The sequence below is a fragment of the Sebastes fasciatus genome, chromosome 20 (assembly GCF_043250625.1).
Source record: "Sebastes fasciatus isolate fSebFas1 chromosome 20, fSebFas1.pri, whole genome shotgun sequence".
Classification (NCBI taxonomy): Eukaryota; Metazoa; Chordata; class Actinopteri; order Perciformes; family Sebastidae; genus Sebastes; species Sebastes fasciatus.
This window is the reverse complement of record NC_133814.1, coordinates 1,709,257-1,853,435: the sequence shown is the minus strand read 5'-3', so window position 1 is coordinate 1,853,435 and position 144,179 is coordinate 1,709,257. Positions and strand designations below refer to the sequence as shown.

General features: G+C 42.6%; 1 protein-coding gene across 13 annotated transcripts; it reads left to right on the top strand.

Moving 5' to 3' along the window:
• The first annotated feature begins 67,329 nt into the window (after positions 1-67,329).
• LOC141758812 (shisa family member 6) lies at positions 67,330-143,737 on the top strand. Of its 13 annotated transcripts, none has more exons than XM_074620515.1 (10): positions 67,330-67,445; positions 67,814-68,764; positions 70,419-70,579; positions 79,275-79,376; positions 116,601-116,639; positions 129,829-129,891; positions 131,101-131,121; positions 138,351-138,503; positions 140,767-140,867; positions 141,097-143,737. In XM_074620515.1, exons 2-10 carry the CDS (start codon positions 68,232-68,234, stop codon positions 141,946-141,948), a joined length of 2,025 nt encoding a protein of 674 aa, XP_074476616.1. In that variant the 5' UTR covers positions 67,330-67,445; positions 67,814-68,231; the 3' UTR covers positions 141,949-143,737. The 13 variants fall into 13 exon arrangements, with proteins under 13 accessions (XP_074476616.1, XP_074476615.1, XP_074476617.1 ...); XM_074620514.1 differs by having other exon boundaries at positions 140,764-140,867; positions 141,097-143,736; XM_074620516.1 differs by lacking the exon at positions 116,601-116,639 and having other exon boundaries at positions 140,764-140,867; positions 141,097-143,736.
• Positions 143,738-144,179: the final 442 nt, after the last annotated feature.

Sequence of the window (144,179 nt, the reverse complement as noted above, 5' to 3'; positions counted from 1 at the left end):
GCCCATAGCTGTTGCAACACCTTGAATCAGGTAATTCATTTGGCTGAAGCTCCGGTTCAAAATGTTAGTCTGAGGCGGCAAGGCGAGGACTTCCGGCCGGGAGGACGCCAGCGAGATGCCCAACACACCTACATTATTAGAAGCTGTAGCCAGCTGCGCTCCCAGTTGAAATAATTTGTCCAAATATTCCAGCATTTCCATGTCACATAGCAGCAGCGACAGAGAAGTCCTGTTCTCTGACCAGCTGGCTGCCGGTGGAAGCAGGCAGTGGCTGTCACCGAGGGGGGGCATTCCGGGGTAATATGCCTCCATGCAACCCTGATCCCTGAGAGAATCCGCCTGAAAACCAGGATCTCGTTTTCAGTGGCTGCTAATAGGATGCTGTGTCACACTGCCAGATGTCTGGTGAAGGGGTTGAAAGACAGCCGCCTGAGTTGGACAAGCTGGGCTATAAAACCATGGTGAAGATGGCTCACTTACCTGGGTGGGAGCGGCGGGGCAGCTGTAGTCCAACACGTGCTGCTGCAGCGATCGTCACCAGCGGAAATGAGTCGGCGAAACATATCAGCGGCAGGGTTCCGCGGACCATTCTGGACACCGATGAAATATTGTCGTCATATTCTCTGCAGACGATGCCTGTGCCTCAGCAGGGATGACCGGAGACAGCGGCAGAGCGTTGGCGGCTGGAGCGGGGACTTTGACGGCCCGGTCTGACTGAAGCGTCGGAAGTGAACCCGCTGCTGCTGGCGTCTAATCTTAGGGGCAGCGCTTGGTAGGCCGGGCAGGGCTGGTGGCTGCTGAACACCGTTCTCTGTGACCTGTGCCGAGGCACTTGCAGCAGGCGTTGTAAAGATCTGTCCCGGCGAGGTTCTTGAAGTGGTGACTCCATCCGGGGAGATGAAGCCGTTAGGGGGCAATCGCGATCGCTGAAGAGAAATGGATACCAGGCAGCACGTCCTGATTGGTCGGCTGCGTTTATGCAAATCTCAGTGGGTGAACACGTGCGTGTGATTGGAGGAGAGTAGTACCCATAGAGTCCAACAGAGGGCGGAGCCTGTGTGAGTTACAACACAACTATGGTAAGTATGGTGAACCAGGAAGTCCATTCGACTTAATTTTGCTATCCTGAGGGTTTATTTAAAACATGTCTGATCAGCAGCAAACAGAAGACAGACACAGTTTGAGACTAGATGGTGAACATAGTGGAGCATTTAGCAGATAAAGAGACAGATATTTCCCTCAGGAGTTGGTGGAGAACAAAAACAGAGCTGAAAGAGAGAGACTTTCATCACATTCATCAGGAGATCAAAAACTCCAAATGAATGCTAGTGTTGTGCTGTAACTGCTGGATGTGTAAATAAGCAGTTGTTTGTTAACATCTTCGCCGTATTAACTTAAAAGGTGATGATTTGTCTGTATTGTGTTAACAACTCGTTTCTGCTGCACCCAACTCGCCAAATTTCTCTCCTCAAATGTTTTCAGAATCATCTTGTAGTGTACTGTATAGCTGTAAAATGAGAAAGTTTGTGACCCGGCAGCCATGTTGAGATATGTCGAGGAAATACCAAGCACCGCCCACCAGCCAATAGGAATGTTCTCTCTCTGAAATGACCTGTGATTGGTCAAAGTTGTCATGGGCTAGATGTTCTAAAGCCTGAAAACAGAGCCATGAGGAGGAGCAGAATTCTAGTTTACTCTCAGAACACTTGAATTACAATATGCTGAAAGGTTATTATGGAGTTTTTGCCGAAAGATGCCGAAAATATACTGCCTACTGAAGCTTTAATGAAACAGAGACAGTTCAATCAGTGGTTTAATCAGATATGTACACCTCCAACAGCAGAAGGGCTGATTTCAGAGCATTCAACTAGTAGAGCAGCAAGTGAAGAACACTGCCCTAATATTATATATATGATATATATATATATATATCATATATATATATATGTATATATATATATATATATATATATATATATCATATACATAATTGGCCTATGCCAAGATGCCTGCACATGATATTCCTTGCCTGCCAGGCCAGGCAGTAATAACTTCAGGTCAGTACTTGACAGTGCAGATGGTCATATGCTCATATATAATGTAAATCTGGTAAGAGTATACGCTGAGGAAATGTGATTCTGTTCGTCTCTAGGATAGTGTACTTCTAAGAAGAAATATTGTTCTACGAAAACTAGTCCACATTATCCTGATGACTAAGATGAAAGAATATTATGTTAATTTGATATATTTAATAAGCCGCAGTTCTGTTTCAGCTTCAACGCTATAACCATTATAGGACAAAACAAAGATCCCTGTTGTGGTAAGATAGGTAGCAGGAAACACACTCACACAAGCGGACTGGGACTCCCATCCCCCACTACGTGGAGGGTGGTTATCATGAGGACAGTGATGTGTCTACACATTTCACCTCTGCCATGTGTTATAGGCAGACCGACATGGGCACGGCATCTCATTCTACTGTGTCTGACCTCACGTCAACTCCGCCGAGGTGGGTGTCACCTCATTCAGAAATGAGGCAGATCGCTGCCCCCCCTCTGCTAGGTGACAGGGTCCGAGAGCTCAGAGGCAAAGGTATGCAAGTGATAAATCTAAAGAAGCAGTGCAGTGCAGAGAGGAGAGGAGAGGAGAGGAGAGGAGAGGAGAGGAGAGGAGAGGAGAGGAGAGGAGAGGAGAGGAGAGGAGAGGGAGGGGAACACAGACAGATGGTGGAAGGAATGGAGAAGGAGTGAGAGGGAAGGGATGGTGTCAGAGGAATGGGGGAGATTGCAGGGGTGGAAGTGAGTGAAGAAGGGGTGGATGTGATGCAGAGGAGTGAAGGGTGTAGAGGGGATGAAGCACATCGACGCCCTCCGTTTCATCTCAGCACGACTGTAGCCTCGTTCAACCGAGACAGCAAAAAAAAATAGGCTGAGCCGTTTATCTGTGTACAGAACTGCGGAGACCAGATGAGCAAACCCTGTAAACCCTGATCCGAGGTCAGTTTTCACTCTGAATGGCTGAGTTCGGAGGCAAGAGATTGGAAAAACTGGTCCTCAATCCGCAGTCTGACACGGCGCCGCTGCTTCAACAAACAATCGAGACGATCCGTCGAGTCATCGTGGTTTCCGAATCACGGCCCAGCAAATCATAAAACTGATGACTGTTGATGGAGATCAGGCTGGAGAACTGTTCTTACAACAAGAGGACAATTTAAAATGTCACCATCAGCAGCATCTGTTTAAAAAAGAATGGATAAAATATGAGACAAAAAGGAGAAAATCCTCCCATCAACATTACCTGACACTTTCTGGTTTTGCCCACAAACTGCTGGATGTAAATCTTAGCACACAAGTGACAAATGGAAACTGATACATATTTTATGAGCATACAAGGTGTCAAGTTGGCTTTTAGCTCTTCATCTTTTTTAAAGGCAGACTATTTTCAGCTTTTAAAAGGAAGACATTTTCACTCTTGTGAGAGAAAGTTGCATCTTTTTACTTTTATATCTTTTGCCAAAGGCTTTGCTAATCATGAATATGTTGTGTGCAGTTTACTGATGTCACATTCATATCATGTACTGTAGGAGTTATCATCCAAGTGCTAATTATGACTGTAAAACTAGTTTTTCTTCTGAAATATATCTAATTGACTGTGAAAAAACAAACGTGGTTGTTCAGTTCATGCAATGCTAATTTAATAGTGCTATATTGAGCATGCACAGTATTTTAAATCCTCTAACCCTAACCCAGGGGTCTGCAACCTGCGGCTCTGGAGCCACATGCGTCTCTTTAGCCCCTCTCCAGTGGCTCCCTGTGGAGTTTTAAAAAAAATTGTGGAAATGAATAACTGTTTTTTGTTTACATTTTCATTTTTATTTATCATTGTTGTAGGTCTATGGTACGACGGTATGACGGAGTATTAGGGCCACATTGAGGAAAAAAAAAAAATCTGAGATTTCCAGAATAAAGTCATAGGTTTACGAGAAAATAAAAGTCGTAGTATTATGAGATTAAAGTAATAATATTATAAAGTAGTAATTTTTCGTGTTATTTTCTCTTTTTCTCGTAAAGTTATGACTTTATTCTCGTTATATTATGACTTTTTTACTCGTAAGGTTATGACTTTTTTACTCGTAAAGTTATGACTTTATTCTCGTAATATTACAACTTTTTTTTGTAAAGTTATGTCTTTATTCTCGTAATATTACAACTTTTTTTCTCGTAAAGTTATGACTTTATTTTCGTTATATTATGACTTTTTTTCTCGTAAAGGTGTGACTTTATTCTCGTTATATTATGACTTTTTTCTCGCAATATTATGACTTTATTCTCGTAATATTACGACTTTTTTCTCGTAAAGTTATTACTTTATTCTTGTAATATTACGACTTTTTTCAAGTAAATTTATGACTTTATTCTTGTATTACCTCTTTTTTTCTTGTAAAGTTATGACTTTATTCTTGTAATATTACGACATTTTTTCTCGTTAAGTTATGACTTTATTCTCGTAATATTACCTCTTTTTTTCTTGTAAAGTTATGACTTTATTCTTGTAATATTACGACTTTTTTTCCTCGTTAAGTTATGACTTTATTCTGGAAATCTCTGATTTGTTTTCCCTCAATGTGGCCCTAATACTCCGTAGTATATTTGCTCTTTGGCCCTCACTGCATTAGACTTAAATGGCTCTTTTGATAGCAAGGGTTGCTGACCCCTGCTCTAACCCTAACCCTTACCCTAACATATTGTCAACATCTGTGCATGACCATTATAACATGGTTAAGCTGAGGGAAAGATAGAGATAGAGTAAGAATATGAGCTGCTTACATTCAAGTTCTCCTAATTTCCCTCTCTGTTAGACTCTCAACAATGAAGACAACAAATTTGGACTGTGCCAACTATGTTCATGAGAAGTTAGCAAGGGAGAGTGAGAGAATGGGAGAGGGAGGGAAACAAACCAGTTACAGGCATTGATTTACTTCCAGGGTTGCCTTATGGGCGGCTTAGCTTGCCGGTCAGGTTCCAGGTAATTCAGGGGATTGCATACAACGCCATGTACTTCAGTTATCGCTGCAATCCCATCTCAGCCTCCATGAAAGCATGCGGTGAGACAGGAATATTAATAAGCAGCCGCGCCGTTCAAAGTCTGGGCCCGTAGAATCTTACATGATCCACAGTGACACCTCTTCCCCCTCTCTCTCTCCACCATTCCATGCTTTATATTCTGTGTGGCGAGTTGAATACAAAGAGTAGCATGTTTCTTTCATACCCCGGGTCTCAGATGCTTCCACATTAAATGCTTTCAAACATGCCACAGCGCACTCCCTCTCAATACACCATTGATTTAGTGGCACACTCTAATCATTCATGTGAAGGACTTTTTCCTGTTGGGCGTCTAATTGTCGAGAGCTGAGAAGACCTCATTCCCCCCACGTTCTGTTTGATGGTTGAACACTCCCGTTAGGATGAGCGCTATTATACAGTTCTTCTGTTTCAGAGGCTGAAGGACAAGATCTGAAGGACAAGAGACAAAAGAGAGGCACGGGCGTCCATTATGACCCCCTCCACCCCAACTCAAACACATTCAAATGCTCCGTCTTCACATCCACTTTTTAACATTCCGTCTTCATCTCTCAGACTCCTTCTCTCACCTCTTGACTTTCTCCTCTCTTTCTGTCCGCCACTCCCCCACCCCTCCTCCTGTGACACTTCAATCACAAGCGTTTGGCTGCCAGTGGGATCAAGCCACAGCAAGATGTATGAGCGGGGAGAAAAATTGATGGCTAATTCAATCAAGTCTATTATTCCTGAGGCAGCGCCGCGTTATCAGCGCCACTGCAAAGGCGTTTTGATGCATTGCTTTCATGCTCGGCCTCGCCCCCTCCCCCACCCCCACAGAAATCCAAGTTGTTGTGGTCCAGGGGGGTGGGTGGAGGAGAGAGAGAGGAGCTTCACAGAGTCATCAGAGACCAGAGAGGGCTTGTTTCAACGAGGCGACACACAGCAGCGAACCGTTCACCTTCGCCACAAGGAAGCTGTCGAGTGTCAGGAGATCATCACATCATGTGCAAACAAGGAATCAGTCTGTGTTGAGATCAGTTCAGTAAGCAGCATCAAACTGATGTTACACTTATCAACATTGTCTTTTAACAGCATAAATAATAGGGGTGGGGAAAAAAACTAAATTTTTTGCCCAATTTTTGCCCAATGATGCCAAAAATATTCTGCCTACTGCCACTTTAAAGGGACTATTTGTAACTTCTTGCACGTATAAATCATTGCGGGTCGGTATACCATGCGCGCTCGCGTGTGGCTACGCTGTTCAGACTCAGACTCCAACACAAACTACATGGAAGCACCAAAACCTCTTGGTTGTATCTAGTGAAGCCCGTCTGTTAAACAGTGTTGGCCGCGGTCGGAGGACGCGGGGGAGACCGTAGCTTTGGTCTCCAGGACCGGAGTCTCTGCTGTACTCTGCTCCTCTGCTCCTCTGCTTGCCTTCACTCACACACCGCGCTCGTTCTCGCTCTTTCGCTCCACTTTCACATGCATGCGCGCACACTCCACACTGCAGAAGAGTTAGTTTAGCTCTGAGAATATCTAGTGAATGTACAGTGGACGTTTGTGCAGAAATAACTGCTGCAGCTCCTCCAGACCAACAGAGGTTTCCCGTGTCTTGTGAAGTGACGGGGCTCCGCAGAGAGAAACGTTATCGTCTCCGACCAAAACTCCGGCGTCTCCCCTGTTCCCTCCGGCCGCGGTCGGGAGGCTGAGGCAGGAAAAGCCAACACTAGGATCAGCATTGATTCATGGAGAGACCTTTGTCTGGTCAGCTAACATTACTGCCAAGCAGCTGAAATATAGAGTGATATTGTGCTTTTAGCTGACGTGTGTCTCCTCACTGTTTTGAGCGATGCTCCTTCATGTCTATGTAGAGCGAGCACAAGCACGAGCAACAGGACGCTGACTTTCGTTGACTTAATGGCCACAGGTGTCGCTGTTGACAAGACATTTCTAATTCTTACAAACAGTCCCTTTGAGTCATTTTGTTGATTTTATGAAGAATTATAAGAGCATGCATATGCTGTTTTGCAATCTGGAACACAGTCTTGGTCGGCCACTTGTTTCAAAATGCATCTAAAAATACCCAGTAAAATAAACTTCTGCAGATTTGAGCGATGAATATTTACCCAGCGGTGGGTCCGGCAGGGCTGACGTGTGTTCACTTTTTTATGAGACTTGTGTTGGAAAGCTCTGTGTGTTGATGGGTACATTATATATGAAGTTTGTGACACCCCTCCAACATAATGACGAACCCATTAACTCTCAGCATCAGGTCAGCTGTTACAGGTCAATTGTAATGCCTTGCACTGCATGTGCAGTCATTTCCTCAGTAATTTAAAGTTTTTACCTGGAATAAAGTTAGACTCAGAGACAGTCTAAAAACCTCAGACTCCATCTTATCAGTGCTACCTTGTATCCTGTTTGAGGAAAACTATATCCTTAAAAGGTATTATCTCCTAGTGGCCAATTCAAAAGGAAAAAATAGAGGTGAAAACAAGCAAAATTCTTTGTGAAACATGCTTACCGGTATTTGCTTTTTTTTTAAGACAGAGATAAGAAGATTGATACAACTCTTATATCTAAGTACTAACCTGGAGCCGGGAGGTGATTAGCCTAGCTTGGCATAAAGACTGAAGTAGGGGGAAAGAACTAGCCTGGCTCTACTAACACCTTATTATCACACTATATCTCTGTTTAATTCACACACCAACAGAACACACAGCAATTTGAAGTACTGAGCAGATAGATAAATGTTGTTCTTCAAGATTTAGCCACAACACGTCCCTCTCAAACCACTAATAGTGTTTTTTATACACAAGCAGAAATGAAACAAATATAATTCCCATCATGCCTTTAATAACCCTCTGAGACCCGCGTGATCGCGGGCGATCCCGACTGACTTTATTGTCTTTCAGAGGCTCTAGTAAGTTCAGTTTTAAAGCTAAAGTGAAGCTACAGATATCATATGAAACTAGAAAAACCTAAGGAATCCATTGTTACCATGTCAGGAACGAATCTAAATAACGCTCCAAAGTTGGGCTAAATTTTGAAAGGAAAAACTGGCATGGCCATTTTCAAAGGGATCCCTTGACCTCTGACCTGAAGATATGGGAATGAAAATGGGTTCTATGGGTACCCACGAGTCTCCCCTTTACAGACATGCCCACTTTATGATAATCACATGCAGTTTGGGGCAAAAAACATGCAGTTTTGTTTTTATAATAAATGATGATGTTAGTCCCCATAGGAGACATTTCATTGTAGTGAGACCATTTTTTTAAAACTTGACCTCCCTGTATAAAATGACCTGTGGTGACCTCTAGGATAATCACAGCCTCATGAAACTTTACAGCCACAAACTAGAGACCTAGAACATTCAGAGGATGGATGGATCAAACTAGAGACCTAGAGCAACATAACTAGACATAATAGAGCATGGAGATGACCATCCTATACTTCTATCATTATGTTCTAAGCCCTTTTACACTTTTACAATTAATTTTTTAAAATTAATTAATTAATTCATATTTATTTCTGATTTATGACTAGAACAACTTGACACACAGTGCTGAGCTGCATCTCAGATTAATCTTCAGGTTTCCAGCTTTCAGATGATGTACACCACTTCTATGTGACATCTACTGTTGACCTGCTATCTCCCCCTAAACATCCCCTGTAACCCCCTAAAGAAGACTAAAACGGGTCTATTGTGGGTCTCAAAGGGTTTAATGAAATGATTAAAAAAAAACTCATAAACGTGTTTTATAATTTATTATTGGTGCACAGAGGAACAGAAAAACCTCAGAGGGCTGGACGGAACATTCCCCAGACAACAATAAATGGATAACAGTATGTAAATTACAGCAGCACCAAGACAGTTGGGAATAAATTGACAAGGGAGCAACGTGAAGGAAGAGACAATATGAAAGTAAATAGGTTTGGACAGGGTGAGAATTAAGACTGGAGAGACAGATATAGAGTGACACGGTAAAAAAACAGGCGAGTGAGTGAAATATAGACTGATGGCTGAGTAAAGACAGAGAGAAAATCAAAAGAACAGAAAGACAGAGATGGGATGCGTGTAAGGGCGGCGACGTGCAAGTTCATAAACGATATGAAAAAAGAGATGGATGAAAGAGTGAGAGAGACAGAAAAGACACGGAGGGAGGGAGGGAGAGAGGGAGAGATGGAACAGTAAATAGAATCTCTCTTTAAGACAGACTGTGTGAGAAATCATGTTCCCTCACGTCCAAACTGTGTTTCATTTAGGCCATTAATCACAGCTGTAATGGAGAGCTGAGCCCTGTGCTCCTACACACTCTCTTGACATCACGCACACACACAGACGTGCACACACGCGCGCACACACGCACACACACACGCGCACACACGCACACGCACACACACACACACACACACACACACACACACACACACACACACACACACACACAGTTACATGCTGTATTGTGAGTAGTAAGCAGCAACTCTAATGGCCACACGGGAGGTAACTAAAACATGACTGAAAGCAATGTGAATCAGGGCGTGAGATAGAGGATATCTTACAGATGGATGTTTGGTTGGTTTTCAGTGTAAAGTTTACCACTGCAGGGCTACTCCCTTTTCTTTGGAGGATGTATCTGAAGCACTGCTGTTGATTTCGTGATTGGCATTGAAAGTTGATGCTTTTCAACAGTTTTGTTCCACGGTGACATCAGAGGAAATTGCTTCAAGGATTTCTGTGTCTTTTTCTAAATTTTTCAGCACAAAATGTAACCCTCTGAGACCCACAATAGACCTGTTATTTTTTTTATTTTTTAGGGGGGTACATGGGGTGTTTAGGGGGAGATAGCAGGTAGCAGGGGGAGATAACAGCTCAGCACTGTGTGTCAAGTTCTTCTAGTCATAAATCAGAAATAATCATGAATGAATGATTTAAAATTAATTGTAAAGGTGTATAAGGGTTTAGAACATCATGATAGAAGTATGGTCATCCCCATGCTCTATTATGTCTCATAAGTTGTTGCAGCAATTTTGGGGTTGATACCATTTGTTACACAGATTTGGTGCTAAATTTAACAATTTTTTACCACTGGAGAATTGATAAAAATGATCAATAATCCTTCAAAATACCACATTAAGACACCAAGACCTTGAGGAACACCATAGAAAAAGCCATGCTGTGATTTGGGATCAAACATTTTTGACATTTGGAGATTTCCGCAAGAATTGCATTTTTTTGGTGATTGGATGGCGAGCACTTGTGTTGTGTAAACTGCTCAGAAACCCCCTTATTGTCAATTTAGCTAGGAAAGCCATCCATCCTCTGAATGCTCTAGGTCTCTAGTTTGATCCATCCATCCTCTGAATGCTCTAGGTCTCTAGTCTGATCCATCCATCCTCTGAATGCTCTAGGTCTCTGGTTTGATCCATCCATCCTCTGAATGCTCTAGGTCTCTAGTTTGATCCATCCATCCTCTGAATGCTCTAGGTCTCTAGTCTGATCCATCCATCCTCTGAATGCTCTAGGTCTCTAGTCTGATCCATCCATCCTCTGAATGCTCTAGGTCTCTAGTTTGATCCATCCATCCTCTGAATGCTCTAGGTCTCTAGTTTGATCCATCCATCCTCTGAATGCTCTAGGTCTCTAGTTTGTGGCTGTAAAGTTTCATGAGGCTGTGATTATCCTAGAGGTCACCACAGGTCATTTTATACAGTGAGGTCAAGTTTCTAAAAAGGGTCTCACTACAATGAAATGCCTCCTATGGGGACTAACATCAACACATCATTTTAGAATAGGAGACAATAACACATTTATACTGCATGAAAAAAACTTATTTTTGCCCCAAACTGCATGTGATTATCATAAAGTGGGCATGTCTGTAAAGGGGAGACTCGTGGGTACCCATAGAACCAATTTTCATTCAGATATCTGGTCAGAGGTCAAGGGACCCCTTTGAAAATGGCCATGCCAGTTTTTCCTCGCCAAAATTTAGCCGAAATTTGGAACGTTATTTAACCTCCTTCCTAACATGGTATGGTAGCAATGGATTCCTTAGGTTTTTCTAGTTTCATATGATATCTGTGTCTTCACTCTAGCCCTAAAACTGAACCTACTAGAGCCTCTGAAAGACAGTAAAGTCAGTCGGGATCGCCGGTGATCCCGCGGGTCTCGGGGGGGTTAAGCTGTCTGACCCATTTGACCTTTGGAGGACTCATTGTGCTCTTATTTTTTTTATAGCACCATGAAAGTGAAAGCTAGTTAGCCTATCTTGCAGGTTAACTGGTTTTATGGCCTTTTTCACAGAAGACATTGTGATTTGAGCCCCTGGGGGCTTTATCACTGCAGAAACACAAACAACATTTTCAGTTCTTCTTTTTGGAAATTACAGTATTGATCCAATAAGTACACAAGTGGAAAGAAATACCAAGAATATACAGTATAAACACATTTGTTTTCAAAAAATGAATTTCAATTTCAGTTTGACTTTAATGGGTGGAGTTAATTAATCTCCTCCATCAAAAGCGGAAAGGTTGGGTAAGGCTATTGCGGTCCACATAAATATTAAGAATGAGGATCAGACAAATCTTGGGCTGCGGAGCAAAATTAATAAAGGAGTCAAAACATAAATATTTCACAGATGAAAAAAAAAGAAATACTCTTCAAACTTTAGAGTTTTCAGTGCTGCCTCAAAGCGCTGCCGTTCTGAAAAGCCTGGAGTCTGTCCTCGTCTGATGATGTCACCTCCTTCTCCCCAGAACTCCTTCATCAACAAGGTCAGGAGGCTCTCAGCGTGGGGCTCCACGATGGCAGCGCTAATGCAGTCAGCTGGAGATAATGGGGAGCTTTTGGGGAAGTGGACCTTCAGCTTGACCCTGGAGGCCAGGTAGAAAAGCAAACTAAATTATTCATAAGCCGTCACTGATCCCAATAAATAAATAAATAAATATGCGATGAGTCCCATGCAAATGAAGACGAGTTGTTTCTGCCTGTAAGGCCCTGGATTCTGCAAATGCATGAACAAATCAAAGAATGCACGCACGCCTACCACCTCAAGAGCTCCTTTAAGCAGAAATCAAAGCAGGAAAGATGTAATTTCTGCTCTTTCAGTGCTCCATCTCACCGTATGTTATCCTGCATTGTGTATAAGCAGCAAGAGACAACCTCTCTGTGATGAGACATTATGTCTCTGCCAAAATGTGTGGGCGTTCTTCACATCCTCACATACAGTGCAGTCACAAGCATCTTCAGGATGCCATTAGGAACACATACACAATGCAGTGAACAATCAGTGGGACATACAGTAGACATCCCATGCTCAGGAGCACTTATGCATTACATCAAAGATTTTGTCTATTTGGTTTTGTTCATTCAAACTGCCTTCCTCCTGTCCAGTGTTGGTTGCATTAATAATTCATACATTTTCTGTATTTTGAGTGCCCTTTATATATTTATACTGTGGGTATGCCAGCATGATGTTTGGGAGTGAAAAGTTTGCGGCCCATTTTTTTTTGTGTTGCAAAAAAGGCCACCAAGCTTTTCCATCCTCAGACGTTATTGTTTGACAGCCCGCTCTGAAAGGGCGGTTTTGTTGGGATCCATTAGCGTGTTTTGTACCCTGCAGCTTTTACAGTGAAAACCCCTCAGTACCCCCCCGCTGTGGTGCATACAACCCACATGCATGCACAGAAGCAGGCATACATTCACCACCATACCCAGCCCATCCCCCACTGCACACAGACGCACTCCGTGGGGGGAGAGAGAGAGGTGGGAGGTCAGGCTCTAAAAGGATGCAAGTCAGTGTGAGTAGCCAGCCAGACCCTGCTGCTCTGTAACATCACTGCCAGTAAATAGATCCATCGGAACACCTTTTACCAGAGCGTGTCGAAGGCTTATCAGATGCACACAAACTAACGCTGAATGATCAAATGTGTTGCACAAAAATCAAATGCTTTGCAGCCTACACAGTGTCAGCAGGCTGCAGAGTTGTTATTCCTATCTTCCTATCTTGGTGAAGCCACCTGGTAAGTGGTGAAATATGGGACAGGTCATGCAATGAGCTAGCACTTGCCTGGGGGGGTTGCAAGTAATGCACAGTATACACACTGCATGACTTTATCCAAACTGACAGTCTGTCTGCTTGTCTGATCATTTAAGTAGGCTTCTTTGTCATGACTATTTAATCTATGAGCTTCCTTTTACTTACAGGGTTGGAACATCCTCAACTCAAATGACAAAGAAACATATTCTCTCGCTTAAAGTGGGTTACAGCGGGTAGAAATGGAGCAAATATGATTAAAACAAGTTATTTTTATAAAACAGTTGCTAAATCCTGACAGTAGTGCATGAGACAGGTAATCTGGAAAAAAATCATGTTCCTCTGTGTCCTCCGGTGTCCTCCGGTGTCCTCCGGTGTCCTCCGATGCTCCTAACAGCATCTGCAAGATTTCACAGACTGGAGGAAAACAACCAATCAGAGCTGATCTGGAGTCTGCCATCCAGCTGCCGTCTCTGAGAGCCGGCTGTCAATCACTCGTGAACTTCGACCAAACGGTCAAACTAGGCAGCGCTGATCAAATATGAATCAATATTCTGTTACTGCAATGTCTATTTCTCTCCTCAGATGTTCTCAGAATCATCTTGTAGTGTACTGTTTAGCTGTAAAATTAGAGCGTTTGTGACCCGGCAGCCATGTTGAGATCTGCTGAGGAAATACCAAGCACCGCCCACCAGCCGGAGCACAGCCAATAGGAACGCTCTCTCTCTCTGAAATGACCTGGGATTGGTCAAAGTCTCCCGTCACGGGCTAGATGTTCTAAAGCCTGAAAACAGAGCCATGAGGAGGAGCAGCAGTCTAGTTTTCTCTCAGAACACTTGATTTACAATATGCTGAAAGGTTATTATGGATTTTTTTCCGAATGATGCTAATTTTTTTTTGCCTACTGGAGCTTTAACTGCAGTTTCATAGTAGTAAAGTAGTAAAGCATGCTCTAACATGCTGTTTGCTGGCTCCATCAATGTCCATTTTTACAGTAGTTTTTTTACGTGTTCATGTGGAGGCTACCCTGCATATCCTTCATTTCTTCAACACACCTGTTGGGTCTCTCATTCACCACTGTCATATTTGCTCCATTTCTACCCACCGCTGCTTTAATGAAAATCGACTTTTGGTTGTGCTCTTAGTAATTCTTGAAAACAGTTTGACAGTAGTATTTAACCTCTGTAGTGAGGTGAGGGAAGGTTTTCTGGGCAAAGAGCCCAGGAGAGTCCATCATGGCCAGCTAAAATAGGGACTAAAATTAGATTTGTTTTGATTACTCCATCACTAAATCTCAACCCATGCAGGATTACTGGTTAATCCTTCTAATGAATCCACGTCATACTCACAAACTTTGGTTCTCTTGTAATTTGGTAGTAATCTACACAAACCAAATTCAAAAATACAATAAAGTGACCCTTCATGCTGTGGTTAAAGACCAAAGAAAACCAACTCTAGGCTTCATCGCACCTGAAAATGATTGTTCGTTTCTTGGTGTTGTTTCTTGGAATTTCTGTCACTTGTTTGCACAGGAAGCTCTACTACAAGCCAAGCTTTTACTTCGGCTATCCCTCTTCACAAGACACCATTTGACATTTTTTAAGAACAAAAGTATATTTCTTGGAGACCAGTACTTTAACTGAGGCACTTATCTGTAAGCTTTGTTCCAGTTCGGAATGACTCAGAAACAACCACAAAGGCCCTGGAGACACACTACAAACCCAGACCAACAAAGAAAGGCTCTTTAAAGTGGTTGTGCTGCACTTCCACCCTGCTCTAAGCTGTTATAGAGGCTTCCCTATGAGTCACCTGAACACTTCTATTTATCACTGTCTCACCGTTGCAGCAGAGTCATTGCTCAGCTGGGACAGGAGGATATGTGCAAAATGTTTTTTTGAGACTTGGGAAAGCAGTAGGCTGCTGTCTAACCTTACCTCGTCCATGTGATGTTTCTGAGTGGGCCCTTTGCAGCAGGTCGAGCTGCGTCTCTTGTCTCTCTTCAATGTCAACATGCCACTCATCCTGACATGATGTAAACTGTAAGCATAGAGGATGAAATGCATCGGCTCTTCTGCTACAATTTGAGCTATACTAGTGGTGTGACTCCAGGGACAGCAAGTGGTCTGTTGATCTAACTTGCACAGACACTTGATGAAAAGTGCCAAAATTCTGTGAATATACAGTAGAAATAAATGACTAGCTGAATAAAATAAGTGAATATCAAATGAAAAATATAAAAGGCTTGTAATAGTGATTATTCAAGCAATCACTATAACTATTATTTCAAGACAGAAGTCACTGTCGGTATTTATAAATTTCATACTGAGTTCCAATCATTTCCTTTCATTTATTCACATTTCTTTTTCTAATATGGTTTTAATGAGTCCACTGGTCCAACAACTCAGTTTATGACAAAGTACCTCTAAAACTAGAACGCTGCCTGTATGTAATTGTATATAATGTAGCCTATGAAAACCCCCAATAAACAGAATAAAAACAACTAACTAACTGAAAACAGGCCAACATGCTACAAATTAGCATGCTAATGTTAGTAACATGTATTGTATCATGCTAACAGTGACCTTAACATGTTAACAGCTATTGGATTTTGCTGACATTTAAAGTATCATGATGAACATTGAACATTAGGCAATTAAATTGCATAATAAATTGGTAACTGTGAGGACATTTCAGTTTTAAAGGTCCCATATCGTGCTCATTTTCAGGTTCATACTTGTATTTTGTGTTTCTACTAGAACCTGTTTACATGATGTAATGTTAAAAAAAAACTTTATTTTCCTCATACTATCGGTCTGAATATGTCTGTATTTACCCTCTGTCTGAAACGCTCTGTTTTAGCGCATTTCAACGCAATTGCATGGGTCCATGTGTACTTCCTGTCAGCTGATGACATTCATATACAGGGACACATTTAGAATGTTTACGTTTAAAACTGTGTAAAGGGTCTAAATATTTATATTTGTGACATCACAAATGGACAGAAATCCTGACAGCTTGTTTCAAATGCAGAGTTTCTGAATGTGGGCTGTGTGTATTTCCCTGTGGATTGAGCGTTTTGATACTTTCACAGTATTTGTAAAGACCTTAAGCCTGCTTTATAATAAAAAACAATGAAAATCTTACTTTTTTATAATATGGGACCTTTAATATTCATGTGGCTGTGAAATCGCCTCTACGCACAGAAGGTACCAAATCAAAACTTAACCTCTCATACTGGACGAACCCGGTACCGGGTTCGGCTGAGCTGTGTGTTAAAACTCTGCTGTGGTGGTCTTTTTTCTGAATAGTTTCTAGAAGATGAGGCCTTAACGCGACTAAAACAACACTCCAAGTCTATTTTGTTCAAACAATGTTTATTCAGCAATGATTTCAATATTTTAGTTACAAAATCAACGCAGGAGAAATTGTATTTTTACTTTATAATATTTTTGACCGTTTTTATATTGAATGCACATACTTACCTTTAGATTATTTTTTTGTTTTCTATTGTACATTGTTATTTGCTATTATCTAAGTTTTACTTGATCATATTTCATTATTATAATAAAAATGCTCCATTTGGAGCCAAAATTATACAATGTAGTTGTGTTTTATTGATTTCATACTGTGCACAATGGTAGAATGTGATGATGCACAGGGTAAATGTCATGGCCAAAGGCTCCACTGTGTGCACATAGCCTCCTGTAGTGGATATCAGGAGTATTTTAGAGCCAGATTCACTTTCAAGAGGTAGAAAACCCATTTGGCACACTTTGGGTATCCAAGTGGCCAAATGGAGAGTCCTCCTGGTCCTATCCTGACTAAAACCTTTGTAGAATCTATGAGCTTTGTGTTATTTATATCTGCTTTGGCACAGTTGTAGTCGAGGAGTTGCTGAATGAATTCAGTGGCTTCCATGTGCATGGCATCAATACTATAATGGTGTTATCCACAGAAAACATTTCAGGCGAGGATATCAAATGTATATTTTTGCTTTGGTTCATCACAGTTTACTCAGGCATAGTAACAGTCACAATGTTACTGACACTGGGGATGACTTCTCTGAGGTCTTACCTATCCATAGAGACCAAGATCAAGCATATAGACCTGGTTGTGGAGCTATTCTTGATTTATTTTGGGTATTTCCGTTTAGGCGAACCACACCCGTGGGGCTTAAGAGGTTAAAGGAATAGTTCCACAATTTTGGGGCATTTGCTTACTTGCTTTCTCTCTGAGGCTGAGATGAAATTATTGATAGGCTACCACTCTCATGTCTGTGCCTCATGGTGCTGGAGTCCGGATGTGGTTAGCCTAGCTTAGCATAAAGACTTGAAACAGGGGGAAGCAGTTAGCAGCCTACTAACAGCTCCAAAGCTCACCAATTAACACATTGTACTTGTTTGCCAAGAAAGAGATAAATACTGTAAATCTCCCAATGCATTTTACATTTCTGTTGGTGAACGGATTAAACAGTCGAGATAGCCTATGTGTAGTGAGCTGTAGAGTTAGTCATTTAAAGAGAGGTGAATTCTGTCAGATGCACAGGCAAATGTGTTTTCTGTTTTTTCAGTGACACTCTGGTCTTTATCCTTCACCGCTGGACAGCAACAATCCAAGAATTACACCCAGCCTTGTCACTTACCAGTGAGTGAAACAGGAAGTGTGTGTGTGTGTGTGTGTGTGTGTGTGCGTGTGTGTGTGTGTGTGTGTGTGTGTGTGGCTGGCAGCAAACTGGAAAACCCAATGAGAGGATCAGGGGTACATGAAAATAGATTAAAATGATTCATTCAGTTATCAAGCAACTGCAGACAATCCCTGCTAAGTGATAGGGGGGGCCATTCAAAGAGGAGGACCACAACCCCCCCCACCTCCACACACCAATCTGCTGTCCTCCACTGCTGCAGTGTGTGTGAACTGTATTCGGGCTCTACAACCGTAACTATAGATTTAATTAAACTGGGAAGAGGATTACTGATGAAATGCTGCAGTTTAGCAGTGTCCATGCGTAGAGGCTTACTCTGTTTCACTGTGAACACTCTGAAAAATGTGATAGCTTTCACTGTGGACTTTTCATTGTGCTTACTGTGATGTGGACAGCCAATACTCTAGTCTAGCCTTTACTTTACTTGATGGAACTTGAGCATGTGATTGCAATTGTATGTAACTCCTGCATTGACCCTCTTATAATATGTTGTAACGAGTGGCTGCAGTTGCAATCTTGTCTGCTTTCCACCCTTAAAATAGACGGTTGGCGTTCGATCCCCGACTCATCCAATCACATGTCAGAGTGTCCTTGAGCAAGATATTCGACCACAAAATGTCTCCTGAAGGCTGAGCCATCGGTGTGTGAATGAGTGTTTAGATCAGATCCTGATGGAGGGGGCTTATTGGCATGGGTAACATACGTTTATATTACTAAGCAACTGTGAATTAAAAACAAAAATATGGTCCTCTCTCTAGGTTCATGGTGGAGAGGAGGTTGTGTTGCTCTGGGTCTATCGATCTGGCGTGGAGAGGAGGTTGTGTTGCTTGGGCTCTATCTATCTTGACGTGGAGAGGAGGTTGTGTTGCTTGGGCTCTATCTATCTTGACGTGGAGAGGAGGTTGTGTTGCTCTGGCTCTATCTATCTTGATGTGGAGAGGAGGTTGTGTTGCTCTGGGTCTATCGATCTGGCGTGGAGAGGAGGCTGTGTTGCTCGGGCTCTATCTATCTTGACGTGGAGAGGAGGTTGTGTTGCTCTGGCTCTATCTATCTTGATGTGGAGAGGAGGTTGTGTTGCTAAGGCTCTATCTGGTTGGCGTGGAGGGGAGGTTGTGTTGCCCTGGATCTACCGGTTTGGCGTTGAGAGGAGGTCGTGTTGCTCTGGCTCTATCTGTTTGGCGACGCTGGGAAGCTGCTTGACATCCTCCTGGATCCACCTTCTCACTTATATTCACATTAAATGTATTAATTTTTGTCATATGGATTGTCTATGTTGTATTTCCATTATGTTGTTACTCTGTACACACGACATCTATTGCACGTCTGTACGTCCTGGAAGGGGGATCCCTCCTCTGTTGCTCTTCCTGACGTTTCTTCCATTTTTTTCCCATGTTAAAAGGGTTGTTTTTGTTAAGTTTTTCCTGATCCGATGAGAGGGTCGTACTGTAAAGGACAGAGGGTGTCGTATCCTGTACAGATTGTAAAGCCCCCCGAGGCAAATTTGTGATTTGTGATTTTGGGCTATACAAATAAAATTGACTTGACTTGACCTGACTTGACTTGACATGGGCAGGTTGGCTCATTGCATTGCTCTGCCATCAGTGTATGAATGTGTGTGTGAATGGGTGAATGCTGACATGTAAAGAGTTTTGAGCGGTCGGAAGACTAGAAAGGAGCTCTATAAATGCAAGTCCATTTACCATCAGAGCTATGCTGGAACATGTCCCAGTCTGCATCACTCAGAGTGTCAAAGTGTCTGTCTGTCCAACTCGTCACATACCACCCCTTGGCGTCACGCCCCTTAATCAAAGCTACTATAGTTACCCTTGGCGTCACTTTAGGTTTAAGCAACAAAACCACTATAGTTAGGTTTAGTAAAGAACTCCACGGTGGGGCTTAAATTACTACGTTTGATGGCTGTGAGAAAGCTTCGGTATTTGACGCCCTGGGAATGAGAACGGGCTGGTCTGTCGTATGTGATGAGAGCTACAGTGATGAGTGTAAACGAGTGGAATGATATAGTGCATTAATAAAAATAAAGACTGAGCGGAACAGTTACGACGGCTGCCATACTCACCGGCGCCATCTTGCACAGACGTTGAGATGAAGAGGGGGTCAGTAAGTGCCCGAAGCTTATTTTGCCGCCTTGCCTAGTGGGTGAATCTGGCCATGATCATTTAAAAAATCAAGCCAGAAATGATTTTTAAAACATGTCAGATTAGCAAACTGCCAAATGATTTGGCACGGTGTGTCAGATCAGAGTTTGAGCAGAGCTCAGATGTATCACGCTGACATGGTTACGACGGGCTCGGTCCCTCACGGTCTACAATTATGAAGCTTGGATCACGCTTTTGCATGAACCCCTACCTCCATGTAAGACCTCTTTCTCCTTCCTGCGTGCTGGCTTTTCTCTACGAGTCCACACGTCACAGGAACTTCTTGGCAACCGAATCAGCTCTCTGTCTCTGTTTCATTCATATTTTTCTGTGACCCAATTTTCCCTGGTTTAGGCAGCATAAAAAGATGAGGCACAAAGGCAATTTTTCACAGGGATTAAAGCCTTTTCATATGAGACAAATTGTGCAAATGGAAAAGGGTCACAAAATTACTTCAATGTAATCACCAGTGCCATGTAAATTAAGCCCAGTTGTATCACACAATCACGTATAAGAGCTGATTATGGTGATCCACAGTGGCTGTATTGCTCAGGTATTGTAACCTACTGTACATATAGTCACATTAACTCGTGCTAAATGACTCACTGGTGAAACAAGGGATCTGCAAATACTAACTGTGGAGAGGATAAAGTTTACAAAGTCAAACATATTTCAATATCAAAACAGAAATACAGATTTACATCTATGCATGCGCTGCAAAGACACTTGAACATAAAACCACGAGAGCCATATGAAGACATATTGTAAACTCATACTGATCCAAATGCAGTTTGAAAAGGGGAAACTTTGCAAAGCAGATGGGCAAATAGCAACGTGTTTTTCAAGCATTTCATCACACTGATTGTAGATTCATTTGAACTCACTCCTGAGGCCTCGCTTAATGATCTGTGTACCTATTGAAATCAGCCTGGAGGATATTGATGCCTGTCTCTGATAAACTAAGGAGGGCTTGACTTCCAAGCGCAGAATTTGGACCTGGTCCAGGTGAGCTTACTCCACTTTGTGGCTCAGTTGGCTGGAGAATTAGAATGAGGTGCCTCTCTCTCTCTCTCTTGCTTTGGCATGGCCCTGAAACAAAATGATTATTCCTCACATTTCAGCTAATGACTTTGGCACATCAGCATATCCTGCTCTCTAACACATATCAATTAGTTGGGACTGCATGAATGCCTGAAACACTTATTTGGGCAGATTGCTGACACCAGCAATGTGAGCGAGTCATCCTCACTTGACTCTTAAGTTGTGAAAACTCCGGTTTCAATCCAAAGTCGAAGGGTCCCAATTTAGAGAGCTATAACAAGTCGAGTTCAGTCCTGTTGCTAGTACACTCAATTATCAATTATTACTAGTTATACACTGGCACAGTGATGTGTGCTAAACATCCAAAGTACATTATTAAGAAGACTAGAGTGTTGTTTTTTTTCCTTCTTTTATATAGCGTCAAATCATAACAGAAGTTATCTCGAGACGCTTTCCATAGAGCAGGTCTAGCCGCTGTTCTCTCGTATAATTTAGAGACCCAACAAGAAATCCCCCATGATGCATGCATTGTTATGCGACAGTGGCAAGAAAAAACTCCCCTTTAGCAGGTAGAAACCTCAGGCAGAACCAGGCTGTGGACGGGCAGGCGGCCATCTGCCTCAAACAGGCTTGGCCCTTCCTCATAAGTGTTGTAGAAAGAAATAAGCAAAGAAAGAGGGAGGAAAGAATGTGAGGAATGAAAAAAGGAAAAGGAGAAAAGTAGGACTTAAAGAAGTAAAGAAGAAAGTAAAGAAGAAATAAATATAGAACAAAGGAAGGAAAGGAGTACAGTAGGAACTAAAGAAGAGAAGAAATAAGGAAGGAAATAATTAAAGTTGTTAAGCGCTTATCTCATGTTCAGTATGAAATCAGAATTTTAAAAGTATGGAGTAAATGAAAAAAAGAAAGTCTCATAAAAATATAAACACAGTACCAGTACCTGAAGTCATAATCCTTAAAACAACTTCCAAGTTTGGTGTATTAACTTTATAAGATAATACAAATTGTTGTGTCTATAGTTTCTGCTGCCTCCAAGTGGCCAAAAAAATGCAAATTATTGCAGGCTTAACATTTCAGTCTTGGCTGATTTGGCGAGTGGTAACAACAAGTGTGTTTTCTAACACAGAACCAAGAGTTTCATTCCCAATGGTACCTCGCCCCAGACTGCCGCCCCCGGCCGTGCCGCCTAGGAGTGGCATTTTGGACCGGAGCATCGGCCAAATGAATAACTTGATTCTAGGCGTCGCCACAGCAGCGGGCCATGTCACAGTCGGGGCCCTTCGTGTGTGGCTGGGACTCACGGCTTTTATGCGGAAGGGCCAAGATGATCTCCTGGGAGCTCTAAGAAGACTTAAGAAGACTGAGGCGAAGCAAAACAACGCAACGGTGAGAAGGACAGAACGACGGCGGGACAGGAGGTTTTCCGCCCCCTCCCTCGTTCCTGTTGAAGCTGTTAATAAAGCTTTTGCTAATGATGTGTTTGAAAATGTAAAACATGTTTTAATTAAAACAAAATACGTTTCTCAAAGAGCACATTCCTCCCCTCTCCCCACCTCCTCGGCTTCATGGCATCTTGTTGAGCTCGGCCAGAACCGAGCATGACGCTTCATGGAGGCCCAGTGTTAGTGCACTTAAAACACATAACGGCCCCGCCACCCCACCGCTGGTAACGGAGTCACGCCCTGCGCGATCATGCTTAACATTTAAGCGGACAGAACCAGCGGAATAAGACTGTGTCCATTCCAGAAAACACACCTCACCAGGTGTAGCGGCTCTGAATAACGCTACTGACAAGCTGTCTGACATGAGGCGTTGAAGGACCTCAAAGTCACTTCAGTGTGTTTCACTTGTTACTCCTTGTTTTGGCCGTTGTTGGGGTGATTTCACAGATTGACGTTGTCTGTGAGAGGTCTGCCGGTATTACCTCGAGGAGGAATACTGTTCAGCCCAGTTTGACCCAGAGGGAGGCAGCAGAATAGAGACGGCCGAGATTGGATATCACAGCTTTCTAATGGCTGCATCACAGATGGTGGCCAGCCCTCTCATGCAGTTTTAGAGCGGCGACGAAAATGTGTGTTAATGGAGTGAATGGACAGGATGCTGAGACTGGAATATTCACTCCAGTTTTTCAGCCTGTCTCCTCCGTTCATGGGGGTCACGGAGGTGAATTTACCTTCTCAGGAGAGAAGACTTCTCATCTATTCTGCCTCAAGCCGCTCAACTCTGGCCTCTGCCGTTTAAATACTTTGAGGTAAAGACATGAATCTCATGAACCTTATCCTACCATCTATATAATGTGACAAAAAAGATCCCCACCAGGGAACGTTGGCATCTAGCTATGCGGTGTGAGGTGCAGAAGACGCAAGAACCACCGGGGCCTCATTATCTGCTCTCCTTCTACAGCCCTGCGCAACTCCATCTGGATTCCATCAGCCGATACGGTTCAAAAGCATCTTATAAAACACCCTTCCACATCTATAAGTTAAGTGTGTCACATCCAAACTGCCTTCTCACCCAATTCAGAGTTTATAAACCAGCCTTCTCAGGGATTTGTTGCATATTTACTAGTTCTGAGGTGCTTTTCCAAACCGTAGCATATTGTTTCACTCTCCTGGCGTCCCTCTGTCAGATGAAGAAGCAATTATTGTAAATTATATAATAGCTCTGAGCCATGATTTATCAGCCTAGTTGATACAGGCATATTCATTCAATCTTTATTTTACAGTTTTTCTGAATTGCTAAAACACTAAACTTAATAATAAGCCGACCACCTCACGGTACCGCCAGCTGTACGCGCATCTGTTTTTTAAACCGTGTTTACACATCTTCTATTTGTAACTTTACTATTTTTAACCTTTTATCTTTCAAAATAAACCTGCTAAAAGATCCATCTGTCGCCACTTCTCTCTGTTGTAAAGTAACAACCCCAGCCCTGGTTCATTACATTATCAAGCAATTAGCAAACTAAATGAAATGTAATCTCATTTTATTATGTTTGGACAAACTCTTATATTATCCAACAGTTGCCACATGTCCAGCTGAACAACTTTAGTAGGTCGACTATATGAAGCAAATCTTTGCTGGGATGGTGGAGTGAGTGAAATATACATTTCAGTCTTCAGAAGTGTCTAATCCATTTGTAAATGTAGCCTATATTATCATATTAGATAACACAATTCAAGATTCAAGATTCAAGATGTTTATTGTCACGCCGGTTGTACAGGTACAAACGTGTGAAATATATACAGTATATACAGTATAAGAAATATTTTTGTGTAAGAATGTGTCAAATTAATTATAGATTTAAAAGTCTGATGGCCTGGGGGAAAAAACTGTTCCTCAGTCTGCTGGTGAGAGTCCTGGGGGTCCTGTATCTTCTACCAGAGGGCAGGAGGGAGAACAGGCTGTTGTGGGGGTGTGTCGTGTCCTTAATGACCCTCAGGGACTTCCTGAGGCACCGCTGGGTGTAATGCTCCTGCAGGCTGGGCAGCTCGCACCCGGTGATGTGTTGGGCCGAGCGCACCACCCTTTCCAGCGCCTTACGGTCCACGTTGGTGCAGCTGCCGAACCAGGTGGTGAAGCAGCCTGTCAGGAGGCTCTCTATGGTGCCCCGGTAGAAGTCCCTGAGGATTTGCGGTTTCAGTCTGAAAGTCTTGAGTTGCCTCAGAGCGTACAGTCTCTGCTGGGTCTTCCTGACTACAGCGGTGGTGTGGGTGGCCCATGTCAAGTCCTTATGGATGTTGACACCCAGGTATTTAAAGGTGTCCACCCTCTCCACCGCTGTGCCGTTGATGGTGACTGGGGGGTGAGTGCAACCCCCCCTCCTGTAATCCACGATGACCTCCTTGGTCTTTGAGATGTTCAGGGAGAGGTGGTTGTTCTGACACCACTGTTCCAGGGTGGTCACCTCCTCCCTGTAAGCCATCTCGTCGCCATGGGAGATCAACCCCACAACTGCTGTGTCGTCCGCAAACTTCACGATGGTGTTTGAAGCTCTTGTTGCCACACAGTCGTGGGTGTAGAGGGAGTACAGGAGGGGGCTGAGAACACAGCCCTGAGGCGCTCCTGTGCTTAGAGTCAGTGAAGTCGAGGTGAGGTTGTTGATTCTCACCACCTGGGGGCGTCCCGTCAGAAAGTCCAGGATCCAGTCACACAGTGGTGTGTTCAGGCCCAGATCCTTGAGCTTACTGACGAGCCTGGAGGGCACTATGGTGTTGAACGCTGAGCTGTAATCCACGAACAGCATCCTCACATAGGTGTCCCTTCCTTCCAGGTGGGAGAGGGCGGTGTGTAGTACATGGGCGATGGCGTCCTCTGTGCCTCTGTTTGGGCGGTATGCAAATTGTAGGGGGTCGAGTGTGGGGGGAAGCATGGGGCAGATTAGGGATTTAACCAATTTCTCAAAACACTTGCTGATTATGGGGGTGAGGGCTATGGGGCGCCAGTCGTTTAAGCTGGTTACTTTTTGTTGTTTGGGGATGGGGATGATGGTGGTGGATTTGAAGCAGGTGGGGACAGTCCGGAGAGATAGTGACAGGTTGAAAATTGTTGTGAAAACCCCCGCCAACTGGTGTGCGCAGGACTTCAGGACGCGTCCAGGAATGCCGTCTGGGCCGGCCGCTTTGCGTGGGTTGATACGCAGGAGGGTCCGGCGAACATCAGCCTCTGTGATGGAGAGGGGACGGTCCTGTTCTGCAACAGTCATGGGGGAGGGGTGTGGAGGTGGTGGGCAATCCAGGTTTTCAGCTGAGGTGGGGGTAGAGGAAAGGGGGTTGTCAGTGTTGGATGGTAGTGGTTGTAAGGGGGGGTTCTGATTGTCTGCAGGGGTGGGGGTGGGGCAGGACATGACACAGGGTCTGACAGAGGAGTCAAACCTGGCATAAAAATGATTGAGTTTGTCTGGGAGGTTGGGTGCTGTGTCTGTGATCTGTTGTCTGGGTCCTTTAAAGTCTGTCATGGTTTGGAGTGCTTGCCACAAGTGCCTTGGGTTGTTGGAAGTGAGTTTGGACTCCACCCGTTGTCTGTAGTCTCTCTTTGCCTGTTTGATTACTGTCCTTAAAGAGTAACGTGAATGTTTGTAGTCGTCTGGTGAGCCTGAGGTGAAGGCTGTGTTCCGTGCATTGAGGGCTGCATGGACATCACAGTTTATCCAGGGCTTTTGATTTGTCTTTGTCTTTATGGTTTTTGTGGGGACTACTTCCTCCGTGCATGTCCTGATGAAGCTGGTGACTGTGTCTGTGAAGCCACTAATGCTGTCGTTTGCAGTCCTGAACATCTCCCAGTCCACGTGATCAAAACAATCCTGAAGGATGGCGTCTGATTGGTCTGACCAACAGTGAACGGTCCTGTAGGCGGGGGCTTCACGTTTCAGTCTCTGCCTATAGGCGGGGAGAAGGAGGATGGAGGAGTGATCCGATTTGCCGAAAGGTGGGCGGGGGAGGGCTTTATAGCCGTTGCGGAAGGGTGTGTAGCAGTGGTCCAGTGTGTTGTCCCCCCGTGTGTTGAAGTGAATGTGTTGGTACAGTTTTGGGGAAATGTTCTTCAGATTGGCCCGGTTGAAGTCCCCCGCAACAATGAGTGCGGTCCTCGGGTGCGCGGTCTCCTGCACGTTAACTGCCCTGTGTAACTCCCGGAGCGCTCTGTCCGTGTCGGCCTGGGGGGGGATATAAACACCGGCGATGGTAACCGATGTAAACTCCCTTGGGAGCCAAAAAGGCCGACACTGCAGCATGAGGTACTCCAAGTCAGGGGAGCAGAAGGTGCCGATGGTCCTGATGTTCTGTTGGACACACCAAGTCCGGTTAACCATCAGACATACCCCTCCGCCCCTTGTTTTCCCGGAGAGCTCCTGGTCTCTGTCCGTCCGATGGACGGTGAAACCCGGGGGCTCGATGGCGTGGTCCGGTACCTCAGCTGATAGCCAGGTCTCCGTGAGGCAGATAATGTTACAGTTTCTGATGTCCGGCTGGAAACATATCCGCGCCCGCAGCTCGCACAGTTTGTTGTCGAGCGACTGCACATTTGCCAGTAACATAGTGGAGAGTGGGGGGCGATGAGCGCGCCGTCTCAGTCGAACCAGGACCCCGGCTCGCCGGCCTCTCCTTCTCTGTTGGGACCCGGACTTCGGTCGGACCCCGGCTCGCCTGTCTGTCCTCCTCAGTTCAGGAAAGAGAGTTAGATCCGGAGTGAGGAGGTCCCGGCTGTGGTGAATGCTCCTCTCTCTGATGTTCAGAAGAGTCTCTCTGTTGTAACTGATCCTGGGGGCTTTGTTATTGTTGTTGTTGTTATTGTCGCCGTCGTCCATTCTTTGAAGTTGCTTTACTTAACTGATACTATAGAGCCTGAAACTATCACGAGACATAAAACTAGCAAAACTTAACAAAATAACATAAAACTGGCCTAATAATAAAAATTAATCTTTAAAAAAAACACTAAAATAACCTTAACATGTACGAAGCTCCTGGCATGTCGCCCTGTCTCTACGGCGCCATGGTAACGACAATGTAGTCTGATATATGATAAATGGGTGCTGTAGATAGACAGAGGAAAAAAGGTTCATGTTGATGAATAGATACTGTAAATCTGTATGTTGTCTGTATGTTTTTGCATACATTACAGCTCCATACATACAACATAGTTAACATTTTATAAAGCTAAACATGCTGTGTGTACTATATTTACACTGTTTCCCAAAAACAAGCATCATTCTGCGACATTTTATGTTTTTGCACACATTGATGATGCCACTATCATCTCCTCTCTCTATAATCCTCCAGAGGTGTAACCCCCCCCGCCCATTTCTAACACCTGAGCTAATTGGTATGCATTGCTCCCGGGTCTGACCCAGGTTGTATCTGAATTGTCCTGACCAGGGTTCAATCCGGGTTGACTGGCTTGGTTTGAATTGACAAAAGGAGGGTTGGACCTGAGTAGGTTAACCCTGGTCCAACCCTGGTCATTGGTATGCAAGTGGTATAAAACACATTTGCACTGCAAATGTGTTTTATACCACTTGCATACCAATGCATAATGGTAACCGCCGGTAGCTAAAGTTAAACACAGGTAAAGCACAGGTGTCATAGCTGAAACACAACGACTCACACTTGTTGCTGATGATGTGATGAAACCAATATGAGCCAGTTCAGAGTGCACAAGTTGTTGAAGGTTCATATCAACAATGGACAGAACCGATCGGAGAGGCAGAGGAGGAGTGAGTTTGAGGTGGGGTATGAGGAGGAAGAGGAGGTGGGCGAGGAAGAGCAGGACAAAGAATAGTAATTTCTGATGAAATCCGATCTACTGTAGTAGACCATGTTCTTGTTCATGGAATGACAACGAGGGAAGCAGGACAAAGAGTACAACCCCAAATCAGTAGATTCACTGTGTCCACCATAATCCGGAGATTCAGAGAATAGAACCGTTTATTTTGTTATTGAACGTTTACAGTATTGTATATATATATATATAATCAACTCATCAAAAACCAAGTTAATGAGAATCAACAACAAGAACAACACAGCAATAATCATGGATCAAAACCAGCTAGAGGAAGTAGCCAGCTTTACATACCTTGGGAGTATAGTTACTGTGGATGGAGGTACTGAGGAGGATGTCAAAGCCAGAATTGGAAAAGCAAGGACAACATTCAACATCTTAAACAAAATCTGGAAAACAAAAAACCTATAACTCAAGACCAAACTACAAATCTTTAATTCAAATGTCAAAATCCATTCTGCTGTACGGATCCGAAACATGGAAGACGACCACCAACATACTGAACAAATTACAGACATTCATTAACCGCTGCCTCCGACACCTCCTGGGAATCTACTGGCACAACGCCATCTCAAACGCCAGCCTGTGGGAACGCACCAAGCAGAAAACAATAGAAATTCAAATCAAGAGGAGAAAATGGAAATGGATAGGTCACACACTCGGAAGACAAAATAAATGGATCACAAAGCAGGCTCTAACATGGAACACACAAGGAAAGAAGAAGAGAGGACGTCCTAGAACCTCCTGGAGAAGAACCACAGAACAGGAGATGAAGAGGGAAGGGCTGTCATGGCAACAACTAGACCGGAGAAGATGGAGGGGTTTCATCGATGGCCTGTGTTCCTTAGGGAATTCAAAGGCCTAAGTAAGTAAAGTAAGATATATATATGTGTCAGTGCATCACTTTGCCAATATACAGTAAAAGAGACTGGGGGGAAAGTCCATCATCACAGTTTGTACTGTACTGCATGTATATTTTTGTAACTGCACGTTCACTATTTAGAATTGCAAGACCATGTGAGGGTTCACCTACGACACCGGAGACGTGATGCTGAGCTCGAATGACGAATCAATTGTGGTCCCATTTACAGTGTGCTGTAATGAGATTCTGATTTACATTTTGTCTTTGTCCTTTTCCGGGACTTTATTTTTACTGTAAGTGCTGAATCCACTGAATTATGAAATAGTTGTTTTTTCTGGAAATACAAAAATGTATTTACTGTATTGTAAACGATAAACATTGTTTATGCTACATGTCCTGAACATTGTGTATTCCATTTTCTTTCATGTAGTGTGTAATGAATGCTCAGTAGTGTTTTTATTTTGACTGGCTTGGAGTATGATCTGACAACATGGTTTTGAGCACAGATGAAACTGTTTTGAGGCGATCGTTTGGTTTTGCAAGAACAGTTGGAGGTTTTGTGAATGTAGTTTGAAAATTGGGTTTTGTGAACACAGTTTTGAGAAAAGGGTGGAAGGTTTCAAGAGATGTGTCTTAGCGATTGTGAAAAACTGTAATCCTGATGGATCGTTGCCAATGATGACAAAATATACAGTACATAATACATACAAAACGGATACAATAAAGCCAATCAATTAAACAAATTAAAGGCTGTTTAAAAGCAACTACAGAGTGGGGTGAAATGGTTGGTTGTTAAGGATTTGAAACTGACCAATGGACACTAATGTACTGAGTTTTAAATTACACTGTAGGACGTTCAGTGCATGCAAACTCTTTAAGTTTAAGCCAATCATTGGCACGATTCTGACAAGGTCCAGAGGTCTAGTCCAATAATGAAGTGATATAAGGTGGCAGATCTCCAACAATGGCTTTATAAAGAAATAGATGCCAATGCATATTAAGCCTCTCTGCCAGAAAGGACCACCCAACCAACATACAATGGTGAGTAAAATAATCCCAATAATCTTTTCCTGCAAACCTTTTCCTGAAGGGCACACAGCTCTCGTCATTAGACTTAACATTGGCATTCAAATGGCATTTACATTGTGAGGTGCAGAATCGTCCAATATGGATGTAGTACCCAGAAATACTTGGCTGCTTGTTCACACTATTGCCCCACCATTTTACTATTTTTTGGCAACAACCTAGAGGTGACCAGCTGTTCAAGCACCAGCAGTCCAAACCACTTCCTTCTTTGGACTTAAATATGTCTTGAGATAATACCTGACATCAGCTGGCAGGGCTGGAAGAGGGAGGGTGCACAATAGTGAAAGAGAGTGATAGTGACAGCAAGAAGAAGGAGGGAATGTGAAATGAAAAGGAAGACTGCCGGACGAAAAGAGGTCAAGGGAGACAGAACAGAGTGAGTGAGCAAGAAGAAGTGATGCTAATAACTGGATGGCCTGTCAGCTGGACAGCTGCAGGACTGTTGGGTTGTTAGTTTCATCACTGTGCTCAGAGGCTGATGAAAACAAGCAGCAACTAACTGTTGAAAGGCTTTAGCTTGGAAACAAAACACAGGTAGTCCACTTTGTTTTTTAGGACACTTACATGCTGGTTCCCCCCATCATTGTGCCATTGTTGCTGTGAGCCTACAGTACAAATCGAGAGTTATGAGAGCCTGAAATTGGTCAGAAATCTCAGAGGCATCATTGTGCTGGCCATCAGAGTAATAGACTGTCTGGATGCATTATCTGGTTGCATTATCTCCCTCTGGCTGCGGCTGAGGCTTGGATCAGATCCCGCAGCAAAGTGATTGAAAAGCAAGAGGAATCAGGCACGGAGCGAGTGAGCTGAACCAGTAATATATGATAAAATACAGCAGTTTCACTACACTTGGATGTCAAGAGGTGAGAGCAGGAAAAATATTCTTTATAAGTAGCTTTACGTGCTGAAAGTGGAAGGACTGAGAGGAAAAGCATCAAATGATTTAGGATGATGAAATGAGGATGGATTACATAGCAGAGTGGTACCTCGCTCAATACAAACACATCCCACGTCCAGGATTTAACGCTGTCAGGCGAACATCAAGGCAGCCCACTTCTACACAGACACAGATGGACACATACTGTACAAACATACTATGTCATACTCCTGGTTGAACTTTTCAAAATGATTAAGCTAGAAGCCAATCCCCAACAACACCCCTGTTGTGAATAAGTTGCAGAGCTTTATAATAACCTGCGTCTTCAACAGTGGAAGTAATAGGACCGAGCCCATGGGCTGAGACAAGCAGCCATTTTATAATGAGGGATGGAATCGCTCAGCCATACAGCACCACTCTTCCTGTTAGGATCCTTAAATTAAAGAAGCAAACGATGCGTGCAGCAAATTCTCACCCCTAAATCTCCAGGGCTACCTTTCTCTGAGTGGAATCTAACTCCACTTTCTACCAGCTCAACTCTCATCTGCTCCACTGAATCAGCCCTGCTCTCGGAAAAAAGGGGAAACGACTCGCTGTCTTCCTGTGTATCATTGAATTGGAACTGTATTTATCTACAGACCATTTTCATCAGTGCGGGAGAGCAGTTACTTGTGCATTTCATCACTCTGAAATCTACGGCACTTACGGCAGTGTTTCTTCAAACTCTAGAGTGTGTACCCGTTTAGATTGTTGGGCTTGTTGAGAACATGGCAATTCATTTTCAGATGCCACCAAACACTTACACTGAGACACTTGGAAAATTAAAGAAGATCGTGACCACTTTTCGAGTGAGCTGAAGTGCAGATGATTGGGAGACAGGATGCACAGTAAGATGAACCAATCAGTTATGATGTTAGAATTAGTTTCAGCTCAGTCATCTAAAGGTCTACAAGACCGACAATACTAACTTAAGAGAATTTATATATGAATACAGAATCTTTAAAGGTCCCATATTATAAAAAAGTTAGATTTTCAGTGCTATATTAATACTGTGAAAGTATTGAAATGCTCAATCCACTGGGAGATACACACAGCCCGTATTCAGAAACTCTGCATTTGAAACAAGCTGTCAGGGTTTCTGTCCATTTGTGATGTCATAAATCTACAATATTTAAACCCTTTACACAATTTTAAACGTAAACATTCTAAATGTGTCCCAGTTTATTCCTGGTTGCAGTGTATGTGAATGTCATCAGCTGACAGGAAGTACACATGGACCCAAGCTGTTGCCTAGCAATGCAATTCTGTTGCAATTTCGTCGCAATTCCGTTGAAATGCGCTAAAACGGAGCGTTTAAGACAGAGGGTAAATACAGGCATATTCAGGTCGACAGTATGAGGAAAATAAAGTGTTTTTTGAACATTACAGCATGTAAACATGTTCTAGTAGCAACGCAAAATACAAGTAAAGTAAATAAAACGGTCGCTATATCGTGACAGTAGTGCATGAGACAGGTAATCTGAAAAAAAATCATGTTCCTCCGGTGTCCTCCGGTGTCCTCCGGTGCTCCTAACGGCATCTGCAAGATTTCACTGACCGGAGGAAAACAACCAATCAGAGCTGATCTAGAGTCTGCCGTCTAGATGCCGTCTCTGAGCAGCTGTCAGTCACTCGCAAACTCCGATCAATCAGTCAAACTAGGCAGCCCTGATCAAATATGAATCAATATTCTGTTACTGTAATGCCTATTTCTCTCCTCAGATGTTCTCAGAATCATCTTGTAGTGTACTGTTCAGCTGTAAAATGAGAAAGTTTGTGACCCGGTAGCCATGTTGAGATCTATTGAGGAAATACCAAGCACCGCCCGGAGCAAACTCTGTTTTCAGGCTTTAAAAAATATCTAGCCTTTGACGGAAGACTTTAACCAATCACAGGTTATTTCAGAGAGAGACCTATTGCAGTCTTCCTCTCAGCCCTTTCAGACAGATCGATCAGATATAAATCAGATCTCGATGTGGACACTGGAGACACATATGTAGGTGTAAATGTAATCAGGTTAAATCATATCTACTGTAGATACAAGACACATTTTAATGCCAGGTGTAAAAGAGGTCAGTGGTGGCCCGACCATCGTTGCTGTTTCCCCAATGACTTGAAAGGTGGTGTAGTTCTAACACATTTACATTCCAAGGGACACTGTTGGTCATGGACACCAGACAGTCCTATATTCACCTTCTCATTATGAGTTCCTCATACGATACGATACGATACGATACAACTTTATTGTGAGTTTGCACTGAAATTCATTTTGCATCCATCATGCTTGCAAAGCCTACCATAACTTCTGTCATGGAAGTTATGGTTAACACTCCTACTGTAGGAACCATGACACCCTCAGAGCAGTTGGTCTAGTCGAACTTAATCAGGACATACTCAGACTAGCAGCCAAACATAATTGTGATTGGCCCCGGTGCAAATTTCTTTCTTGGGCTCTCGCCCCAAACACAAGCGCACACTTGTGCGTACATGCACGTACACACACAACCAACAACAACCACTCCAGACAATTGCAAAGCAGTTGGAGAGGCTCACCATGCAACTCCCATCCAGCAAACCAGCCTCAGTTCAGCACCACAGACAGCAGCCGGAGCACCAAATTCATCAACGCTAACTTACCATCCTGCCCTGGACTCAGCAGCCAAATGTTACCACAGACACAGATCACAGTAGGTGTACATTTTCCAACATTTGAGACATAAGAATTACAGTCCACAATAAGAAAAAGAAACCAGTACTCACCCATTAGAAATTGATCCTACAGGTCATGTGCTCTGCAAAGTCATTAACAACACTGCTTAAGAACCATGTCCTTTTGTATTGGAATGTCCTGGCTGTGAGCGACGCAGCGCAACGTGGCATGCTGTTTTTTAAGCTGAACTTTTGTCAGATGCCCAGCTGTTTCTAATTATTCCTGTCGCTCGCCTTTAAACTGCCTCAATGGACCAGGAGCGGCTGATTGGTGAAGTTGAAATAAGGAGTTATCCATACAATACCTCCTCATTTCACTGCAAAAAACCTAAATAAGGTGTCAGCTGGCTGGAGGGAGATCACCAGAGAGCTGAAAGTTTCCTACTGCTGTTGGCTATATTGTACATTTCTAGTAAATATCACAATATTAAACCTCTGTTTTCTGTTTAAAAAGAACAAAGGAAGGAAGATAAGTGGTTACGTCTCCAGACTGATCTCGAGCTCACAGTTGATAGGAAGCCTACCTGGTTTGTTTACATGACGTAACAGAAGTGCATATAACGGATTCAGTGTGGACACGGTGTAGGAAGGTGATCTTTAGGCCCCTGACAGCTTCTGGGCCCCGGTGCGCCGCACTGGTTGCACCGTCGATATTTACGAGACTGACTCAGGCTCAAGCGGGCCCTCATGTTAGGAGGTTTGATTCCTGTTAATCTGGGGAACTAAGCTGAGGGCAAACTCAGGTATGACCTCATCCAACTAACACAGCCTATAACTTCATGTTTTTTTAATTGGTATGGAGACAAGGGGAGGTCAATTATAGCAGGAGGTGCAGGACAAAACTACAGAAACATTCATTAGAATTGATATGATGTTTTTTTTTTTTTTACACCTTCTAATTAGCAATGTATGCTTATATTGAGTGAACCTATAGCAGCAACAAAAGTGCAACAAAGTCACCTTATTCCACTTTGATTCAGAGCAAAGAGAACCGATTGTAGGTGTGAATGCATTTTAACTTTCAGGATTTTGCACCCTGACCTGCACTCAATCAGCTCTCCTTGCACCTTGTAATAACAGGGAAAAGCTTCTCTCGTCCACCCCTGTCACACACACCTGAGCAGGGTAAATCTACAGGCATCTCCCAGCCATGCATCATCAACTTTGAAGACTCAAACTGGAGAGAAAGAGGGGAGAATGAAAATAAATGAGATATAAACATGCTGGATGAATGTGTGCTATTGAATCAGCGTAAACACTGGTTATTCATTATCAAATGGGCACTTTAATTGGTGGCAGAATATATGCCAGCAACCCAGTCAATATGAAAAATCATGTGACAGCTTTGACAGAGGGTCGATTACTCTGCGATTTCTTTTGAGAAATGAGTCCCGCTTTTATGATTACAATTGTAGACCAGGAGTCAAACTGTCACCAGGAGCTCACAAAGCGGCTGGCGTGCGTACATATGGATTATGTGGAATTTGCATCTGTTAATCAAGCTTGTCGGAAATTATATAAATAACAATTGGCGATTGCCTTGGTTGAAACTAATTATCCCCATTCTTTATTAAGCACTGTTTGGTAATCCCTCTAAAGATTCTCTGCCGTGGCATCTTTCCAACACTCACCCCTACAGTCAGCCAGTCATGAGAGAGAAGAAATTGTTTCGCATTTATACTTCATCGAATCCTGATTGTCCTAGTTGGCTTGGCCAGATACTCCATCTACTGTATGTGTGTGGAGTTTAGTCCAATTCGGGCCTTGGAGACATTCCCTGCAGAGACACATATCAGATTTCCCCCTCTTGAAAATGTTCATGTTCTATTGTTTTACAACATTTAATCAAAGTAGATTTAATGAAGCTTTTTTTTTAACACTGAACAATAGAAAAAGACCCTTTAATGTCAAAGTGATAACAGATCTCTAGAAAATAGAAAATACATGTTTGCATATACATATTCACCCCCTTTAATAGAACACACCTAAATTATCTCTGGTGATTAGTAACAGAATTAGTTAAATGTAGATCACCTGTGTGTAATCTAGGGGTTTCAATGATTATAGCATATATACACAGCCGGGCGTAAATTATCAACGCTTTGTCACGCCCATTAGGGTGATACCAACGCACAAGGCACCCTTTAGCGCAGTGGTTCCCAAACCTTTTCTGCAGCGCCCCCCTTTTGTAAGGCCCCCAATGGCTAATGCAGAACCAGAACTCTGGGCCCCACTTAGGGGTCCCAGCCCTCCAGTTTGGGAACCACTGCTTGAGCGTGTGTATGAAACGCAACATGCTGTCAATAAGCTTGAATGTAAACCCATCGTAGACATGCACTGGGTATGGTGACATAGTATAAAGAGCAAAAAAGAGACACACAGGGTGGGCGGGAAAGGTGGTGGATTGGCCCAACAAACACAAGGTCAGACCGCTGTTTGTGTCCCGTGCATTAAGTTTCATTTTTACAATCTGCTGTTCATTCGTGTCACGTGTTCACAACATTAAGTCTAATTTTCACTTTACAAACGTAGTCATTTTAAGCCCAACCATGTTGTCTTTTCCTAAACCTAACTAAGTGTTTTTATTTAAATCACAACTTTAAACATGTGTTAACTGCGACCTTAAAGTGACTCCAAGGGGTCTGACAAAGCGTGAGTATGTGACGAGTTGGGATGAAAATGTGTTAAAATACACCTGTTTATGGAAGGTCCAACTTTTGGTGCATCAGTATCATGGCAAAACCTCCACCATGAAGACAAACAAACACTCCAAGCAATTTGGCAAAAAGGTGATTGACAAGTGTAGCAAGTGTACCACCAATACCACTCTATTTATGCTACTGAACCAGTTCTAGGTTCTACTGGAGTGGGGTGACAGTATTAAATCAGACCAAAGACCAGATACGTTAAATACAACAAGGTAAATTGAGTTCACTTTCCCTTTAATTTTGCTCTTTAGAGATAGTTTAGTTCTGGCAATCCATCCAGGTTGGATGTGTTGCTTAGTTTCTGTTTAGACCGGTCCATTAGTAACTGTCTTATTTTAGGCTAATAGGCTGTACCTAATTTGAATGATTAAACTAGTGAGTTTGGAACCTTAACATCTGATGTCTGAATTACCTCCATAAAGAATCAATGGAAATAGTGTTATCTGGTCTCTGGTTACTAGTTTTACATCTGTTTTGGCCAGTCCTGGCTGGCTCGCCAAATTTGTAGAAAGTGTACAACCAATACTAGTCTATTTATGCTACTGGACCAGTTCTAGGTTCTACTGGAGTGGGGTAACAGTATAAAATCAGACCAAAGACCAGATACTCTAAATACAAAAGCCAGCACTCTACTGAATTTGAACAAAGACAATAAATAAAACAGTTACTCAAAACAATGTATAATCCTGCAGCTATCAAGAAGGTAAATTGAGTTATTTTCCATTTAATTTTGCTCTTTAATCCAGTTTAGACATAGCTTAGTTCCGACAATCCATCCAAGTTGGATGTGTCACTTCGGTTACGTTTAGACCGGTCTATTAGTAACTGTCTTATTCAAGTCAGTTTCACATCACCGGAGTCGGGGACGCAGCTGATGAAGGTTAAATTGTCAAACATGCCACAATAACTCCAAAGGGAATAATGAAGAAACCTCTATGCTTCTGTTCTGTATGCCAAGCTTCATATTAATTAAAAGTAATTGTAGTCAGATCTACTCGTGCTATAGATGGGCAGTGATAATATAAGACTGTTAATTTATGTATTCACACGTCTCTAATTTTTTCTCTTACCAGCTATCCTTCCAGCATTTGGTAGCTACATGTGTTACTGTTAGTCTGGATTGTGTGTTTAACTTCTTCGTATTTGTCCAATATTGTAGTTTGCTTTTCGTTTGTAAAATGTGCCGCTCTGCTGACAGTAGACTTGTTTGTGTTTGTGATTGGTCACATGCTGCATACCCCGCCCCTTTTATGTGAATGAGCTCATAGCCAGATTGAGAATCCCTGGGTTGATTTACCGAGTTGATAACCAGCGTCGTAGGACTTCTTAACGTGATCTCGTTTGTTAGGATTAGGTAAACCAGATTACAAAAAGATACCTTGGGTATGTTGAACTAGCTACAGGCCTCTGGAGTGGTAAAGTCAGAGTCCAGATCCCAAGCCACAACCCCTATGCAATCTGACATTAGAGGATCCCTTTCTGTTGATCACTGTCAAAAAATCAACTTTCTTACTGTTGTAAAACAAGAAAATGTTTTTATATTGGAGCTCCTGATGTGACAAAGGGACCCCCTGACATCAGACCCTTTATGCACTGGCCCAAGAAAGCCATACATAATTTTATGTCAATTTATTATGAAGCCACTCGGCGGCTGATGAGCTGTCAAGAAACGCAACGACAAAACTTGGTCTCCAAGGGCAATAAACAATCCCAGCTAACAAGCCTCCTCTGGCACAAATAAACACAACAGAGTTGGCAGATCAAATGAAAGCAGACAAACAGAAAAGTTTCATGTGAAGGAGGCTGTTAGTAAGACACAGGAATCATATGCACACACACACACACACACATACACACACATCGTGGGAACGTAAATGTGCTTTTGACGATAGGAGTGCTGCATGAAAGCTTGAGTCAATGAGACTTACTGGAGTAGGCATGCACACAATTATATAATCAACACCATATTCTCTTGCACTTGTGAGTCATTTTGGAGATTTGGGGCTCTCTGCTGTTGCCTGCCATCCATATGGTGTCTGTGCACTGCATCTCTTGGTGGAGCTGAGGCTTCGAAGGCATTCATAGTTTAATCAATTAAACACTGTCAAGTCGCTGGCTGGCTAACAAGCAGAAGGGAGGGGGGGGGGGGGGTTTGGCCTTTCCTCTTCAAAAGAGGCTTGATTTACTGTGATTTAAGCTCACAACTTATTCAGGCAAAAGTAAGGGTGCATTTTGTAGGATTTGTGGGAAATTCTAAGGTTTCTTGTGTTGCAAAATGAGAAGGAAAACAAAATAAAAAGCTCAGAGACAGAAAATCAACACATCTCTCTACCGAAATGTAGAGAGCCATCTTTGTGAAAATTGTCCCATGCGTGAGTCATCATGCCTTTACCCACGAGTGTCCAATTTGCATAACTACAGTTGCAACCACCAGGGAAAATCTGTTTCTCTAAGCGAAGTTGTGTCCTATCTTGTTTCTCAGTATAGTTACAATCATTGCCGAGGGAAATACTGCCATCACCTCGTGGCTTGATACTGTACAAGGTTGAGTCTTAAAGATCTTATATCTAAACAGCAGATGCCAACATGATTAGATCATGCAGAATCTCCCTCTCGCTTCCCGATTGATTCTACAGGAGGGTCACGCTGCAGCTCGCATTTCACACTTCTATCACACCTTGTATATTCAATGACGTTTTTCCACCATCTGTTACCTGTAGGTGTTTCATACATACCGGTACACCACATCCCTGCAGAGAGGGTGCTAATCTAAAGCAAAACAAGTGTTGGGAAGGTTAACGTTGAGGTTTCAAGGCCACGTGACTGATCAAGTGGCTAGGAGCAACTTCTACTGACAGCAGCCTAGGAAAGGTTGCTGGAGTTGCTTTAATACACTGTTCTACTACCTCCACCCCCGAATAGGAACAGATGGTGAGTTTTGGCAGCGTTTCGTTGGCTGGAAAACACCCTTTGATTGAGATGCCCATTCTTTTACATGTCTAAAAAAATTATGTGTAGAGAGCAAACAGTGAAAAAAACCCGACAGAAGCAGAGCCAAATTATATCTTGCTATGTATGCAATGTCTTATAGACCATCTGGATGGTTCATTTGCTTGTTCAGGTTTCACTTTATTTCCAAGAAATCTTTAAAAGTCGGAGTCAGCGAGTACAATCAGGTTTAGCCCTCATGCTATTCAGACAAACATACTTTTTCTGTGTTTATTGTAGTGGTATCTTTTAGGAGTATATCTGAATAAAAGCTTTTATTTGCCTGCTGCTCTACATTAACTGCAGTAATCAGCTAATGGCCAACTTTGGTCACAAACCACAGGGCTCTTCAAGGCTGTGCTACTTTCACCATTAGCCTTATATTGGTAGTGACAGCACATGTGCACCCAGGTTTCTAAGTGACTCCTGGTAGTGTGCCTTCTAATCCAGTAATTGGTAGAGAGAATGAGTGAGCGAGCGAGCGGGAGAGAGAACAGAGAACACACAGACAGGATTGACACTTTTCTCTTTCTCTAATTAGCAGTATTAGACAAAGAGCCCTGGGAAAAGACAGATTGCATCCCATCTAGAGTGCGAGATCACTCATGTTGGAGTGGCCCTCTGAGCAAACTCAGTGCAATGTGCCAACGCATGAAACAAAGCCAGTAACCCACAACCCACCTCCTGTGGCTCTACAGGGGCAGAACCTCTGCAGACCTATCGACATCTCGACTGCTATCAGAGCTGGGATGGATGAGACATAAAATCAGTGAAAAAAACAGAAGTTTATCTGGAACATTTGTCTGGATAAATGGCCTGCTGTTTTCAGAAATTATAGACATGGCATAATGAAAACGAAATAAAATAGTTAATAAGTAGGCATTATCAAATGTATTTGTAGGGGAGACAAGATGGCATCGTAGAGTAAACACTTCTGTTGAGTGAACTCCGTTGGCATTTATGGATTTGTTTTTATTCTCCATGCCTGTACGGTAAAATACTGAATTGGCTCGGCTGCGTGTCAGCTGCATCTCTTCTAGAGATTTGAGGTCTCGCCTATTTTTACCACGAGCTGCGCACGGTTCACAGCAACAACAGTGAAAATGATCTCTTGACAACAACATCAACAGCAACATTACTACACTTTCAATGTCTGTACCTGTAGAATATGTCACGGACATGAAAAAGTAAAGATTTATTTTTAAATAAAAACTTCCTGCTTTCATTTAAAAATAAAAGCCCTCAAGCGTTTTTTCTGTGGACAGAATGAATTTGTTAACACAAGGCTTTTATTCTGAAATATTTACAGGACAGTCTTGTAGAAAATGCAGTGACTTGCACGTCTCCATGAATGAATAAAGTACAGAGTTTTAATGTGGATTATTACTATTATTTACAAATTACCACATGCTTCTTAACCTTTTTCTTGTCTTAAATAAATATAAATGACATGTATAATGAAATGAAATGGCCATTATGAAAGGCAAACTCTATGTAGAAAGAAAGAGCTGACAGCAGCAGCTGAAGCAGAAACGCTGCCGGTGTGGACAACACACGCATGAGAAACGCAACAATTCAGCGAGGCAGCCGCCACGCAGTGCTCACGCAAGCAGTCTGGCCCAAGCGTTACTATTCTCATTCAGAAAACACTGCTCCATTACTCTTGCATTTTTTGTAGCTGCTTCTCAATAGAAGCTTAGTTTTGTCACTTTTCCAGTGTGAACACACAACATGTTTAGAATAAGTATGCAGGATGACAGGACACAGATGAAAACTCCATCTCTGTGTACCCTAGAGATGGCCACAACAAGTTCATGACTCTTTTCAAAAGATTGCTGAAAGGCATTTTAGGAAATGTAGGACACCACTAACTAAAGTAGAATTACTCAGGGTAAGCTGAGGGGAAGGTTAGTACATTTTTTTCCCCCTGAGGACAGAATTCCTTCATTTGTTAACACAAGGCTTTTATTCTGACATATTTACAGGACAGTGAATGAATAAAGTATCGTCTTTTAATGGTGGGTTATCACTATTGTTTACAAATGACCACACGCTTCTTAACCTTAGTATGTCTAAAATAAATATGAATGACATTAATAATGGAATGAAATGGCCATTATGAAAGGCAAACTCTATTATATATATGTTGAAAGAAACGGCTGGCAGCAGCAGAAATGCTGCCGGTGTTGATGCCACACGCGAGACACGCAGCAATTCAGCGAGGCAGCCGTCACGCACTGCTCATGTGGGCAGTGTGTCCCCGCCATAAGTCATCATAATTCAGACTTACTTAAGAGAAATGCACACAGTCTAGAAAAAAAAAAATATGCAAGTCAACGTTTTATAACTGAGGTCTGGTGACTGTTATCTTGACATGGTAATGTCAGAGAGAGAGGGAGAGAGAGGAGACTTTTGTTTTTCCGAGAATTCTGAATAAGAAACCCACCTACTATTAAAGCAGCAGTGGGTAGATATGGAGCAAATATGATAAAAACAAATATTTTTATAAAATGGTCACTATATCCTGACAGTAGTGCATGAGACAGGTAATCTGAAAAAAATCATGTTCCTCTGTGTCCTCCGGTGCTACTAACGGCATCTTTAAGATTTCACAGACTGGATCACAGCCAATCAGAGCTGATCTGGAGTCTGCCGTCCAGCTGCTGTCTCTGAGCAGCTGTCAATTACTTGCAAACTCCAATCAAACGGTCAAACTAGGCAGCGCTGATCAAATATGAATCAATATTATGTTACTATAATGTCTATTTCTCTCCTCACATGTTCTCAGAATCATCTTCTAGTGTACTGTTTAGCTGTAAAATGAGAATGTTTGTGACCCGGCAGCCATGTTGAGATCAGCAGCGGAAATACCAAGCACCGCCCACCAGCTGGAGCACAGCCAATAGGAACGCTCTCTCTCTCTGAAATGACCTGTGATTGGTCAAAGTCTCCCGTCACGGGCTAGATTTTCTAAAGCCTGAAAACAGAGCCATGAGGAGGTGCAAAAGTTCTCTCAGAACACTTGAATTACAATAACCTGAAAGGTTATTATGGAATTTTTTGCCCAATGATGCCAAAAACATTCTGCCTACTGCAGCTTTAAGCTGATTGTATTATTAGTGTTTAATGTGGCTCACTGTATTTTCATATGAGAACAAAATAGTACATGAGTACATAAAATCACATATCCATAAATAATTTTCTTCACACGAATAAAGCTGTTCCCCTGAACCCAAACCCACAAGCTTTACATCAATATTTAATAGAATCAAACCTTAAGATCTTTCACCCTGTAAATGTGAGAATGGAAATGTATGTGCCATAGAAACACATCCCCTTTCTACAACAAATTTGTTTTCCAGTTCAGTTCATTCATTCTGCTTTATTTGTAGCCAAGAGACCCAGGGCAATTTTCCACATTGCACTGTGGCAGTTACACAAAAAAACATCCTCCTTCAAGTCCTGCGTCAGAGCTCTTAGCAGGATAATTTTGGAAGGAAGACACAGTTATTCTAAGGACAAGAACGCTGCTGAAGGTGTCCTCTGCTTTGTAAATTGCAAAAGCCTTGTCCATCACATGAATACGTCCAAACGTAAACCTCTGATTATCTTGACAAACAACATTAATCTGAGCTTAGGCTGGATAAAATAATGATGAGGTAAGATAAAAATCACTGATGGACTGGCGATGGAAAATGTCTTTGTCCTCATCTCCTACGCAGAATTACAATGATTTGAAAAAAAAAGAAATAACATGGAGATTGTTCTTTCCTTTCTGATGATTCCATATTGAAAAGTGCTGAAGATGAGTCCTGGTGGCTTAAAGAGCGGGATGGGCGGGGGGTATGGCAGCCCATACATACCAATGACATTGATCCCTGAGCAGGGCCTGTAAGAATGCTGAGACGGCCATATGCACATTTTTTATTCTGGTAAGAAAAGTGCGCTATGTTCCAACATCAAGTCGTCTCAGGGCTGTTTTGATGAGCTGGGCGGTATTCGGGATGAGTGGGCCATTTCTGTGTCCTTCAGTTTTAAAACAGCAGCAAACCAGGCTGGGGACCAGAGAAAAGGTCCTTTATTGTATTATGTAGCAATGATCCGAAAAAGGACCCTTTGCAGCTCCCAGGACCTCCCCACCCCGCCCCCTCCGCCCCCCGACAGGACCCCTTGGTGCGATGTTCTACCAGTCCTTGAATCTGAATGCACCATCACTCTCACTCCAGGGACCCACCAGGCTCCAAACACTTTTCATGTAAGACCTTACATGTGTGTGAGCAGTTATTAATATTTCATCACATTGTATTAACCATTTTCTACCTGATGCAATATTTAATACATGTACACTTTATTAACAATGTTTATTTTACTGCATGCAAACGCTTCCCAGAATAATTATGATCAGTATTTTCTTACATGGAGAAAGATACAGTTTTTAGTTGATGTTCCAATACTTGCAGACTGAGGTAATTAAGCTGAATTTTCTTTTGTGTACTTGTACTTTTTGAAGGTATTTAAAGTATGATATCTGAGACCTGCAAATAGAAATCAGGTCTGTGTGTGAGCATGACAGTATTCTGAACACAACTCTCAGGAGATGGTGCGACCTCCTATTGCTAGACCAATACACACTCTCGTTCCGAAAAATTAACTCTTTTTCTTAGTGAATTTGGCCGCCACAACCAAGCGACTTGGAAGATGTGTTTCACCTGCCTTGGCACAATGGACAGGATATGAGAGGACGACAACTAGCTCCACACCAAACTCCAAAAGATTCCGTCCTGGCTCACTCAACAGCTCGGGAACATCCACTCCTCTGAAGACTTCATGCTGTACAGAGGTGAGCGATATCCTCATATCTCTTGACAATATACTTTCCGGACTCGATGCTAGAATCTCTCTGATTGTGGTGCACAGAGAATTCCAGGCGTTAGGCGAAAGACAGGAATTTAGTCAACAACAAATAGAGAAAATAAACACTGAAACACTCCGTTAACAACCTAACAACTCAACTTACCTCTGTCGCGACGGAAAACAAATCCATGAAAGTGGCTATTCTTGACCTCCAATGTAGCATGACAGACAACCTAGTCTCTCTGGCATTACTGATAGAAACCCGGACAACCCAGAAAAAAACGATTAAGGACTTCATGATCACATATCTCAAAATACCAACCGACACCATCAAGAACATCACCTTTCACCACTTACATCGTCTAGGAGGAAAACACCCCAATAATACACATCCATGGCCAATCACAGCCAAATTCGAACCCTTGAAACAGAAAGAACTTGTCCAGCACCAGGGAACGGAACTTAAAGGTACACACTAACGACTTAATGACCAATACCCACAGGAGATACTTGACAGACGAAGAAAACTTTTTCCCAACAAAAAGCTGCTACTTAAAGCAGTAGTGGGTAGAAATGGAGCAAATATGATTAAAAAAGTTACTTTTATAAAACGGTCGCTATATCCTGACAGTAGTGCATGAGACAGGTAATCTGAAAAAAAATCATGTTTCTCTGTGTCCTCCGGTGCTCCGAACGGCATCTGCAAGATTTCACAGACCGGAGGAAAACAACCAATCATAGCTGATCTGGAGTCTGCCGTCCAGCTGCCGTCTATGAGAGCCAGCTGTCAATCACTCGCGAACTCCGATCAAACGGTCAAACTAGACAGCGCTGATCAAATATGAATCAATATTCTGTTACTGTAATGTCTACTTCTCTCCTCAGATGTTTTCAGAATCATCTTGTAGTGTACTGTTTAGTTGTAAAATGAGAAAGTTTGTGACTCGGCAGCCATGTTGAGATCAAGTTGAGGAAATACCAAGCCCCACCCACCAGCCGGAGCACAGCCAATAGGAACGCTCTCTCTCTCTGAAATGACCTGTGATTAGCCAAATTATTCCGTCACATTTCATAAAGCCTGAAAACAGAGCCATGAGGAGGAGCAGAAGTCTAGTTTTCTCTCAGAACACTGAAACTACAATATGCTGAATGGTTATGATTGAATTTTTGTCCAATGATGCCAGAAACATTTCTGCCTACTGCAGCTTTAAGAGCTGACACAGAAAGTGCTTGAAACACCGTCATTTGTATTTGGTTTCTTGCTTTGAATAAAACTGTATTTAAAACAGCTAGATTACATTGGACACTGTCTTTAAGACAATAGTGAGTTTACATTTCAACATACATAAAGAACTTGAGAGATGATATTTTGTGTGATGGAAGTGGTATATTCCTGTATGTATACGGTAGTGTGAGATAATGGCAGTATAGAGACTCTATGGTGCCGCTGTGCAGCACAGCCCCTGTCATTTCATTGTTTCCCCATAAGAGGCAGTGTCAGCAAGCAGACAAACCTCTTTACATGGACTCATAATGAAGGTCAATCTGTGACTGTCATTCTCTGGAGTCTCAACAGGGAGCTACTCTTTGTCCCTGACATGTCACACACAAGGAAAACACACACCTACTGCACCTAACACACAACTATACTCCCAAACACATACAAATAAGAAAGTACACACACATGAAAGTATATGCATACGGTATGAAAAATCATGCATGCATGCATGCAGACACATAAGCACTCCCAGTGAAACAAAGCCAGCTCAGCACAGCTGTGGCTTGGTTTGATGTGAGCATGGCCATCCAGGCAGAAGAGGTCGTTTCCCAGCATCACTCATGGGCACAACCTTTGATCTCTCTCTTTCTGCTCCCCCTGCCTCTCTTTCTTTTTCTCTTTCTCTTTCTCTTTCTCTTTCTCTTTCTCTTTCTCTTTCTCTTTCTCTTTCTGCTTCTTTTAGTGCTTCCATCAGGATCCCTTAATGGCTAAATAGATCTCAAGATGTTTAGTCCAACTAAAATGTTTAATTATTGAAAGGAAGAATAAAAGGTCTTTGGGGATATATCAAAATGCTTTGTTAGCCTCCAAGCCTCTGAGTGAGCGTGCCAGTGTTTGATTGACACTAAGCCAGCAGGTAGACCAGGACACAATGTACAAAAACTCTTGCTCGTACTGTAGTTCATGCAGCAAACATGCAATAGGAAGAATAGGAAGCTCAGGAAAACCTCCCATTTCTCTGACTTCTGAGTGTTCGGACATTAATCCAATGCCAATCAGGACATGCGTACCCGAATACCCCACAGTATATAAGGCAGCGTCCACCGCTGTCAGCCATTCCTTCCTCTTCAGCAAACGGCGATTTGCCCACTGAGTGCTCATCTCCACGGAAGGAGTCGCCGCTTCTAAAACCTCGTCAGGTGTCGTGAAGAGAGGATCTTCACGACACCTGTTTTGAGTGCTTCGGTGCAGCAGCAATAGGTTCACTTCTAACGCTTTTATTGTGATGCTTGGCTTCGATGACAACGGGCCAGAGTTCGTGATCCACGCCATAGAAGTCCCCCCTCCAGCAGCCAACGCTCCACCGCTGTCTCCAGTCATCCCTGCTGAGGCACCGGCTTCGTCTGCAGATGATGATGACAACAATATCTCAATGGTGTCCAGTACAGTCCACGGAAGCCCACCGCAGACATCTTTTCGCAGGGTCTTTCCGCTAGTAACGGCTGCTACAGCAACCCTTGTTGGGCTACAGCTGCCCCCCTGCTCCCACCCTAGCCAGTGAGACGTCTTCGCCATGGTTTTACAGCATGGTTTGTCCAGCTCGGCGGATGTCGTTCCCCTCTTGGGACCCACACCACTCAAAATGGCAGAGGGCAATTCTTTTAAATGCTGACATTTGTCATGTTTGTGATATAATAGTTCATTAGAGTGGAAATCCCTTTATTAAACCAGCTTAACTTGGTTGAACATTTAATTTCCACTTTAACAATTGAAACCAGATAAAAACAAACTATGCATAGCTCCTTTTTAGATTTAGATGTCACACACTAATTCAGTAATTGAAAATGTGCATATAAATAAAGACTAAACATTTAACAGATTATAAACATTGTAATAAAATTAAGTCAAATTAAGCGTAACTTCCGCTAACTAGCTTTATCGTATAATTTAAACTTTTTATGGCTGTTTCAGGCTGTTGTATAGACTGTGAAACAGCATCTTGAGTAGAGAGGATTTGGTCACTGAAATAAAATAAGCCTTGTAAATAGAAGGCACTAAAGGGGTCTTACAAGTCACCAAATCTAAATCTCATATGGCTGATGTCTGTCAAACATTTTTTACACTGACTGATTCTAAAAAAAAAAGACTAATTGTATTTACAGTAATTGACAGATCTCTATGCCGTAGCAGAAAAAAACAAAGATGCAATTTAATTTTCGTAGGACCGTGTCTTATCGTCAGTTTGAATGACAAGCTAAGATTGAGGCTCGGTGAAAAACTGAAAATATATATGGCGCACAGAGAAAGACAAGCAGTTGATTCGCTTTATTTTTCTGGCAGCCCTCAGGCAGCTTTCAATCCCCACAGCAGTGATATAGAAGCAGTTGATGGGAAATACAGTAGCTGAGGCAATTTACATGTGAATATGGCCCTGGACATATGGATGATGCAGAAACAGAGAGCCTGGAGCACTCATTAGTATCCTACAAACCATAGCACATAAAAGGCTTTTTGCTTTCAGCCTCAGCTACTGTTTGTTTTCTTGTTCAATTATCAATGTCCACAATGTTGCTCAATTCATGTGCTCTGTTGTTCTACAGCTCAAGAGATACACTAAAGCACATGAAAACATCTCTCAGGAGAACTCTGGGTTAATGAGCTGGAAAACTGCATTCAGAATGTTGACCGTCACTCGCTGGACTGGTGTGATTGTGTCAGGCTCGATAAATAATGTGTGCGGTCTCAATTTTGTGGATGCTCCCCTCGCTGACCCTCTCACTTGTCTATACCTCACTGAGGCTGTTTAATTATGTAAAGCTATAGTCAGACAGACAGGAGAGGAGAGACAGAGGAAATGACAGGAAGCAGGGTTATTTCCCTTTTTTATTTTTGTGTCAAAAAGAGAAAACAAAAATCACCTTTGAAGGACCAGTGTGTAACAATTAGCGGGAACTGGCAGAAATGGAATATAATATTAATAAGTATGTTTTTTTAGTGTATAATCACCTGATAATAAGAATCGTTGTGTTTTCCTTACCTTAGAATGAGTCATTTATATCAACATAGGGAGCCGGTCCTCGCTCCACGGAGCTGGTTGCCATGTTTCTACAGTAGCCCAGAACGGACAAACACTGTGTTAACTTATTTTGCTCGGGCCGGAGTCGATAACGTTACTCACTCCCGTAATTTAACCTCCATCACTCCCCTCAGCCGCCAGGAAACAAGACACTTCCAATGTAGTGCAACTTCCATGCATACTCACTTGACACTTTCAGAGCTGAACTAACTCTGTCTTCTGCTCCACTGGCTCCCTTGTTCGCTCACACACACTCGCCGCCGCTCTCGCTCTCTTGCTTCACCACTCACTTCCTACGAACACACACACACACTACATGCACTGGCTCTGCTATTCTCCAAATAACTTACGCTACTCTTACAACAGCTCTAGATAGGGCCATTCTCATTTTCACGTCTGCCAATATAGTTCTTGTTCACGCTTAGCACATGGCAGATGTTGCGATCTGCAACCACCTAGACACCTAGATGTCGGCAAATGTTACCAACCGATTTGACTGTTATCAGGCCATTCAATAGGCATCATCAGTCGCTATAAGCACCATAGATGTGGGTCATTGAGGGCCTACTACACCTACTACGTTGTAATAGTAAAAGTGAAACTTAAAAGCAACATGTTTTAACATGTTGTAAAACTGAATGAAATGTCGCATTTTCAACACAAACAAAAAAGGCTTCTTTAGGTTTAGGCAACAAAACTACAACTTCTTTAGGTTTAAACAACAAAACTACAACTTATTTAGGTTTAAACAACAAAACTACAACTTATTTAGGTTTAGGCAATAAAACTACAACTTCTTTAGGTTTAGACAATAAAACTATAACTTCTTTAGGTTTAGGCAACAAAACTACAACTTCTTTGGGTTTAGGCAACAAAACTACAACTTCTTTAGGTTTAGGCAATAAAATTACAACTTCTTTAGGTTTAGGCAACAAAACTACAACTTCTTCAAGTTTAGGCAACAAAACTACAACTTATTCAGGTTTAGGCAATAAAACTAAAACTTCTTTAGGTTTAGGCAAAAAAATAAATAAACACGTAGTTAAGTTTAAGGAAAACATTTTGTTTTGGGTTAAAATAACTACAAACACAACTACACATTGTTGGTTTCACACAGGATGCAAATCCCAGTCACCTGGGTGAAAACCCTGTGTTTTGTGTCCCATCCATTCTCCCTGACCTCCACCCTTTATGGAGTTTCCCACTGTCTATACTACAGCACCTGACTTCCGCTTTTGCTCCTGTCATAATTACTACGGTCGTTAGAGTTCACTGTTATGTTCTTTTATACCTTCTCTCGGTGATCTACCATGTGACTAGATGATAAACCCTAGCAGTGGGTGTAGTAGGCCCCTATTGACCCACATCTATGGGGCTTATAGCGACTGATAACGCCTATTTAACAGTCTAATCGGCTGATATTACACACTGTACCTTTAACAAACTAAAAAAAAAGAGAAGGTGCACCAGCTGAGGTACTTGTTAGTTGTGTTTGGTAACCACCCCTAATAATGTTAAATCTTCAAATGTAGACAGAGAATGTGTGCTTCTCAAATAAACCTGGGTTTTTTATTAACAGGAGTGTGTTTGAAGAAAAACACACAAAGCAGAACATTCAGAAAATATTCTCAGCCCAACAATCTACACAGAAATTGAAAATGCAAGACTCTAAAATGGATTTTCCTCAACAACAGAGATAAGGCCAACCTGGGAAACGAGCTTTGCGGTTGGGAGACAGAGCAGATATCGAAGAGAAATGGAGGGATAGTTGAAAGGCCTATGAAAGATAGAGGGAAGGACGCACATCAGTATGACAGCCTATTTGGAAAATGTATGCTCTATTATTGCCTCCGTGTTCCGCTCACTTCCATTGGAAAGAACATGTGGTTAGAAACCGGGCTGGATGAGGGCAAGGGAAGGACAAGGTTGACGCACTCGTTTAATTTCTCCTCTCTGCTCAAGGAAAAGCCCATGCTTTGAGAAAATGGTCTTATATTGGCAGCTGTGACCCACTTTTACACATTCATACTTGAGCTATGATATGCACACTCACACACATACACACACCCATACGCCCACACATGCTGCAACGCATCAGTGAAGAGGAAAACAGAGGCATCTGGAAAAGTCGTCCTTTGGGAGGCATTGACATGATTTGCGGGGGCTCACTGCGTTTCCCATAACTTTGGTAGTGCAGTGCTCTGCTAGGTGACTTCCCAGTGCATTCCCTGTGGCAACTGATGGCTGCACAACTAATTGGTGAAACGCATAAGCGGACCTGCTTCGGGGAGCTGAGGAATGTACTGTACCGTACTGTAAGGAGGCATGTGAGACCACACAATGTATAAATAATTGCACATTAATGTTTAACTCTAGTTTAAGTGTCTCCTCAGGAGTAAGGGGTGAGCATTTAAGTTCCCTGAGGCTCAGCTGGAGCTGAATCGACAAACGTCGTCTTAGACGTGATGGACTTGGTTTTAGATGTAATTCACTAACATATACTGCAAGCTCAGGCTATTGTTACTTAAAGAGAAAAACCTTTTAAATGCACACATTTGTGATGTGGTTTTAAATGTTAAGAATGTGTGACTCTGGTGCCCCCAGTGCTAGTATCCATAATGACACTACGGTACACGTGAGAAAGGTGGCGGAGGAAGCGACAACATGAAATAGGATGGCATTAATCTGATTACAAACACCAGCTGTAAACCATTTCTCACTGAAGAAAAACAAGATCACAGATGCTCTGAACAAGACACTGCAGAGTCTTTTTTTAGTCAGTGCAGTTTCTTAATGGGGATAAATTATCCATTTAAAAGTGTGCTTCACATGCTGATGCCTCCATTTGGGGGCAAGAGTTCCCACAATACTGAAAAAAATTTGACGGAGCTCCTGAGGCAACTTTCAAATTACGCTAGCTTTCCAACATCGTCAACCCTATCTTTAATGTAGGACAATTATGTAGAATCTGTATTTTCAAAAAAAACATCTCCACTACAGTAATCAGTTGTTTTGTAAGGGAGCTTCAAAAAACCCAAATTGGATGTGATGTCACATAAGGGAGACCGGCCAAGGTCAAGTTTATCATTAATAGGTTTGCCCCACCACCAATACTCCCAACATAAGATTGGAACTTTTTAGAATATGTATGTGGATGTACTAAATGTGGGCTGCACGGTGGTGCAGTGGTTAGCACTTCTCCCTTCTGTGTGGAGTTAGCATGTTCTCCCCGTGTTAGCGTGGGTTTTCTCCGGGTGCTCAGGTATCCTTCCACAGTCCAAAGACATGCAGGTTAGGTTCATTGTTGACTCTAAATGTCCCGTAGGTGTGAATGCGAGCGTGAATGGTTGTCCGTCTCTATGTGTCATAGAGACGGACAACCCCCGCCGCGATCCTGAATAGGATACAGATACGGTTACAGATAATGGATGGATACACCAAATGTGTGGTCAAAAGAAATCTAAATACCAATTGATCCATTTAAAAGTAGAAGGCACTCAGATTACATACTTCCTACTAAAGCTGTGCAATCCTCAATTAGTTTTTTATGCCAGATGCTTTTTTTCCTCCTACACAATAAGCATTAATAAATAGTGAAACTGTTCAAAAATGCTCTCTCTTGCAATGTTGAGAAGCACAACAATTCACCATGAGGGTGGAATGCAATGTCAAACTACAAAAAAGTCAGCTCCTTAAAATAAGATAAAAAAAAAAAAAAAAATTGGGGAAATATTACTTAAAATATTCAAAATTATCTGCCAAAAGAACAGGAAAATTTCACTTGCCAAAATTATATGTAAGGCATATTGCCTTATTTCAAGACAATAGCATTAATATTTGCTAAATCTAAGCACATTTTCCTAAATACTGAGAAAAAAAATCTTAAAACATTTCTTGTATCTAGACATCTGTACTTGTTTTTAGTGCAGCTGTTTTCTGGGATTAGAGACTTGTTTTACAAGATCTAGTCCAATGGAATTTTCCTGTTCTCTTTGCAGATGGTTTTGCTTATTTGAAACAATATTTCCCCCATTTTATTGCTTTTTTTCTTGTTTTATGAGAGCTGACTTTTTGCAGTATAGGTTTTGCCTCAGACAAGTCCCCCCACATGACAGGCTTTCCAGGGTCGAGATTTGAATTGGCGATCCTGCAGTTCCCAATGTGTGTTCACTATTGCTATGTGCAGTATCCACTCATGGACTCTCTTTCAGGAGGTAGGAAGATGGGCTGACAAGCCTGCACACTGAACCAGACACTCCATAGTCTGACTTTTAGGGGACAATGGCAACAAGTGCCTGAGACAGTCCCAATCAGGCAAACTGCAGCAACTTTAAGATCCACTATTGGAGCTGGAATTACCGTGGCTGCTGGCACCAGACTCGCCCTCCAATTGATCCTCGTTAAATCATTTAAAGTGTACTCATTCCAATTACAAGCCCTCAAAAGAGCTATATTTTATCATATTTTAGGACCTCTGGTGGCTAAATATTCTGACTTATTTCAACAAATCTTTTCAAGTGTAAATCACTGAACTGCTCTGGCAGCCAAATTTGCTTGGTTAAAGCAAAAGCATATTCATATCTAAAATGTTTTCACTTACACTTGGTAGGTTTTTTGTTTTGTTATTTTTGTCACTACACTGCTTAGCTTACTGGTTTTAAGATGTAATTCCCAAACATGCATCAAGATGAAGATGAAAAAAAAAACTGGTGTCTGTGGCTGTCGCAGGACTGTAAAGCCAGTTGAACGGCCTGCCTGCCTGTCTCCACTCACTGTGCGTCACTTCAGTCTTCCACAAGCTGCTAGCTTGACAAATGTTGCAGCTGGTAGAGGTGGAGATCATTTTAATTACTTTATAAACTGGAAAAACAAAGTTTGGAAACTTGTGTTTGGGGGATTATTTCTCTGTTGTTAAAATGCTTATTGTCATTGTATTTTACATCGTTGGAAAGCCTGTTTATTTACCTTCGCAATGATGTCCAACTTGTAAGGATCATGCATTTGTGGGATGAGCAGCACAGCTGATTATGTGGGGAGCGCCCAAGAAAAATTTGCCAAAATGCTCTGCCAATGGTAAACAGTGTATTCTCATTAGGCTACCAGGAAGCCTGCAATGACTGCCCTTCACCATCAGGCCGATTTGCGCTGGTGTCGACAACACAGACAATGGAACCTGAACATGTGGGGGAATGTCATGTTCAGTGATGAGTCCAGGTTCTGTCTGCGAAAGTTGGATGGCAGGGTCAAAGTATGGAGACGACGCGGAGAACGCTATGCTGATTGTTAAACCGATCGAGTAAAAGCTTTTGGTGGGGGCAGTGTCATGGTGTGGGGGGGGCGGCATCTCCCTCACTGGCAAAACAAGGCTTGTCATCATTGAAGGCCATCTCAATGCAGTGAGATATCGGGATGAGATTCTGCAGCCAGTGGCGATCCCATATCTCCACAATCTGGGACCTAACTTCATCCTCCAAGATGACAACGCTCACCCCCACAGAGCCAGGGTTATCACAGACTACCTCCACAATGTGGGAGTAGAGAGAATGGAACAGCCTGCCAAGAGTCCAGACCTCAACCCAATTCAACACTTGTGGGATCAGCTGGGCGTGCTGTACGTGTTAGAGTGACCAACACAACCTCGTTGGCTGACCTGCAACGAATCCTGGTTGAGGAATGGAACGCCATCCCACAGCAACGTGTGACCAGGTTGGTGACCAGCATGAGGAGGAGGTGCCAGGCTGTTGTGGCTGCGTATGGATCTTCCACCCGCTACTGAGGCTCCTGACGGTGTATTAAATGAATAAAGTGTAAAATTGCCAATATGTCTTGTTTGTTCCTTGTTACTGATAGAGAGTTCAATCATCCAATCCACCAAACAACTCACAACAAGAGTCAACACCAACAGGAGAATACACTGTTTACCATTGACGGAGCATTTTGGCAAATTTTTCTTGGGCGCTCCCCACATAATCAGCTGTGCTGCTCATCCCACAAATGCATGAGCCTTACAAGTTGGACATCATTGCGAAGGTAAATAAACAGGCTTTCCAACGATGTAAAATGCAATGCCATTTAGCATTGTAACAACAGAGAAATAATCGACTAAACACAAGTTTCCGAACTTTGTTTTTACAGTATATACTACTATGTAGCTCAATCTACAATAATACATCATAGTTTGATGATTGTTTTGTATTAACAATCTAAATCTGCAAAGCAATTTGTAACTAAAGCTGCCAAATAAATGAAGTGGAGTAAAATGTACAATATTTACCTCTGAGATGTAGTGGAGTAGAAGTATGAAGTGGCATAAAATGAAAACACTCAAATAAAGTACACGTACCTCAAAATTGTACTTAAGTACAGTGCTTGTGGAGAGGTGGTCGTGTTGCTCTGGCTCTATCTATCTGGTGTAGAGAGGAGATCGTGTTGCTCTGGCTCTACCTGTTTGGTTTGGAGAGGAGGTTGTGTTGCTCTGACTCTACCTGTTTGGTTTGGAGAGGAGGTCGTGTTGCTGGGGCTCTATCTGTTTACTGTGGAGAGGAGGTTGTGTTGCTCTGGCTCTACCTGTTTGGTGTGGAGAGGAGGTCGTGTTGCTGGGGCTCTATCTGTTTACTGTGGAGAGGAGGTTGTGTTGCTCTGGCTCTACCTGTTTGGCGTCAAGAGGAAGTCGTGTTGCTCTGGTTCTATCTATGTGGCGTGGAGAGGAGGTTGTGTTGCTCTGGCTCTACCTATCTGGCGTGGAGAGGAGGTTGTGTTTCTCTGGCTCTACCTATCTGGTGTGGAGAGGAGGTCGTGTTAATCTGGCTCTATCTATTTGCCGTGGAGAGGAGGTCGTGTTGCCCTGGCTCTACCTATTTGGCGTGGAGAGGAGGTTGTGTTTCTCTGGCTCTACCTATCTGGCGTGGAGAGGAGGTTGTGTTGCTCTGGCTCTATCTATTTGCCGTAGAGAGGAGGTCGTGTTGCTCTGGCTCTATCTATCTGGCGTGGAGAGGAGGTTGTGTTGCTTTGGCTCTACCTATCTGGGGTGGAGAGGTGGTCGTGTTGCTCTGGCTCTTTCTATTTGCCATGGAGAGGAGTTTGTGTTGCTCTAGTTCTACCTGTTTGGCCCGGAGAGGAGGTTGTTTTGCTCTGGCCCTGTTCGGGGATGCCGGGAAGCTGCTTGACATCCTCCTGGATCCACCTTCTCACATATGTTCACATTACATGTATTATTTTTTGTCATATGGATTGTCTATGTTGTATTTTCATTATGTTGTTACTCTGTACACACGACATCTATTGCATGTCTGTCCGTCCTGGAAGGGGGATCCCTCCTCTGTTGCTCTTCCTGAGGTTTCTTCCATTTTTTCTCCCTGTTAAAAGGGTATTTTTTGTTACGTTTTTCCTGATCCGATGAGAGGGTCGTACTGTAAAGGACAGAGGGTGTCGTATCCTGTACGGATTGTAAAGCCCCCTGAGGCAAATTTGTGATTTGTGATTTTGGGCTATACAAATAAAATTGACTTGACTTGACTTGCGTAAATGTACTGTACTTAGTTAGTAGTTACATTCCACCACTGGTCTGCTGTTTGGTGCTGGGCAGGTAGCGTACGGTGGGTTTATCAGGGATGTTTTGCTGAAGATGGCCAATCACAACAGCTGAAAGACACTATCAAGCTCTGTAGAGCTGAGAGGAACTGCAGAGTTAGGTGGTAATTCTCTGTCATCACCAAGCAACCCCCTTTCACACACACACATAGCCATGTAATCCCCTGTTAATATAACAAACATTGATTTGTGCATGCTTTAAAAGAGAGCAGTTTGTTTTGGGGTATGTTTATGTTCATATTCGGCTCTGACTCACTCATCTCACCTTAAATCCATTCAGGCTTCATCCTGTTGTATTTTGTGGCTCAAAATTTCTTCTCACAACCACAATGCCACAAACACTATGTTTGTACAACCATTTGTTTTTGTAGATTTGGAATATCCCAAGATTCCCTAATGACAATGATAGCAGTTTATCATAATCTGTAACTGATCACAGTTTGAAAGAAAGCTTCCGATTCCTATATGAGGGGAGCGTTCCCCAAACTGACATCAACTCCCATTCATTATATTCTACAAAGCGCCACTACAGTAATAATCATTTATAACCACAACCACTGAGCTCTGTGGATATACGGCCCTGATCAAAAGCCAACACTGAACATCAAACAGGCTCATTCAGTTCTAAGTCTGGCTGTAAATTAGTGAGACATTATAGCGTGCCAGCGCTGGTGCCAGGGACAGGACCAGGGACAGGATTTTAGACTAACAAGACAGTTATGGGAAGTGATGACAGTATGCTGGCAAGTGTCATTACTCCAGACCTGACACACCATTCACTCTGAGGAGGCAGCTGGCAAACGGCTAAAAGCTAAGACAAATATCGACAGGGTTCAAAATGTTTTGCAAAAGTGATGGAATGCATTCAATTGGTTTCATTTGAGATTAGCACACCATACAGAGGACAACGTGTGTATTATTCATGTTTATTGACGGCATACATGACTTACCCTTTTTTTGGGAAGTGCTCTGTTTCCATATTAGATAAGCTGTGTGGGTTTTAATTCTCCGCCCGGCTCGACACCCAAAGCCTATGGCTCAAACTTGTAGCCCTGTGGGCAAAAAACGGAGCATTATCAGAAATTCTTGACAAAGCACTTTCTGCAGTACGACTCAGCAGCACGCATAGTTAAACTCAAGGGGACAGTTTCTCTTAAAAGCTCTTGTACCAGCCTCGGCTCTTTCTGCAATTTGGGAAACACAGTTTTCAAAAGAAATTGGGTCATGGTAATGGCAGAAGAACATGGCATGTATAAAGGATCGGCCCCTGGAGAGAGAGCAAGAGGAGTCAAGAACAATGACGGCCTGCTCAGACGGGGCCGCGCTTTATTGCTTTGTCAGTGGCGTAACAGCAAAGTCTTGTCCGCTGAAAAACTGGTATTCCTCAGCCTGCCTTTCTGTTTCCCACCCCACATTTAAGTAATGTGTATCATCTCAGGGCAGCAAGTGTGCACGGCACTGATCCTGGGTCATTTCATAAACAAATAAGAAGCTGAAAGTGTTTCTTATAGCCTCTAATGATTGTGAAGTTCAGAGCCTTTTTGGATGAAAAAGGGTCTTTTGGTGGTCATGGGGAAAACAGAAATCCAAGGCACTTCGAAAACGTGTCTGAAGCCTTTATTCTGCATGGCTAGTCATAATTGCAAGCTTAAAATTACAGAGGGAAAAAAAGAGATCCAAGGCACTCAAAAAATCAGTTAAAAAGCCTTTATTTTGCTCAGCTGGTCACTGGGAAGTTCTTAACTTGCAGTTATGACTAACAGAAAATGCAGAAGCTTTTTAACAGATCTTTGCATTGCCTTGAATCACTTTCTGTTTAACTTAATGATACACAAATCTTAGAAGTGCCTGACTGTATCGAGGATTGAAAAGAACAGAACAGAATGGGGTAACAAAGAAAGCAAAGAAAAAAAAAATTATATATCGATATATAATTAAACACACAAATAAATCCTTAGTATGTTGTAGAGCATTTGTTAACTGTATAAATCATTTACAGCAGGTTTAAAATGTGTTTGTAAATGTGTTTGTTATTGAAAAAGTAATAACACTACTTTACTAATTAATAAGCAACAAATTACTAACACAAAGGTAATGTGTTACCTTACCTACAATTTAGCAGTAGTGCCGAGATCGAAAAAGTGGCCGATGGTTTGCCACTGTGGTTAAGCGGCATAAGCCAGTCTCTGGAGTGGTATGCCGCTCTTGTTCCACCGACATTAACCATTTCCTAACGGCAGGTGCCGCTTGAAAGTGGTAGGCCACTGTCAGACTGTCATAACAGCACTGACTCCTGATATTTTTGTCTGTCTTTATTAACAACATAACGCCATAAATATAAACATGTAAAGTAATTTAATACTTGCTGATGTACCCTGAAGCTAATAATAGAGCTAACCTAAGCTGACATGGTTATTGTTAGATAAGCCACCATAACCAGTCTGACTAATCGATAACAGAAATTTAGAGCCATCTAACCAAATAATATAATTTTTTTTTAATAATAGAACGGGATCGCACATTATAAAGAACTCCACATTGCAGAACATTAACGTATGGCATATTATTTATTATTAAGCATAAATATTTTGAAACGTTAACTGGTTATCATCGTGGCCTTTAGCTGTTTCTACCGGTATAGATATGATAGACGTCGGGGTATTTTTGTCACTTTAATCTATCTTTTAAGACTAACCATAGAGGATATACCCCGATGTTTATGCCAATCATAGTTATGTCGGTACAAAACGGCATATGAGGCATATGCAGGCAGGGAATTAAATGCTGTGAATTAATAAAAGTAGATCCCCCTTCCTGTATGCCTGCCTCTACAGACTCCAGCCAATACTGGAATTTACAGTAAAACTATCAGGTGTATACATAAAAACACAGATTGTCATTTCAGACTATCCAAAGATAGATTATAGTGAGAAAATACCCCGACGTCTATCATATTTTTGCCGGTAGAAACGGCTTATGCCACAATGATAACCGGTAAATGTTTCAAAGAATTTATGCTGAATAATATATTAATATGCCTTATAAGTATTCCTAGTGAATTTTCCGCAACATGGAGCTTTATTAATGTGTGATATATTATATATTAGCAATTAGTCAGACTGGCTACAGTGGCTAGGAGGCCAGCATCAAATTACTTTATGTATTTATATTTACGGCACTATGTTGTTAATAAAAAAAATATCAGGAGCCGGTGCTGGTATGACAGTCTGACAGTGGCCTACCACTTTCAAGTGGCACCTGCTGTTAGGAAACGGGATATGCTGGTGGAACAGGAGCGGCATACCACTCCAGGGACCGGCTTATGCCGCTGAACCACGCTGGCACACCCTCAGCCACTTTTCGATCTCGCTGTCACTCCAGTTCACAGGGAGTTACTGACCATCCAGCAGCTAGCCTCGGTGACAACACACAGCTCTCCAGAAGTCCCGACCTCAGCTGTGGGAGACACACACACTCCAACTCTAAATAAGACTAAAAAAAAAGATAGCTACACAACGGATAGAGCCACAGCAACACAACCTCCTCTCCATGCCAACCAGATAGAGCCTGAGCAACACAACCTCCTCTCCATGCCAGATAGGTAGAGCCAGAGCAACACAACCTCCTCTCCATGACTACCTTATAGTGTGTTATAACCCATTTATGAATTGTTTATATCATTCTTGTGAATGCTAAATATTGAGGGGGTAAACATAAAACGTTACCTAGAATAGAATAGAATAGATGATGAAAATAATGCAACCCAAATATATATTAAGCCACACAATAATACCACCAGTAATGACACGCCGTAAGAAAATAACAGGGATGCAGTAATAAGACCAAATGCAGCTTCATACAGGATACATCCTCAATCATGTTTATTGCAGGAACAGAAATGGATCTGAAACATTAATGGAACATCATCCCAGTCGGTCACAGCCGCAGCACACAGATGTGGAAGAGTCAGGCTAAAACATTATCTTCTATCTCTGCATTTTGGCTGCTTATGCTGTAGACCATCTTCAGGCCATGTATGTATGTATTCGGAGAAACAGTAACATGAATCATGAATCATGGAAGAGGATTCCTGCTGTGTGTTTGTGTATTTTGCACCGCGGTGTGCTTTTATTTGATGCTCAGCTTCCAGCCCTGATCCATACGTCTCCGAGCACATCTATATCTCATGTTGAAGTCCCAGAGAATAGTTCAGTAGTGAGGAGTTTAAATTTTTCATCACAACAAGTATGGATGGCATCATAAAACGTGGTTACCAAGCAACTGCTTCTCAGCCTCCCAATCAGCGACGTTGTTGGTTTGAGATTCAGACACAAATATCATCACACTCTCTTTTCCTCCTCTGCATGTTACTCAGTGTGCTAAAGCTTTATTGAATGGATTAATTTGATATGTAGTAAATGAACAAACAAATGTGCTTTTTGATCAATCTTTCAATTTAGTTTCCTGAAGGACAAATGCATTTTCTAAGTCAGTCTATCTACTACAGCCTGATGTGCTGAAGGTGTTTAAGCCATTCAGGAGATACTGTGAGTTTTATAGGAAAGGCTTAGACTTTAAATTAGGATCTTTTGGTACCCTAACCTGCTGCCAGTCACACCACTGGTGATAGTGAAAAAAAGATGCTTATGCAAAGCATTTTCCCCCTACTGTTCCTGTCAGGGAGCTTTTGAAATCCCTTTTCTAATGAGAGCTGGCATTCCACCTTCCTTCAGTATTTCCTCCGGAGGGGAAGCAGTGAGGGTTAGCAACAGAAGGATGACGGCAGGGAAAGTGCTACAGTCAGGAAAAGTCTTCTGCTCTCAGCTTATATATAGAGAAGTTGTACTTGGGTTTGAGATTTCTCTGTTTCATAAACATTGTCATATGATTGCAAGGCGGCGGTCAGCTGTGTGACCTCCATCTGCAGCAGTGATATCTGATCTGGCACTGCCGGCTCTTCCTGCAAAGCTCTGACAGGCAGTGCTGATGGAGGCGGATTTAAAGGTCCCGGACTGATCCGTTTTTTCTTTTGTTTTTGCTTTATAATGTTATGTTATAATGTTACACTTTATATTAACCATCATTTGGTAATTAATTAAACTTAGTCAATAGTTATTTTACTGTTAATATACAATGAAATGATAATTAATCATGTTTACTAATTATTAGTAATTCCCTAATTTCTGTTATTTTATCAGTTTGTGTAATATGAAATAATTAGTTTATAAATTATATATTATATCATAGCTGATAGGAGACGATAACAATTACATTCTGATTACATTAGTAAACTATTTACTTTACAGTTTATTGTTGCACACATTATAAAATTGTATATAATATATCAAGTATTTGTTAATGATTACCAAATGATTTGTAAACCTTTAAGAAATCATTTGTAAAACATCTATAGAAATTACACAGATAGATGGAGCAGAAACCAATTATTAACCATTGACAAACTATTAACTATCTATCTAAATGTTGTTTATAGATGCTTTAGAAAGTATTTATTAACCATTTAACAAGGTATTATAATCATCAGTTGCAACTTTATAATAACCATCCAAATAATGTTTATAGATGGTTTACAATCCAATTATTTACTGTTAACAAAATGTTACAAATATCTATCTATGTAACGTTTATAGATGTTTTACAAACAATTTCTTTAAGGTTTACAAATAATATCTTAATCATTAACAATTTCTTTAAAATGTTATAATGTGTGCAATAATATACTGTTAATTATAACATCACTAACTACTAGTTAGTCATTGTTTGTTAACAGTAAAATAACCATTTACTAACTGAAATTAACTATCAATTTACCATTTATAAATGATGTTTTTTTATAAAGCGTTACATTGTTTTCAATTGTATATTTTGTATAGGTAAACATAGTTTAAGGATAAGGCTGGAGGTATGTTTTTTATTGCAAACAAATCCCATGAAAGAACAAAACCAACAATTTTCTCACTTCACAACCATAAGCCCACTGGTTCCTACTGAAGAGGGGCACAAATATATAGCTTTATTTTTAAAAAATACCCTATGTAATTTCCTAAAACAGCCGGACACTGTGGCAAACAAACAGGAGGAAATAGTGCAATAGTGTTGGGGACTATTTTCAGTGGCGGATTAATCCACATGTGGTGTTCTAGTGAGTATTTGTGGCAGCAGGACGGTGTATGTGGGATTGAGTCAGAATAAACTACAGTGTGTGTGTTCATGGTGTGTCACCCAGTGACACAGTGTGACTCATTGATGGGTTTTTAATAGTGTTTGGACAACAATGGAGCTCAACAGCACAGAGGAAGAAGAGATATCAGGCATTGATACAAACAAAACATACTTTGTTAGTTTTGGTCTTCTCGTGGAATTTATTGACAATCAGGGAAATAAAGAATGTAGTGAGCTTTTTCCTTTAAAGGTCCCATATCATGCTCATTTTCAGGTTCATACTTATATTTTGTGTTTCTACTAGAACATGTTTACATGCTGTAATGTTCAAAAAACCTTTATTTTCCTCATACTGTCTGCCGGAATATACCTGTATTCACCCTCTGTCTGAAACGCTCCGTTTTAGTGCATTTCATTAGTTCATTTCGGAATTGCAACAGAATTACGTTGCTAGGCAACAGTCTGGGTCCATGTTTACTTCCTGTCAGCTGATGTTATTTACATCCACTGCAACAGGAAATAAACTAGGAGACATTTAGAATGTTTACATTTAAAACCGTGTAATGGTCTGAATATTGTAGATTTGTGACATCACAAATGGACAGAAATCCTAACGGCTTGCTCAGTATTTATATAGCACTTAAACCTGCTTTATAATGTAAAAGACATGAAAATCTCACTTTTTACAAAATGGGACCTTTAAATGAACATGACAACTAAGCCTGCACAGGTAGAATAGCTGCAATGCTGCGTTGTGATTGGTCGATACTATGTAACTACTCCAAGCTGAGGACACACTTTGTGATTTAAAGCTTGATATCCTGATTTGGCCACGGGCCATTTTCGTCATTGTGGTGAGTCTGCACTTATTCATCATGGGCAGTTGGCACATAGCAGCTTTAATGAGCGTGTTCTGACCTCCTGACCTGCTGAGTGCTGGCTTTCCACTTCAAATGAAAACTGGCCTTATACTGCAAAGACTTTTAGGAACTGTTCGAGGCAAGCACACGGAGCATGTCCAACTCAGCAATGATTTGAAAATAGAGCAGAAATGCTGGAGATCAGCCCAGGCTATATAGTTGCATTGTATATATTTACTGGGCAACTGAAATCACTCTGAACTTTTCATATGAGCAGTGAACCATGTTTGGTTTTTAATCAAGTGTTTCTACAATCCTTTGGTGTGCTCTTGTTAAAGCCTCAACTCACAACAAGACATTTCAGCACCCATAACTGAATTTGCAAAAGAGGAGGAAGGACTTAAAGCTGCAAATATTCATTAGTTCTTAAATCTATAGGGTCGGTAATGTTGAGAAACTAGTCAGAATACGCTACATATAAAAGAAAATGATCCAACTTACAAAACCCAGCCCAGTTTTGCCAACTCTTCTAGCTAGCAGCACCAGCTCCAAATGTCCCTAAACATAGAGAGAAAGTCTCCAAGTCATCAAAGCTGACAGTCCGTCCCTTCAGGCCTCCCTCCATAGACACGCCCCCAAAATTATCATTATGTATGCAAACAACAAACATGGCTGCTGTTAGTATTCACAGCTGTTAAGCTAGCAGCTGGTAGAAGACTCCGGTGACATGCAGTGAGTGCACGGTCAGAGTGCAAGCAGGCAGGTAGGTAGGCCGTCCCGTCCCGACCCGGTCTAATACGTATAAATAGTACAACATTACTGTGATGGAATTTTCTATTAATTCCTCTCTTCTTGGTCGGGAGGTCAGAGTGTTTGTCAGTGTCCCTCTGTTGACATTATTGGGTTGGAGTCCTGTCTAGAGGAGCCACCGTTATCTGTACAGCTGTGTCTGTAGTAGGGGCCGTAGAGCCAGTTGCTGGGGCAACCAGGGTCAGAGATGCCAGAGGAAGGGAGTAAGTCAAAACATGATAAGGGTAAAACACTGAGCACCAGGGAGGAAGGGCAGAGTTGTGAGGCCTTCACGCAGTGAGCACCTCAACGGTGGAGACCTGACAATTGCTCCTTGATCAAGCTTCATTAAACCTTCTATGTAAGACATCAACAGCTCCGGGGTCTCTTCCTTCCTATAAGTTAACTTGTGTATCAGAAATTCTATCACAATTACGAGGACATGAGGAAGCATTTTAGATAAGTACGTTAAAGGGACTGTTTGTAAGAATCAGAAATTGCTTGTTAACAGTGACAACTGTGGCCGTTAATCAACGAAAGTCAGCGTCCTGTTGCTCGCGCTCGCGCTTGTGCTCGCTCTACATAGACATGAACGAGCATCGCTCAAAACAGTAAGGCGAACCACGTCAGCTAAAAGCACAATATCACTCTATATTTCAGCTGCTTGGCAGTAATGTTAACTGACCAGACAAAGGTCTCTCCATGAATCAATGCTGATCCTAGTGTTGGCTTTTCCTGCCTCAGCCTCCCGACCGCGGCCGGAGGGAACAGGGGAGACACCGGAGTTTTGGTCGGAGACGATAACGTTTCTCTCTACGGAGCCCCGTCACTTCAAAAGACACAGGAAACCTCTGTTGGTCTGGAGGAGCTGCAGCAGTTATTTCTGCACAAATGTCCACTTATTCTCAGAGATAAACTAACTCTTCTGTGGAGTGTGCGCGTATGCACGTGAGAGGTGGAGTGAAAGAGTGAGAACGAGCGCGGTGTGTGAGTGAAGGCAGCAGGCAGAGGAGCAGAGTACAGCAGAGACTCTGGTCCTGGAGACCAAAGCTACGGTCTCCCTCGCGTCCTCCGACCAAGATACAACCAAGAGGTTTTGGTGCTTCCGTGTAGTTTGTGTTGGAGTCTGAGTCTGAACAACGTAGCCACACGCGAGTGCGCATGGGACACCGACCCGCAATGATTTATACGTGTGAGAAGTTACAAACAGTCCTTTTAACTAAGTAAAATACATACGGAAACAACGTAACATAAGTACGGAAAACACATGACAAAAGTCACAAACTTACAAAACAAAACAACAGTCTCAAACACCGGGCTCCTGGATAAAAGTAGGTAGGGAGTAGCGTTCTTTCCTCTTTTTATTCTACATCTCTAAGCTTGGCATATTTATGGGGATGCGTTTCTACCGCAGTCAGTACCGACTACATGGCGTACAAAAGACACGCCTAAAGCAAGAAAGGCGTTCTAGTTGCACGCTAAATGCCTTGTGCAGTGGTTAACACAGCAAGAGGGCCGCAGGTTCAAACCCAGTTTGGGGTCCTTCTGTGTGCTTTTCTCCCCGTGTTAGCGTGGGTTTTCTCCGGGTGCTCAGGTTTCCTCCCACAGTCCAAAGACATGCAGGTTAGGGTCACTGTTGACTTTAAATGTCCCGTAGGTGTGAATGTGAGTGTGAATGGTTGTCTGTCCCCCCCGTGACCCTGAATAAGAGAAGCGGTTACGGATAATGAATGAATGAAGGCCTTGTGCATTATCGTGTCACTTATAAGCCTTTTTCACGTGAACCTCCAATCATTTTATTGATCTTTTTTTTATTATGAAATGAATGGACGGGCTTATTACAGTCCTGACAGCCTCAGATACCAAATTTTTTTTCTTTCTTTTTGTCACAGCATTTGATTTATTTATTGCTGTCGGAATTTAATGACAATTTCAACAAATATAACAAAAAATGTTTTTGAAGAACTTTACCGAACCGCTTTGAACTTTTGCATTATTCAGTTTTTCTATTGTCACTTACAATTGGGAAAATCTTGTAAGATGTCTGGGTCTTGATGTTGTGATAAGGTTAATGGAAAATGCATTTTGAAAATGCAATAAGTTTAAATTGAACACCCCAAAACACAATCTTATTTTAACAATACCTCCAGTAAACACAAATGCTCACAAGTTATAGATAAAGCATAAGGTTTTCCTTCCTTTTCTTCAGACTATCTCTACGTGTCTTATGACACACTCTCTGTTCTTTCCAAGTGTTCCTTTGACCCTCATCCTTACAGCCTGCTGTCTGCCAGAAACAATGTGCTGTATGGTCATCATGTTGTTCCCAACCAAGGCGGATAATTCCGATATTTAAGGTCTCGCTCTCACCTTGCAGCTTTCATACCTCTCTGTAGCTGCTGATGTCAAGACAGCCTCGGTAGTTTGTGATCGGAAAGTGGTGAGTGCAAATAATATAGCTCAGTGCTGTCCAGCAAAGTGCCACTGAGAGCAGTTTGTCATCATATCCAGGCCCTGTACCTGCTGGTTAAAGGTGCACACATAAATATACATGCTTTTCATTGGTGACCATGGATATAAATGGCGACAGAAGAATAAGAAAAAAGCCATTTGTAACAAAGGACAGAGCTGTGTGTATATAGGAGCGTGCTATACAGCTTTGGTTCATTTTCAGTGCAGAAACGTTGAAACACACTTAACTGGTAATTTAGCCCTATCAGTTCTCCATAATCCCCCAGGTGCCATGGCTTGGCTACAGACCAATATGAACGACTTTATCTGAAATAATGAGTGTATTAACTGAGAGAGAGCACACAGACAATTACTGTTTCATCCGGAAAACGATGCTAGTTTATGGGCAATGTAGCTGCAACATGATAACAGGCAGCTGTACAAAAGGTCGAGCAAAATGTGAATGCAAATAAACACGCGCGTAAAAGACGCACAGAGAGTGGAGGAGGAGGCTGCTGGAGACAGACAGACAGACAGACAGACAGCATGTTCTGCGGACGGAGGTCTGTTCAGCCATTTCATTTAGAAGTGTTAATGCCAATAACCAGGCTTGCTTGGAGGAGGAGGAGGGGGAGGAGATGGGAGTGGGGGTTTACAGATACTAGACTGAGTTCTGACGCCAGCACTGAAATGATGTAAGAGACGGAAGGAGGGAGAAAGCTGAGAAGGAGGAGTGAAGAAGTAGAGAGAGAGAGAGAGAGAGAGAGAGAGAGAGAGAGAGTGGGGGGGTGGGTGTGGGGGGGTTCACAGCTCTGATATTCTGCTCACTTTCGGAGACCCAGACAGAGAGCAACTCCCCAGCGGGTATCCTTACGAAGGTAGGCTGGCTTTTCACACTCCCACTCTTTGAATATATCAATACAAATAAAAAAAATATATGAAGTTTATATTTTATATTTTATTTGAAAAAAAAAAAAACATTAACAGGAATTCTCCTGTTTCCACATTCAGTTGAGTGCAGCGATGGTAGGGTGTGTGTGTGTGTGTGTGTGTGTGTGATGCTTAACATTAAGATATAATACATTGATTTAAAAGCTGCGGGTTGAACGCGTCGTGCAAACTGCAGGATTAATTTTTTCATGAATAAATCTTGTCAAGTTATGTGGACGAGAAGCCTACAGATTAATGAATGACGTGACTTGTGACGTGAGGATAATACCTAATGAGCCATTATTTATTCCTCCAGCCTAACTTTGACTTGAACACAAAGTGACTGGGTCTCGAGGAATCAGCACCTTGGACAGCGACGCTCCGCGGCTCTCACACCGCGGCTCTCACAGCGCCGCTCAATCGAGGGAGAGCGCACCGAGCCCGGCCACCGTCAGCTCCTCTCCCCGGTCCAGGACATGGTGCTCTCCTCCTGCCACGGCTCCACGGCGGGTCGCCATGGGCTCTAGTCTGTCCGCTGCATCAGAATACTAGCCGAGAGATGCCCTTGACAGCAGTCTGCACAGAGTTGTATGGAGCATGACGGCGGTGCAGGACACTGAGAGAGCAGTAGAGGAAGACTCGGTGGACAAACTTGCACAAGACTAAAACCCCTCGCATGTTGAACCTGAGTTAAAGTGTCTTTGCCAACAAACACAAGACTTTTTCACACTACCATGGGGATAAAGCACCTTGTGTTGCTGCTGATATACCTGATAGACCCGATGTGCGTGCTGAGCGCCGCTCCGGGCGGTAAGAAAGCCAAGCAGGGAGCCCGGAAGGTTCCCAAAGCCACCCCGGTACCCCCCACAGTGCTCCCGACCACGACCCCGAAGCCGACGCCCGCCAGAAACCACGACATATGCCTGGGCTACTTCGACGTGAGCGGGCAGTACGACAAACAGTTCGAGTGCAACAACACGAACCACCGGTACTGCTGCGGGACGTGCTATCTGCGCTTCTGCTGCGAGTACAAGAAGGACCGGCTGGAACAGAAGACCTGCACCAACTACCAGACTCCGGTTTGGGTGCAGACGGCCGCTCCGTCGCCCATCCCGACCGGGGAAACGTACGATCCGAGCATGGATCAGACCAGCACGGCGGTCTACATCACCTGTGGGATCATAGCCTTCATCATAGTGCTGGGAGTGTCGGTCAAAGTTGCGTACGACAAAGCCACAGAGCCGCCTCAGGAAATGAATATACACAGGTGAGTGTGTGAATCCATGCGATGTGTTTTTCAGCACAAATATGTACTGAAATCATTTCTTTAAAATGTTCTCCCCTCAGCAAGATAGACATAGAAACAAAGAAGAGCTCATTTGCTATAGACTGGACAGACTGTGATGCAGACAGGTGTCAAAGGTCATGTCAGAAACAAGCATGTTAATAGTTTCCAATGTGCCATAATAGGCTACAAATGAACATATTTATATGTTAAGTTGAGGTCAGAGTATCCATATCAGAAATGAACTAGAAATCAGGCTGACAATGTGTTTGAATTAATTAACAGATTGTTATCTGAAGCCACAAACTGATGAGCAGAATCCGCTTCTATTAGATTTCCAGCAGATGTTAAATCCCAAAGAAGTGAATGGGAACGAAAGATAAAAATAATTACGGAGGAGTTGAAAGAGAACTATGACAGTGATTGTGGTAGTCTGGTGCTCGAGAAAAAGAGACGTGTGTGCATCTGTTGTGTGTGGGAGTGAGAAGGACTGAACATTTACATCGGAATAGTTTATACAGCAGAAACATGAAGCTGGGAGAAACATGGCGTCTGGCAGATATTTGGCTCATGAGGCAACCAAGTCAAAGCAGCCAGCTGTCAAACATCATACTTCACCACCTACCCACAATTCCCCCCACACTCCCACCGTCTGTACATCAGCACATGGCAGTCTGGTGTGTTCAGGTGCACATTTGACAGGAATATTTAGCAGAGTTGGGAAAGCATCACCTCCTCAGCTGGCTCCTGCTTCCTCCTGGGGCTTCACCATATGAGCATGATCACACCAGAGTGGACCACATGTTGGAGACTGTACTTACATCAGTGAACAAATGCTGACACACATTATTTCCTCAAGATTGAATAGCTTTTTTTTTTTTATTGGATGCATTATTCAACACTTGAGCAATCTTAAGACTGTGAATAATGGATAGTGTTAACGTTGGGCTGTATCAAGGTCGTGTGACATGCATGCACCGCTGCACATTCAATAAGGAACAGGAAGGGAGGGGGTGAAGCTAAAATATTAATTTAAAAGCAAAGGTTATGGTCGGTGATACATTTGTCGTACAAAAAGCTTTGAGCTGCTGCAGCGCTGCAAAGGTAATTTGATTTCCTTTTTTTCAAAAAAAGCAATGCCAGAAAAAAGCAAACAAACATTTTTTTTTAACTTTCTTTCATCATGATTGCTTCTCTCTCTCTCTCTCTCTCTCTCTCTCTCTCTCTCTCTCTCTCTCTCTCTTTCTCTCTTCCACTCTCCTCCCTCGAGGGCTCTATCCTTCCATATGCACCTGGTGCGGTCTGAAAAACATTCAAATTCAACCCAATTAGACAAGACACTCACACATCCAATGTTGTTTCTCTTTGCAAATGAACATTCGTCATGTTCCCAGATGTAAAAAAAAGAGAAGAAGAAACAGAGCAGCCCTGAATTACCTGAATTGTTAAGACAGTGTTGTGCTATTGCACAACACTGTCTTAACAATTAGCAGCCATTCGGCGTGCAGAAAAACAGACATGCTATAACTTCATTTTGAACTGAGTTCAGCTGCACTGAGAGACAAAAACTGTACAAGAAGAGAGACATGGTGCCGTATTAACCGCCCTTCTTGTGTTTTTGTATTTGGGTTTGCAGGGCCCTTGCAGACATCCTGAGGCAGCAGGGGCCCATCCCCATATCGCAATATGACTGTGAGAATTTCGCAGCGATGAACGGCTCACCCAAAGACAACACGCCAGTCAGAACCTCATCTAAGAACCACTACACCCCCGTTCACACCTCCAAATCCAACCACGGTAAGAGCTTTTTCTCTCGAAGCTTCTCAAGCATTCGCTGGTTTATGTGTCATGACTGTTGGTCAAACAAAGCTCGAAGGCAGATTTCAGCAGTGCAACCCTCTGCACACGTCACTCTCAGTGTGACTATGTAAAGCATTTGTGATGTATTTATTGTTTCTGTGCAAAAAAAAGCATTCCACTCCCAAAGAGCACCCACTGTGCTAACCCTTTCAGCGGTGTAATCTCCAATGTTAACATCCAGTAATCATCCGATTTGAGGAAGAGAGTGTGAGGGGAGAGAGCGACAGAGAAAAAGAGAAAAAGAGGGGCCTGCTAGTGGAGATAATTACAGGCTGGCAAGGTCCTGCAGTCTCTGACAGGCTCCAAGTGATGGCTTCTCACTCACTCAGTGGGTGAATCAGACGGCGTGACTTAACCCCACGATTCAGAGAACAGGCAGGGAGCATAAATCGGTAATATGGCTGAAAACTGTGCAGGGAAAAAAACAGGCGTCGAATGCAGTATAAGCGCCGGCAGGTTCCTCGACAAAGCAGGTGTTATCAGATGGAAAGAGGCAGAAACACTCAGGGAGAGGGACACAGATGGAAAATAATAAGATATTAGAAACACAAAGGAGTCGGTGAGATAGAAAAAAACACCCAGAAAGACAAAATGTTCCAATGTTGAAAACTGTAAGTGTTGATTTTGCAGCCGTTAAAGCACCAAAAGACAATTAAATGTATTTATACAGCAACAGAAGTTTACTTGAGACTCTTTTCATGGAGAGCAGGTTTAGACCGCATTCGAGCACTGGGCAAGAAAAACTCATCATTAACGCTACTTTAAAAAAAAGCTTTTTGATTGTCACATGGGTAGAATACACCAAGGAAAATCACATTTATGTAGAACTAGTTGTGGGCCAAATGTCGCTGTCCTGTGAAAAACATATATCTCCAAATCTGCCCATTTCGAATTTTTAAGTACAATTGAAGGACTAACGTCGCCTACTCCTTTGGATTATCTGAAAAAGTGACAACAGGGCTGTTTTCCTTAACGCTGCAGTCGGTAACTTTGAGCAAATATGACAAAATATTACCAAATTATTGTAAATATTATAAAATTGGCACTATATCCTGACAGTAGGGCATGAGATAGATAATCTGAAGTGTCACAGCGCTGAAGGAAAACAACCAATCAGAGCAGAGAAGTCTCTGAGCAGCTGTCAATCACTGCTCACGAAACTCGTGAACTCTGACCAAACAGTCAAACTAGGGAGCGCTGAAAAAATATGATTCAATATTCTGTTACTGTAATTTCTATTTCTCTCCTCAGATGTTTTCAGAAACATATTGTAGTGCACGGTTTAGCTGTAAAATGAGAACGTTTGTTCTGGCGTTCGGCTGGTGGGGGGGGTGCTTGGTTTTGGCACAACCGTTTTCAACATGGCAGCCGGGTCACAAACATTTTTACAGCTGAACAGTACACTAAAATATGTTTCTGAAAACATTTGAGGGGAGAAATAGGCATTTAAAAAATTATGTTTCACCCATTTAACCATTAAATATTTAAAATCTGATTTCACAAATGTGCTCACCATCCCCTTAAACCCTCAGTGTACTCTCAATTCAGGTTTTTCAACTTCCAATTCTAGGAAAAACATCTTTTTAAAAACTACACTTATAATAATAATAATAATAATATTAATAATATTAATAATAATATTAATAATAATAACTTGGATTTATATAGCGTCTTTCAAGAAACCCAAAGACGCTTTACATAGACATAAAAAGAAACAACAAACGGAACATAGCAGTAGCTAGAGGACATAGACCTTGTTTAAGAGGTGGGTTTTAAGAAGTCTTTTGAAGCTGTCCAGAGATGGGGCGTTGCAGAGCTCTATGGGGAGAGTGTTCCAGAGGATAGGGGGGCTGTCACACTGGAAGCTCTGTCCCCAAAGGTTCGCAGGTTTGTGTGGGGGATGGAGAGCTGACCCGTGCCTGAGGATCTCAGGTTCCGGGACTGTGTGTATGGGTGGAGGAGGTCAGATAGGTACTGAGGAGCCAGGGCATTGAGGGATTTGTAGGTGAGGAGGAGGATTTTGTAGGTAATGCGGGACTTGACCGGAAGCCAACGGAGGTGGATGAGGGTTGGGGTGATGTGCTGCCAGGGCTTGGTGCGGGTGAGAACCCTGGCAGCTGGGTTCTGCACATACTGGAGCCTGTCCAGTGCTTTGCTGGGAACCCCGGACAGAACTCCATTGCAGTAGTCCAAACGGGAGGTGACGAAGGCGTGGATGAGGGTTTCTGCCACGGAGTCAGAGAGTGATTGCCGGAGTCGGGAGATGTTTCTTAGGTGGAAGAAAAAGGATTTGGTGATGAACTTGATGTGAGACTGGAATGAGAGAGTCGGGTCCAGGATGACACCCAGGTTGCGGACTTCTGAGGATGGGAAGAAAGAGCAGCCGTCGACGTGCAGATGTAGGTCTCCAACCTTCCGGAACAGGGCCTTTGGAGCAACAACCATGAGCTCTGTTCACTTCCGTAGAGCCAAGCCATGCAGCTCGGTACAAATCAGCACCACAGTCGTAGTTCTTCCGGTTTGCAAAAAACAGGGTTGTAAAAATAATATATTTAATAAATATATCAAATATCTAGCAGAGCCGAACTAGTAATTACACTGCATCAAAATGATCTATGTTCAGAAAAAGTAAACATTCTGATGTATTTCTGATATTTTAGCTACATGTAGCATTTTAGAAATGAGGTTTAGGGTTGGAAGTTCTTATTGTTTGCAAAGAGGGCTGTAGATAGGATTGTACTGACTACAGCTTATATATTATCTAGTACAGACAAACTAGTAATTATACTTCATCTAGATGATATATGATAAGAAAAGATGTTGGGTGTGTGCACAAAATAAATGACAGTTTTGCAGGTAGTGAAAAGCTGACAGAAAACAACTTTACTACTTGGAATCAAATCAGAACTAATTTGGCTTCAACATCGACCCATCATATTGTTGAGTTATCAAAGACACTTTGGTGTTTCTGTGTTGAGTAATGTGGTAACACCCTGGCAACGGTATAAAACGTTGCATTTCAACGATTTTGTTTCTGGCGAGACCTGAAATAATCTTCGGAATAACTAACAAACTAAAGATCAAATGCATTCACTGAACTAAGATTGTGGAAATAAAATGCACATTTCTTGCTAAAAATTTTATCGCAACACATTTTAATGCCGTAACTACCATCAAATATTGCATTTTCTACTGACAATAAAATCAATGTCCGCCGTTTTGTTTCGTTTTGATGGAAAGACGCTTGTCAGTCACAGTATGTGGACTCAGGCCAATAAAAACGCAATTTAGATCTCACAAGTTCAGAGCCGTTATTGTGAGACTGATACGTTTTGCGCTGTGGACCAACGTAGCTATTAGTTTGATGTGAGACTGGGTTGGTGTGCCACATGTTCCCACCACAAAATGTAACATTATCTCCACTTCAGCTCCTCATTTGATTAACCTGACATGTAGATATTTAAATATTTATAAAGACTTTCTGATACCTCAGGGCAGCGGTACGCAGTACAGGGTTAACAGGACATGTCAATACAGGGTTAACAGGGCATGTCTATACAGGGTTAACGGGGCATGTCTACTGGTTCTGACCGAACTGCAGCAACATTTCTGAAGTTCTGAAAGCCAAACATCTCAGCACCTGATGCGGTGCATGTCGTTGTTACAGTTGATTGGAGTTACAGGACAGCGAAACTATTTCTGCGTCTTGTTCTCTAAATAATAGATTGTGCATACTTCCAGCTCTGTTTGGGCATGCAGACTCTTGTGTGTCATGTAAAGTTGGCCTCTTTCTGCCACATCGCCGTCTATCAAATACTTGCTGGGAACATTTTCTTGCAGCTCAGTGTTGGTTGCAACCACAGTCTGCGTTCATTCACTTAGCGTCTCCCTCACTCATTCGCTGCATCGGTCTATTCCTAATGGTCACTAGCCGGCCGTGCATGGGACACGGCTTCTACGCAGCTGCACGTGGCGGGCCGTCTTCAGCGCGACCTTGCATCCATTTATACTCAGTAAAGGTCTGGCATCACTTTATCTGACTCTGGTTTGGCTTTGACTATTTTGCCTGCTTGCACACAATCACTGCAAAAAGAACACAACTCAGGCCGGCTCAGCTCAGTCTAACACAGCCGAGCCCCACTCCCCCCTTCATCAGGGGGATCACAGCAGTCCTGATGGGGTTGGACATGAAAGGCAGTGACAGCCTGGGCGAAAGCGTGGTTAATGTGTGTGTATAAATTGGGAGCTCCGCTCGATGCCTTGACAGGCTCCAAGGTGCTGTGGAGAGGGAGTCCACTCGCAATCATAGAAAATGCATATTCATGTGCACCTAAATGGGCATTTGGCACAGGGCGGGGAGGCGCGTCTCTTAAGGAGAGGGTCCTTACTGGAGTCATCACTGCTAAGAATGGCACTTCACATTCAGAGGCATTTTCAGACACTTTTAAATCAAGTGGAGAGACCTCATAAAGCAAGTGTCTAAAGGGCCCAAGAGGATCCTATCAACTCATGTCAAGAGTGGGAATAACATCTATTTCTCCTTTGATCCTCAACATGGAACGATGCCCGGTCGCTCTCAGCGGTGATCACTCCCTTACCAAAGTAATTTCTTTCATCCTCAGAGCTTTGTTTAGGCTCAATTCTAAAAATGCATGCTGATTTATTTTTTCACATTGCAGGCCTTGTATAGTGACATGGTACCCTTGGTGCACTGCAAAACTTCCCCTGCATTTTTAGAACGATATATTCCTTTAAAAAAAAAAAAAACAGAGCCTAAAGCGAAACAGTACAGACAGCATAATATGATACCAGCGCAAGTGCTGCTATTTTTATTCACATCCACTCTGCATTGTTGTGGACTCAGATCCTCTTTTAGGTCGGGGTGTAAACACAGAGCGCCCCACGGCCACAACAAGGAGCAGACCTTGAAAGGGAGGAGTAGATACCTTTACAGGAGTTCGCCTTTGGTTAAAGTAAACAATAACCGCGTCTCTGAGTAATGCAGTTTGGCCCACAGCTCTCTTCAGATGAAGTTGATTTATTTACCGCACACCACAGGCAAAGATTTGTCTCTCTTTTTTTTTACTTTTTGAAAAGTGTTGCTTGGTTTCCTCTCTGACATTTTCTTAATGCGCAGAATGATGAAATATAGTTTTCAGGTAGTGCAGGGAGTAGCTGTTTCCTCCGTCTCAGTTTACCTTAAAAAACAATTACTCCCATATAGCACTTCTGCAAAAAAAAAAAAAACAATAGGCAAATTGTAATATGAGTTATGGGGCTGCGTTTACTGTACCAGAAGAATCAGAATAAGCAGAATAAGAAGGATGTCGATGCTCACGCAGAGGTTGAAAAGCCTTCCATCTCTGTGAGTGTGAGCTCCTACAGTATACAGCTCTGGAGGGATCGGAGCAGTTCTTTTCTTCTGTTGGAGACGAGCAGCCTCTCGTACTTAAAGGTCATCTGCTGTGGACAATTAGAGGTTGTGATGATAGAATAACATTTCCAGCTATTTAGCAGCTTTGACATGACCTTCAGATATTTTCAAAGCACGTAGCATTGCGTGTGCATGTGTGTGTGTGTGTGTGTGTGTGTGTGTGTGTGTGTGTGTGTAGTGAGTTGCCCAAAAAAGTAGTTTTGCCTAAATAACAAAAAAGTGATTTAATTACTCGAATTATTCGCCAAAAGGCACTTTTATAATCATATTCAGTAAGCCCTCCCGCCCAAACCACACACACACACACACACACACACACACACATGCACACACAACACCTCCCTCTTTGTACGTGCAACCTCCTTCCAATTAATTGTTAAAGTGTGCAGGTATAACATTTCCGCTGTGACCTCGCTGGCTCCCCATAGGCCTGATAATCATCCCCCACATGTTAAAATCAACATTTCTATGCTGACTGCATCAACATGTTTAATAGAAGCTTCCTCCTGAGTGCACCTGTGTTAAACCTCAGCATCTGAGAGACCCCCGCCTAATTGTTTCCTGCCCTAGATCTCATTATTGCCCCTTATTATACAGCTGGACCTTTGGCCCCCCTGAGTGTACATGTGTGTGCGGGTGGAAGAGGTTTCATGTGTGGAGGCAGGGATCCATCAGCATCTCTTTCCAGCAGCAGTACCAGTTAATTATGGGCCGGTGTGGATCAGGACTTATTGCACTGCATCATTAGTTTCATGAGAGGGCAGGGGCTGGGTTAAAAGAAGAGGGGCATGTTTTTTGCCAAGATGGCATTTAAAAAGCTCCAGTGTGTATCTCAGACTGAGAGGAAGATAAAGATATGAAGATATGCGATGCCGAGCACCAGCTGAACGACTTTATCGAGATGATGTACACAGCTCTATGTCCACTCCAGCAGATCGGCATCTGATGCTAATGCTATAAAATCAGTATACCATGTAAATTACCCCTGCCTGGCTGTGTTAAAGCTTAATCAACCTTGGAGTCAGATAACCTCCCCGATGCCAGCCACACAGTACCACATCCAGCTCGGTTCATGATAGAATTATCTTATTATTCACATTTTCCCGCTCTCTGAGGTAATTCAGAGGGTGTAGGTGTTCAACGAAGAAGTCTGATTAAAAAAGTATTACCATATGAATCCTCAGCGGCGGCCCGTTCATTTCCGCGGCACATCGTTGAGGTGAAAGTCACGATTTTCTTTGTATCAAGGACGATAAATTCATAATGCGTAGCCTTCCCCCTGCAGGCTCTTCATGCTACCTCACCTTAATGAGCTGGGAATGGCAGCGGGAGGAAAGGAGGGGATTGCTTTTGAAGGGGCTCTCACATTCGAGGGTTGTCGCAGTGGTTCGTGGAGTGGCCTCCCAATGACAAAGTTGACAAAGGAAGACAACAATAGCGCGTGTGCGTGTCACACACAGAATTGCTGGTATGATTGAATGGGAAAATAACCTCAGCAGATAGTCTATCTGCAGCCGTGACAGCAGCGCAGGGAGAGGTGTGATTGAGTTCAAAGTGCATTGGTATGTGGGTGGTTGAAACATATTGCTTTTTTTTTCTTTCTGAGGATCGTTGCACTATGTTTGCTTGTATGGTTCACTTTTCCACCGTTTCCCCTCTTATCTGTGCCTGAGGGAAAGACTCTAGTTCTCTGTTTGACACCATGAAAAAGACACAACTGGGGCCACTGAGAGCGTGATGGGAAAGACTAAACACTGTTTTATAAGGGGCCATAGTGATCGCTAGCCTTTACTAAAGTATTTGAGTTTCTAAGACTTTGTTTCCTGCATTTTGGTGTCTTTTAAGGAATGAAAATAGTAAAATAATAAGTGCACTGCAACAGCATTTTTATTTTAATTAACTTACTTTTAATTCTCACGAAACAAAACTGAATAATTTGCCCCTCTGGCATGAACTTGCATGAATCTCTGGCATAAGCTAATATTCATCAGTTTTCATTCATTCATTTTCTGCCCCTGCTTGAGTATCTCTTTCTCTTAGTACTCTCCATTTCTCTCTCCATTTCTCACTCACTGAACAAAATGCAACAACGCCACCACTGCGCTCTGAAACCCATTTTCCAATGGCTTGCGCCGCCATTGCCGTCATTGCCGCCATTGCCGCCATTGCCGCCATTGGCGCCATTGGCTTTTCCGTGCGTTGAGCAAAGCCCGACTTCGGGCGCTGTGTGGTGTAATGTGAACCCAACGGCGAGGCAGTTATGTAGCGAGCGGTCGCAAGCAGCTCTCTTCCGCCAGGACACAACATTATTTGTAGCTGTATTATTGTCCACGTGAAAACAGTAGAACTGATACACGCTGTACAGTGCCAGAAACAGGTTGAGATAACAAAATTAAAGAAAAGTGTGAAAATTTGCTATAAATCGGGAGAAATATGGGAGAATTGAGTGTCAAAATAGTTGCTTATTTTTCTGTAAATTGACCTATATTTGTTCAGATTTGATGCTTTGCTTTGTCTAGTGATATTAAACTAAATATAAAGGGGAATCCACCATTTTTACATAATATCTTTCCAACTTTACCAAAATATCCAAGTTAGTAAAAGCTTCTGCTGACACCGTTCAGATGCTTTGTTGGGCCGATATCCAATGGGAAGCCTTGATGAGCAACGTCATGACAACAACTCTGACTAGTCATAATGAGGTTATAGATATCTGGAATAAAAATTTTGACTAGTCACAATGTGGTTGTAGATATCTCTAATGTTAATTCCGGATAGTCAAGCTTAGCTATTAAATGTAAAAACAGCTTGCCATACAAAGCTCCTCCAAAACCACAGAAGACACTACACAACTGTTTAACACAGTCTGAGCAGTACGGGACATTGTCATGGGCTGCACACCTCCACGGGTTAACCAGACGGTTGATAGATAGTAGGATATATATATAATTTTAGAGCTAAAACTGTCCTGTAATTCATGAAGTTAAAAAGTCAAGTGTTAGAAGAATACATGAAAAAATAATATAGTTTTGTTCATCTTAAATGTTCCTTCTGCTTGTAACCCCTCAGATGATGTGATCAGCATACTGACCCTGTGTGTATATGTCTGTCTGACTGATTGTATCCATGTGTACATGTGTGTGTGTGTGTGTGTGTGTGTGTGTGTGTGTGTGTGTGTGTGTGTGTGTGTGTGAGCAGGTCTTCACTATGGGAAGGAGAGCGTCCGGAGCAGTGGAGGCGCTGACCTTCACAACTTCATCTCCTCTGGCTTCGTGACGTTGGGTCGAGGCCATCCGAAAGGTAAAGTACCTTTTCTTTTCTGTCTTTTTTTCTTCTCTTTTCTCTCGCAGGAGATCGAATTAACTCTTCTTATCTACGAACACTGCGCTGTATACTCGCTGAATGCTAAAGCGACCCACGTAATGTTCCGCTCGCAACAGCGGTGATCAACAACGAGACACCGACGGAGGTGAAATGTTTCCCGATTCAATTTCCCTCCCGAGCAATTCAAATGAACTCCTGCCTCTGCGTTTTGCAATTAAATATAAGCAAACACACACTTACTGCTGCTGATGGGCAGAGACGGGGTGAAGAAGGTGACTCCAAACTCACACACACACACATGCAGCCATTAGTCGGGGATGGGGGGGCAGAGTTTTCCCATGGGTACTACCCTGATTAGTATGTAGCCATGTTGGCCGAGCTCTTGTGATTTATTCCCATCCATTTTCGCTCCACAAATCACACCGCGCGCGTGTGTGTGTGTGTGTGTGTGTGTGTGTGTGTGTGTGTTACCTTGCGGGGGTTGCGAGGCGAACTCCTGTACCCTGATACTGCGTTTGAATGTTTAATTGAATGTTTTTGTGCCAGATTGAAAATGCTTGTAATATTTCATGGTGGCTTTAGTAAAAAATCTACATGATTTAAATGTAATTTGGTTCCACTGCTGCACACACACATACATACATGTATTTATTTCCTGTTTATTACAGCAGCTGATGACCTGTCGATGCTTTAAGAAATACCAGCTCAGATTTAGGAATTTCTTGGCAGGCATGTGTGGCTTCTCCACCAGCAGAAACTAAGCTCTTTTTACAAAGTAGTTTCCAAGTGCACAATGAACTGCAGGGGCCTGGAAGCTTCTCTCCACTTTTAATTCTAATGGGGAACCGTTGTATTTATGTTTACATGAAATTAGCAGTTTTTCTCTCCCTGCTTTTTGATTCGTTTGTTTTCATCCCCAGAGGGGGTCCGTTTCACAATGGTATTCATATGCAGCCAGCCCCCCCACCACCACCCGCATCTCTACCAGAGATGAGAAATGAGAAAAAAATAATGATTAGGTTTTATGAATCCTGATTCTTTTAAGTAGATTTTCCCTTCTGTACAAAGATCATAACAGCATCACTCCGACATCTCTGGCTATATACTTGTCACAACACCAGCATGGGGCATTCAGCATCTGTGCAGTGAAATCTGTGTTTTCTTGCAGCGGGTAGCCTTTGATTCCTTTGCTGCAAAAACAAATGAAACATGACAGATTGAGATCTTGGAAAGGTCTGCTGACGCTAAGATTTTTGCAAAAAAAAAAGTATGTGAAGCATGTGCAAGAGCCTCGCTTCCTTAACAGTATTCTTCTTTCCATCGTCTCTGTTCGACTGCCTTATGCCCAGAGGCAGGTATTACTGTGGATTGAATCCTAAAATCAATGAAACACTGGTCTGAAGTTTGGTTTGGGTATTGTTGGTGCTCGGTATTATCTTTAGCATTTCACAAGTGTACAATCACTTCAGGGTGGTGGAGGGAAACGAACAGTTTAACCAAGCCTCCCCCGCTCTCTCATAGTCTCTTTACAAGCACTCTTCATATCCGCAAAAGCAGAATGGCTTCAGCTACATAATACAGCACTTCTCTCTCTGATTGACTGAAGGATATAAATTGCTCCTATAACTGCTGTATATTCAGTGTTTTACTGCCATACACTGTCGTTTCTATTTCTAGTCTAATGATTTATGAATTTATCCAAAATCTGTGGATGGATTTTTAACGTCCAGCATGGTGAACCTGTGGGCTCGCAGGGATGAGATGGAGTCACGTTAAGGTTAACAGCATGTAAACAGTCCGGTTGAATTAAAATCATACTGAGCTCCATTATTTTTTGAAGAGGTTTGCACAGCTTGGTTTGCTCTGGCAGAGAGTAACAAAGCTGGAAAAAAGAATGCAAACAGACATTCAGTGGTCAGTCAGTGGAAACATTCTGTTTCCACATGAATCTGGAGACAGATGTTGTCTTCTTCCCAGTTGTTTTGCAGTATATGTATGTTTTGCCGCACTGACAGAACAAGGTTTAGGAGTCATGATGTAGTCCTAGGCTTGGGTAAGCATGCCGTCTCTTATGGTGCTTAATTATACAGACGGAAAGTGTTTGGTTGTTAATTATATGGCAAGCTGTGTGTATGTGTGTGTGTGTGTGTGTGTGTGTTGTGTGTTAGTGTTGCAGCGCAGCCCTTGGGGAGGAGAGGTGAGGTCAGAGAGTGTTGCTGAGCATCAGAGCAGCTGGATGCTTCACATGTGTGTGGCGGGGTACAAAACAACCCTGTGCTGAACTCTAAATGAGATCTGCCATGAGCGCTGGGCTGCTCATACTGCAGTCCAAGAGTTTGTTGTAATGTACTAACCTTCCCCTCAGCTTACCCTGTGTAATTCTACTTTAGTTAGTGGTGTCCTACATTTCCCTAAAATGCCTTTCAGCAATCTTTTGAATAGAGCCATGAACTTGTTGTGGCCATCTCTAGGGTACACAGAGATGGAGTTTTCATCTGTGTCCTGTCATCCTGCATACTTATTCTAAACACGTTGTGTGTTCAAACTGGAAAAAGTGACAAAACTAATCTTTCACTGAGAAGCAGCTACAGGAAATCCAAGAGTAACGGAGCAGTGTTGTCTAAATGCTTGGGTCGGACTGCCCGCGTGAGCAGTGCGTGACGGCTGCCTTGCTCAACCGCTGTCAACTCTTTCTTTCTACATAGAGTTTGTCTTTCATAATGGCCATTTAATTTCATTATAAATGTAATTTATATATATTTACAACAGAAAAAGGTTAAGAAGCATGTGGTAATTTTGTAAATAATAGTAATAATCCACAATTAAAACCCTGTACTTTATTCATTCATGGAGCAGTACAAGTCACTGCATTTTCTACAACACTGTCCTGTAAATATTTCAAATGAAAAACCAACACATTCTTACACAGTGTAAAACTGCATGAAATGTTACGTTTTGAAAACACAAACAAAAAGACTTTAGGTTTTGGCAACAAAACTACAACTTCTTTAGGTTTAAGCAACAAAACTACAACTTCTTTAGGTTTATACAGCAAAACTACAACATCTGTAGGTTTAAGCAATAATACTACAACTTCTTTAGGTTTAGGCAAAAAAAAACATTTAGTTAAGTTTAGGGGTGAACATCGTTTTTGGGCTTAAAATATCTAAGAACACAAAGACAACTACGCGTTGTTGGTTTTTGCACAGGATGCAAACTCCAGTCTACTGGTTGAAACCCTGTGTTTTGTGTCCCATCCATCGTCCCTGACCTCCACCCTTTATGGAGTTTCTATATCTGTCTATACTATAGCGCCTGACTTCCGCTTCTGCTCTTGTCATAATTACTACAGTTGCTAGAGGTCGCTAAAGATAGCTAAAAAGATGATAAAACCTACTAGTGGTTGTAGTAGGCCCCTATTGACCGACATCTATGTGGCTTATAGCGACTGATAATGCCTATTTAATAGCCTGACAACAGTCTAATCGGCTGCCTTCCGAAACCTTCAGCTATTGTATGGAGTTAGGTGTAGTGTGAGGGTGGGTTGCCATCTGTTCCCTGCATGTTTTCCCTTTGCTCTAAGTCCTGGATTTGTTGAAACAGTGATGAACATCCAGAAATACTGGCTGCAGAGGTAGTGAATGTCTTTCTTTGGGGGAAGATTTAATGGCACAAACATATGGCATCACTTTTGTTTGTTACTTGTGCTCAAAATTCCTCCAAATTGTTGAACTCCAGCCTTGTGTTTACCCAGAGTGACAATCTTTTAGTAATGCTAAACTATAGCATCCACAGCTGCTTACCTTGCTCCTGTCCCCTCAGCCATCTGTCCAAATCAATGCACCGCCTCACAGATTCCTTTGCTCCTGTGTATTCTGTTGTCCTCTTGTCCAAAATTAGGAGGCAGTAAGGGTTGAGGTTTCTGTCAAACTGAGCCAAACTAATGAGGATGCTCACTGATCTGTTGTTTGTGTGTGTGTGTGTGTGTGTGTGTGTATGTGTGTGTGTGTGTGTGTGTGTGCTGCAGATGGGACTGCACTGTTACACTGCCTTGGGTGTAAAAACTGCAGAATTCAGTTTGAAGCTTCAGAGTCGCCAATGATTGTATAAAAGTTCTCTGGGAACATAATCTCAGAAGATAGATAAGAGGGAGCCCGAGCAACTTTGCTTTCCCTTGTTTGCTGGCGGTGGTGATGCAACGCTACACCACATCATCGCTTGTAGCGTACATCGACTGAAGCCCAATCGCAGGCTTAATTGTTCCTGTCACAGAAGAGCTGCAGTGTACTTTTCTATTCACTCACTGTCACCGAGCAAAACTCTGCACAGTAAATCACTGTCACATTGTCACACACATTTCCGTGTGTTTAAGAAGAGCAAAGCTCAGCGTGCGGGCGGTTGGGATTGAGAATCCCTGCCTATGATGTAGCCGGATTACAACTCTAACACCTTGATTGATTGGAATGTTCTGCCTCAGACAGGAGAGCGGATTGACAGCCAGCATGCAAATTTGATAGTGTATTAAAAATGCAGCTTGCCCGCTGTTATTGGTTGAATGCGTCCATTTTAATTATTTTTCCATATGTCAGCCTTGTTGATATGAAAAGCAGCCAAGCCACAGCATCCGGAGAAGTGATTACTTCAGACAAAGCCTCCATCCTTGACTTAGCATGTGCTATACTTCATTACCTTGCTAAGCCCAACTTTTAATTCTGCCCTGTGGAAGAAGTCAAATTGGTTTTCATGGCAGGCAATTATTGTTTTTATGAATATGATGTGTCTGGAATGGTGGATATGGTGATGTAGCAGCAGAATTAGCGGGGGATGTTATCACAGAACTTTTATTTACTGCGCAATTTCAGCACATTAACGAGTGCAAGAGCCACTAATTGGTGTGTTCCTTATATAGCGAGTTGGACTGTACAGCAGTGCAGTACTAAGAGCCCGTAGGGACTATCAAGGGAAAGGACTTGTGGAAAAAAAGGATCTAACAAAGCAAACACCAATCATTTGTTTCTGCTGTTGCATACTAACAGCTGTTTGCCTCTAATTTGTCCTTTTTGTTTACCCTTTGTGAAGAACTTGATGACAGGGTATAAAAAAAAACCTCTCTGCGTCTCAGTACTTCCCTCTGATTGTGAAACAGTCATCTCCTGTTCCTCTGAATGAATCAGATGCCGTGGAACAACAAGCCCACAGGCAGTATCATCATTTCCAGCCCGTGTAATCAACACTCCAGGCTGATGAGGCAGAAGATGAAAACATCCGCCCGTGAAAACCTTTGGTGTTGTTTAAGGTACACAAGAGAAAAACAAGGCCAGATAGGAGCTGAATCACACGGTGACCACAAAAAGCTCCGACACATCATCAAACCAGAGATGGAAAATGAAATCTGTGATGCAAAACTCACATTTTCCAGCAAGTGAAATGGTGTAACAGTCACTCACTTTAACCTTCAGTTCAGTTTGTCAGCTGCTACTGACTCAGTGATGGTTTGTGCATTTGGCCAGGCCTTTGTGAGGTGTTGTGTCAGTTTTTAGCCTCATTATTGAGACTTGCCTTTTTACTTGACGGCATTTTTTTAGCGTTTTAAAGGCTGCGTACTTTAACAAACTCCTCCTACAGATTTAATCAGATCGACTTGATATTTGGTAAGGACCATCTTAAGACCTTAACGATGAAAAGTTATTAAAATGTGAGTTTTCATGGACCGACCTGACCGTGGCGTGGTGGCCATTTTGCACCATTCGCCATGAAACGGGAAGTTATTGTAACTCTACTGTACATTGTCTGATCTGCCCCAAATTTCATGATGAGGGTCCAGTACTGAGGAAATTTACATGTCCATATTGAGTCACACTCATTGCGCCCCCTACTGGCAACAGGAAATGACATGTTTTCTATTTTAATGTACTCCTCCTAGCAGGTTGATCAGATCCACCTCAAATGTGGTCAGAAAAGCCTTGAGACCTTGATGATGCGTTATTGTGAAGACTGTCAGTTTTCTTGTGGGAGGTTTCATTGCACTCAGCAGATAGTTCCTGTTTCATTGGTATGGGTTATCCCCGCCCCCTACACATTTGCCACGTCAGTCCAGCCCGGACAGCTGAGGCAGCGAGGTCCGCTCCAGCAGAGCAGAGCTCTCCATTCTCTCCCTGGAGGCGTCCTGCCGCTGTCGTGCCCCCCAGTCCAAATCCATTCTCGCCGCTAGTTTACAGAAAATCAGGGCTGCTACAACAAGATAACTGCTGCGTTAGTTAATATGCTACTGTATTCATCTATCGCTTCACTGCTAGTTTGTCCAACTCATGTACAAACAGCACATACAGAAATAGAAAATTGAAGAGGAAACTTGGAAATCATCATTGGACCAATGCAATGTCAATCTTGCAATCTGTTGGTTGTTGAGTGGTAACTAGCTAAGAGAGGTTTACATCCTCTTGGAGCGTCATTTGACATGTTTTGGCCAATCCCAGATTAGCATGAAAAAAATGAAATGCATTGAATTGATGGAGAGGTCCCGCCCTAAGGGAGGACAAAGGGTGCTTGTCCTCCTCAACCCCCCCGCTCCATGGTAAAATAGTTTTATTTACTTACAACTTATTCATATTTCTTAGCTTCTTACCTTTCAAAAGAGACCAAATATATGCATATTAGCCTTAAGGTTGAGGAGCTATTCCTAATTCATTTTGGGTAGATATTTTAGGCGTTTTTTTCAGAGGAATATATTACGAATGGAAAAAAGAACTTTGTGAACTATGAAAAGAGTCGCTTGTATTGACAAACCCACAGCGAATAACCACCTGACCTGATTCTGCAGTCTCCCTCATTGCAATGTAGCATCTTTCAGCTCATTGTTTTGGTTTTACAGGCTGTAACTTTACTGTTTTAGTTCACTCTCACCGCTCTCATCAACCTCGTTTCAAACGTCAAACTCAACACATTTATACTGACAGTGAAAGTAGGGATATTTGGGTTGATCATGGTACACTAGTACACCAGTGTGTGACTGCTTATAACACAAACTTTAATTTGACCTCCACAGTCTGTATGTGAAACATTACTTGCTAGCTTATGATTATAAATGAACAAAAATTCAATCCATGCATTCTTTTATTGTTATCATTGTAAATACATAATTTTATATAACACGCATGGAATTGTAAAAGTGGTATTTTGGCCAGGAAACATACACAAAGTGTGTTTTAGACGGTATGAAAGGATTCAATGAAGATAAATTAAAGTGAAATTTATTTCATTGTAGATGTTGGTCTTCTTTTCCGTTTTCTTTTTTTTTAAGTTACTGTTGGAGGAGTTGATAACAGCACAGGCAGGTGAAAAGACATCAGGCCATCATTTAAAACTGGGATGAATTTTGTTGACAAGTGATTTTTTTTTTTAAAGATTATAACCTTTATTGAACAGCATTTAAGTGATTATATTTTCAGCATGTAACCGGTTCTACAGGATCCTTAGACACACTTTCCAGCAAAAGCTGTACAAAAGCAGTTAAAACCTAAAGTCCTTTATTTACAAGTTAAAGACCACCACAGTCTGTGGTTCTGCGCTTCTCTAAACAGCAGCTTGTTTAGAGAAGAAATTCTGTAGAAGGACTGTTCATTACTTTTGGCTTTCAAAATCTGAACAAATAGAGACAATGTTAGCATGATTATCAGGGGTTCAGTGTCACATTCTGCAGTCTTTGTTTCTCTCATAATGACAATGCAATATTTGCAAATAAAAACTGAGGATTGCATTAGATTATATTAACGGGCCATTTGTATGTAAAACCTACATTTAGTAAAACAACAGAGAAACAAACTAGCATATTTTCCCTTTGCTATGAAAAATTGTTGCTGAATTTGGCATTTCAGGGTCAGTTGCATTTTATGCTTCTCCACTGATTACTTTAAAGTACAAGTAGTCAAGCTGGGCTGCACGCTGGTACAGTGGTTAGCACTGCCGCCTCACAGTGGAGTTTGCATGTTCTCCCCGTGTTAGCATGGGTTTTCTCTGGGTGCTCAGGTTTCCTCCCACAGTCCAAAGACATGCAGGTTAGGTTCATTGTTGACTCTAAATGTCCCGTAGGTGTGAATGTGAATGTGAGTGTGAATGGTTGTCTGTCTCTATGTGTCAGCCCTGTGATGGTCTGGAGACCTGTCCAGGGTGTACCCCGCCTTCACCCAATGTCAGCTGGGATCGGTTCCATCCCCCCGCGACCCTGAATAGGATAAGCGGTTGCAGATAATGAATGGAGGGAAGTAGTCAAGCTAGCAAGGCTGCTCCTTTGATCACCTTACACATCATAGAGGTCTGTCAAAAGTCTCCCATAAGAATATAGAATTCATTATCTTAAAAGATATTGGTGTATGTGATGATGAGACGATTGAGAGTTAAATCTTTATTTACATCACTGGTTGGTCTCCTACCAGAGATTTCTTTTCTTCCCTCACTGACAAAACTTCCTCTTTAAACACTTTGAAACCAGGTCCCACTTCAGGGAGCAATCTGTGCCCCCAAATCAGCTTTACTGGCTGAAAATCCGGCCGGGCTGCTCACTTTTTGCTCGGTGGCTGTCGGTGATTGACAGCTTGCTCCTATCTGGCACAAGTGTACTTGCTCAATACAAATTGATGGTGAGGTTCAGGGGAGGTGGCACGGCTGGCCTGCTGGCTAAGCACTCTGTGGAATAACCAATAAGAAAGTGTTAATAAGGTCCCGGAGAGAGCAGGGCCAAGGCCGTGGCACTCATTAGTGGAAAGAGAGATCAAGACAGATTTCTCTTGCACACAATACGGAGAGATGGCCGGACATCTCTATCCCTCTGCCCTGTCGCTGGAGCTTCCTCTGCTGAATATGCAGGCGATGCTACGTAGGATAAGGACAGAGGTGAGAAATTGTGCTACTGTATGTAAAAGCAGAAAGGAGCAGCAATTTTGGCTGGTAAACATTCCGTCTGCTGAGTTAGAGATTAGAGTGACATGGCTGTTTTATCATTCACTTTGAGCAGAAAGGAGTGGAAAAGAAATTGGCTGGTAAAGAGTGACTTGCTGACACGTATCTGCAGTTTTCTTCACCCTCATGTACACAACTCAGTAGCAATCCCGGGTGTCCTTTAGCTGAGGACTGAATTAATGACCAGGGTCTGAAAATTAGCACCCGCTACCCGCCGAATGTGGGTAAATTGTTGGCAGTGGCGGATAAAATTGTCAGGCCACTTTGGCAGACAGGGAAAACGCTAGTGATGGAAATAGAATCGGTTCTTGTTGGTTAAGCCTCCGTGTCTATCGATTCATCTTATTGATGCTTTACGACAGTTAAGCATGCACAATGACGTAATGGCATACGCACGCTGTATCATGTTTCAGTTTGTTTGGGACCGGAGCCACGACGGAGAGAACAAATGCGCTCAAAAGCATGGTGCTACTAAACCTGAGGGGGCACACCCTGTTTATACCTGATAATGTTACACTGTGAACAACAAATCCGTGTTGAAATCAGCAGAAGGAGAGTTATTAACTTTACCTGTTAGCAGCCGGTAAATCGCAGAGCTACTAACGTTAACAGAGGCCCCATTGAGTTATATTATGAGGCATTCAAGCTCTGCTCAGTAAAATGACTATTGGGAAAAGGTAAATTACAACATTATCATGATGTGTTCAAATGTAATCTTGTAAAATTAAGTTTTTAGCAAGAAACTTAAATAAATCAAGTTGTTGAGATGTTTTCACATCAATATAAAATAGATATTAGAGAGAGAATAATAACGTGTTGAACTTCCAAATATTTTTTTAATCAAAGCAAATATTTAAATAATCATAATTATTTGAATTGTGTTTTTATGCAAATAGCCACTATTAGATGACAATAGCAAAGTACAGTACAGTACTGTATACAGTACCCTCCCTCCCCCAGAAGCTACGGTGTAATTCGAACACTGTAATTTACCATGCATATAATGTTATTTTTATGTAAAATATATTAAACATTGAATGACATCAGATCTAAAATGTTATTCTTCTTTTAGTGCAGAGATTTTAAAAGGGACAGATGAAATGTCTGAGTGGCAGACAAGGAGGTGAAACAAAGTTCATTTCAGACCCTGTTAACAACCATCTCTGGGTATTGAGAAATTAACACATGCGACAAACACCTTGTAGCATTTTCCAAAATACCACCAGAACTCAAATATGTTGAGGTCAGTGAATGACAAGCCAGCCTACAATTCCTGACAAGACTCTCGGGTATCCTGAGGAACAATAGCACCTCCTAATACACTGCAGTCAATTACAGTGATGTGAGATGTGGGGGCATACGGAGGAAATGACAGTTAGGAGACAGCTCTCTTATCATTGTCCTTCTGTTGTGGCCACTTTGAAACAAGTGGAGCTATTTGTCTGGCAGCAAGGTATGCTGGGGGGAAGAGAAAGAAGGCTTTTTATCTCAGAGAGAGACGGCAGAAGGGAATATGCAAGAAATGTAGCTCCGACAGAATATCGGAGTGGTAAAAAAGTGAGCGAGCTAAACAAGAAAAGGGATTTTGAGAGCAGGAGTTTGGCAGGTAAAATGGCAGTAGAAGAGATAGAGAGTCCTTGCAGGCAGGTAGTCGGGGACAAAGGCTTGACAAGGCTGCTGTGATGTTTGCTTGGGCACGGTAGCGTACTCTTAATGTGCAGCATCAATCAAGATGCTGCCCACCGCACAGCATGGCAACTTTTATCGCCGCTCATTAAAGTAAGTGCAGATATTTTATGCATCAGTTGGAATGCAAGGACTTTTTCATGCTAATTTCCCTCCTTTAGATTCGTTATTCATCATCTTTGATCAACGGGGTCCTGTACACAAATAAAGTGGAGTGGAGTCTGTGCGCCTGATGAATCTGGAATCCGCCATGTGCTGAAGCATCACATCTGTGGATTGCTACTGCTGCTTAAGTTTGTTTAGCAAGCTCAGGAGTTTTATATATGTTTAATGAAACTGTATAATATATTAAACCCTCCTCCAGTTGTTTAACAAGATTTTTCTTTAAAGTGGAATTAAAGAAGTGTAACATTAACTCCTTTTTACGAAGGAGTATTTATCATCCTTTAAAGTGGAGAACAAACAGTGAGTGGAAATCAAAGTGTCTGTCCTCCAAGTCTTCCACTGGGAGCGATTCCCTGATGAAAAGAACATTTAACAACTTTAAATCCACACCTTCTTTACCCCCTGCTTCTTCCCCACCTTCACACCCTCTCCTGCAGGTCCAACCAAAACTGATAAGATGACTTAAAATGCCAGGGTCTGCTCTGAAATAAAAATGAACTTTGCCCCAAATATCCATCCTTGTGGACCATTTTGCCTCCCTTGCGAAAGTGTTAGCAGATGAAAGGAGGTTGGCATGAGCAGTTGTTTTGGTTCTGGTCCCAGTCTTCTTCTTCCTCTTCTTCTTCTTCCTTGCAGCATACGCATTGGGGAATTGAATCCCGTGTTTAGTTTTAATAGATTTTTTATGACTGAATGTGAGCAGCGAACACCCTCTCTGATTAGAGACATGGACGCAGATCTGAGAGCTGTTAATCCACTGCTAAAAGGAATGTGTCGAGCCTTTGAATCAAACAGCCTTTTGCTTTCAACCGTCCCTATTTAAGATGCCATGACTCAGTGCTGACTACATTTATTAAATTACACAGTAGGCAGTTATTTGGATTTTTGTTTTCTGTTTTTGTACCTCTAACCTGGTAATCCAATCAATCAACATGTCACATATGGCCATTTGAAATCAACTTTTTTCACCTCCAAGTATTGTTTTTTGTCTGCCTCTCAGAAATTTTAAAATCTCTGCACTAAATGAAGAAATAGCATTTTAGATCTGATGTCATTCAATGTTTGATATATTTTACAAAAAAAAATGGAATTACACCATAGCTTCTGGGAGAGCCCTATTTTTTGGTGGTTGGAGGTTACTGTACACAGTACTGTACTGTACTTTGTTATTGTCATCTATAGTGGTTATTTGCATAAAAACACACAATTCAAATAGTTGTGATTATTTAAATATTTGCTATGCTGGTGTTAGGAAGTTAAACAGGTCATAATTCTCTCTCTATTATCTATTTTATATTGCTGTGAAAACATCTCCTACACACAACTGGATTTATTCAAGTGATAACATTGTAATTTGCCTACGCCCAATAGTAATTTTTACTGCTTGAACATCTCATAATAATAACTCAATGGCACCTCCTTAACGTTAGCAGCTCCTTTATTTATCCAGTCAGGACTGTGCTGCTAGCAGCTGCTAACAGCTAACGTTACTAACTCTCCTCCTGCTGATTACAACACAGATTTGTTGTCCACAGTGTCACATTATCAGGTATAAACAGGGTGCGCCCCCTCAGGTTTAGTAGCGCCATGCTGTTGAGCGCTTTTTCTTTCTCTCCACCCTGGCTCCGGTCCCAAACAAACTGAAACATGATAAGGAGTGCATATGAGTCATTGTCCATGTGTAACTGTAGGAAAGCATCAATAAGAGGAATCGATTATCATGAAGGCATGAGATGCCAAAGAATGGGAACTAACAAGAACCGATTCTCTGTTCCCATTATAGTGTTTTTCCTGCTTGCCAAAGTGGCGGATAACCTGATGGATTTATCTACCACTGTCAACAATTTATCCACATTTGGTGGGTGTTGATTCCAGACCCTGGTCACACCCCTTGGTGTCACTTTATTTTTGGCATCAAAACCACTACAGTTACCCTTGGCGTCACTTTGGGTTTAGGAAAAAAAACAGTTAGTTAGGGCTTAAAACTATTTTGTAAAGTGAAAATGGAACTGAGTGTTGTGAACACAGGACACGAATGAACGGCTGATTGTAACGTGAAAGTGAAACTTAACATACGGGACGCGAACAGCGGTCTCCTGGATGAAAGCCTTGTGTTTGTTGGACCCATCCACCACCCCTCTCACCTGCCATTAGTGTGTCTTTTCGCACTTTAAACTACGTCACTACACTCCTGGCACACTTTCTCTGAGCGTTTACTGTTGCTGCAGAAGGGTTTACATTGTAGTTAATGGAACGCCCAGTGCGTCTCATACAGGCACTAAAGGGTGCCTTGTGCAGCGGTACCGAACACCGGCAGGCGTGACAAAGCTTCTGTATTTGATGCCCTGGGAATGACAATGGGCTGCTGAGAATCCAACATAGCAAGCATAAAGGCGGTTAAGCCCGGAACAGTAGGGATAAAATGTGTTAAGTGCACAACAGCAGAGCGCTCCACAGTCTAGGTGACCAAATCTTTAGCAAGAGAAGCTCCACAAATAGCTGGCCCAAGCTGTTTATCATATTGAAAAGCATGACATTGAGTATTGAACAGCCACGTCCTTCACATAGTTGCTTTGAGTGATAAAAGAGCTGTTATAAATAGTCATGCTAAGGGCATTTTGAGGATACTTCTCCAAGTGTTTTTAGAAAGGCCTGGTAAAAAACTGATCTTGGTTTTGCCACGCTGACCTCAAGCAGCTTTATACCCACCTCCCTGCAAGGCAAACTCCCGCTCTCATCTGTAATCTATTATTCATAACGAAGAGGCAGCGAGACGAAGACTGGGAAAGGCAGATAACTTGGTCGCTTTTTCCTCCATCCACCCCCCACCCCCGTATTACTATTATCCAGAGGCCATTGTGTGGGAAAACAAATGGAATGATTGCCTTTTGTTGTATGGGGGAGATTTTGTATTCTGTGCAGAATTTGAATGTAGACTTGCTATTCAGAGCACACAAGCTATGACTGCCAGTTGCATTGTGCAAATAATGATGCATGGGAGGGATGAAATTAAAATTTATCAGCTCTGGGTTGGGATCCATCTCCAAATCTATTTCCAGCAGATGAAAAATTGAAAAGGCAAAGGGGAGCGCATGTTTCAGGTTTGGTGTTAATTTGCTCTGACAGTCTTTCTTGTTTTTTGATCGATTCTGGCCAAATGTTTGGAGTTTGTAGTGGTGCAGAGGTAGTGTTTTTAATGTTGACTCCATCTCCTCAGTAAAGACATGCAAATTTGAAATGCTTTACTAGAATCTCTCTAGAGTTGCCTGAACTATCACCTGTACATGCACTAACCACAACCCTACACAAAGCACTTTACTTTATGAGGACCAGCTTTTTGTCCCCACAATGTGAGAAATACGATTACACATCCACCCTATTTATGTGCAAAAACACAGACTCCTGCAAATGCAAAGAGCAACAACCATGTTTAGCAGCCCTGGTCTGAGGCTGATAAATGTCTCCTGTTGTCGTGATAATCAGTAATCATTATCAATTTACAGTGGGCAATTGTTTACTGAGCACCTAAACAATTGGCTAATTTCACATTCACAGATGGTAAACCATTATAGGACACCTTTTGCTTGTTGCTCTCAGTGAATTAGTGCTGTGATAATCCAATTCACTGAACTGGGACGACCAAACCTTTAAACGTACCTTTTTATCATCTCTGCAATATATTTAGCAACAAGCCAACGACAAGTCTCTCTGCCTCTTCATAAAGCAGGTGGTGTTTTCCCGGGCATCCATTTCACACTGTTGTTCATGCAACATGCAAGCTGGAGGGACGAGGGACCGACACCTCGGGAAGCTTGCCATTAGGCTCCAATTTGGAAACTCGCGCAAGACATGAGTCTCTGTCAGGCTGATGAAGCTACTCCATAAGCTGTTGGTTATTGAGAGAAACCATGTCTACATGTTCAGCGTTCCCGGCCCTCTCCGAACAGAGTGCCATATTGCCTCCACATTGTCAGCGGTGCAGATTCTGTGAACTTTTCACATGGTGGGGCGCTTGAACTATCGCTGATAGAGGCTACAGGTATTCAATCTACACACGCCCAGACTGTGGGGTAATAAACAGGGGGGGCTGAGCTATTATAATTGAAAGACCCCTTCAATAGCGATAAATAATGAAGTTTCCCTGGGGGCCATTAGGGGTTGGGGAAGGGAGAGCGTGGGATGAGGGGAGGTGTTCTCATATATATATCGAGCCAGCCTGTTAACCCCACGCTGAGTGAGGGATGGAGGGAATATGATACAGGTGTGAAAACACAGGAGGGGGAGTCACTCACACTGCTTCATTATGAATCAACTGGAACAAGTCTATGCATGACGTGATTGTGGTATTACCATTATCTGAGGAGTTATTTACTGGCATTTATAATTTCAGTCACGAGTAGACATTAGAGACCCATACCAGTGGTTTTCTATCTATAGCCAGTGGCGTAAATGATGACGGTGAAACCGGTGTGGCGCATCGGAGCCCAGAAGCTGTCAGGGGCTTAAAGATCACCTTCCTACACCGTGTTCACACTGAATCCGTTATATGCACTTCTGTTACGTCATCTAAACAAACCACGTAGGCTTCCTATCAGCTGTGAGCTCGAGATCAGACTGGAGACGTAACCACTTATCTTCCTCCCTTTGTTCTTTTTAAACAGAAAACACACGTTTAATATTGTGATGTTTACTGGAAATGTACAATATAGCCAACAGCTGCAGGAAACTTTCAGCTCTCTGGTGATCTCCCTCCAGCCAGCTGACACCTTATTTAATTTTTTCTGGTGAAATGAGGAGGTATTGTATGAATAACTCTTCATTTCAACTTCACCACGGCCAGGACATTCCAATAAAAAAGGACATGGTTCTTAAGGAGTTTTGTTAATGACTTTGCACAAGACCTGTAGGATAAACTTCTAATGGGTAAGCATTGATAAATGTGGTGCTCCGGCTGCTGTCCTTGGTGCTGATCTGAGGCTGGTTTGCAGGATGGGAGTTACGTGGTGAGCCTCTCCCTGGTGGCAGAGCAATTGTCTGCTTTGCAATTGTCTGGAGTGGTTGTGTGTGTACGTGCATGTGTGCGCACGAGCGCATGCTTATGTTTGGCACTGGGGCCAATCACAATTACGTTACGCTGCTGGTTATACCCCATGAACTACAAATTATAAATACGCCACCATTTTTTCAAAACATGGTTAGGGAAATTTGAATGATTGTTTTCCAAAAATTCCTGGCAACAATTTGCTTCCATTCGTATTGTAAGAAAATAAAAGGAAACCAACGGCTACTGTTCCAGGCAGCCGTAGGTCTCCAAACACTGCAGACTTTATGTTGACTGTCATGGATTACACACGTCAATTTAAGTTTCAAAAGCCTGAAAATTGATAGCACGTGGAAATGAATGGAAACCAATGAGTCCCTGGAGTGGTAGCCATTAGTTACCATTCATTATCTGACAGTATGCCCAGACTGCTGAACCTTGCTTCAGTTGTGTAATCACAGTGAACAATAAGCATGATATTTGTCAGTTATTATTTTCAGGTATTGGAATGCAGATATTTCAAATTAATCAACATACAAGATTCAAAAGCCTGCTTATTGATCATCATACTGTATAGAAATGAATAGAGACTGCTGGCTGCCTGACATGTTAGAAGTACATCCAAACACTCTACTGTACTGTATGTAAAATATATGCATGATTTGTAGTTAAACACACTGCTATGGTCCTTTAAAATAATAGCCTAGTACTTTTTCCAACCTTTCCCTCTAGATTTAGGAGTAGCACAGCCTCTACAATAGCACTTAGTTCATCATGTGACACTAAAACCACTGACACCTACGCTAAAGAAATTCTATTAGGGGTTTAGCAGGCCCATAAATCAGAATGGCCCACCCTATCCATTCTCTGTTAAGGATGTCTGTGGGATGCATGAGGCATTTAAATGGAAATTAATTTGTTTCAATTACATTGCAGGTTTTACGGACCCTTTTTTTATATAGCTGTTGTTGGGCAGAAACTTTAATCTCATCAGATGTGGGCGACATGACGGCTGATAGCTTAGATTTAATAAAATATAAACAGCCTAATGTGATGTTGTGTTTTGCGCTGGTGGTTCAGTGCTTCGTGGCAGAGGAGGAACAAAATCAAGATGCAAACTAGCTTTTCTTTTCCCGAGACCATTGCACATTCCTGCCATGCGAGTCACATGCCACTGCCTATAGAATATGCACATAGTAATTGGCACACCCTTGAAGCGCTTTCAAATCAACCAAAATTAGCAGCGTGCTGCCGCTTCTGACAGATATGAGCTTTTCAATCCTCTTCCCAACTGAGTGGAGGAGTTTTCTGTGTCTTAATTACCTCACATTTGGCACAGTGCACCGCAAAAGCTAGCGGGAGCCGCGGGGAGTTAGGGACTCAGCTGAGACACTCAGACAGCGGTTGGTGACAGAAGCCAGGGGAGGATGCAGTGGAGAAAAAGCTCCCAGCTAGCATGCCTGGGATGACAGGAGCGGCGGTGGAGGGGGGTGGGGGATGGGGGGGGGGCAGAGATCCCCCGAGGAGGAGCAGAAGAAAGAGGAAGAGCTAGCTCAAGAGAGAATTCCCCTCAGGCACGTATGGCAGAATTGAAACATCCATACGCCGGCGTAAAACAGAAGATATTCAGTGTGTCGATGCTCTCAGTCTCTCCCTTTTCCTTTGGAGATATTGTGTACTGGCTGGTCGGTTTTATTTTGCACACAACTCCAAACCCCCCAGGAGTGCTGACAGTAGTAGAGGAAGACAGTGATGCTTCAGAAGCTCGAGACTGGGAATACAATGTCATGGTCAATGTGCAAATGGATATACAGCATATAGTTATATATGTGATTTCAGCACTCCGTATGTTCTGTGATTCTGTGTCTGCTGACATCACTGGACTACCTACTGTGAATTTAACATTTATCATCACATCATATTAAAGCTGCAGTGGGAAGAAATGGAGCAAATATGATCGAAAAAAGGTCACTGTATCCTGACAGTCGTGCATGAGATAGGTAATATGAAAAAAATCATGTTCCTCTGTGTCCTCCGGTGCTCCTAATGGCGTCTGCAAGATTTCACAGACCGGAGGAAAACAAGCAGTCAGAGCTGATCTGGAGTCTGCCGTCCTGCTGCCGTCTCTGAGCAGCTGTCAATCACTCGCTAACTATGACCAAACGGTCAAACTAGGCAGCGCTGATCAAATATGAATCAATATTCTGTTACTGTAATGTCTATTTCTCTCCTCAGATATTCTCAGAATCATCTTGTAGTGTACTGTTTAGCTGTAACATGAGAAAGTTTGTGACCCGGAAGCCATGTTGAGATCAGTTGAGGAAATACCAAGCACTGCCCACCAGCCGGAGCACAGCCAATAGGAGCACTCTCTCTCTCAAATGACCTGTGATTGTCAAGGTCAAGGTCAAGGTCAGGGAAAACTTTATTATCCTCTAGGGGCAATTTGTTGTCCAGTCAGCAGTATCACACAGTCATCAAACAACAACAATAAACACAATAAATAGCCTATTAAAAGCAATAAATACAAAAACGCTTACAACATACAGGGCATTGTTTAGGAAATCAATGGCAGTCGGAACAAAATAATTTCTGAGCCTGTTGGTCCTACATTTAGGCAACTGTATCTGCGGCCTGACGGGAGCAACCTGAACTCAATGGACAGGGGATGGACAGGGGACGGCTAGGATCAGCTAGGATCAGCTAGGACTGACTGAGCCTTCCTCAAGGTCCTGCTTTGAAACAAAGGAGCCAAGTCATTCAGGGCGGCGCCCGCAATTTTGCTGCACACTTTGACTATGCCCTGCAACCTATTCCTGTTTTTGAGGGTAAGCAACCCATACCAGCTGATAAAAGAGAAGGTCAAGACAGACTCGATAAAACAAGAACATTTTCATAAAAGTATTGTCCACCTTAAAACTACAAAGTTTACCGTCAAACTCTCCCGTCACAGGCTAGATCTTCTAAAGTCTGAAAACAGAGTCTAGTTTTCTCTCAGAACACTTGAATTACAATATGCTGAAAGCATATATTTTCCCAATGATGCCAAATATATTCTGCCTACTGAAGCGTTAACTGAAAGAAGCATCTAAACATCACTACCTAGACACCCTTCTGTCTCTAATGCTGGACAAACAATACCTCAGCAGGTGCTGAAATAACATATACACGGACAGTATAGTGAGGACTAACATTAGCAAGCTAGGCTATCTAGCTTCTACCTTCAGAGTGGAATACAAAATCAACAGCACAATGGGACTTCCCAAGAAGGTCGTAAAGGGACTAACAGCTTACATTGCTAATGATGAATTAGTAGCACTACGGGGCGGCCGTGGCTCAGAGGTACAGCAGGTCGTCCATCGGAAGGTCGGCGGTTCACATGTCAAAGAGTTCTGGACCCCAAACTGCTCCTGAAGGCTGAGCCATCGGTGTGTGAATGTGTGTGTGAATGCTGACATGTAGTGTTGAGCGCTGAGCGGTCGGAAGACTAGAAAGTCCATTTACCATTACTATGTGGACTGTTGAAGGGTAAAAAAGGGCATTTGTATTGTTTGTAGGCTATACAGTATTAGTTAACACTTTCCAGTCAGTAGCACACAACAAAAGTTGCCATTGTGTCTCCTATAGTAACAGCAGCTTTTAGTTATGAGTCAACTGGTGCCATGGGAACTGCCCACCCAGAGGTTTGAGGCTTATTACTCCACATATATGTCCAAAAATGGTTTTACCCTCTTTTAAAAGACTTTGTTGCTGTATGTAATATGCACCAATAGCTCTAACACCATCACGGTAACACATTTTCTTACTCGGCTTTAAAATGGCTATCACATCCATTGTCAACAATATACCAATGAAATGCCAGAATTAAATAAAATCCTTTCAGCTGGTGTTGAGACACCACAGGGTTCCAATCACATAAGGGCCCTTAAGTCCTCCATTAAATTTACTAACTCCAGTTAGGTAGAAACTTAAAGTAAAAGCCTAATACGGCAATTTCCAGCCGGTTGTTTTCTCTGAGTTAGTTGATAGTGGAAAAGCACAAAAGACCCTGCAGAGAGAATTGACTCCTGCAGACGACGGCGATGCACTGCAAATGCTGACGGCACCCGAGGTGTTGGTGTAAAAACTGTTCTCGTGTCCATGCTACAACACTCTGCTACCCGAGCCCATGTTTGCTTGCTCGGTCTTTTAATCATAACGGTCAGCTGATTGTGGGTAAACCGTGCACGGAGACGGCAGTGACATGACACTGATGTGAGATGTTGTGATGCTGCAAAACATAGTTGTCTACATAAACAACTGGACCAGCGGTGGATGTCGAGAAGCCTTTTCAATCACGTCTGCTCAGTGTCATTGCAGAGGCTGTTTCAGTTCTCCTGATAATACACCGTCTACCGAGGCTTCGTGTCGTAGCCTGCCGTGTATAGTTTCTGTCCATTTTAAACCACACAAATTAGATCTGCCTCCAGTTCAATTGTGCTCCCTTCACTAAACTGCCTCTATTCCCTTGATGTGGCATTGATCTGTCTACTCAGAGCATTGTCTGTGCCAGCCTGACCAGCGCCATCAATATTGCATCAGGTTCAGTCTAAACAGCTCAGAACTCTTTTGCAGTCCATCCCGGAGAGAGGTCATAAAAATCATGCCTGTCGTCAATCCCTCAGCGAGGAGAGTCACCCTATAGCTTTATTCTGTACACCCGAGGACAGAATCATTCGCATGCTTTCCTTTTTGTGCCAAGAGGTGAGGTTAGGGAATGATACTCTGCAAAAAAGGGACTTTTACATTATTAATGGCCTCAAACATTAATTAGTAATCCCCGGTAATTAGTGTTTGGTCCTTTCATCACCCGGAATCAGCTGTTCCGAGAAAATTAAATGTTTACAAGAGAGCGAGTCAATATTTGCTCGCTGGAAGTTAAATTGAATTATCTGAAGAATTACTTCTGAGCACTCAAACCCACCTGAGCAGCCCGGGGAGTTGATACCGTCCAGCTCTGTCGTCTGGAACACGGTTGGACCAGATTTTGGCCCAAACTCCACCTGACTTCTCATTGTTTCCTCCTCCATCTCCCTCTTGATCATGGGGGGGTTTATATCTGACAGACACAGCAATCTAGGGAAGCATGAAGATATTAAATTAAACCAGGAGGAATCAGCCATGCAGCTGCCACAATGCCCTCTGGGAAATATAGTAAAAAATTGAAAGTGTTTCCAGAGGATGATAGCTGCGGCGCTGGCAGCTCATTGACTTCCAGCCCTTTAGCTAGCTCATTAGCCTTTTAGCTATTGCTGATTCGGCAGACCCTGGTGGCTGTGGTTATGCTGATGTTCAACTGTCTTGTTTAAGATTATCTCAAAACCCACAGTCTCTGTTGTTGTGACACATAATGGAATTTGATAGAGATTAATGCACAATTAGGGTCACGTGACAGCCTTCATGTCTAAATTGGTTGTTTGGGTTGAGCCACCGGAGCCAAAGGGACCAAGGACACGGCCTATTTGTGGAACTGAGCTGACTAATGATCTCGTCCAATGCAACAATACCGCGCTGCTATGTTGGACTCTATTTTAAGAACACTAATTGAGGAAATGTAATTTTCCCAGTAAATCTTCTCAATTTGATAGGCCACATATTTACATGGCAAAAGATCTAAAGGATATATCTATAAAAAAAAAGGTCTTATATAAGTGTTCTTTGAAGCAACTCCCCCCTAATCATTTAACAGGGCATCACTAATGCACTCTAATTTGTCCTAATTGAATTTGACTATGCTAGTTTGAGTGGAGCAGATGCATTTGTGCTGAGAAAAACGACTTCTCTTTTATACAATCGTGTCCATACACCGTCCAGAAATTATGATATACAAAGAAATTAGAGGAGGTTGCTCAAATTTGCACATTTGAGTGATAGTTCTTTTTATGCTGGAGTTGGCATTAGGCTGTTAAAGGAGCAGTGGGTGGGATCTAGTGGTGAGGTTGCAGATTGCAACCAACTTAAGCTTCTCATGTGTGCTGCCAGAGTGTGGAAAAACTATGAAAACATGAATTGCCCTCTCTAAAGCCAGTTGTTGTGAGAGAGTAAGACAGTGTGCGTGGAAAGGGAGTGGTGAAGTAAGAGAGACAGAGCAGCAGCGGCGGGAGCGAGTAACGTTATTAACACTGGACCAAGCAGGAGAAGTTAACAGTGTTTGGTTTGTCCGATCTGATGTACTGTTTAAACATGTAGATATGAAGGGCTCATTCTAAGGAAACAAAAACACAATTATTCTTATTTTCAGGTGATTAGATACTAAAGAAGACATGCTTATTAATATTATATTCCATTTCTGCCAATAGATCCCCCTAATTGTTACACACTGGTCCCTCAAGTTTAAGTCGACCTGTTCTCACTCCCAACTCATCAAATACCGCCGACTGGGCAGCGCCCCTCGGCATCAGAGACCGAGAGTCAGTGTGCTGACTTGACTATGACTTGCCCCAAACTGCATGTGATTATCCTAAAGTGGGCATGTCTGTAAATTCATTCACATATCAGAGGTCAAGAGACCCCTTTGAAAATGACCATGACAGTTTTTCCTCGCCAAAATTTAGCGCAAGTTTGGAGCGTTATTTAACCTCCTTCACGACAAGCTAGAATGACATGGTTGGTACTGATGGATTCATCAGTTTTTTTAGTTTCATATGATACCAGTATCTTCACTCTAGCTTTCAAACACTACAAACCCACTACAACCTAAAAATTGTAAGTTGCGTAAATTTGTTAAAGAAATTAGTGAGGTTAAAGTATTATTTATTAATTGTTTTTAATTATTATTAATCTTGTGGGTGACCAAACAACCCTTCAACTGTCATCTGATTCAAATGTTAAATCCTGATTGGTGGAAGTATGTGACATCACCTCTTTCCAATTTAGCTCCACCCACTTCAAACCAGTGAGAATGAAAAATAAAAAAATCAGACCAAAGAATAAAAACAGGTGAACAGGTGAAGAAACATTTTGACTGGAGGTAAAGTCAGCTCGTCACTCAGCGAGGCAGCGGAGGCACCGTGAATGAACTGACATTGTATAGTTCAGGATTAGGCTACACCGGTTGCATACAAATTAACCCAGATGGTACACTGTGTGTGTTAAATGTCATTCATTCAAACTTGATCTGTTGAAAAAGTGACAGCCCCAATAGCCTGAATCTTTCACACGGGCTGGTGTCAGTGGCTGTTACCTCATTTAAAGGGTGAAGCTAGTACTTTGTCACTGTTGCTCTCTCTCTCTCTCTCTCTCTCTCTCTCTCTCATTGCGTGCAGAGGCTAGTCAAGGTCAGCGCAGACATATCCCTCCCAAAATGCCTTTGACAGGTAACACAATGACATCCGGGAGGACAGAATGTGAGTGATATTTCTAAAAGTCCTCCAGCCTCTTTCATAAATAGCACGGCTGCCGTCTGTCCTTCTTGACTTCCTTCCCCTGGCAGGCTGATTGATAGTGATGCACATAATCCATTATTTTGACCCCATTGATTGAGCCCAGCAATCAAAGATCAGTGTTGTGGCAGAGGTAACCGGACCCTCCTATGAGACGGCTCCGTCGCACAGGCGCAAGCAAAGGTGTCAGCCGCCGGCCTACTAATCACCCTATGCCGTGAGTAATGGCTATGGAAGCAATCACGGAGGAAATGCATCATCTCTACAGACCCTCCATCTATCAACCTGACTCGCTCTCATTTGACTGAAACGCATGCCAACGTGAAATATGACACTTTGTCAAAGGCAGAGGGAGCACGTTGGCTCTGGAGCTGCAGAATGTAATAATTAAACACACCCATAAAGACCCATTGTATTTCATCCATTGACACATACGTGTTGCGCATTTTCTGAAGCTGTTTTCCCTGGGTAAACATTTCATGCTTGGCTCCAGTGCATAATTACAATGCTTCACCAGTTTATACAGAGTTACAATATAGGCCTACTAACAGTCATTTTCCACTTCAGTCATCTTTCAATTTGTCTCCCCACATGATATCAACAGAGTAATGGTGGGAGAAGAAAGAAATGCCTCGCTTTGCACACCATCAAAAAACTATTTGTCAGAGAGTTTGATGTGTTTGGCCCAAACAAAAGCCACAAGCGGGCGTCCTCCGCTAACCCATCCTTTTGATGGTTTGCATTATGAAGGGGAGCAGGAGAGATTCCCCGGTTTGCTTTACAAATCTGGGATATATGAAGTTGTTTGTGTTGCAGTTTTGGTTGTGCACATGTAATTTCACACAGTGGGGGAATGTTTCCTCTCCAACCACAGGAGTCCTCAGTCCCATCACCTTGCAATCTGCAGACTGGCCTCTTCCTGCCCTCTTCTCCAGAGTGCCTCTCCATTATGCTGCATGTTGTTAATCTCAACAGGTGCCCAGAAAATATTTGCACAAGGAGCTCTAGATTTGCTAGTTCAGGAGTAAACTGAAGCTTGACGACAAACATCAAGGCAGAGTTGGAGTGGAAACTGTGGAGGACACAGACGGGCTTCCTTTCAATAAGCACTAATGAGCCACTTTAGCAAAGCAAAATGACCAACAATGTCAAACGGGGTCCTTCACCCCGTAACAAATTCAGATGATGATTTATGTTTTTGTACATCTAACGAATGCAATATTTGTCATTTTGAAACAAATTGCCACTGCATCTCTGGAAATGAATTCTATAGATTTTCCTTTCTGCTCGTTCTGGTTTTCTCTCAGCGAGGTTATTACTTAATTAGATCTGAGGAAGGCTCTGTCAGATATCTCCCCCTGCCTCCGACTGAGACTCGCCGTACCTCAGTCGCTCACATAGAATACTGATCGCTTTAACCAATTACCTGACATCAAATCTGAACTAATACATGAATACATTTCCACAAAACCTGTTTGTACCTTGTTTTATTTTTCCTTTGCTGCTGTGGGGTGAGTCACTGTTTTTCAAGTTTAGATGGAATTTAAATCTTCGAGTTTTACTACTCATTAGAGAAAACAGCAAAGAATTCAAATCATTCTAATTAAAACTAAATATCATACAAAGGAAGGATCCCCGCAGCATTTCATGATGTTTTCACGCTCAGTGAGTTTACTCTGTCAGAACATTGTGTACTAAATTATCATCCAAAACTCTTTCTGTGATTGCTGAATTCCATCACCTGATTCCTGTAAAATAAATAACATGTTTGGACAAACTACAGTACACAGTGCCTAGAAAAAGTAATTGGCCGAGCTCATCAGACCATATAAGCTTCTTCTAGCTAACTTCAATCTGTTCCTCTGACCAAATGGTGAACGTCATGTGAGGCCAATTGTTGTGGTATATACGTAGAAGTGTTTTTCTGATTGGATGCCTCTATCAGCAGGACGGTGGCATTTGTCTGTGCCTTCCATATCGCTGTTGACAAAAATATGTTTTATGATGGGACAATGCTATGGTTAAAGTTACAGTGGGTAGAAATGGAGAAAATATGATTACAGTCACTATATCCTGACAGTAGTGCATGAGACAGGTAATCTGAAAAAAAATCATGCTCCTCTGTGTCGTTCAGTGTCCTCCAGTGTCCTCTGGTGTCCTCCGGTGTCTTCCGCTGTTCAAATATGAATCAATATTCTGTTACTGTAATGTCTATTTCTCTCCTCAGATGTTTTCAGAAACATCTTGTAGTGTACTGTTTAGCTGTAAAATAAGTTATAGATCTGTTGAGGAAATACCAAGCACCGCCCACCAGCCGGAGCACAGCCAATAGGAACTCTCTCTCTCTCTGAAGTTACCTGTGATTGGTCAAAGTCTCCCGTCACAGGTTAGATATTTTAAAGCCTGAAAATAGAGCCATGAGTATGCAGAGCCTGAATATGCTGAAAGGTTATTATGGAATTTCTGCCCAATGATGCCAAAAATATACTGAATACTGAAGCTTTAAAGTTTATTAGGTTTAGGCACAAATATGATTTGGTTAGATTTAGGGAAACATTGGGTTTAGATTACAATTACTACTTTGTAGTAATTTGTTAAGGTACCTTTGTTGTCATGGTTACAATAATAACTACTTAATTGAGTTTGGGGAACAATCATGGTCAGGGTTTAAATAAAACGATGTTGTCTTGCAGTTGGAAACAGGTAACGTTGGTGTCACGTGTCCAACATTTCTGCTGAGCCAACCTTCCTCCTCCGTTTGTAAGGACAGCCTGCTCTAGGCAGATTTACTGCGGTGCCGCACTCTCTCTATTTCTTAATGATTAATTTTACTGGACTCCAAGGAAAGTTCAGTACCTCGGAGGTTTTCTTGTATCCATCCCCTGACTTATGCTTTTCAATCACCTTTTTTTTTTTCTAGATACAGCTCTATTTATACTACAATTCGAAAAGAAAAAATGGCAAAAAGAGAAAAGGATTTACTTCCCTGTGGGATCTAATCACGATGGAATATTAACATGCCATTAATATGGCGCCATAAACCTCATCCCAAGTTACCCGCCCCACCTAGCTCCCTCCAGTCCGATCCGGCGGGCCACAGAATTAATCACAATTGCTGTGATCAGTGCAGCCGATGTGACTGGTGGCACTTTTCTGAAATGTTAATAAAGCCATATTGAATGGTGCACTATTCTCGGCAGGAAGTCCGCAGCCTGTGGGCTGCTCACTAAATCTCAATGACTTCATTAACTCATTACCATGAGCCACGGCATGCAGTTGCCAGCAGCAATTAAAACACAACAGAAAAAAAGCGGTGTCCTTGGGCCACTGTTCTGCTTGCAGGACTGATATGCTTTACTAGATTCAGCAGGATGATTGACGTATCAATAGGCGCCGAGGTGGATTAAATGGACTCAATCAATATTGAGATTTGTCTCAATCGCAACTGAAGCAAATTGTGCACACCTCGTCAAGTGCTTTTGTGCGTCAGGCTGTGCGACAATGCTGCTGTTGAAGCAGGGTATCCTGTCTGTCACATCCAGGAATATGAATCTGAAGATTGTGTTTGAATTTTTAATGCTCCAAAAAATTTACTTTTCTAACTTATGTTAATTGAAAAATTACTAAAAGCTGAAGTCGCTGAAAAAAATCCTAGAGGGCATGAAAGGTCACCAAGATTTTCTGCCAGTACAGAGAAGACTGGTTAATATTCATCCCATCTTTTGTCTTTTTATTCCTTATTCAACCAGGAGGCCAGAGGAGACGGAAAAATTGTAACGTTCAATGAATATGTCAGGGTTTTAATTCAACTCTCTCCTCTGTCTTTTGTAGAAACACATTTCTATTCATGAAGCCAATCCTCCGTAGCCATGACACTGCATACTTATGTTTCTTTTGTAAAATTCCAGCAAAATGGTAATTAAATTGCAGCTGTGGGTTTCCGTCCCCTATGCAGACTTAAAGAAGCCTTTATCTTAGCAAATGACTGGCAGTCGATTATGAAAAACCCAACATTTCTTCTTTTTTTTTCCTCCTGCGTGAAGGCAGTCCACCCACACCTTCTGCTTTTGTGCGCACTATTGTTCATGGCTCCATTGTTAATGAGTTTAGAATTAACTGGCTGTAATGACTGGAGACGGGAGCCCCTGCTGAGCCTGATTGTGCTGGTGAATGGGGAGCTGGAGGAGTAATGTATGGACGGATGTGCACGCTGTGTGCAGGTATCAGTCTGTCGCTTGCTCAACGTGTTCTCATCCCAACTCGTCGTATACTGATGACTACACGTCGTTACTCTTTTCGGTCGCAATAAACGTGAGTTTAAGGTTGTGAAGTAAACGAGAATACGTGGGCGGGTTCAGTCAATAAAACCACTATAGTTAAGTTTAGGGAAAAACAACATGATGTGATCCCGACTGACTTAACTGTCTTTCAGAGGCTCTAGCAGGTTTTACTTTTGTGTGAAGTCTGTGAAATGGTCCTTTAACCCATTAAATGTGTTATTATCCTATTCTAAAATGGTGTATTTGAATATTTCTGCATACTGGGGTCCCTAAACAGTCTTGAATTCCATAAATTGGGTCTCACTGTAAAGCTAAGACTCTGGTGGATCCAATGAGCCCAACTGTATTCATGTGTGATGATGCTAGTCCCCATAGGAGACATTTCATTGTAGTGAGACCATTTTTTAAAACTTGACCTCCCTGTATAAAATGACCTGTGGTGACCTCTAGGATAATCACAGCCTCATGAAACGTTACAGCCACAAACTAGAGACCTAGGGCATTCAGAAGATGGATGGATCAAACTAGAGACCTAGAGCATTCAGAGGATGGATGGATCAAACTAGAGACCTAGAGCATTCAGAGGATGGATGGATCAAACTAGAGACCTAGAGCATTCAGAGGATGGATGGATCAAACTAGAGACCTAGAGCATTCAGAGGATGGATGGATCAAACTAGAGACCTACAGCATTCAGAGGATGGATGGATCAGACTAGAGACCTAGAGCATTCAGAGGATGGATGGATCAAACTAGAGACCTAGAGCATTCAGAGGATGGATGGATCAGACTAGAGACCTAGAGCATTCAGAGGATGGATGGCTTTTCTAGCTACATTGACAATAAGGGGGTTTCTGAGCAGTTTACACAACAGAAGTGCTCGCCATCTAATCTCCAAAACAGACGAAATCCCTCAAAACGTTTTTGATCCCAAATCACAGCATGGCTTCTTCTATGGTGTTCCTCAAGGTCTTGGTGTCTTAATGTGGTATTTTGGACGGATTATTGATCATTTTTTATCAATTCTCCAGTGATAAAAAATTGTTAAATTTAGCACAAAATCTGTGTAACAAATGGTACCAACCCAGAAATTGCAGCAACAATTTATGAGACATAATAGAGCATGGGGATGACCATCATATACTTCTATCATTATGTTCTAATCCCTTATTCACTTTCACTACTTATTTTTAAATAATGAATTCATTAATTAATTCATGTTTTTTCTGATTTATGACTAGAACAACTTAAAACACAGTGCTGAGCTGCATCTCAGATTAATCTTCAGGTTTCCAGCTTTCAGATGATGTACACCACTTCTATGTGACATCTACTGTTGACCTGCCTAAAGACCTCCTGTACCCCCCTAAAAAAGACAAACGGGTCTATTGTAGGTCTCAGAGGGTTAAAAGTACTACGTTTGTACAGTGACGGACCTGGACGGCAGACTCCAGATCAGCCCGACTGCTTGTTTTCCTCCGGTCTGTGAAATCTTGCAGATGCCGTTAGGAGCACCGAAGGACACTGGAGGACACAGAGGAACATGATTTTTTTTATTACCTGTCTCATGCACTACTGTCAGGATATAGTGACGCATTTTATAAGAATAACTTGTTTTAATCATATCTGCTCCATTTCTCCCCACTGCCGCTTTAAGGTTGAACCCTGCTATACGAGGTGGAGAAAGGGTAGCTGTATATCGGTGCATACAGCAGATTGTAGTAGACTAGCTGGGCTTTGGGGGCTCTCACTGTGTGCCTCCTGTGTCTCTTCTTCTGCTCTTCTTCTCTCCCCCTCTGTCCTGCAGCATAATTCTCTATAATGAGCTTGTGGACAGGAGATGAGATATGATTCTTGGAATTAAAACAGCATTTTCTACTTTGATCATCCAGCAGTGTGTGAAGCACTGAAATAAGACTCTCCCCTTCTTTATCGAATCTTTGCTCTCATTCTCCCTCTCTTAATCTTCCCCCTTGCTCGCTCGCCCTGCTCTATCTGAGCTTGGGGGATTGCTGTATGAGATGGAGAGTTAATGAAGAAAGCTTTTTTTCCTCCCTTGCAAGAAGACTGGTAAACTCTGGCAACTTTGTACTCTGCTTTTGTTAATCGTGTCACGATCGGCTTTCATGCTTTACAATCCCGACCCCTGAACCAGTTAAGCATAAATATTTTATATTTATTTCCAAGCCCCTGAGAATATGTCTTAAACAATTGCATGAGCCGCAACACAAATGAATCCAAACTATTCTCCTAAAGTTGGCTGAGCAGCTTTTTTTTTCTTCCGTGAAACAATCCCATCGACATCATCCCGTTTTATTCCCTTTCATTACACACCATCTTATTTTACATCACTTACAGGAAAAACAGCAGTTGCGCGGCCCCCTCGCTCTCATGCGCACACTCACACTCATAAGTGGCTTTGTCTTCGTAAACTGCAAGTGAGACGCAACATTGTCAAAGAGCCATTTAAGATGCTATCATCTAATATGGAGGCTGATGTGGGCTGGTGCTGGCAGCGTGGTTATGTAAGCAGCTTTCTCAGGGACTGATAGCAATCCAACACACCCAGCAGGGGAGCGGTAGTGTGTGTGTTTGTGCGTGTGTTTGTGAGTGTGTCGGGTGAGGGGTGTGAAACAAATCACACATTCAGTACGCTACATAATATTGCACCCAGTGTTTTGCCACAGGTACAGAGAGAGAGACACTCTTTCGCGCCAATTGATTTGTTAATATGCTAATGTACCATGATTAGCGAAGCAAGAAACCGAGCATGTTTTCGCTCAGTGAGGTGTTGATTGAAAGAAATCCACAACCGGGGTGGCAGATGAGACAGAAATGCACATTTTGGAGATGAAAACCTTGAACTTTTTATTGTAACTACAGGCCAAAATAGATACTTAAAGTGGCAGTAGGCAGTATATTTTTGGCATCATTGGGGAAATAATCCCATAATAACCTTTCAGCAAATTGTAATTTAAATGTTCTGAGAGAAAATTAGACTTCTGCACCTCCTCGCGGCTCTGTTTTATCTTGTAGTGTACTGTTTAGCTATAAATGAGAAAGTTTGAGAAATGAGAAAGCACTGCCCACCGGCTGGAGCACAGCCAATAGGAACGCTCTGTCTCTGAAATGACCTGTGATTGGTCAAAGTCTCCCGTCACAGGCTAGACGTTTTTTTAATGCCTGAAAAGGTTATTATGGAATCTTTGCTCAATGATCCCAAAAACGTGTTGCCTGCTGAAGCTTTAATAATAACAGACACAAAATGTGAGTAGTTACTGGGGAACTAACGAGGAACTAACTGCTAGTGAACTATCAGTTTATGAGTAACCATCACTCAGATTATATAGAGTAGCTGATTATTATAAAACGAGTGAGGGACGAATCAAGAACGACCTGATCATTGATGAATCGTTAATGAGTGGAGGACAGACTGGGAGATCCTAAATTAATGAATCATTAAGTAATGATTAGTGTATGAATAGATGTGCCTTGATCATACTGACCACCTTCATGAGTCGTTCCTGATGAACTCTGAATGAGCTGCTGAGCGGCAATCTTTCATCAACCTTGATTACTACCAAGAGAAATGTTGGTGAAAACTATAAAAAATATGCTGCAATTAACTGGAATTATCCTTTAAATCATAATTCCATCAGTGTAGGTTTCCTCTTCCTCAGACTGTGTATCAGTCGGGCAGTAAAACAGTAAAGTGTGCTAACAGCAGCTTTGCGTGCTACAATGAAAGCTCAACATCACAACGACGCATTCGTGGCGATGCATTGATGAGCAGTTTGTTTGAATGCGGTTTCAGCTTCCAGGCTCATGAGCTGAATTCTTCGGCACCATTAACAAACATGGTTTATGAGATATTACATATGCCAGATTATGTGTTAATATGAAATGCAAGAGTATGTGAAGTCTTACAGTCATAAAAAAGCATTTAGCTTTATTGAGGCATACATCACAGCATGGCAGCAGCCCCTGGAGTCTCTGTTCCCATCATGGAACCTTAAAGCTGCAGTGGGTAGAAATGGAGCAAATATGATTAAAAAAAGTTATTTTTATAAAACGGTCACTATATCCTGAGAGTAGAGAATGAGACAGGTAATCTGAAAAAAATGTTGTGCCTCTGAGTCCTCCGGTGTCCTCCGGTGTCCTCCTACGAAGAGAGTGAAGTGTTACCCTCACTTCTTCTGGCTGAATTTGGTTCTTGAAGACTAAAAAAAAATCCACTTACCTTGGCTCCGTGTATATTGTGAACACATGACACGTTCGCGACTGACATTTTAGAGGGCTGAGTCCACATCATTGATTTCAGGAGATAGCCATGCTGATATGTCAAGGCCGGCCGGGGTAAGGGTGGCTGGAAAATGCAGCGGAGCCCTCGTAGAACGAGTTACCTTGGTGCTGAAAATCTGAGCAAACATTGTTAAGTGCTGATGGTGGGCATGCTGGCAAGAAGATTTACCCTGGGAGGGAGGTCTCCTCGGTGCACTGACTCCTCTGCAGCTTTTCACTCAAAGTTGTCTTTCCCCTTAGTGATGCAGCACCAGAAAGTCAGGGATTGCTGCCTGTTACAGCCAACATCACTCCTGCTGACTGTAGGGAGGTGTAGCAGTTGACTGTAAAAACACAGTCCTATTCCAATTAAGGAGCATAACCAATGTCGAGCTGCCAACTACACTTATGTCATTTGTAGCATTTAAGTCTCATTTTTATAAATTGCATCCCTACACTGACAGTCAGTGTTAAACCTTTTGATTTTCCTCCTCTCCCTGCATTACAAGAAAATTGTGCATTAAAATAACTGACTGCTTTACGTGGCAACGCTGTGAAATAATACAATCGTTTTCTCGTGCAGCGCTGAAGGAACTCCTGAATCTTCCAGGAGCACTCATCAACCTCACTGAAATACTGCACACATAAATATACTGCGTGATGTTGAGTCAGGAGAACTAATTCTTGGGCATCAAGGTTTCTTGTCACATTTTGGTTCTAAATAACCACGCGGGAACACTCAGGCCAGTAAACTGATGTGTGAAAGAACACAAATGGATGAGTTTGGTGTTTTGTAGTCTCGCGTAGGCAGACCTATATCCACGGCGCTGTGTCAGTGCTAAAGAAAGGTCTTGCTCAACACATTATCATTCTGCTAAAGGGGAATAAACACTCTGGCTTGTTTGTATTTCTTTAAACCAATCACGATCGACTTGAGCGGTGCTAAACCCATGTAGCGGACGGTGGTCTTGCTAAATAGGTAGCGCAGATAGGGGAGGTGAATGCCAGCTGGCAGACTTATACCCACAGTCTTCACATCCGGTGAGTCTGACTAAGCCTTTTGCAGCTCATACTGTATGTCAGGGTCACTAACAGATGAATTACCTACATTACCTCAACCAAAGCAAAGAAAATACAACTACTAAAGCTGAAGGTCTGAAGCAGTCACAGATTGTCCCAAGTCTTAAGCCGGTATAATCGAGTTCACTGGGTCCTCCATGTCCCACACTACAGGATACGTCTGCAGCGTCCTCATTATCCCGCCTCATAGGGACCAAACAAAGGACGCAGGAGATGACAGAGTGTGTCCTCCGGGGGAAACACTCCACAACCATCAATATGTCAGCCTTGCATTACATGTCTGATGGATTTATCAAGCCATCGATAAGTTATTGACTGGAATAACGCTGAAGGTCATCTTGTAGGAATCTCCAGTATCCCTGCTTAATATACAGTAAGAAGTGACTCAGTGGTCTTTGTTTGTTCCTCTAAGGTGCAAGGAGTCCACATTTCACTGCCTCATGAGGTCAGAACAACCAAAATAAATCTAAGGGGGGGTTATCAAGAGCTACTAATCAGTATCAATGTACGGAAAGTCACGGATGCCAATATTAAAATAATTTGGTCGAATTGGAATTTCATGTGAGATTTGTATGACAAATGTATTAAAATTAAAAATGAAACGACTCAACCATTATTTCACTATTTTTCAACAAAATCATGCCAAAGTGGTTTAGAGATATAAAAACAGGTAAACACAATGACATAATAAATACTCACACTTGCACATCAAATACATGACACATATAATGTTGAAACAATTTTATATATTACTAATGTTTGAAAATGAATACAACGTTTAAATTTTTTTTCTGGCAATGACGGTAAAACTTCTGAAAAAATTAAAACAGAAGAAGGCTGGAACATGGACATATGAACAACAAACACCAGGCTTTCATCCAGGAGACTGCTGTTTGTGTCCACGTTACAATCAGCTGTTCGTTCGTGTCCCGTGTTCACAACATTCACTTTCATTTTACAATCATAGTAGTTTTAAGCCCAACCATGTTGTTTTTTCCTAAACCTAACTAAGTGGTTTTGTTGTCTGAATGTAAAGCGTCAGTATGTGACGAGTTGGGATGAGAACATGTTGAGTGTGTATGATATATAGGCTACTGGTCATACAGTGGTGCAAGGATGACGTATTTCTGTAGGTCAACCAGGTAGTTAGCATCATCCTGGTTCCCTCAACAAATTGTTCCATTGGATTTTGGATTATTGCAGAAAATAAGCTTTGTGGCAAATAAACGTTTATGATACATTTTGTTCAACAAGATAATCTCCATATATTAACACCACTTTATGATTTTGAAGTGTGAATGCAATCGCCAGAAGTAAAATATAAGGCTATAAATCTTCTACTACTCTCTGTAGTCCTGAAGGTCCATCTATTGAAAGTGAATGAGACACTGGGGAAGTGGATATTTCCTGGGTGAATGTAACTTGTGCTTGTTTTCAGAGCAGGCACGGCGGACCAACTAAGATATAAGGAATATTATAGCGGGCCTTTAGCCCTGTAATGGACAAATGCCATTGCAAATATTTCAACACAGTCTTACAGCAGTTTGTGAAATAATCACGAAATAGACGTGAATTTTCCTTTTTTTTCTTGACGCTCAGCACGACTTTCGACAACGTATTTTTAGTGCGTTTTCCTACAAATGTCCAGCAACACGTGACACACGTTTCTATTTCCGCTCCAGTCTTTTAAAAATAAAACTACTTAATTAGGTTTAGGAATAGATCGACTTGGTTAGACTTAAGGCAACAAACAACTTAGTTAGGTTTAGGAAAAGATTGACTCGGTTAGGCTTAAGGCAACAAACTACTTAGGTTTAGGAAAAGATTGACTCGGTTAGTCTTAGCCAACAAACTACTTAGTTAGGTTTAGGAAAAGATTGACTCGGTTAGTCTTAGCCAACAAACTACTTAGTTAGGTTTAGAAAAAGATTTACTTGGTTAGGCTTAGGCAACAAACTACTTAGTTAGGTTTAGGAAAAGATTGACTCGGTTAGGCTTAAGGCAACAAACTACTTAGGTTTAGGAAAAGATTGACTCGGTTAGTCTTAGCCAACAAACTACTTAGTTAGGTTTAGGAAAAGATTGCCTTGGTTAGGCTTAGGCAACAAACTACTTAGTTAGGTTTAGAAAAAGATTTACTTGGTTAGGCTTAGGCAACAAACTACTTAGTTAGGTTTAGGAAAATATTGACTTGGTTAGGTTTACGCAACAAACTACTTAGTTAGGATTAGGAAAAGATCGACTTGGTTAGGCTTAGGCAACAAACTACTTAGTTAGGTTTAGGAAAAGATTGACTTGGTTAGGCTAAGGCAACAAACTACTTAGTTAGGTTTAGGAAAAGATTGACTTGGTTAGGCTAAGGCAACAAACTACTTTGTTAGGTCTAGGAAAAGATCAACTTGGTTAGGCTTAGGCAACAAACTACTTAGTTAGGTTCAGGAAAAGATTGACTTGGTTAGGCTAAGGCAACAAACTACTTTGTTAGGTTTAGGAAAAGATCGACTTGGTTGGGCTTAGGCAACAAACTACTTAGTTAGGTTTAGGAAAAGATCGACTTGGTTAGGCTTAGGCAACAAACTTCTTCGTTAGGTTTAGGAAAAGATCGACTTGGTTAGGCTTTGGCAACAAATTACATAGTTAAGTTTAGGAAAAGATTGCGGTTTGGGTTAAAATAACACCAGAAGTGGCGTAACTTAAGTACGGAAGTTACGTGACAAAAACTACTTAGTTAGCTTTATGAACTATACCACGCATGAGCACGAGTATACACAAGAAGGCTGTAAAGGCCGGCGAATCGGCATAATGATGTTCAGTCATCTCATTTGGCCACTAATTAGCGACCGCCTTTTTTAAGACACGTTAATGCTTCGAAATTCACAAGTGGGATATTTACTAACATGTTTTATGTCGTAGAACAAAATGTTAAAATCTCTTCAGCTTTTGTTGTTTTTTGTCCGTCTTTGTATAATATCTTTTGTTTGTTTATATGTCCCTGTACCTGTCTCCACTTGTTTTGTAATCACTTTATCACACAATAAAAAACGAAAAAAAAAAAAAATGCTAACTCACTTCTGGGTTTTAGGACTCAGTGCTGCAGCTTTATACCAGACCAAGTAAGGTTGAAGAAACAGAACCACTGAGTGTATTGAATTCAGCAGGAGTGTGAAAGCAGATGTGCTATTTCTTCTTGTAAAGGTCATATGCTCTCACTTTAATGCACAATAAATGTTCTTGTTTTGATGAGAATGGCTTATCTGAAAATGAACTACAGTAGATAGAATACAGCATTGCACTGTTAATCTACAGTGTGCGCCCTCACTCCGCTGATACTGATGTTATGTGTACTTTAGTACTGAGATGTGCTGTTTGCATATTTCTCTGACAGGGGATTTCATGTAAACCTCCCGCTGCTATCGGTGCACTGATGTGGAAAAAATCTGCAATTCATGTTCATCAGTGTATCTACAGCGTGCACTCCCACCTCTTATCATGAATGTACTCCAAACTATAAAGGTTTATTTTGGTCAGTGGGTTTAAGGTCACAACTGGTGTGCATTATCGTTCAGACCTAGAGCCATGCAGAGAACGCATCCCAGTAGCTGTGTGTTGCTGTGTGGGAGGCAGCAGCGATGAGAAGCTGATGGTAAATCGATAGTGATGGATCAAAGTGCTGCATGGCTGGAGCCCCGCGGTGTCAGGGTGCAGGGAACAACAGTGAATTTTTACCCCTCCCCCCCTTCTTCTCATTATCTTCTCCTCCTACTCCAATTCTCTCTTTTTATCTTGAAATTCAAACTCCTCTCACTTATCCCACACTTGGTGACATTTTACTTGTGTGTCTGAATGTGTGTGTGTGCATGAGAGACAGAGAGAGAGAGAGAGAGAGAGAGAGAGAGAGAGAGAGAGAGAGAGAGAGAGAGAGGTGATTTGATGCTTTGTGTCATGGTGTCAGGTGGCATCAGCCAGTAGTTGATGGTGAGATAAAATGCAATCAATATCCAAACACTAAAATTGTTCTCTTTTCCAGCAGCATTCTGCACTACGTGTCCACATATCTGTCGCTATAACAATATTTGACTCATAAAAAAAGATGTTATTCATAAAATGAATCTATTGCACTGCTTTATTGTCTCGTGTTTGAGTGTTTCACTTGGTGTTGTGCCTTTAACCCTATCCCTGCTCTTCAGTGCAAATACAATAACTGCCGCGCTTGTTCAATGTGACTAAATCTTTTTCTGTTGTGTTACAAGCAGCACATTCTAATAAATAACCACTTGGTTGTGTTTTCTAGGAGAAAAACATGGGCCGGTCCGCTCCCAGAGTCACCATGGTAGGGATGGCTGTTCTTTGTTAAAGGGTCAAAGTTGCCTCTAACCACTACTTAATGATTTCTGTATTTCTCTTATGAGCCTGTTAATGATCAATAGTGGTAGTTTGAAGTCATATCTGATCAGTGTTTGGAGGCAGCTTACACCTGGAGTGTTAATTGTAGTGCAGTGCCTTCCCAGTATCTCTATATACCTAACCTGTGTATTTTCCCCTTGACATTTAGCTCTCCTGTCTGTGTGATGAGTCCATGTGCAGTCTGGTCAGTGTGCGCTGGTTCTAGGGGTGTAACGGTACACACAAAATTCATGGTTTGGTGAAAAAAAATGTTTAAGACAAGTGCAGCAGGTTTATAATGAACATACACTTATTCGCTTCAGATGAGAAGGTCGATACCACTCTTGTGTGTAAAGTATGGATCTGGAGCCAGGGAGGAAATTAGCTTAGCTTGGGTCTGTCCAAAGTCCAAAAGTATGTCTACCAACACCTCTAAAGGGCACTAATTAACACATACTACCTCATTTTGTTTAATTGGAACACAATGGCCAACAGCTAGCAGCAGTGACTTCTTGGAGTCTTGTCACAATGAGGTTGCCAGGCAAGTGCTAGGTGGATAAACTGTTGTTTGTCGAAAAATAATTACACTGCGTAACCCTGTTTTTACGCACTCTATGCAGTCCTGAAGGTCCATCTATTGAAAGTGAATGTGACACTGGGGAAGTGGCTATATCCTGGGTGAATGTAGCTTGTGTTGTTTTCAGTGTAGGCACGGCGGACCGACTAAAATTTAAGGAATATTAAAGCGGACCTTTAGCCCTGTAATGGACAAATGCCATTGCAAATATTTCAACACAGTCTCACAACAGCTCGTGAAATAGTCACGGAATCTAATCTATTTGATTTGAGAACATAGACAGTGAATTTTTTTTTTTCCTGACGCTCAGCACGACATTCAACAATGTGTTTTTCATCCGTTTTCCTATGATTGTCAAGCAACACGTGACGCACGTACCAATTTCAGCTCCAGTCTAATTAGGTTTAGGAATAGATAGATTTGGTTAGGCTTAGGCAAAAAACTACTTAGTTAGCTTTAAGAAAAGATCGCGGTTTGGGTTAAAAGAACTCCAGAAGTGGCGTAACTTAAGTACGGAAGTTAAGTGTCAAATAAATCAACTTTGAGTTGTGGTTTGACACGGGACACGAACAGCGGTCTCCTGGGCGAAAGTCCGGTGTTTGACCTCCTCCCTAAACGGTGTTCACCGCTCTCTATACTTCCTGGTTCACAATTATAAGGATTACATACCAACTGATTTCGTGTTGACATCACACAAAAAAAATTAAAGTATATGTACACAAATCAATACACTACTTACATTAAATACATTTTGTGACTATTTCACAAACTGCTGTGCGACTGGGCTGAATATTCAGGCTAGCATGTATGATTGTTTCTGTAGTTTATGTTTCCACAGACATAATGTCGCTCGACTCCAGTTCCACACACACAGTTTTTTTATCTGATCCACCTTTCTCTGTCCAGTGTCACTGTAGCTTACAGGGAAACTCTAACATCCAGGGGCTATAAGCCAATTAGCATATAGTCTAGCTGACATATAACAACGGTGTCACTGCCAAAGCTCTCCAGGTGGAACGCTTTGGAATTTATAGTCCCCATGTACTAAAACTTAACGAGATACTTTTCAGCTAATTCGACAGTAAACTGAACCGAACCACAATTCTGGGCGAATTCATGTACCGTTACACCCCTATCTGGTTCTGTTCAAATCAATGACGTGCTGATGTGGGCTCGCCTTCAAGGAAACATTGTAAAGAGGAGATTTCTATTGCACTACAGTTTATTCTATGAGTAGACTTTGGGTCTAATTAATGAACAGCTAACCAAACTAGGACATAGTGAATGTAAACAAGAATATTCTGTACCTCTTGATGTTTGTTGCAGCTGGCCCACATTGTTGTTTTTTTCCATTGTGTTGTGCCTTAAAAACCAAACTGGTCCCATTCACTCCTCTGTTCTAATCCATGCCCTTTGAAATGTATGTTTTGAACTGTTTCACTGAAGCTTTTTTCTGTGTTGCCCACTTTACTGAACTGAATGTCCTAACCTCTATGGTGTGCGTGGTCTTCGACTCTGTCCGTCTCAGTGGAGAGGAGGGCTGGTCTATAAAGGCATGGATAAAGGCAGTTTTGATGATGTTACTTCTTTTATTTTAAGAAGACATCAGATAAATCTGTGCTTATCCTTGCTTAAGATATACGGACCCTCCTCTTCTTCCTCTACCTCTTCCTCGTCCTCCGCCTCCTCTCAAAGGAAGTCTGCTTTCCAACAGCCCGCAAATGGAGTCGGTTGGTATGTCAATCAACTGTTGAGAGAAATGGCTTTTTTTTATTCCTATGATGTGACATCCCATGAAAATGCCATACTGTTACACTGTTTGATTTTCAGGAAAGATTATTACCTTTAAACCCGGCGAGTGACCTCGGCTTTGTAGTGAGAGAACGGAGCGAAACCAGACGAGCTCTGTAGGAACGTCATGAAGCACTACTTCAATAAAATGGATCTCTTATTGCCTTTTAACACACAGGGTCACAATAGTCCACGCCGGGTTCACTCTCTATCACATTTCAAAATGAACTGGATATGAAGTCCATCTCAACCTCCTGCCCTTCTCCATCCCTGCTGAGACTATCATGCACATTTGTCAAGCTGCAGAGGCAGTGACATGTCAAGTAACTACTTGGCCTTTTGTGTCTTGGGGGTGATTGTGAGTTATGAGATAAAGAGCGATACTTACTGGCAATACAGATAGAAACAGTCTGGACTGGGATTTTATTGCACTTGGAAGAACTGCTGCAATCTGCAACTGTAGTGACTCTCATTACTGACGCTATCTATGAATGCATAATGATATCTGAGTATTTCACTGTAGCTTTTCATTTCAAACCAATTCAAAACGTGTGTTAATGGGTTTTCACTCATTAGCAGACATGATATGTAGATTAACCGACAAGCACAGTCATTTAGCACTATACTGTATCTGCAGACTTTCCGTATACAAATGGTTATATTAACACAAAACAATCTTAAAGGGTAACTTCAGTATTTTCCAATCTGGACCCTATCTTCCCATGTTTTTGTGTCTAAGTGACTAGTGGGGACAACACTTTTTGAAATTGGTCCAGTATTGAAGGAGAACGCTGCAGCCGCTAGCCGCTAAACGAGCTGTAATTTAACCATTTGGGGCAACCTGGCACCGTAATTTTATGTTGACTAAAAGTGCTTGTTTTTGGCACTGACCGGCTCAAATTGTTATTATAAATGTCTGACAACATCATGGAAATGACCCTACAGAGAATTTAAACTGTTTTCTTACCTTGCGCTTGATCCGATCAGTTTGTGATTGTGCGTTTCGCTCGGAGAAGCCTTGTTGTGAAATGTCATGTCGCCTCCACATTGTGGAAAGCATCTAAATATTCAGCCATGACATTGAAAGTTCCTAACGGAGTGAATTGACCGAAAGTATCTCAGTAGAGATCATGATCTCATCTCATGATGAGAGCTGTTTGAGTTCTCTAAATGTTAAGGAAAGGAGCTTCAATGCTTCCTTTATTATCTCCTTTAGCATAGGATACACTGGACCATCCTTTACCAAAGGAAAGGAGAGAATAACATGGCAATGAGGTGATATTTTTCACCGGTTGTCCACGTTAGGTCAGATGATCCTTTATTATATGTTTATAGAGTGTTCCAGCAGCAGGAGGACCTGTGGTATCTCTCTTTCACACACTGCGGGTGAAGCAGCCTGTCATTGAAAGAGCTATCTAAAAACACACGGGGGGAGCAGCATCTTTTGTAGTCCATCTTCAGAACATTGTAGTTTTTACACAGCAGACTCACGTCACTAACCCGCCGCCGTCGCATCATAATTCCGGAGCCTAGTGAAAGAGTAGTCAGATTCTCCTCAGAAACACAGCGGTGGTCTTTTCGTGAGTCCTTCTGAATTCTCCTTCTCATCTTTCCTTCACCTCATGACGTTTTCCATCGAGGTCAAGGAAAAGTGGTTAGGAAAAGATGTAATTTTTTGACTTTTCGACCGCAGCCCTGGACCAATTTAAAAATGTGTTGTGCCATACCACATCATTGATAAACTAGAGGTCAGAGGTTTAGTGGCGCCTTCAAATGTAGTTGTGTTTACCGTGTTCACGAGAAGAGTCCATACTCACGACCTCATAAGTAAAAAGTTTCTGAAAGTTCAGAGTTCACAAGTTGTGATGTGTTTTTTGACGTTGTCAGAAATGACGGAGGCCATGGAAGTTATTTTTTCGGTGCATAATAAGTGAATATATTGTAGTCGTTTATCTTTTTTTTTTGTAATTTTATAATATGTCTGAGGAAAATGTTGATATTCCCAACGGCCTAATCTTTCTCCTCTGTCATTATGCCTTTGCATTTCCTGCATTATGTCACCCACTTGCTAGCTTGCTAAATTGTTAGACTCTGTGGCTCCTAGACTATACTTGCCAACCTTGAGACCTCAAAAAAGGGAGGATTTATAAACAAAAGCAGGGGTCTGGGAGGAAAAATGTGAGTTTCAGAGACTGTTTCCAGCATTCTGGAGACTTTTAACGACTGAAAATAACAAAATATTAAATGCACTGCAGCAACATTTCTATGTTAAATAGGCCTACTTTTAATTTGACTTTTAATTCTCAGGAAAACATCCTCTCTACCGGGAAACGACATACATGTAGGTGTAGCTGTACTGTGGTCAGGGTGGAAACAGTAGAGCTTATACACGCTGTACAGCACCAGAAACAGGCTGAGATAATGAAAAGGAAAAAAGGTTTAAACGTTTGACATAAATCGGGAGAAATACGGGAGAAGTGTGACCCCGGGAGGAAAGCGGAAGAGGGCAATGACTAATGGTAGTCTCCGGGAAAATCGTGAGGGTTGGCAAGTCTAGACACTGACGGTAACGTTAATGATGCCGTTGCTTAGCAGCGGCGCTCTCACGACTTAACCACGACCTCCCATGTTGTAAATACGAGCTCATGAGTTTCATTTAAAGGCCCAATAGGATTTACAAACAATTACAAACACAAACAATGCCATCAGAATAATTTAAAAGATGCTATAAAACACATAAAAATGATACACACGTGGCTTTAAACTGTCATTTTGAGGAGCCAGACAATATGCTGAGTTCAGTGGAAATGACTCGAAAATCCATTTTGTGTCTTTTCAGTCTTGCAGTTGCACACTGTCTGATGTTGGAGCTGAGTAGTTACTTACTCTTGTTTTCTATTTTCATAGCACATTCAAATTTAGATTTTTATGTTTGTAACTATTGACTCTTAAGTCATATTTCATTAGATATTATTGACACCTTCAGTACCAAGCAGGCGGTGCTTTGCTACAGTAATCTTGTACTACACTTACAGATATTATTTGTAAAACTCCCAGTGCTGCTTTTCAAATTCAATTTTGCTTTATTGGCGTCACTACAGTTAAAGACATTATTGCCAGAGCAGGTTGTACAAGGTTTATAATGTAAGTGCTGTTTCATATCTGTTGATGAAGTTTGAGTTCCTGCGTTCTTTTTGTTGTCATGGCAGCTATTGCTAATCATCAACTGTCCAGTTCATTTTTACTTCTTCCATCAGAGTTGTAACAGTAACAAAGCAGATTTTTATTATGAAAATGAGACTTCATTTAAAGATATAGGTTAAACCCTTTTGTCAGGGAAAATCCATGCTTTTATCTTAAATCCAAAATCTGACTCACAGTAGTCAGTCAGTTTAGACTGGATGCTAAAATTAGCAGCGCTAGAAGTGCTATAAATATAACTTATAAGCACCAGTATTATCACCAGTGCTGCAATTGGGTCAGGGTTAAGCCTCCTGCTCTGCCAGTAAAATCAATGAGGAGGTGGGAGCTACTTCTGTCCAGGGGCCTCAAGCTTTGTCCCCTACTAACCGAGTGAAGTGGGGCTATTATGGCAGTTAAAATTTAGCGATTAAATGTGAACACTCTTTGTCAGTTGTTAAATGTCAAGCCCACGGTGGCTTCCCGTTCCTCCCGTTCGTCTGCTGCGTGAGGAGGGGCAGGGGGACGTGTTGGCACGGGGCTGTCAACAGAGCCAATAGCACAGAGACATCCTCATTCATACCTGTCACACACATTTTGCACACAAGAACTGTGCACTCTGTACCCCCCACCCCCACCTCCACCGCCACCACGTCCACCTCCACCTCCTCTGGGCCTTTTATAACTCCAGTAGCTCCACTTGGCAGGGCTAATGGGATGGCAGGGCTGTTGGTTTTAGAGAGGGATGTCGTGAGGAGAGTGGAGCAGAGAGCTGGGGATGGCTCTCTAATAGATCTGGGGGGGTGGGTGGTGTGGAGCCTGGAGGTGGAGGGGTGGAGGGCTGCCTTGTGATCACTGGCCCGTGTTGCTGTTTCTCTCCTCTTTTCATCCCACTGCCCCACCACAGCCTCCTTTTTCATACTTTTCCTTCTCTTATCTGCTGTCTGTGTCAGTTAACCCCCCCCCCCCCCCCCCCCCACCACATTAAAGCAACACATTAATGACAAATTAAAGGGAACAACATAAAGTGTCTTAAAGCTGCAGTACAAGTTCTTGGCATCATTGGGCCAAAATTCCATAATAATCTGAGAGACTTCTGCACCTCATCATGGCTCTGTTTTCAGGCTTTAAAAAATCAAGCCCGTGACGGGAGACTTTGACCAATCACAGGTCATTTCAGAGAGAGAGAGCGTTCCTATTGGCTGTGCTCTGGCTGGAGGGCGGTGCTTGGTATTTCCCCAACAGATCTCAACATGGCTGCCGGGTTACAAACTTTCTCATTTTACAGCTAAACAGTACACTATAAGATGATTCTGAAAACATCTGAGCAGAGAAATAGACATTAAAGTAACAGAATATTTATTAATATTTGATCAGCGCTGCCTAGTTTGACGGTTTGGTCGGAGTTAGTGAGTGATTGACAGCCGGCTCTCATAGAAAGCAGCTTGAAGGCAGACTCCAGATCAGCTCTGACTGCTTGTTTTGGTGGTAGTTCCAAAATTTTTCATAGGTGTTTAAGTATATTGCATCCTCGTGACTGTAAGGGCCGTAACATGTGATGCACACTATTTTCATATCAGTGAGCCCCCACGTGAACAATCCTATCACCAGACAATAACGTTGATGTCAGATGATTCTGCAGAACCCTGTATATGTTTTTTTTGTTTTTTTCAAAATGTGTTAATCATGACATTTAGACTTGTCCAATATGTTATTCAAACATCTGCATTCATTATTTCACCACTCATTTATTCTGGAGTTTCCTTTGATTTATCACCTGTCCCTACATGTTGCATGAATCTGGCGATACGATACGTAACCCGATATAGGGGGTTACAATTCAATATCTTGCGATATATTGCAATACTGTAAGCAAGGCGATATATTAATAATAATTTTTTAAAGTAAAATAACTCAAAAAAGTGGGATCTGCATTTGCATTTTTCACAGTCGCTGTAACTGTCTTTATTTTGGATCGACCACGTTTATTTTAAAAGATTCTCGGGAGTTTCAAGAGGCGGCGAGTCGCGTCGGACGCCTGTGATTTGCATAAAGTAGCCTGGACCTGAACTTCATGCAAATGAGGAGCGGGCGTTGTGACGCTCCGTTTCTCGAATCACGCCACCACGCTACCAGAATGCATTGCACGGCTGCTTACATAGACAATGAATGGGAAGAGTGGTAAGGACGGAGCCTGTGGACACGTACCATGGGAGGGCGCATCTCTCTGCCAATGAAATAAAGTATTGAATGAGTTAATCTTTGCATGTAAACTATTAATTAAAAATCAATAGTGTTTTTGAGAATTGATACAGTATCAGAAAACATATCACAATATATTTTCTTCCACCCCTATTTGTATGTGGCCTATTCTGTTGATTTTTGTCTGCTCTGACATTTGGGAGTGTCAGTATAGTTCTCACAGAGATTTGCCTTATCTCTGATCTTAGAATGACTTCCCTTTTCATAGAATCACAAGAGATCGTGGCCAAACGCTCACACCAACCGTCGACAGAGAGCTAACTGGATATCATGACATGGCTGTTCAGTTGTTGGACAGAATGCAGATTCTTAGAAATCAATGTTCTGATGGTTTCCACGATACCCCCTGAGCATGTGACCACAATCAATTCTGCAAATGCTCATTTAGCCTTGGCACTGGGTTCAAGGTGTTTAGTGGCCGGCTCAGCGTGACTTCGCTTGCCTCCCCTGTGTGCTGTATGGTGATGTGATGTTTGGAAGTGTGATGTGAAACAAAATGCCACGCCAAATGTCAGATTACTGAGTCACTTGTGTGCCATCTGGATGCTATTATGCAAACTCGCCAAGGAGGTATTCTCCGGAGATTGGTTAGAAGCAAAGGGACATTTAATGTAAGTAATCTTCTCGCAGAGGTGAGGGTGACTGTATCCGGAAGAAAGTGTCTAAGACCGGGCTCTGCAGCCCACCCATCACAGTTCTATGGTTGATTCAGACACTAAATCTGACTGACACCATCTGACAAACACACAGCTGCGTCATCAGCATACTGACAGAAAAACATCCATTTAGCAATTTAGATATTGACCCTGTTTGACCCAACAATCTGGAGAGCATGTCAATCATAAATAATCAACCCACTGGCTTTGCATCTATTTTAATGTGCCAATTTAAGGAGATGACGGCAGTAACGGATGGACAGCATGTATCCAGGGGGGTCTCACCCTCACCGTGAGCTCCCTTCATCATTGACAGATATTTTCTAGAGCTGCTTCATGGTTACGTGGTGTGTGGAGTTTGCTGATGGTTCTTGCCGGTTGAACTGGGACTCTTTCTTGAACATGGTTAATTGGTCCCCAGATTACAGAGGGATCACTGAACATGGCTGTCCAGGTTCTTAATGAGCTACAGTCTTATGCTTCTTCTCAGTGGGCCATTCAGCCCGGCCCGTCTCTCTGGACCCCTCAGACTGGGGCTTTGAGAGGAAATAAGCAGATTGAGACAAAACTTCTTAGAGATCGAGAACATTGCATAGCGGTCCATGTCGGGGTTCTCTACAGGGAGCTGAGCTGATAATACCTATTACTCAGTCAGCGTGGCCACTTCTGTGACGTCATTTTTAATTTTGTGAACTTTGTCTTTCTGTGGTTTCAGAGAAGCTACGAGTTGCAGATTGAGCGGATCAACTGCATTTTTCAGTAGCATGTCACTGTTTATAGAGTCTCATAATGTAGGATTTCAAATATCATGTGGACTGAAGGTACTCATCACATAGTATGTAAATGTATATACTTGTACATGACTGGTGGTGGACTAATGACATGTCCAGGATTGCCTTCCCTCCAGTAAATACATGCTGATGGGCTGAATGTGAAGATTGGCTGTATGTGAAGATTGGCTGTTTGGGTTTAATGACATCACAGCAGACTGCATGTATTTACAACGTTATGTAGGAAAGCCCAAAATGTTTTCATCAGATATGAACTGAATACTGGCAGCTGACAGTATGTGACCACATGTGTGGGATACAGGATGGATTTAGATGGATGGTTGTGGTCTGGTGCTTCGTATGGAAAGACATCCTCTGCGGTATCGGAATGTCAAACAGCTTGTTCTGTGGTTGATTTTTGTCATTTTTGTCATTTTTTCAAATAAAAATCTATTACAATGATTTCGTCCAACTACTATATATTACTAATATATTAAGTTATTTTGTAGGGGACAGAGTTGGAAAAATAAACTTTGTGTTGTTCTATGGCACCTTCTTTGGTTCTCAGGAACAACATGTAAATCCTTTTACATCCTGGCTGCAGGTTCAATCATTCTAACAGATAGTAACTAAACAGACGTGTATGTTGTTCTTTTCATATGTTCAGGATTCAGTCTCAGATCACTATGAATTTCCCCCGTTGAATCATCTCTTCTGTGAGAATCACTGTTAGGCGTTTATATGAAAAAAGAGAAGGAACACACAGAAGACACATCCCATCTATCTCCATAGCTCGAGCAAATATTGAAACCCATGATGTGAGGGCCTCCCTCTCCTCCCTCTCCTCCTTCACTTCTGTGACAGATGTAAATGGATGTTTCAGCGGTTGGCTCTAATGCATTTTTAAACAGGCACAGCAGCAGACAGCAAATGAACGTGCCGCGACGGCAACACTGCGACAGGGTCTCCATCTATCGCTGCCTCCTCCTCACATACAAACATACAAAGCAGCTTACGCACACACACACGCGGTCCTACACACTGCTGAGAATAGCTGTCATTCATCAACTTTCTCAGTACAATGGGCTCAGTAAAGGTCCCATCTTTCAACTAAAGCACCTCCACACGGCGGTGCCCGGCCGAGCTCTGTACCGCTGCATCACGTTCCCTGTCAGCCACAAACACTCCTGCACAGTAGGACGGAGAAATGATCGGGTGAAACTGTTGTTTATTCTCTGAGTTGGAAATTAAAAAGGCTCTGCTTCCCGGATGACAACACAGGAGACTGTTACTGCTGATTAGACCATACTCATGCACACAGAGAGCCTGAGAAAAAAGGGCAATGAGACGGAGGATGAGAGTGTGTGTGCATGTTTTGAAGAATTGTGCCATTGCTGAGAACTCAAAGGACTGCAACTTAAGAAAACTAGTAAAGAACATATTCACCACTTTGTATGTAAGTAAAACACCAGCACATTTAGAAACATGTTCACCAATCACATTCAAACAAAGGCAACATCAAAAAAGCTCATTTTTTTTGTACATTAACTAAGATTAAATTGATAAAAAAATGTTTTCCTCAAACTACTGTTTTAAAGGTCAAGAGTTATATTTTATATCAGTTTAAACATTCTGATTATAGCATTAGGAAAAACCTGGTGATTCATGGTTCTGATAAAAAAGCGGAAGGTAAAAGCTGGAGGTGAGAAGTTCACAACATCTCCCAAAGTGCACCAGTGTGTAACATTTAGGGGGATCTATTGGCAGAAATGGAATATGATATTAATAAGTATGTTTTCTTTAGTGTATGATCACCTGAAAATAAGAATTGTTGTGTTTCCGTTAGCTTAGAATGAGCCGTTTACATCTACATATCTTCTTCGCAGAGTCTGCCATGTTTCTATAGTAGCCCAGAAGGGACAAACCAAACACTGTTTTGGGCCGAATGTCGATAACGTTACTCACTCCCGTCGCCGCCACTCTCTCTCTCTTGCTTCACCATTCACTTGCCACATACACACACACTCTACACACTGGCTCCGAGAGGGCCATTTGCGTTTCCTCGTCGGCCACCGTAGTTCTTCTACAGGCTTGGCACACATCAGAAGTAGGGGTGTCGCAATTTCAATTCTAAATCGGAAATCGATTGAAATTGGCTTCTGATCTCGACCATTGGTCGGGGGTTCAGGAGAGGACATGAGCATTTTAGTTGTTTGTGTGAGAGTGTGTATGAGTCAGGTGAGAATGTGTCTGGAAACAAAACGAACTGCAAAATTACACGAACACTTCTACTACCCACGTGTCAACTGGATCTCACACACGTCTCTGTGCGCTGCCCATGTGTGGATGTCATTCTTTGCTTGAGTTTTATTAAAGGGATTCTATGCAAGAATCTGAAATGTCTTGTTAACAGCGACACCTGTGGCCGTTAAGTCAACTAAAGTCAGCGTCCTGTTGCTTGCACTTGTGCTCGCTCTACATAGACATGAACGAGCATCGGTCAAAGCAGTGAGGCGACACACGTCAGCTAAAAGCACAATATCACTCTATATTTCAGCTGCTTGGCAGTAATGTTAGCTGACCAGACGAAGGTCTCTCCATGAATCAATGCTGATCTTAGTGTTGGCTTTTCCTGCCTCAGCCTCCCGAACGCGGCCGGAGGGAACAGGGGAGACACTGGAGTTTTGGTCGGAGACGATAACATTTCTCTCTGCGGAGCCCCGTCACTTCACAAGACACGGGAAACCTCTGTTGGTCTGGAGGAGCTGCAGCAGTTATTTCTGCACAAACGTCCACTGTACATTCACTAGATATTCTCAGAGCTAAACTAACTCTTCTGCAGTGTGGAGTGTGCGCGCTTGCACGTGAGAGGTGGAGCGAGAGAGAGAGAGTGAGAACGAGCGCGGTGTGTGAGTGAAGGCAGGCAGAGGAGCAGAGTACAGCAGAGACTCCGGCCCTGGAGACCAAAGCTACGGTCTCCTCTGTGTCTTCTGACCACGGTCGGGAGGCTGAAGCAGGAAGAGTTAACACTGTTTTGCAAGACGGGCTTCATTAGATACAACTTTGTGGTTTTGGTGCTTCCGTGTAGTTTGTGTTGGAGTCTGAGTCTGAACAGCAATGGGACACCGAGCCGTAATGATTTATACGTGTTAGGCCTTACAAACAGTACCTTTACTATTAGGCTTTTTTTTTAATGCTACAGTATGTGTGTGTTGTCAAGGTGATAAAAAAGTGTATCATTTGGTGTTTTGTCCGTTTGCTTGTGGTTTAAGTTGAATCATGTGAGCCTCCATCTAATTATCACATTTGAGGCCTTTTTTCATGATGAATGCACAGACTAATGTAGTCTGTCTGTCTTTACTCCCAATAAGTAACACAATTTACAAATTACACGCGAGCCTGTGTGTTCCACGACCGGATGTAATAAATATTGTATGCAGCCCTGTTTTTCTTTTATTTGTTTAGTTTTGTTTTTGGTCTGTAAGGTTTCTGCTGTAGCCTCGTGACTTTCTGGATTCTGTTTGATGTAATCATGTTTTGCAGGGTAACACTGAGCGGACTCCACCTACAGCCCTTTCACTCATCCCATAATGCCTCTCATCTCTTTTTATGTCCATTCCCTTCATTTGAGGAAATTAAAGGGATATTTCACCCACTAAATAAGTTTGTCAGCAATAAAATTGGGAATGTGGCTTTGTGTACACTATAAAAGTCAATTTAAAATGCACAAATTTCTCTACATGGATTTGTATTTTGTGGATTATATGAAAAGCATATCTCAAAATTGGTGAATTATCTCTTTAATTGTCGCCCTCACACTACTAACAGTCTGTATTTGAGCTGATACAGAGCATTCCTCATGGACACTGAACAGATCTTTCATTGCTTTTGTCATTGCAGGTACCCATCAGCACAACTATAATCATGTGGCTCTAGGTAGCCCTACACGCACACCTAAGACCGGTAAGACAAACTAGGGGGAGAGGGGAATATTCAAGTGAATCCACCGCTCAGTTTAGTGTTAGAGATGAAGCCTGGACCAGGACATTAACTTGAATTTTGTGCTTGACATGGATGTGTGAAAAACCCCTTGACATGGTCCTCTTTTCAATTCGCCCCACCACAAATCCATTCTGTTATTGAAAGTTAGGCTTTTCTGTTGAAGACTGAATTGTAGAAGTGTCACATCCCATAGTCATGAACATTTTTCTGAGTGGGATCAGGCCACAGTCACTGCACATCTCTTTTTTTAAAGGGAATACAATTGGCGGAGTACCAAGTTAATGTTTTGTCGAGGTCATCTCGTCCTCTGGTTGACAGAGCGTGTGAAAGTTATCACCGTAACCTCATGCTCCCCGTGAGGAGCATCACCGCGACTCGCTTTTTATTACTGATGTCATGCAGCTGTTTGTTTGAACAGTTCTTATGAGCGATCCGAGGCTCGCCCGGGGTCGCAGACTGGCAGATGTGGAGGGTAGCGATTGCATAAGGATGCAAAGTGGAGGCTGGAGAGAGGAGAGACAGTAGAGATAAAAGGAAAGAAAGGAGGCCGTAAGCTGAATATTCACTGGCTTCTGTATTTATTAAATCACTCTGATCTTGCCATTTGATTTATATTCTGTTTGTTTCAAACACAAATATAAAAAAAACGACCCGGGCATTCAGGGGCTATGCTTGGATTCTGCAGCCAGAATGGACATAATTGACCATGTGGTCCATTTCTCTCTCTCTCTCACACACACACACACACACACACACACACAAACACACACACACACACACACAGATAAGAAAAGTGCAACTATGGAGAAATGCCTTGGAGATCTATGGAAAACATGAAAAATCCATTTCAACAACACATCTAACACAGACTTTGATCACAGGCCCCCTGAAAGGCTTCCAATTTCAGCACGCAGTGTATTTTCTAGATAACGCCCGCTGACACCACCCCACCCCCCCAGTTTGTGACTGAAAGAACCAGGAGATACAAGCAGAAAATCACAAGCAGAAAATGCACAATCATACATACAAGTGTACATGACATGCCTCAGGAAGTAAAAACTGATTTGATTTGAATATGCTGAATATGCAGTACAGTAGGTCTTTGTAGGTTCTGTTATTCTCACCATCAACGTGTCTCTGAAATATTTGTTTTTCACTTGGGTTTGGTAGCTCACCGATCATTGAGACGTGGTAAGTCATGTATACATTTAGTGTAAAAACTCATTCATTTACATCCCAGCACACATTTGTGTACACATTCACCACTAACCAACCCCTGTCTTGGTGTCTTACACTTCAAAATGGTGTTTTTTCAGACCTGATTTAAGTCGCATTTGTTAATAATTCTTGCTGTTTGTTTGAACCTGCTTTATGGGCAGAAATATGCATGTGGCAATAGAAACTGAACTGGAATCATATAATTTTAATTTGTGTTGTTTAATTTGAATGATTACATGAGAAAACTGAATCTGAATAGCATAATGTCAAATTGAATTCATCAGTTTGGAACTAAATTCCAATAAACTTGAAACTGAATGTGATATGAATGTTGCTCTGAAACTGTATTTGATCCTCACTGAAAATTAAACTCTATACTTCCACGATCGGTTCTCAAAATTCAAATTCCGTCCTTACAATTAATTTTCTTTTTACTGAGACACACATCCAGTCCTTTAGGAAGAGCAATCGAGTGCAGATTCTCAGAACTCCGATCTGTGTACGTTTCAAAGTGGCCTATGAGCAATTTAGGGTCAACAATGAACCTAACCTGGATGTGTTTGGATTGTGGGAGGAAACCAGAGAACCCGGAGAAAACCCACGCTAACACGGGGAGAACATGCAAACTCCACACAGAAGGGACCCAAGCCGGGTTTGAACCTTCGACCCTCTTGCAGATGGATAGTGGCGGGATGTTTTTTTTAGTAATAGGAGCTCATGTTTGATTGTGTGAGAGACAGATTAACCCTCACTAAACCCAAATATGTACTTGTGCTGAGTCAATCAGATGTTAACAAAAACGTGGATCAGTCCAAATTGGGAGGGGCCCACTCGTATACCCCCTCGATATCGAAAGTATTGGATCGACCCACTCTGACAGGCAGCGTTCCGCTCAAGCCTCCAGGAAGTGCGCAAGGCTTTCAAGCAAATTTTCGTAGTGGCTAAACGGTGGAATTACAACTTCCATTCTGTCACGCGATGCCACTGGGCCCAAAAAAGACTGAAAATGAAAATGCACTAATAGCCGAATCCAGAGTTATTTCCTTTCCTGCGTTCATGGGAATGAGGCCCAGACCAAGGGCTGGAAGGCGGGGTTAAAGGAAACGCTACTGCGCCTGCTCTATGGGGCCAATGGATGCTGAAGATCAGGGTACTTTATCACTCGCAGTTGAGCCATTTTGGCTTCCTGGGCCACTGAGCAACTTTCATAGGAATGACAGGAGCCTGCCTCCAATGCTGCATCCAATTCTCTTTATACATCCATGATTCCGCTCTCTGCTGTCTGCGGCTGTGAGTGCCAGGCTGGGCCATGCCGGGGTTGAACATTTAAACCTTTTAAAACTCAATAAATACCTTTATTGTAAAAATGTAAAAAAATAAAAGCGGCCCTTGCAAGACCGGCCCACTGGGAAAATTCCCGAGCTTCCCGTGGGCCAGTCCACCCCTGGCAGGGAGGACAGAATGAAAGTACGAGTCGTTTACTCGTTTTTTTGTGTCAGTAAACTGAAAATGTAATTGAATTTGAATTGTGAGAACTGAATGTTGAAGTATAGAGAGGATCAAATACAGTTTCAGAGCAGCTGAAATCGAAACTCGTGAATTCAATCTCAAATTATGCTGTTCAGATTCAGTTTTTTAATGCAATCATTCATTTGAGCTAATCAAATTAAAAACTGAATCATTCAAATTCAGTTAGTCAATTAGTGACACATATTTCAGCCCATACTGCTTCAACAAGAAAATTTGTTTTAGTTTATCATGTGGGGGGGAAAAAAGTGCAAGAATCCTGTTTTGACCCATGAAAGTATATGAAAGTCAAGTCATGTGATTTCATGTGAAAGAAACATAATTTGTGTTATTCTATAGTTTTCCTATTGTCAACAAATCCCACAAAAGGCCAAATAACAACGTGTTAGTCTCTCACTACTTTCTGACTTCCCTACCCTGTCCTGTGGCACTCAGACCCAAGCCCATTGGTTCCTACTGAAGACGTAAATCGTTGAACAGGGGTCACAAATATAGTTTAATTTTTTTTTAATTGTCAACAGTTTCCTAAAACAGCTGGGCACTGTAGATTTTAGCAAACATTACTCAAACTGGGGGAAATAGTGCATTTGTTGGGACTATTTTTTGCCAGGGATGAATACACATTTGATGCACTAGTGAGTATTAATGGCACCAGGAATGTACAGTATATATTAGCCTGGTTCCAGAACTTTGAATAGCTGCCCACATGTTGACTTCTGTTTTCTCTAGAGAGAAATAGTCAATCAGAGCTCTGTAGTAAAGAGTAAGAATGGGAATGTTACATTCCTACATGGCTAGCTAGTAGGGGTGTAACGATTCATCTACTACATCTATGTATTGATTTATATTCCTACGATCCAACTACATCGATAGGTATTCGGCAAGTTGTCCATCACCGGAGACGTATATCAATCTAAAATCGATTTGAAATGCAAAAAATGATGGAATCGATACTAAGGATCTGCACCTTTGAGGAATCCTGACCTGCACTGTCCAGTGTCCAGCTATTTATTTCACAGTCACACTGATTGCATTTTTTGGCAAAAAAAGTTACTGTATTGATTTCAAATCATTGAATCATATCATATCCTACCGCTCTAGATGAGCCAAATATCGTCCTTGAATTGTATCGGAACCATGGAAATCGTATTGTTGTAAAAACGTATCATTACACTCCTACTAGCTAGCTACCTTGCTAAACCCATGAAAAATAGTGACCAAACAAAATGGTAACAAGCATAGATGAAATATAGGAAGCTCTACATGTTGTAAGACAACCTAAAGAACGAAAAACTCTCAAATGGGCATATTACTTCAATAGTCATGAAAAAACATTAATTGGTTCTAGCAACTGCTAATGCAGCTTCCATGACAACTGAAAATGCTGTCAGCATAAGACATATTTCACTTGCTGATAAGTTAGGGCAAAACAAAACAAATCCCCCTTCACACAAGTGTCAGGTGAATAAAGTAAAGCAAAATGGTGATTCAGTCTGATTATCAGGATAGTGCCAGGCTTTGGCTAGAGAGGCAATACTCGTTAGTAAGATCAATGGACTGTTGGTTTGGACTTTGGATTCCATTCGTTGGCAATAAGAAAAAAAAGATTTGCAAAGACTACTTGAGTCAGGTCTGTGTGGTTGTACTGTCCATCGTGATGAAGCAGTGAAATGTGTTTGCTTTTGAGATAGCTGACATTGTGTCACAGTCCGAGTCAATTCCCCCCGTATTGATGCAGTGTGGCAGACAGTCCAGTCACAGATCGTTCACATCCTTCGAACTCCCTCCCTGCAGCTCTCAGGACCCCCTGCTGTCTCCCGGCCCTGCCACCACCCCTCCGTCCTACTCTCCCCAGCTTCTCGTTTCATCCTGCTATACTCCTTCCTTCTTGTATTTCAGTCTTACTTTTCACTTTTAGATTATCTTATCTCCATCTCTTCTCTTTCCTTTCCTTTATTCCGTCGTGCAGCAGTTACTAAAGCCCTATTTTTATCTGTCTATTGGAGGCCGGTGTGGAGCCGCACCCATGCCCGCTGCTCTGCACTGCGTGACAGACTCACAGCCCACTGGGGAAAGCGAGATAGAGCAGGAGTGAGAAAGAAAATGAGAGAGAGGGGAATACTGAATGAACAAGAAAGAATTAAGGAGCGAAGGAAAGTGGGTGGCAGCATGGTAGGACAGATAAGATTGACCGAGCAAGGAAGACGGCAGTGAATGGGACAGAGTGAAGATGTTTGTGTGCATGTGTGAGAAAGGGAGATAAAGAAAAGGCAAAAATAAAAGAGGGCTTTGGTCCAGTCACCCCTCCCCCACCCGTGCATCTTCCTGGCATCATATCACGTCACATCAACGACAGCCAGTCCAGGCATTGCTGCCCAGCCACAGATCACAACATCACAGCACTGTCACAAGCAGGGTCACTCTCCAGCACACATCTGTTGTTTGGTCTGTTGTCTTGTTTTTTTTTCTTCCTTTGCTTTTTTGGACCACTATTTCCTCCCGTCAAACCACCTGTCAAGTCAGTCCAACACCAAACGCTCACCGAGTGCCTGATGTGACCGCCTATACTCTCCCATTGCTGCCACCAGCAAGTTGGAGTTTTAGATGTGCAACCATTTCTCAAAGGCTGACACTTTCAACTCACTGGCTGAATTAAAGCTCAGGCAAAGAAACTAAGGCAACCGATAGTGTAACCCTAGTTCTATTAGCACAGGAGGAGCTCTCTACTAGACTCTATGGGTACTACTCTCCTCCAATCATGTGCACGCGTTCACCCACTGAGATTTGCATAAACGTAGCCGGCCAATCAGGACATGCCTACCCTGACATGTCTAAGAGGTAAAACGGTACGAACAGGAAAGGCGTCGACCATGACGCTACTGTATGTCTTCGACACTCACCCCACTGAACAAGGCTGCCGACTCCACCACGCTATGTGTAGATTGTGCGTGGACCTATAGGCCTGGGAGATACATTCACAAAGCCATCCCACCAGACGTTTCTTGGAAAGGGCTATACCGGCAACACCATCACCAAAGCACACAAACAACTGTCCGTTGCACCTGAGGGGAGCCGTGCGTTCAACATAACATGCCAACGCACAAACAGAGCATAGCAGATGCGACTTTGCCTCCCCATCTCCCGCATGGAGTGCAAGACAAAAGACATCCAGTTATATGACCCTCGACCTGAATGAACTCCTTAAGCTCTTAAGAACAAGGGAGGGGTTTTGTCTGAGAGTAGACCTGCTGTGGTCACCACAAAGCATCAAACAACTGGGGTGACCGATAGGGCAGTCAGGTCACATACTCTCTTAGCTGAGGTCAATGCATGCAGCAGGCTGTCTTGAATGGCAACACCTTAAAGAGGAACACTCTAGAGGCTCAAAAGGGTCCTTTACCAAAGCCTGGAGCACCAATGGTAGTTCCCACCACAGGGAGGAGGCACGCACCACTGGTTGTTGTCTCCTGATCCCCTGCTGAAACCGCTTCATGAGAGGACGGCCAAAGACCGGTCTGTAGCCAAAACCCCCATTGCAGGAAGAAATGGCTGCTGCATAAACTTTAATATTGGCATGAGACAGCCCTCTATCCATCAAACACTGTAGAAAGGAGAGAACAGACCCAACTGCACAGGAAAGGGGATCAAGCCTCCTTTCCTTGTACCAGCGTTGGAACCCTAATCACTTTGCCTCGTAACAGGCAGTGGTGGTTCCCTCTCTTGCCGCCTGGATAGTCTGCACAACCTGCACAGACAGTCCAGCCCTCCTCAGCATGTCCCTCTCGGGAGCTAAGCCTGGAGAGGATGGCCCAGAGTGGGCAGCTCACCTATTGTCCCTGCCTCCTGAGACAGAGCACCCCTAGCACTGGGGGATGATCGAGCGATGACCTGGTGCTATCAGAATGATTGACAACTGCTCCCGCCTCATTCTCTCCAGTAGGGGAGGGATGAGATGGAGCGGCGCAAAGGCGTGAAACAGCTTTCTTGGCCATGGCACGTGTGCCAACTCGTCCACCCCCCGGTTGGGTTGTCCTGCCGTGCCAGGGAGAACTAGAGCGGGCAGTGGGTGTTGCGTCGGTCAACGAACAGATCGACCTCCGCTCCCCCAACCCGGGAATGTGAAGAGCCTTCAGAAACCAGGTCCCACCGGTTTTCCGCCATTTCCAACAGGGCAGCGGACCAAACTCCACCCTGCCTGTTGATGTAAGCCACCGTAATGCAATTATCAGTCCTCACCAGTATGTGCTTTCCTCGTATCAGGAGCCTGAAGTACTGGAAGACCAAGAATATTGCCTGGATGCCACACTCCACCAACTCCCTAGGCAAGTTTCCCCCCACCCCGTGAACCTGCCGCTGCTGGCGTTTAATCTTGGGGGCAGCACTTTGGGCTGGTGGCTGCTGAACACCGCTCTCTGCGGCCTGTACCGAGGCACTCGAAGCAGGCATCGTAAAGATCCACCCCGGCGACGTTCTTGAAGCGTGGAAATATAGCAGTCAGTGGGCAATCGTCGGATTAGCCGGCTACGTTTATGCAAATCTCAGTGGGCACACACCTGGTGATTGGAGGAGAGTAGTACCCATAGAAAAACTGTATATAAAGCCAACAACCAGGGCCAAAAACTAAGCTTTTAGAAATATTGAGGTCCAAACACCCCTCAAAAAATGTTTCCTTAATATTTTTTCTTCATATTTTATGTATTCACTTAACTGTTAAATTGCATTGTCTGTAAATGCTGTCTTCCTGCATGATGTGTCTAAATGCAGTTTCAAAGCCCAAAATGCCAGGATATAATTCTGGTGGGGATGTACCAAGTCCCTTTTTTATTTAGTTTTTGGCCTAAAAACTGTCAAACTGAAGGATTTGGCCAGTCCCATTTTAGATACAGTTCCAAGCCAACTTAATTTATCAAGTCTTAAGTTCTCCATGTTCAGTATTATTAGAAAAACACAAAGTACAAAACATTCAGGTCGCATTCACTTTTGCTGGTCAAAAAGACAAACAAGAGAATGACAATAACCTAGTTTACTGATGGGGCACCACGATGTAATAGCTCAGAGTGACAGTGCATTTTAGTAACGCTCACCACTGGAGTGCAAGCTGGACTGTTGTGCTCATACAATGACAAAGTTTAATTTGAACAGTGATGAATATTTAAATATTTAATTTTGAATAAAAGTGACAGCCTTAAAGACATAAAGTTAAAACAGGTAAAAATGTAAAAAAAAAAGGGAATTTGTCCTGTTACAACCCCCAAAGTCCCAGAGACAAGACATGGACATCTCAATGGTAGCTACAGACCTGGAAACAACAATGAATTATTTACACCTGACAGAGGTCTGAAGATATTCTAGTCTCTATATTTTGTGACATTTTAACCCAAATTTACTTGCACAATAAAAAAGTATACTTCCACAAATCCAACCATGGATTCTTATTTTAGACCAACACGATTTTTTCTAAGATTTGTTCCTTGCACCCCCCTGCCTCCAGGAAATATTTGTAACACTAAAGCTCCAGCTCCAATCTTCCCTTCTCTCCCTCAGTAGGTGGTCTTCCATGATGGCCCGATCCTGGCTAGCTTTTTGGGGGGAGGGGGGTGGGAGAAGCCAGCCTGCCCATTTTTTTTTTTTCTCTTCCCTCTTCTGTGTCTGTATATGTATGTATGTGTCTCCAGAAAACAATCGGATAAGCGGCATCCTGACCTCGCAGACGGAGCCCTACGACCTGTCTTTCTCACGCTCCTTCCAGAGCCTGTCACACCTGCCGCCCTCCTATGAGGCGGCCGTCAAAGCCGACCTCAGCCGGTTCTCATCCCTGAAGAAACTCAGTAGGTCCAAGTTCACTGCACTAATGCAAGAGTAGGCTCCCTGCCCTGATGCCCTGCATGACAAAAAATATGCATTAAGTGTGCTTTCCTGACTCCTGACTGGGACTTACTGAGTGGCTCCGAAGTGTTTCAGCTGTGACAATGATTTGCTTGCCGTATGATGGATCGAACAGTTGAAAATAAGTCCTCATGCACATATTTCTGGAGATTTTTGCAACTCCCCATCGATCATTTCAGTGGATGGAGAGAGGGCCTTGAATCAGAAGCAGACTCTGATCCTTCATGAAATCAGCCTAGTCATCTCAAGAAACGATGAGTCATTGATATTCCATGCTTCTCTTGTCTCCACTTAGAGGCTGCAGCCACTATTTCTCTTGAAGCGTATAAGTACATTAAGCCGCTTCTTCTGCCCGGCCCGGCTCGGTATTGATTTAGTGGTGCTACGCTGGATTTCTGCTACGTAATGAGGTCTCATCTCATGATATTCTCCGAGTGGAACGCAAATATTCCTTAAGGCTTGTGTAATTTCATCATGACTGCCCCACTTCACTGCTGGCTTGCAGTCAAAGTGAAGGATGACGATCTACAACTCATCCCGTCAGGGCTCACTCCACACTGGCTCCCGCTCGTAGCTGCCAGGCATCATTTCAAACTAAATGGCAAAACAGGTTTGCAGGATGCAGTGCTATTTACTGGTCCTCAGTTGTGTTGGGAGAAGAAAACCGTCCTTTTGCGTGAAGAATTAACGTAATAGTTTAGGCTGTAACACAAAACTAAATGAATTCAATTGTCAGCGCTAGTAGCCCCACAGAGGAGACAGTGTTAGAATGGAAAAATATCTTCAGGCAGTGTCCTTCAGTCTTCCCAACTTTCTTTCTGCTTCCAAAGCAAATTATTTGTCGCAGCAAATAGCCAAAAGACTCTGCAGTTTTCTTTTTGTTGCTCAACTAGTGTCTGCACACTGATAGATCATGTTGTATTGTGCTGGAGGGAAGATAGAGCGGCGTTTTCATTGTCGGGATAATAAAAGAGAAGAATGCTACTGCTTATTAATGCAAATTGGTATCAAACTGAAGAAAAGCATTTAGCCCATTGCAGTACAGCACGGTATACATCACAAGTTATTCATTCACTCCGTGGTAATATAGTTGATGAGTTTGCAGTGCCCTGCCCCCAAATCCTGAAGACTGTTATGCTTGAGAAAGGAACATCTTGTTTTTATTATCTCTCATAATGAATCGATTTGCAGCAAGCACCCGTGGCTCGCTGCTGAAGGGGATTCTGGCTGAGTGTAATCTTGACAGGTGGTGTGAACATTGCTGCACCCATTATTGAAAAAGACAGGCTCAGAGTCATCTCCGCATTCTCAACGAGGTGGAGAGGTCTGCTCTCCGTGATTTATTCCCACCATATAAATGACACCTCGGACTTAGAATTGGTGGTTAAACATTCATGCTGGTATTCAGAAAGAATAAACAATTTGCGTATTTCTAACAATGGACTTATAAATGTTTCCATTTTTTTTTTTTTCTTCATTTTTGCTGCGCATTTCATCTCCTTGACAATATGTCTGACAGAGTTTTTGTGAATGTGCGTCACTATGTGTGTGGTTTTGTACTCAAAGACGAGTCTTTCTGCATGTGTTTGTGTTGTGTGGCATGCAGTCGATGATACATTCACTCCTACACTCTTCTGTCTCTGGAAATGTATTCTTGTCTTTGTGATCTGCTTCTAAATGCATGTTGTAGTTGTTTGTACACAAGAATAAGGATTAAAAAGCATCCACTCAAGGACATTAAAACACGATTCTCAATGTGAAGTGATTGTTCAATAATGCAATTAGCTTTCCAGCATGTCCATATGAGGTGCCTGCGTGCTTCCCTCTGTATCTGTATATGACCATGTTTGTTTATAGACTTTCACATGACCTTTGCAAAGTTTGCCCCCACAGCCAGAGCTGCCTGTAGCATTCCAGATGAAGCCTGGATGTGTGGATGTTATGTGCCTAGCATGTAATACAGTCTGACTGTGATTCCACTGCCTCTCTCTATTTTCTATTCCCCTCCATGAGTTCGGAAAGGTGAAACTCAGATGGGTCCGCCAACACTATTCTCTGCATTGTGCGCAATGTTCTCCAATCCCACTTTATCCGATTTCTCCCCTTGCATTCTAACACCTACCCGTGTTTCCTCTTGCTTTCACTCCCTGAATCTCATCCTCACCTCTTGCTTCTGTTTTTTTATTCCCGTCCTCTCTGCAGCAGATAAAGAAGTCGACGACTACTACACTCGTAAGCGCCACCTGCCTGACCTGGCAGCAAGAAGCACTCTTCCCTTGCATGTTCTCAAAATGAGTCAAGACCAGGTGGGTTCACAAGTGTTTGGTTTGAGTGTGCAGGCGTCTAAACAAGGTCATGTTCTTTTGCTTTTTATGCATCTATGAGACGAAGCAAGCGTGCTATCTCTGAGTCTCCAGATTTGAATTTGTTAGAAGCTATAGCGGGTCTTTCTCTTCTTGCTGCAGTGGTGGGTGGCAGAGCCTTTTACCCCTCAGCTTGTGAATAAACTCACCTCATTCATCTTTTGCTCAACAGCACCGGGAACAGCAGCAGCAGCTCCAGAGCCAGCCCCCGCAGTCCTCCATCTCCCAGGCCGCTCCCCAGTCGCAGTCTTCACAGCAACAGTCTCAGCAAAGGCAGAGGCCCCGTCGCGTCCAGAGGGCCATGTCCCAGGACCGGGTCCTGTCCCCACAGAGAGACCCAGAGCAGGATTACAGCATGTCTTCTAATGGTATGTCCCCGTATGGAGGCAGGATCCTCTCGGACGAACAGCTCCTGTCTGCTGAACGTCTTCGATCACAGGAGCGTCTCCTTCCACAGGACCGCCACACCTCCCAAGATCGTCTGTACTCCAAAGACCGCATGTACTCCAAGGACCGACTCCTGTCGCAGGATCACCTGTACTCAAAAGACCGCCACTACTCTCAAGACCGCCTCTATTCACAAGATCGCCTGTACTCACAAGACCGCCTCCTATCCCAGGATCCTCTGCTCTCGCCGGACAAGCTGATGATGTCGCTGCAGCGCGGCATGGTAAGCAGCATCTCCGGCGGATTTCGTGGCAGCGACAAGTCGATGTCACGCGCCATCTCGCACACAGATGTGTTCGTACCAACCACGCCTCTTATGGATCGCTACAAGATGACCAAAATGCACTCCCATCCCAGTGCCTCTAACAATGGTGGCAGCAGCGGGGCGCAGGGAGCGGGAAGCACCGGGCACTCCAACACTTTAGCCATGAACCAGACAGCAACTAAGAGGCAGGCGTTTGCCTCCAGACGGACTCACACTGTGGAACAGCTCCACTACATCCCACCGCACCACCAGCAACAACAACAACAGCCACAGCACTACCGCACAGGCAGCAAGACTGAGGTGACTGTGTAACGGCAGCCACGACTAGCTGAACTGCACTGGAAGGAGCACTGTTGTGTGCCGAGGGGGTGGGGTTGATGGAGGAACGTGGGTACACTGGCCTTCTTTTAGTAGGATGGGGGCAATTTCACTTTCTTTGACTGAGGTTCCTGCAAAGTCAAAGATTCCAGGACCAAGAACATCCATTAGCTTATCGTGGGAGACCGGAAAATGAAGCTACACTGTACACTGCATACACAGGCCCAGTCAGATCTGAAGCCAGAGAGGGTCATGGACGGGGGAGGGGTGGTATTATCCAGCTAACTTGCCTATTATTTCCACTGTCTTGATTACCCTATTCAACCACAGGCTACGGCCTCATTCTGTGTATGTTTTAGTGAGAAAACACTGACTGTGTCTGTTTAAGCCTTTTTCGGCTCCCTTTGTCCAAAAAAATCTATTCTATGACCTTTTCTGGCAAATCTTAAAGGGCTTTGCATGGTTAAAAACATAGACTGACTCTTCCGTGACTTCTGTTGTGCAACACAACACCACCACAGGGGATGAACTAGGTTGAGCCTGTAATAACTTTATAAATATATAAATAAATGAATAAAAAACAACCATTTGTACGCCCTGTCCTACTCATAGCTCTAGCGAATCTCAACGAGAGAAATCGAAATGGATGTTATTAGCACTTCTATTTGGTGCCTCTGACAGACGTTCCTTTCCTAAAACTGAAGTGGTTTTGTGGGTTACAAAGCACAATCAATGAAAAAATATTCAGTTCTGTTTTTGATTTAGTTTTGGAGTTTGAATAGTGACGGCTAGCTTGTTTTGTTCTTAAAGCAATGGCAGGTTTTTTGCTTCCAGTAGACAATTGTAAATAAGCTATTCTAGAAGCAGTATTATGGACAAGTCTGTACTGGATGGACTTTGTATTAGACTGTCTGTTTTCAATAGATTCTTAAAAAACTATAAATCATCACTGTTTCGTGAGTTCAGAATAGAAACCCACTTAACCAAGTATTTGACAGGATAAATTAATACTATACTGTGTGTGTCTTTGCAAAACTGTTTGTAGGACGAGAAGCGAATGAATGTGTTGTTGATAACAGATATACCACTGTTCATATTTGGATGTAGACTGTGTTCCATTGACATCAGAGGAGTTGAAGATCATGGAAATGGATTATAATGCTTGTTATAGTCGGGTCAAATAAACCATCCATATTTTTCTAAACATTCAACATTGTTCCTTGAGAGATGTCTGTGTTGTGTGTTTGCTTCAAAAGATTGATACACCACATTACCACTGGGAGTTTTAGGTATACAATAACGTTGAGGTGTTTTACAATGAAGGGAAAAATAATTTAATTTGCCGAGTTCAATTTCAGCATGAGGAGTAAGAACCAGCTTTCCTGGAAAAAGTGAAATTAGACTGAATCCCTGTAAATAAAGCTGGAGGTAATGAAGGAGGTGCATTACACACACAACGGTGTGTTTGCAGTCTTGGTAAGCAACCAGTGTTTTACTGACCTGGTGTCTCATTGGTAAGATGAAGCAACCTTAACCAACAAAAACTGCTTAGTTAAGATAAGGGAAATATTGAAATCATTGATATAAGAAATAAATGTTAAGTGTTGGTAGGACACATGATGGTGTTGAAGTCAGATTTCTCAACCCGGCCTCACTTCCTCCAACTTGTCAAATACCGACAATTGGGCAGTGCCCCTCGGCATCAGAAATCGACGCACGGAGGCACCCATTAGTGACAGTTTGTGACAAACCAGGCATTCAACTAACTCCAATGTAAACCCACCTGCAGCGTTATTTGACAGTCAGAGCAAGTGATGTAGTATTAATACCGTAAAAGTCTGCTGTGGGCGGGAGGGAGGGGAGGTGAATGGGTCAAACAAACACAAGACTTTCATCAGGAGACCGCTGTTTGTGTCCTGAGTGAAACTAAAAGTTCATTAGTCACATGACTCGTCGATAGTCACATAAGTCGGGTCAATGAAGTTAACGTCAACAATGACCGTTTCTTAACCCTACCTAAATGGTTGTGTTGCCTAAACCTAACTTCCTGTGAAAAAAGAAATTCATTTTGAAAGGACACGATGCATGTAACGAGTGTATTTCCCCTGTCCGTCCAGAAGTCAAACAAGAGGGGTACTCCGTGCGTCAGTCTTTGATGTCGAGGGGCACTGACCAAGTGGCGGTATTTGACGAGTTGGGAGTGAGAATGTGTTGGTTTCTCTATG

Bases quoted from the DNA above. Each gene is read 5' to 3' on its own strand.
- LOC141758812 (XM_074620514.1), top strand. From the start codon at position 68,232: ATGGGGATAAAGCACCTTGTGTTGCTGCTGATATACCTGATAGACCCG. The intron at 116,640-129,828 runs GTAGGGATGGCT...TTGTCATTGCAG, and splicing joins CCGCTCCCAGAGTCACCATG to GTACCCATCAGCACAACTAT. The intron at 140,868-141,096 runs GTGGGTTCACAA...TTTGCTCAACAG, and splicing joins TCAAAATGAGTCAAGACCAG to CACCGGGAACAGCAGCAGCA.